The sequence below is a fragment of the Macaca fascicularis genome, chromosome 7 (assembly GCF_037993035.2).
Source record: "Macaca fascicularis isolate 582-1 chromosome 7, T2T-MFA8v1.1".
NCBI lineage: Eukaryota > Metazoa > Chordata > Mammalia > Primates > Cercopithecidae > Macaca > Macaca fascicularis.
Window position 1 is genome coordinate 142,707,073 of NC_088381.1, and position 117,987 is coordinate 142,825,059.

General features: G+C 40.7%; 2 protein-coding genes across 4 annotated transcripts; one reads left to right on the plus strand and one right to left on the minus strand.

Moving 5' to 3' along the window:
• The first annotated feature begins 6,033 nt into the window (after positions 1–6,033).
• On the plus strand, positions 6,034–80,343 carry YLPM1 (YLP motif containing 1). Of its 3 annotated transcripts, XM_005561777.4 has the most exons (21): positions 6,034–7,082; positions 21,377–21,613; positions 23,717–23,896; positions 24,647–25,638; positions 40,643–42,760; positions 45,640–45,760; positions 53,028–53,445; positions 53,558–53,650; positions 53,871–54,066; positions 55,293–55,411; positions 56,284–56,438; positions 60,162–60,224; positions 60,524–60,643; positions 60,884–61,060; positions 61,147–61,230; positions 62,187–62,270; positions 65,006–65,086; positions 68,208–68,259; positions 73,180–73,310; positions 79,419–79,601; positions 79,929–80,343. In XM_005561777.4, the coding sequence occupies exons 1-20, from the start codon at positions 6,210–6,212 to the stop codon at positions 79,563–79,565; spliced, it is 6,441 nt and encodes a 2,146-aa protein (XP_005561834.1). In that variant the 5' UTR covers positions 6,034–6,209; the 3' UTR covers positions 79,566–79,601; positions 79,929–80,343. The 3 variants fall into 3 exon arrangements, 2 of the variants coding, with proteins under 2 accessions (XP_005561834.1, XP_005561835.1); XR_012415975.1 differs by lacking the exon at positions 68,208–68,259; XM_005561778.5 differs by lacking the exons at positions 73,180–73,310; positions 79,419–79,601; positions 79,929–80,343 and adding an exon at positions 71,326–72,396.
• Positions 80,344–99,733: 19,390 nt separating this feature from the next.
• PROX2 (prospero homeobox 2) lies at positions 99,734–108,629 on the minus strand. The gene is made up of 5 exons (XM_005561780.5): positions 107,211–108,629; positions 105,873–105,884; positions 103,150–103,251; positions 101,537–101,731; positions 99,734–100,029 (listed from the first exon to the last, which is right to left on the minus strand). Exons 1-5 carry the CDS (start codon positions 108,507–108,509, stop codon positions 99,859–99,861), a joined length of 1,779 nt encoding a protein of 592 aa, XP_005561837.3. The 5' UTR covers positions 108,510–108,629; the 3' UTR covers positions 99,734–99,858.
• Between the last annotated feature and the right edge of the window lie 9,358 nt (positions 108,630–117,987).

Genomic DNA, 117,987 nt, shown 5'->3' on the forward strand with positions numbered 1-117,987 from the left:
TCATAAGTGGTACAGCTTGACGAATTTTTCACCAACTGAATGTATCTATGTAACTAGCATGCAGATCAAGAAATGGAGCATTGTCAGAAGTCCCCTTTGTTCCTCTTTCTAGTCACTATCCCTCTCTCCCAAGAGTAGCTACTATCCTGAGTTCTAACAGTATAAATCAGTTTTATTGTTTTACCTTATATACGTGAACATATACAGTATAAACTCTTTTCTTTCTAGCTTTTCTTGCTCATTATTATTTGTGAGGTTCATCTGCATTGTTGCACATAGTTGTAGATAACTCATTCTCATTGCTGTTTTGTATTCCATTGTATAAATGTACCACAGTTTGACAGACAATTCATTCTAGTGGGGGTGGATATTTGGGTTGTTTTTTTCCATTTTCAACTATTACAAATACTGCCAGTATGGGCAGACATAGTACCTTACACCTGTAATCCCAGCAAATTGGGAGGCCTAGGCAGGCAGATCATCTGAGTTCAGAAGTTTGAGACCAGCCTGAGCAACCTGGTGAAACTCTGCCTCTACAAAAAATACAAAAATTAGCTGTGCTTCTTGCCGTGCACGGTAAGTAGTAGTCCCAGCTACTTGGGAGGATGAGGCGAGAGGATCACTTGGGCCGGTGAGGTTGAGGCCACAGTGAGTTGTGATCATGCTACTATTTGCTTGTATATAAATAGTGTATTTGTGGCCGGATGCAGTGGCTCATGCCTGTAATCCCAGCACTTAGGAAGGCTGAGGTGGGCAGATCACGAGGTCAAGAGATGGAGACCATCCTGACCAACATGGTAAAACCATGTCTCTGCTAAAAATACAAAAATTAGCCGGCTGTGGTGGTGTGTGCCCATAATCCCAGTTACTCAGGAGGCTGAGACAGAATTGCTTGAACCTGGGAGGCAGAGGTTGTAGTGAGCCGAGATCATGCCACTGCACTCCAGCCTGGTGACAGAGGGAGACTCCATCTCAAATAATAATAATAAATAAATAAATAAATAAATAATAAATAAATAAATAAATAGTATATTTGTGCACTGTTAGAACTCAGGATAGTAGTGGGAGAGGATAGTGACTAGAAGGGGCGCAAAAGGGACTTCTGGCTATGCTTCCTTTCTTGATCTGGGTGATAGTTAAACAGATGCATTCCATTTGTGAAAAATTCATCAAGCTGTACCACTTATGATTGGTGCCTTTTTTTTTTTTTTTTTTTTTTTGAGATGGAGTTAACTCACTCTGTCGCCCAGGCTGGAGTGCAGTGGCGCTGTCTCAGCTTACAGGTCACTGCAACCTCTGCCACTTGGGTTCAAGTGATTCTTCTGCATCAGCCTCCCCAGTAGCTGGGATTACAAGTGTGTGCCACCACGCCTGGCTAATTTTTCTATTTTTGGTAGAGACAGGGTTTCACCATTTTGACCAGGCTGGTCTCAAACTGGTGATCTCAAGTGATCTGCCCGCCTTGGCTTCCCAAAGTGCTGGGATTACAGGAGTGAGCCACTGTGCCCAGCCTGTGCACTTTTTTATATGCTATGATTTAATAAATGTTTCTTCATGAAAACATTGAACAATGTGATCACTCCAGCCTGGGTGACACGGCGAGACTCCGTCTCAAAAACAAAAATGAACAAATACTGCCAGTATGAACATTCTTATTTATGTCTCCTGGTGAACATATCTATGCATTTCTATTGGTTATATGCCTTAGAGTAGGATTCCTGGGTCATGGGCTATGAGTCTGTTCGGCTTTGGTAGATACTACCAGACCGTATTTCCGAGTAATCATCCCAATTTACTTTCCCACCAGCAGTGTATGAGAATTTCATTTGTTTCCCAGTCTTGCCAACTTTCAATATTACATCTCATAATTTAGCCATGTTGATGTGTTGTATATATACTGGTATCTCATTTTGGCTTTAGTTCACATAACCCTGGTTTCTGAGGTTGAATTCCTTTCATGTGTATTGATAATTTAGCTTTTATTTTATGTGAAATACCTTCACGTCTCATTTTTCTCCTATAAGTTGTCTTTTTCAAATTGATTTGTGGGATTTCTCTACATTGTCTAAATGAGTCTTTTGCAGGTTAAATGCATCACAAATATTTGCTTGTACTCTGTAGTTTCTCAGTTTCTTTATGAAAGGTATCTTTGTATAGATTATATATGTACATGTTTATTTGTAATATTGGCTTTATGCCTAGCAATCTTTTAATTCCCATAATTTACCTGTAGATTATTTTGGATTTTGAATGTACACAATATAAATAAACAGTGATGATTTTGTTTCTTCCTCTCCAATACTTATTTCCTTCCTTCCTTCCTTCCTTCCTTCCTTCCTTCCTTCCTTCCTTCCATCCCTCCTTCCTTTCTCCCTTCTTCCCTCCCTCTTTCCCTTCTCCTTTCTTTCTTTTTATACCCATTGCATCAGTAAGGCCTGCATTACAATGCTGATAGATATTGTATTAGTTTCCTAAGGCTGCTGTAACAAAGCACCACAAACTGGGTGCCTTAAAACAACAGAAATGTATTCTTCACAGTCCTAGAGACTAGAAGTCTGAAATCATGATATTGGTAGGGTCATGCTCCCTCTGAAACCTGTAGGTGAATTATTTCCAGCTTCTTCTTAGCTTCTGGTGGTTTGTGGCCAATCTTGGGATTTCCTTGTCTTGTAGCAGCATAATTCCAGAATCCCAGTCTCTGCCTTCATCATCACATGGTGTTCTCCCTCTGTCTCCGTGTCTTCACATGACCAACTTATTTTAAGGATACCAGATAAATTGGATTTGGGGCCCACTCTACTCCAACGTGACCTGATCTTAACTAATTACATCTGTAACTACCTGATTTCCAAATGAGTTCACACTGTGTAGTACTGGGTGCTAGAACTTCAATATATTCGACTCATAACAGCTACAATGATAGTGGACGTCTGTACTTGATCTTAGTGGGAAAACTTACAACTTTTCACCATTAAATATGATGTCAGCCAGGCGCAGTGGCTCACATCTGTAATCCCAGCACTTTCAGAGGCTGAGACGGGTGGATCACTTGAGCCCAGGAGTTCAAGACAAGCCTGGCCAACATGGTGAAACCCCGTGTGTGTGTGTGTGTGTGTGTGTGTGTGTGTATATATTTTTTTTTTCCTTTTTTTTTTTTGTTTTTTTTTTTTTTTTTTTTTGAGACGGAGTCTCGCTCTGTCGCCCAGGCTGGAGTGCAGTGGCGCGATCTCGGCTCACTGCAAGCTCCGCCTCCCGGGTTCACGCCATTCTCCTGCCTCAGCCTCCTGAGTAGCTGGGACTACAGGCGCCCACAACCGCGCCCGGCTAATTTTTTTTTTGTATTTTTAGTAGAGACGGGGTTTCACCGTGGTCTCGATCTCCTGACCTTGTGATCCGCCCGCCTCGGCCTCCCAAAGTGCTGGGATTACAGGCGTGAGCCACCGCGCCCGGCCTTTCCTTTGTTTTTGAGACGGAGTCTTGCTCTGTTGACCAGGCTGGAGTGTAGTAGCATGACCTCAGCTCACTGCAACCTCCACCACCCAGGTTCAAGCAATTCTCCGGCCTCAGCCTCCTGAGTAGCTGGGATTACAAGCATGTGCCACCACACCCGGCTAATTTTTGTATTTTTAGTAGAGATGGGGTTTCATCATGTTGGTCAGGCTGGTCTTGAACTCCTGACCTCAAGTGATTTGCCTGCCTTGGCCTCCCAAAGTGCTGGGGTTACAGGCATGAGCCACCATGCCCGGCCTAAATTTATACATTTTTCAAAAGATAATGTTAGCCCAAAATGTTAAAAACACAACTAACTAGGATTTCTGGGTTGGCTTCCTGATCTGGGTGCTGATTTCACAAGTGTGATTGGCTTGTGAAAATTTACTGTGCTGTATACTTAAGACATGTATTAAATAAAATTTATAGGAAGTCTTGGGTTTAGACTAAACTGCATTGGGCCCAACAGAACAAACCAAAATGGAGTTTATTGATGCTGCAGTTCCACACCACCATGCCAAAATTAAAATCTTTATCTGCCCATTCAATAAACCAGGAGAGAGAGAAATAATAACCAAGTCTGCAAACAGTCCATTTTTAGCCAGCTTGATAAAGAAGTCCTCTTTGCTTTAACCTTATAAGAAAAGAAACTTTGAAACAAACAATCTACTTTTAGTTTTCTCTTTCTCTCTCTCTTTCTTTTTTTTTTTTTAATTGAGATGGAGTCTCGCTCTGTCACCCAGGCTGGAGTGCAGTGGCACGATCTCAGCTCACTGTAACCTCTGCCTCCTGGGTTCAAGTGATTTTCCTGCCTCACCCTCCTGAGTAGCTGGGATTACAGGTGAGTGCCACCATGCCTGGCTAATTTTTTTTTAGTAGGGATGGGGTTTCACCATGTTGGCTGGCCAGGCTGGTCTCGATCTCCTGACTTCCTGATCCACCCGCCTCAGCCTCCCAAAGTGTTGGCATTACAGGAGTGAGCCACCACTCTGCGCCTGGCCTCTGCGTTTCTTTTCTGTCTATGAAATCATCCCGATTGTTCTGCTTGTTGGAACACTGTTTCTGCTTTATAGAATGAGATGTTGCCTGATTCTAGAATAGCAGGTAAAAGTTAATTAAGATCTTTAAATTAAATTTGTTGTAATTTTGTCTTTTGACGTGTAATTTTCTTTATATTCGTTATACTTCAATACAAAGTTAAAAGAAACATAACTACATTTCTATTTGAGAACAGAAGCTCTTCCTTCTGAAGGATGCCTTGCTGCTCCACTTTCCATTCACATTCACCTCCTGAGAGAGGTGAAGATCTGGGTTGCTAAGATGGAAGAAAGGTCAACTCTTTGCATGTTACTCAAGTGATGCACTGACACAATCTTCTCACAGTTCTCCCACCACACACACACACCCAACAGAATTCAGTGTATTAGCTTTGTTTTCAGTGATTCACTCAAGCTAAATAAAGAGTTTATGTTTGGTATTATGTTGAGAGTTTTTGGAAGATTGTCTTCCAGGTTGTCTTTAGACCATCTTTTTTTTTTTTTTTTTTTTTTTTTTGAGACGGAGTTTCACTCTTGTTGCCCAGGCTGGAGTGCAATGGTGCGATCTCAGCTCACAGCAACCTCCGCTTCCTCAGCTCAAGCGATTCTCCTGCCTCAGCCTCCCAAGTAGCTGAGATTACAGGCATGCACCACCATGCCCTGCTAATTTTGTATTTTTTTAGTAGAGACAGGGTTTCTCCATGTTGGTCAGGCTGGTTTCGAATTCCCGACCTCAGGTGATCCGCCCGCCTCAGCCTCCCAAAGTGCTGGGATTACAGGCATGAGCCACCACGCCCGGCTAGACCATCTTTGTATCTGGTTTTTGCTCTCTTCGCTTTCGCTCTGAGATTCTGCAACACAGATTTATAGTTGTTGAGATAGTCTAAAAAATTCTATTTCTCGCCTTTTACAATTCCTGCAGATGTTATTACTATGTCTGCAGGAATTGGTGTAATCTTACACGCAGCCTTGAAAACACCTTTCCATTCTTCACAGCTTTGTTCCCAGTAGAATTTTTGGGTAGACCTGAGTTGGGTCTATTCATTTAATTTGGGAGAAACTGACATCTTTACAATTTTTCCTCTTTTCACCCAGGATCATGGTAAGCCTCTCCATTTTTTGAAGTCTAATTTCATCCTACGTGGATATGCTTCTTTATGACTCTGTAGTTTTCTACATAGAAATCCTACATCTTTCTTGTTAAGAGTTTTTCCTAGTTACGTTATTTTTGTTGTTGTTGTTGTTGCGATTGTTGCTATTGTGAATGGAACCTTTTTTTTTTTCCATTCAAAAATGAACCCGTGGAGCGATAGGATCTCTACCACCCCTTTCGGCTGAGAGACTCTATGGTTTTACAGTTATATGAGAACATTCTACTCGCGCTTACATTATCTGAACCCAAAGGAAGATGGCAACCACGAGTCTCCAAGTAAAGGGCCGCTCTATCTCGCCTTTGTTCTCCTCTCGGTGGTTACTGCGCAGACGTAGTCGCCCAAGTCGCGTCCCCGCCTTCCCGGTCGCGGGCCCAGCTAGCGAGCGCCGGCGCACTGGCGCGCTCCGTTTACACGCTCCGGGGCCTGTAGGCGCCGCGAGTTCCGGCTGTCGCCGTCGCCGCCGCGGCTCCTGGAGGTCGGTTGCGACTAGTAACGGTGCCAGGACGAGCCCTACGCCTTCTTTTTCGATATGTACCCGAACTGGGGCCGGTATGGCGGGAGCAGCCACTATCCGCCACCGCCGGTCCCACCGCCGCCGCCAGTGGCGCTTCCTGAGGCCTCGCCGGGGCCCGGGTACTCGAGCTCGACGACTCCCGCGGCCCCCTCCTCCTCGGGCTTCATGAGCTTCCGCGAACAGCACTTGGCGCAGCTCCAGCAGCTGCAGCAGATGCACCAGAAGCAAATGCAGTGCGTGCTTCAGCCCCACCACCTTCCTCCGCCCCCCCTGCCGCCCCCGCCGGTGATGCCAGGGGGCGGCTACGGAGACTGGCAGCCGCCACCGCCACCGATGCCCCCGCCACCTGGGCCGGCCCTCAGCTATCAGAAGCAGCAGCAGTACAAACACCAGATGCTCCACCACCAACGAGACGGGCCTCCTGGTTTGGTTCCAATGGAGCTGGAATCCCCCCCTGAATCTCCCCCTGTGCCGCCCGGGTCTTATATGCCACCATCTCAGTCTTACATGCCCCCACCTCAGCCGCCACCCTCTTACTACCCCCCGTCCTCATCTCAGCCCTATCTGCCTCCTGCTCAGCCGTCCCCTTCGCAGTCCCCACCTTCCCAGTCCTACCTGGCGCCCACCCCTTCTTACTCATCCTCCTCCTCTTCCTCGCAATCCTATTTGAGCCATTCCCAGTCCTACTTGCCCTCTTCTCAGGCATCTCCTTCCCGCCCCTCCCAGGGCCATTCTAAATCCCAACTACTAGCTCCACCACCACCGTCCGCCCCCTCTGGAAATAAGACAACTGTCCAGCAAGAGCCTTTGGAGAGTGGGGCCAAAAACAAGAGTGCTGAACAGCAGCAAGCCGCCCCTGAGCCAGATCCCTCTACGATGACTCCACAGGTAAGAAAGCATCTGCCTGAGCCTCATCTTTCACCTAGAGGGCCCTGAGTGAGCAGGCCTCAGGGCTTTAACCAGTGCTTAGTCTAATTCCAACACACAATGACTAGCTAACACTCCAAAGGATTCCACGAGAGTCAGAGGGCCGACAGCTCAGCTTTTTTAATTAGCTAGATGTGAATTACTAAAAAAACAGCGTTTGTAGATGTGTATGGATTACATACAGTGGTGGAGTGGCTTAAAAGTTACCTCTCAGATATATCCCTTGGTTTCTTTGACCATCCTCTTAGATGGGAATTGTTGCTGTTGCAAATAGATTTTGTTGCAGAGGGTCTTGTTTTAAAACTGTATTTTAAACTAAAAATTCCATTTGAGAGAAAGCATGAAAAAGAGGCCTCTCCAAGGGCTGATGCTTGAATGTTTGCAAACCTTATGACCAGTTAGCTTCTTTTAAAAATACTACTTAGGGGCCAGGGATCGCTGTCAGCTTCCTGAATTAAGAGGTTTCAGAAAAAGGATGGAAATCTTGTCTTACCAGGAGCATCCTAATTATGTTTATAGGTACATATATAATACATAGGTGACCCTAGACCCTTTTGGGGATCGGTTGGTCCATTTTAGGAGTTTACCCAGACATCCTTTTCTCATATTATTTAAAGATTGTTTTAAGATAATGAGCAATTTTCTGCATTTCATTGTCATTACCATTCACTCCAAACAAACAGCCTTGGAATATGGCCAACGTAAAAAAAAGTTTGGTGATACCTTTTCATGAGAGAGCCAGCCCTTCTTATCCCACAGAACAGACAAATTGACAGGGTAGCAGTAATAAACGAGTTCCCCTTTGAAAGAGGGAAGGTCAAACTAAAGCAGAATAAATCAGTTATGATTTCCTAAAGCAATTACTAATTTACCTTAGATTCATTAAGGAAAAAAGAGAATCTTGTAATATAAACGCTCAAATTTACCTATAAAAGATTTCCAAAAGATAGTGATGCAGTATTATAATTTTACGATAGTTTGGCATTAGAAATTAAGAACAGAAGCAAGTTTTTTTTTTTTTTTTTTTTTTTTTTTTTTGTTGAGACAGAGTCTCGCTCTGCCGCCCAGGTTGGAGTGCAGTGGCCGGATCTCAGCTCACTGCAAGCTCCGCCTCCCGGGTTCACGCCATTCTCCTGCCTCAGCCTCCTGAGTAGCTGGGACTATAGGCGCCCGCCACCTCGCCCGGCTAGTTTTTTGTATTTTTAAAGTAGAGACGGGGTTTCACCATGTCAGCCAGGATGGTCTCGATCTCCTGACCTCGTGATCCGCCCGTCTCGGCCTCCCAAAGTGCTGGGATTACAGGCTTGAGCCACCGCGCCCGGCCCCAGAAGCAAGTTGTTTTAAGAAATGATGCTTGGCATATCTTCTGGAGAAAACACTTAGGATGCTGAAATAAAGTAGTAGAATAATGATTCTCTTGGTTTACATCAAATTTGTACCATCTCCCCAGTTTATTTTCCCCAGATTGCTCTATTATAGAGACAGAATTTTGTCCTCTTTCCCACCCCACTCTGAAGTTTTTAGTGCTTTTGTTGTCAAACATTCTCAGAGTTAGTCTGAGCCAAAATAGGACATTTGTGTTCTCACTCTACTAGACTGTTTTTCTAACCTTACAGGGAGACAAATTAGTTGTATTTTGGCTTTTTTTGGGAGGAGTGTTTGTGTCAGATCAGGCCTTAATATGTATAGTTACCATGAACAGTGCTATTACTTTTCTGCCTTGTACTCTTGTCTGTAATGAACTCAGTGTCTTGAATATTCAGTGCCTGCAATTCTTTGGTGAGAGGCAGAAAGAGTGGTGGAAAATTAGACTTGTGGTGCACATAGACCAGATCAAGAAAAGCCTTGAAGCCTGTGGCTTTCTTACTTCTTTCTAGAATTCATCCTAACCTCCTCAACCCTCTGTTTCCCCTTAGAGTTGTATTGCTTTCAAGGCATATCTCGAATACCAAGGTTTCCATGAAGCCCTGCTTGCGCTCACCCATCTGGTTTGGTTCTGTTCTTCAGATTGTAAGTCCCTTGCAGGCAGGAAGTATCTTGCTTATCTTATCACTGTAGCACCTAGGACAGTGCCTTGCAAATTGTAGGCTCTCCACAGATTTGTTGAATAAAATACGAGAGTTGTCATGTTCTAGACTTAGGATATCTTGGTTTATTAGATGATAAATATTTCTTCATGCCAGTGACAGACTCTGACAGTCCTTCTACATATTTATTATTCTTTGATTCATATTTTGTTTTTGGAATGTGTCATTCAAAATTTCTTATTGTGAAATATTTTTAAAATACACAAAATAGAGAAAACAGTTTGATTCCCCATATATACCCATCATTCAGATTCAACAGCTATCAAGATTTTGCCATGTTTGCTTCACCTAGACCTTTTTTTATTATTGTTGCATATATATATTGAGACAGGGTCTTGCTCTGTCTGTCTCCCAGGGTGGATTGTAGTGGCATAGTCTCAGTTCACTGCAACCTGTGTCTCCCAGGCTCAAGCCATCCCAAGTAGCTGGGACTACAGGTGCATGCCACCATGCCTAATTTTTTTTTTTTGTTTGTTTGGTAGAGATGAGATTTTGCTATGTTGTCCAGGCTGATCTTGAACTCCTGAGCTCAAACAGTGCACTGCCTTGACCTCTCAAAGTGCTGAGATTACAGGCATGAACCACCACACCTGGCCGCTGCAGAAAGATTTTAAAACAAATCTTAGCTCTTAGGTCATTTCATCCCTACATTCTTAGTCAAGTACCTCTGTAAGTCTCACTCTGTTGCCCAGGCTGGAGTGCAGTGGTGTGATCTTGGCTCACTGCAACGTCCGCCTCCCAGGTTCAAGCTATTCTCCTGCCTCAGTCTCCTGCGTAACTGGGATTACAAGTGCATGCCACCATGCCTGGCTAATTTTTGTAGAGACGGGGTTTCACCATGTTGGTCAGGCTGGTCTTGAACACCTGACCTCGTGATCCACCTGATCCACCTGCCTCGGCCTCCCAAAGTGCTGGGATTACAGATGTGAGCCACCGCGCCTGGCCAAGACCTTTTCTTAGATAAACACATTGTTAACACCTAAAAAAAATTAACCATTTCTTGGTATCATCTAATACCTGATCCATTCAGATTTCCTTTATTGTTTCATCATACTAATGGAATTAAAAGTAATTCTTTGATACCATGTTAAAATACCCCAAATTGACTCAACAATGTTATTGTTGTTGTTGTTTTCTGTCCTCACAGTCTGTTCCCAAACAATGTTTTGTTGGCGTGTTCAAATCAGAATCCAAACAGAATACTGAAAAGACTCTTAGTATAGATCAGGGTTTCTCAACTTCGGCACTAATGGATATTTTGGGCAGAATGATTCTTTGCTGTGGAGGGGCTTGTCCTGTGAGTTGTAGGATGTTTAGCAGCATCCCTGACCTCTACCCATTAGATACCAGTGGCACCCCCAGTTTGACAACCAAAAATGTTTCCACACATTGCCAAATATCCCCTGCAGACAAAATTGCCCTCAGTTGAGAACCCCTGACCTAGGTCAGTCCCTCCTATTTTCTTTTTCTACCTCATGCCATTGAACTTGATGAAAAATCTGTGTCAGTTGTCCTGTAGAATGTCTGACATTCTGCATTGTCTGCTTTTTCATGGTATGATTTGACTTGTTCCTCTGTCTTCCATGTTTTTTTTTTTTTTTTTTTTTTTTTTTTAATTAGAGGTTAACTCTGGAACCTTCATTTAAGTTCAGCTTTCATTTGGGAAGTGCTGCATTCCATCATGGGACACCCGATGCCTGGTTGTCCCACTGTTAGTAATGCCATTGGTCCTTCCACTGTAAAGCTTTCTATCAATCTTGCATCTAATGTTTCAGTCTGCTGGTCCATCAGTTGAAGGTCTTTGCCTAAGTATATTATTTCATTAGACAGAGGTTGCAACCTGGTGATTTTTTTTTTCTGCCATTTTTTCCGCATTTACTATATAGTGTTCTATAAAGAAAAGCTTTTGCCACAGATATTTGACTGGAAATACAGTTGGTATAGGAAGGACAAGATAAATACTTGATATTTTTCCAAGTGTTTTCTAATTTTTCAGGTAAAGCGTTGATGATTTAATGGAATGTGTTTTTTGTTTGTTTGTTTCTGAGAGAGAGTCTTGTTCTGTTGCCCAAGCTGGAGTGCAGTCGTGAAATCTTGGCTCACTGCAACTGCTTCCTGGGTTCAAACAATTCTGCCTTAGCCTCCCAAGTATATGGGATTACAGGTGCATGCTATCATGCCTGGCTAATTTTTGTATTTTTAGTAGAGACGGGGTTTCACCATGTTGGTCAGGCTGGTCTCGAACTCCTGACCTCAAGTGTTCCACCTGCTTTGACCTCCCAGAGTGCTGGGATTATAGGAGTGAGCCACTGCACCCAGCCGGAATGTGTCTTTTTGAATAATTAATTTTTCTATGTGTTTGAAGGACTGATTTATTTATTTAGTTAAAGCTGTTGGCTTTGATTAGTTTTTAGAGGTATCATTTATTTAATGTTTAAGTACTTACTAGCAACTATGTGCCAGGTACTATGAGTACTGTGCTTAATACTGGAGATGAAATGGTGAACAAGTTAGACATGGGAACTGCCCTCATTGACTTCTTGTTTCAGTTGTGGGGGAAGGGAGAAGACATTTAGTAAGAGGAGACATACAGAGTGCTATGGGATTATAAAATAGCACTAGATTATTCCCCAAGGAACTGGCAAAGGCCAGTTGGTTTTTTTTTTTTTTTTTTAAAGTTACCACTGTATTCCCGGTACCTTGCATAGGGTCTAGCACATAGGAGGTGGAGAACAAATATGTTTTAAATAATTGAATATAGCTGGGAGCTCTAACCTAATTAAAGAGGGTTCCCTTTGTAAAGTGATATTTTTTGTTTTTTATATGTATTTTATTTTATTTATTTTTTGAGATGGAGTCTCGCTCTGTTGCTTAGGCTGGAGTGCAGTGGCGCAATCTCGGCTCACTGCAACCTTTGCCTTCCAGGTTCAAGCAATTCTCTGCCTCAGCCCCCCTAGTAACTGGGATTAGAGGTGCCTGCCACCATGCCCGGTTGTGTTTTTATCTTTTTTTTTTTTTTTTTTGAGATGAAGTCTCACTCCTGTTGCCCAGGCTGGGGTGCAATGGCGTGATTTCTGCTCACTGCAACCTCTGCCTCCAGGGTTCAAGCATTTCTTCTGCCTTAGACTGCCTCAGCTAATCGCAGGAGTAGCTGGGGTTACAGGCCCCTGCCACCATGCCCGAATAATTTTTGTATTTTTAGTAGAGACAGGGTTTCACCATGTTGGCTAGGCTGGTTTCGAACTCCTGACCTCAGGTGATCCGCCTGTCTCAGCCTCCCAAAGTGCTGGAGTTACAGGCATGAGCCAGTGTGCCTGGGCATTTTTTTTTTTTTTTTTTTTTTTTTTTTTTTTTTGTATTTTTAGTAGAGAAGGAGTTTCATCATCTTGGCCAGGCTGGTCTTGAACTCGTGACCTTGTGCCCCACCTGCTTCAGCCTCCCAAAGTGCTGGGATTACAGGCGTAAGCCCCCACGCCGGGCCTATAAAGTGATATTTAAATGAACTCTAAAGAATAAGTAGGAGGACTGGGTGCTCACACCTGAGGAGTTCAGGGCCAGCCTGGGCAATTAAGTGAGACCCCCTCTCTACAAAAAATTTAAAAAACTAGCCAGTCATGGTGTTGCGTGCCGGTAGTTCCGGCTACTTGGGGGTGGCTGAGGTGGGAGAATTGTTTAAGCCCAGGAATTCTCATGCCACTGCACTCTAGCCTGGGCAACAGAATGAGACCTAAAAAAAAAAAAATGAGTAGGCCAGGTGCAATGACTTATGCCTGTAATCCCAGCACTTTGGGAGACTGAGGCAGGCAGCTCACTTGAGGTCAGGAGTTCAAGACCAGCCTGGCCAACATGGTGAAATTCTGTCTCTACTACAAATACAAAAAATTAGCTGGGTGTGGTGGTGCTTGCTTTTAATCTCAGCTACTTGGGAGGCTGAGGCGGGAGGATCACTTGAACCCAGGAGGCGGAGGTTGCAGTGAGCCAAGATTGCCCCACTGTACTCTAGCCTGGGTGACAGAGTGGGACTCCATCTCAATTAAAAAAAAGAAAAAGAATAGAAATTAACCAGAAGTTAGAGTTCAAAGAATTAAGTTCTGTAAGGCTCACCGAAAGCTCAGGGTGAGGATGGTAGGTATGAACTAGATCAGGGAAGGCCTGTAAGGACTTTATTCTAAGGGCAGTAGGAAGCCATTGAAGGATTTTGCATAGGTGAATGTGACAGATTGGCATTTTTGAAAGCTCACTCTGCTTGCAATGTGGAGAGTAGAATTAAAAGGAGCAAGAGTGATTTAGAGAGAATAGTTATTGAAGTAATCCAGGCAAGAGATAATAGTGATTTGGACTTTGATGGTATTAGTTGAGATGGAGAGAAGTGGGAAGAGTGGAGAAATATTTAACTGTTAGAATCCACTTTGAGGTTGAGTAGTTAGGGAGAGGGAGGCATCAAGAATGATTCTTAGGTTTCTGGGATGGGCTGCAGGGTGGATGGTAGTCAAATTTACTAAAACAGAAAAACCTAAAGGAGAAAGAGGAAGAACATTTCTGGGGGTGAGGGGGAAATGATGAGTTAAGTTTCAGACATAACTGAGTTTGGGGTTCTTGAGACATAGATTCCAAATGGAAATGTCCAGTTGGAAGTTAGATATAGCTCTGGAGTCTAGATGTAAGATCTGGCAGACATAGATTTATAAGTCATCAGCATAAAAATGGTATTTGAAGACACAGAAATAAATGAAGCCTCTCAAGGAATGTGTGTAGAGTAAGAACTGAGGTTAAAGGACATTAAGCCTAGCTCCACAGAATAGCAGTATCTAAGGGAACCAACTTTTAGGTTGGTGCAAAAGTAATTGCAGTTTTTGCTATTACTTTTAATGGCAAAACCACAATTACTTTGGCATCAGTGTGACAGATGGAAAATCAAGATAGTGGATAGTGTGGTGCCATGAAAGTGAAGGAACAGACTGTAGGAGGAGGGAGTTGTCAGCTGTGTCAAGTACTGCTGAGAGGTCAAGCAAGATAAAGACTGCGAGTTATCTTTTGCACCTACTGACATGTAGATTATTGTTGACCTTGGCAGGAGCAGTTTCATAGTGACTGAAGCCATATTGCATTGATTTGAGGAGTGATGGAAGGTGAGGAAATGGGGATGGTGAGTATAGACAACTCTTTCAAGAAGTTTGACTGAAGGAGAGAGAGAATGAGGGAAGGAACTGGAGGAATAGATGAAGTAAATGAGCATTAAAATAATCGATGGGGACTAAGCTTATCTGGTGACCCAGATTATTACAGTAGAACGTGAATCTCAAAACTATTTAAGCCTGTTTTAAATAAATTTCTAAAATGGAAAGCCAATTCATTATTTTACCAAGTGTCCTCCTTGCCCCCTGCTTTAGAATGTAAGGCATAGAACATTGTCTTGTCGGCAGTTATGATAACCTGGATAGGGAAGGTAATCTTCCAAAATTAATCTTTAAAACATTACACACAAACACTCACCTCCTTTGTATTTCTCCACTTGGAAAATCATTTAGTATCTAGTTCATTACTAGAAGCAAGTGGTCAGTAAGTGCTTCTGAGTAAATTAAAATCAACATCTTTCTTTTTTTTTTCGTAGAGATGGGATCTTGCCATGTTGCCCAGGCTGGTCTGAATTCCTAGGCTCAAGCGATATTCTTGCCTCGGCAGCATCTTTCTTAGTAACAATATTTGTGACAAATAGTTCTACATTCTTTTTTTTTTTTTTTTTTTTTTTTGAGATAGAGTCTCGCTCTGTCACCCAGGCTGCAGTGTAGTGGCGCGAGAATCTCGGCTCACTGCAACCTCCGCCTCCTGGGTTCAAGCGATTCTCCTGCCTCAGCCTCCCGAGTAGCTGGGATTACAGGCATGTGCCAGCATGCCCAGCTAATTTTTGTATTTTTAGTAGAGACGGGGTTTCACCATGTTGGTCAGGCTGGTCTCGAACTCCTCACCTTGTGATCCTCCTGCCTTGGCCTCCCAAAGTGTTGGGATTACAGGCGTGAGCCACCGCACGTGGCCAGTAGTTCTGCATTCTTTATGTTTGAAATCCCTTCATTCAATCTCATTTTAAATCTGACCTATACTATGATTTCCCTCTACCTATAAAACAACATCCCATATGAAATGGAGTTATCTGATATGATGGGACATTCAGAAGAACTGGTGTCGTTAGCAAGTTCAGGCATTTTTTTTCTTTCTAAAATAGAGATAATCACACTTCTCTTAGGGTCACTAAGGACATTTGTGAGTGATACCATTATTATTTATTTCTAGAGCTTCAAAAATGTGCTGAAACCTGTCCTAGGATTGAATTAGATCTGGTTACTACTTATAGGGTTCATATTAAATAGAAATTGACCTACAGGGCATACTGTCAGTACTTACATTATCCTCAACTTACAATGGGTTTATTGAGATGTAACCCCACTGTAAGTCAAAGAGTATCTGTACTTTTACTATTCAATGTAAGAAAACAGCACACTTGGCCAGGCATAGTGGCTCATGCTTGTAATCCCAGTACTTTGGGAGGCCGAGGCGGGCAGGTCACCTGAGGTCAGGGGTTTGAGACCAGCCTGGCCAACACGGTGAACACAGTACACACAGTGAATCAACAAGTACTTCAGCCCTTAACAAGTTCTTAACCCTGGTCTGGATCTAAGACAAAGCATGAGAATAGGTGATAAAGAAGAAGCTGATAAAGAATCTCGACCTATACAGTTTTCATCCTGTACAGTCTTCATATCTGTAGCATTGGCTTAGTTTGTGAAAGATAGTTTGCATCTTTGTATCTTTTAATAATACTTTCAAAGCAACTTTTAAAAAGGAAACTTTTAACTTCTACTTGAAAGAGAATGAATTTATTGTTTTTTTTAAAACTGAAGGATAAGTCCGTTGATGTTTTCAGTATTAAAATAATGGAAGAAAGTGTTTTAATGCGACATTGTTATTGACCTTCATGGTCAGTGTGCTATTTTTTTTCTTTCTTTCTTTCTTTTTTTTTTTTTTGAGACAGAGTCTTTCTCTGTTGCCCAGGGTGAAGTGCAATGGCATGATCTCGGCTCACTGCAACCTCCGCCTCCCAGGTTCAAGGGATTCTCCTGCCTCACCCTCCGGAGTAGCTGAGATTATAGGTGCGTGCCACCACACCTGGCTAATTTTTGTATTTTTAGTAGAGGCAGGGTTTCACCGTTTTGGCCAGGCTGGTCTTGAACACCTGACCTCAGGTGACCTGCCCGCCTCGGCCTCCCAGAGTACTGGGATTACAGGCATGAGCCACTGTGCCCGGCCAAATGTGCTGTTTTCTTACATTGAATAGTAAAAGTACAGATACTCTTTGACTTACAGTGGGGTTACATCTCAATAAACCCATTGTAAGTTGAGGATAATGTACGTTGAACATTTAATACACTTAGCCTACTGAATACCATAGTTTAGTGTAGCTATTAAATGTGCTCAGAAAATTTACATTAGGCAAAGTCATCTGACCACACAGTACACAGTAGAGTATTGGTTTTTTCTTGTTTTGTTTTGTTTTCTTTGAGATGGAGTCAGTGCAGTGGTGAGATCTTGGCTTACTGCGACCTCCACCTCCTGGGTTTAAGCGATTTTCCCATCTCAGCCTCCCAAGTAGCTGGGATTACAGGCACCCGCCATCATGCCCAGCTAATTTTTTTGTTTTTTTGTTTTTTTTTTGAGATGGAGTCTCGCTCTGTCACCCAGGCTGGAGTGCAGTGGCGTGATCTCGGTTCACTGCACCTCCACCTCCCAGGTTCATGCCATTCTTCTGCCTCAGCCTCCCAAGTAGCTGGGACTACAGGCGCCCGCCACCACGCCTGGCTAATTTTTTAATATTTTTGGTAGAGACAGGGTTTCACTGTGTTAGCTAGGTTGGTCTCGATCTCCTGACCTCGTGATCTGCCTGCCTCGGCTCCCAAAGTGCTGGGATTATAGGCATGAGCCACTGCACTTGGCCTTTATTTTTTTGTATTTTTGTAGAGACAGGGTTTCACCACGTTGGCCAGGCTGGTCTCGACCTCCTGACCTTAGGTGATCCGCCCACCTCGGCCTCCCAAAGTGCTGGGATTACAGGTGTGAGCCACTGCACCTGGCCCAGGATTGGTTGTTTGCCCTCATGAGGCATGGCTGGCTGGGAGCCCAGGGCTCACTGCTGCTGTCCAGCATCACAAGAGAGTATCATACTGAATATTTTGAACCTGGGAAAAGATCAAAATTCATGGTATGGTTTCTGCTTTCACACCATCATAAAATTGAAAAATCATAAGTTGAACCATTGTTACGTCAGGGACCATCTATAATTATATCCTGGGAGCTGATGATTATATGTATAATAGTTAAAAACAGAAAACCCAGTCATGGATTAAACGTCATGATAGAGTTCATGAGATGGAATTTATTCTTCCCAATAGATTGGAGCAAGTTTCAGGTAATAGAAATGAGTGACTGAGAGGGAAGGGCTTCAGTTGATCAATAACCATTTATTGGCATCCTACTGTGTGCTCCAGCACTATGCTTGACTACCAGATAAGATATAAAAAGAGCGGAAGGCAGCTGTCCCCTAAGAAAAATTATATTCTTTGAATGAAAAGTAGGTAACAAATCAGTATGTTTGGTGAGAAAAAGGTATGTATCATGTATATTTAATGCATCTGTTTGCGTATGGAAAATTAGGGGGGGTTATACTAGAAAATATTAACAGTGTAGGAAATCCTAGTTATCCAAAGATAATTGGATTAGAAAATAGGCAAGTAAAGTGAATTCATTTAACACAGGAACCAAAAGTTTATTATAAAACATAAAACATTTGATAGGACCCAGTCTGGAAAAACAAAGCTCAAAGTGATAAGAATAAGCAGATTTTATATTTGATGGAATTGTTATAAATGAAATCATAGCCAAGTTTTAGAATGAACAAAGAATAAAGTGTAGATTGGGTTTCTTTGCTATAATTTTCATGGGAAAATTGTATGGCAACAGTATAAATCATCTTTTATTTCATTTTTTGACATGTTGAAAAAATACTTTAGGGATTTATTGATTTTTATAGGGACTGTTTTTCAACTTTTGGTATTCAGCCATTCTCTTATATAGTTTCTACTGTAAAGTACTGTTTGGTTGTTAACTGGTAGGACTTCTATCAGATCCTCAGTTGCCAGTAATAAGTTCCAGTGTTCTCCAACATCACTTTCTTAAAATACTACATCCATACAATTGTAGTAGAAACATATGCTTTTGTTAGTCATATAAGTATACAGGGCAGTTCATCAGTGAATATTTTAGTGTTATGATAACTTTTGGTTTTCCTTATGCAACCTTGTAACCATGGGAAATTATATAATACTAGGATAATGACACTCCTGTAGTTTTTTTCTGAGTGGTGAGATTTCTTTTATTGATTTTAATTAATTAGTTATTACTTACCTGTGTAGTCAGTTTTTTTTATTTGAGATTTTTAAAGTCACCATAGACACTGAATTAGTGAATACTGAACCATTGCTCCTTGGGGGAATACAGGGTTCGGTTCCTGTGAGTCTCTTGTCATATTTTTATCAACTGATGAACACATAGCCTTGCTTATGTGTGTTTCTGTTTAAAGACACCTTATTTAGTACATATTGTTGATTTATTAACATTGTACTCATGGCCAGCAGCACTGTAGCACTTGCCCAAACAAAGCTGACCTAACACAGATATTTTCTCTTTGAGACATAAGACTGCTTTCTTGCTCTCGGGACACTAGACAGCACCTCAGCTCTATGCCTGGGGGCCATTTTAAACAGTGAAATCAACAAAAAAAAGCACAAAAGTATGGAAAATGTGGCACTAAATAGACTGAAAAGGACACTTATTTATAGTATAGACCTGGAACAAGAAGGCAGAGCATCACCTTGCGATTCGTCTCAGCTGGGAATGCACACATCAGGGGACTCATGTTTTTCACTGCTCTCCACATGTTTGTGAATGACTGGGAAAGCTCAATGAGTATGGATTCTGGGTTTAGAAATAAATGTTAGGTTGGGCGTGGTGGCTCTTGCCTGTAATCCCAGCGCTTTGGGAGGCCAAGGCGGATCACTTGAGTCCAGGAGTTTGAAACCAGCCTGGGCAACATGGTGAAACCTGTCTCTACAAAAAATACAAAATTTATCCAGATAGTGGCACATACCTGTGGTCTCAGTTACTCGGGAGGTTGAAGCGGGAGGATCATTTGAGGACAGGAGGCAGCGGTAGCAGTGAGCCGAGACTGCACCAGTATACTCAGCCTGGGTGACAGAGGGAGATGACCCTGTCTCAAAAAAAGAAAAAGAAAAATTTTAGGAAGTAGGCAAATTTGCAAATACAGAATCCAAGAATAATGAGGATTGGCTGTATTTTCTAATATTTCCATATGAAGCTTATTGTTGTAATTTTTAAAACATGAAAGCACAAAATAAGCTTTCAGAAAATTACAGTATGAAAGATAAAACTAAGGCTTTTTTTTTTTTTTTTTTTTTGGAGACGGAGTCTCGCTCTGTCACCCAGGCTGGAGTGCAGTGGCCGAATCTCAGCTCACTACAAGCTCCGCCTCCCGGGTTTACACCATTCTCCTGCCTCAGCCTCCCAAGTAGCTGGGACTACAGGCACCCGCCACCTCACCCGGCTAGTTTTTTTGTATTTTTTTTTTTTTTTTTTTTTTTTGAGACGGAGTCTCGCTCTGTTGCCCAGGCTGGAGTGCAGTGGCTGGATCTCGGCTCACTGCAAGCTCCGCCTCCCGGGTTTACGCCATTCTCCTGCCTCAGCCTCCCGAGTAGCTGGGACTACAGGCGCCCGCCACCTCACCCGGCTAGTTTTTTGTATTTTTTAGTAGAGACGGGATTTCACTGGGTTAGTCAGGATGGTCTCCATCTCCTGACTTCGTGATCCGCCCGTCTCGGCCTCCCAAAGTGCTGGGATTACAGGCTTGAGCCACCGCGCCCAGCCTAAAACTAAGGCTTTTAAAATAAATAGAAAGCATTTTAAGACACAGTATATTGGCCAGGTGCGGTGGCTCACACCTGTAATCCCAGCACTTTGGGAGGCCAAGGCTGGTGGATCACCTGAGATAAGGAGTTTGAGACCAGCCTGGCCAACATAGTGAAACCCTATCTCTACTAAAAATACAAAAATTTAGCTAGGTGTGGTGGCGGGTGCCTGTAATCCCAGCTACTCAGGAAGCTGAGGCAAGAGAATCGCTTGAACCTGGGAGGTAGAGGTTGCAGTGAGACGAGATCACACCACTGCACTCCAGCCTGGATGACAGAGCAAGACTCCATCTCAAAAAAAATAAATAAATAAAACACAGCATATTCTCTTACATGTGCGTACATCTGAGTATGGGTAGACTAATGCTACAACAGGTGTTTAAAAGAGGGAAGAGACTGGATGCAGTGGTTCACACCTGTAATTCTAGCACTTTGGGAGGCTGAGGTGAGAGAATTGTTTGAGCCTAGGAGTTCGAGACCAGCCTGGGCAACACTGTAAGACCTCGTGTCTATAAAACATAAAAAGATTAGCTGGATGTGATGGTGCATGCTTATGAACACAGCTGCTCAGGAGGCTGAGGAGGGAGGATTGCTTGAGCCTGGGAGGTTGAGGCTTCAGTGAGCCATGTTCAGGCCATTGTACTCCATCCTGGGTGAGAGAGCGAGATGCAGTCTTAAAAAAAAAAAGAAGAAAGAAAAGAGGGAGGAGCGCTGGAGGAGAAAGAGAGAAGGCAGAGAAGATAGGTAGTACTGTTCGGTTCTATTCATTAATTACAAGACCCTTTTCGATAAATCTGAACAAACTGAAGCCAGGTTAGAAATAAGTAGCTGTGAATACTGAAGGGATTTACCCTGATCATTTATCAAGTTCCAAAAGCATGTGTTTATTAAGAGTACAAAAGCATGTTGAATTAGTACCTATGGTTTAATTTAAATGTATAAATTTGCGGGAGGAACTGAAAATTTTCTGTAGCCTGTGTTTAAGGTCTTGTTAACTTATTTGTCTTCCTCAGTCCAGCTTTGCCTTTGCTTACATATAGACACATGAACACAGACATAAAGATAGCTCCTTGTCAACACCAAGTTGCAGAGATACATGATTGTCAACCAGAATTCTCAAAAATTGTTTCTGTTGTAGGAACAGCAGCAGTATTGGTATCGACAGCACTTGCTCAGTTTGCAACAGAGGACAAAAGTTCATTTGCCAGGACACAAAAAGGGTCCTGTGGTAGCAAAGGATACACCAGAGCCGGTAAAAGAAGAAGTTACAGTACCTGCCACCAGTCAAGTTCCAGAATCTCCTTCTTCTGAGGAGCCCCCATTGCCACCTCCAAATGAGGAAGTGCCACCTCCTCTCCCACCTGAGGAACCCCAGGTAACCATATAATTAATTATTTAGTGTTTATTAAATTATTTAGCTTTTTTCTGATTCATTTATGTATACTTTTATCATAAATGGATATATATTTTTGTTGCTTTTTTTTTTTTGAGACGGAGTCTCACTCTGTTGCCCAGGCTGGAGTGCAGTGGCCGGATCTCAGCTCACTGCAAGCTCCGCCTCCCGGGTTCATGCCATTCTCCTGCCTCAGCCTCCCAAGTAGCTGGGACTACAGGCGCCCACCACCTCGCCCGGCTAGTTTTTTGTATTTTTTAGTAGAGATGGGGTTTCACCATGTTAGCCAGGATGGTCTCGATCTCCTGACCTCGTGATCCACCTGTCTCGGCCTCCCAAAGTGCTGGGATTACAGGCTTGAGTCACTGCGTCTGGCCCTTAGCCACCGCGCCCGGCCCTGTTTTTTAAAGTACCTAGAAAGTTGCATTTGAAATAATCAGATGTCTGTTGTATCAGATTTATTTATTTATTTATTTATTTATTTATTTATTTTGAGACAGAATCTCGCTCTGTTTACCAGGCTGGAGTGTAGTGGTGTGATCTTGGCTTACTGCAACTTCTGCCTCCCAGGTTCAGGCAATTCTCCTGCCTCAGCCTCTTGAGTAGCTGGGATGACAGGCGCGCACCACAACAACCAGCTAATTTTTGTATTTTTTAGTAGAGACGGGGTTTCACTATGTTGGCCAGGCTGGTTTTGAACTCCTGACCTCAAGTGATCTGCCTGCTTCGGCCTCCCAAAGTGCTGGGGTTACAGGCATGAGCCACTGCGCCTGGCCTGTTGTATCAGGTTTAGAAAAGGAAATTTTTCCTAGTTTGAGTGAAGAATTAGATACTCTTCTGAATTGAGTACCTCTAAGCACTAAAGGAAGATGCCAGCATATGTTCATAGTGACAGTACAGGGCAATAGTTGAGTGCTTGAGCTTTTAGAGTCCAGCTACCCAGGCTATAATTCAGGTACTACCACTTGCCGGTAGTGACTGGGCAAATCTGTTAACCATTCTGTGCTTCAATTTACTTCTCTGCGAAATGGGTGTATTCAATAGTAGCTATCACATAGAGGTATTGAGGCATTAAATGTGATAATGTCACTCCTTGTCACTCAGCATAGTGACTGGCACATGGGAGGTTCTTATATTGGTCCAAAGGTCATTGTTCTCTCAAGAGCCTTATATGAAGGGTTTATCAAACCATAATGGTTATATTGTAGTCCATCGGTGAAAAGTGACAAAAAAAGAAAGGGATTTCTCATAGAGTGAAAAGATCTATAACTTAAGGATCACTTGTTTTTGTTTTTTGAGACAGGGTCTCACTCTGTCGCCCAGGCTGGCGTGCAGTGCTGTGATCTCAGCTCACTGCAGCTTCAGCCTCCCAGGCTTAAGTGATCCTCCCGCCTCAGCCTTCCAAGTAGTTGGGACCCCTTTTCTTTTTTCTTCTCTTCTCTTTCTTTTCTCTTTCTCTTCTTTTCTTTTCTTTTCTTTCTTTTCTTTCTTTCTTTTCTTTCTTATGGAATCTCACTCTGTTGCCAAGGCTGGAGTGCAGTGGTGCGATTTTGGCTCACTGCAACCTCCGCCTCCCAGGTTCAAGTGATTCTCCTGCCTCAGCCTCCCAAGTAGGTGAGATTACAGGTGCCCGCCACCACACCTGGCTAATTTTTGTACTTTTAGTTGAGACGGAGTTTTACCATATTGGCCAGGCTGGTCTTGGACTACTGACTTCAAGTGATCTGCCCGCCTTGGCCTCCCAAAGTTCTGGGATTACAGGTGTGAGGTGTGGCGCCCGGCCTGGTACCACTTTCTACTAGGAAAATTGTTGTCATATTTAGGAATAATAAGGTTATTATTCTAGTGAAGACTATGGAATTTATAAACTCCTTTGTATTAGTATCCATAATAGTATACATAGAGCTATATGTTTTATGTAAAGATAGAATAACTGTTCTCAGTCCAAAAAGAACTAAAGATAACTGTGTTTGACAGTTAGATGTTTCTGAGTTGTAGGGATTCTGGACTTTGTAATACATTTATAAAATATTTTTGGTTGCTGTTTTATGACTTACATAAAGATGTGTCCTCTTTTATCTTTAGTCTGAGGACCCAGAAGAAGATGCCAGGTTAAAGCAGTTGCAGGCTGCAGCAGCACACTGGCAGCAGCACCAGCAACATCGAGTCGGTTTTCAGTATCAGGGAATAATGCAGAAGCACACTCAGTTACAGCAGATTCTACAACAGTACCAGCAGATTATACAGCCCCCACCGCATATACAGGCAAGTGCTTCCATAGTCCACAAATAGGAAGTTGCCCCAAGACATTGAAATGATTTGTTATTCTTGAAAGATTTAAGTGTGAAAAACAAAAGATATCAACTGTTGACAATTAATTGTTTCCCAAGGGGTGCCCAAGTAGTTATCTGCCACATTACCTGGGGGACTGTGGAGGGATGGGTTATAGTAGAGTTTCCTGATCATGTCAACCCAGGCCAGGTGTTAGCTTACTATTGCTAAGGGTCTTAAGAGCTGGGGATTTTAACCATATAGCTACAGGTTAACCTGTGTTTTGCCTATAAACTACTACAGTAACAGATAAGCAAAAAGGCCAAAAACAGCCATCACAAAAAACCTAAGGAAATATACCATAAAAGATACAGTGACTTAGGTACTTGTTTGTCTTGTATCTTTGAGGTGTAATGTTGTGTCTGTATATCTATAATAACAGATCATTTTTCAAGTTCTTAAAATTATCCATATTAAAAAGTTGAAAAATACTTATTGCTAAGATAGGTATTTGCTTTATTGTTTGGTTGGTTTTTCCAACTCTGTGGTAAGTCGTTTAAGCCAAAAGAAGAAAGAAGAAATGATCATCACTCAAAGAACTTGACAAACTTATTCTTAGCCTCCCAGTCTTTAGTGTTCTAATTTCCTAAAGTGTCAAATGCCCTTGATTCATTAAAATTTTAACCTGTGATTAATTCTCTTAATATGAATGTTTTGAAATAGTTTTTATCCTTTTATTTGTAGACCATGTCTGTAGATATGCAGCTGCGGCATTATGAGATGCAGCAGCAACAGTTTCAACATCTTTACCAAGAATGGGAGCGAGAGTTTCAGCTATGGGAGGAACAACTCCATTCCTATCCTCATAAAGATCAGCTTCAGGAGTATGAGAAGCAGTGGAAAACATGGCAGGGACATATGAAAGCCACTCAGAGTTATCTCCAGGAGAAAGTCAATTCATTACAGAACATGAAGAACCAGTATATTGGGAACATGTCAATGCCACCTCCTTTTGTTCCATATTCTCAAATGCCTCCACCTCTACCTACAATGCCCCCTCCAGTGTTGCCTCCTTCATTGCCACCACCAGTGATGCCCCCTGCCCTTCCTGCTACAGTGCCACCACCTGGCATGCCCCCACCTGTTATGCCACCTTCTTTGCCAACCTCTGTTCCCCCACCAGGGATGCCTCCTTCTCTCTCTTCTGCAGGGCCACCTCCAGTTCTCCCCCCACCTTCCCTCTCTTCTGCAGGGCCACCACCAGTTCTTCCCCCACCATCTCTCTCTTCAACAGCACCTCCACCTGTCATGCCCCTCCCACCATTGTCTTCAGCTACACCTCCTCCAGGAATACCTCCCCCTGGAGTTCCACAAGGGATACCTCCTCAGTTAACAGCAGCCCCAGTTCCACCAGCCTCCAGTTCACAGAGCTCACAAGTTCCAGAGAAACCTAGACCAGCACTGCTTCCTACTCCTGTGTCTTTTGGTTCTGCCCCACCCACAACTTACCATCCTCCATTGCAATCAGCTGGTCCATCAGAACAAGTGAATTCAAAAGCTCCTTTGAGCAAGTCTGCTCTGCCATACAGTTCATTCTCATCCGATCAAGGACTTGGGGAGTCTTCTGCTGCTCCATCTCAGCCTATCACTGCAGTGAAGGACATGCCAGTGAGATCAGGTGGCCTGCTTCCAGATCCTCCTAGAAGTAGTTACTTGGAAAGTCCAAGAGGCCCAAGGTAGGTCTGCTTTTTTCTCTCTTTTTTTTTTTGGTTTGGCTATGTTATTGATTTAGGCTATTTGGTTCTCGATGGTATAAAAAGCTTCATTTATACAATTTTTATACTCTCTTTCTACTTATACTGTCTGCTTGTTAGACATCATGTATGTAATCTAGAAAAGGTAACATGCCCCCATTTCTTTGATGTCTCTGCTTTTGTCCTGTCTGTAGAGATTACAGTCCAGAATGAATGTAGTATTGTGGAGTAATGCTTATCATTTTGTATTGACTTACTAGCTTTAAAAATAATATTAAACTTTATCTTTTTTTGCTTTTTCATTCATTTGACAAATAATTGAATTAGCAATTACTATTTGTTAGATAATTTGTTAGTTGTTAGAGATAAAGATGAATAAGCCAATATTCTACTGGCTTGAGGCAATTAAATTTAGCATAAGGTAAGTAGGACTTTTATCCATTCAGCAAATATTTAAGTTCCTGGTCTTGTACTTAGAGCAGTGAATATAACAGAACACATAAAATTCCTGCCCCCATGGAGCTTACATCCTTTGTTTTTTCCCCAGTTAAGGAGATACTTCTGTTTTGCCAGAACCACATATTTAGAAAGAAAACAAATTGCTGGTGTGTAAGTTTTTTCTCTTTACCTTTTAAAAACTCTTAAGTTCATTTTTTCCAAGTTTGTAAAAATAGATTTTTCTCCCCAAGTTGACCTAAATGATAACTTTTCTATGGAAATTATTATTTTTTGAGGCAGGATCTCACTTTTTCACCCAGGCTAGTGTGCAGTGATGCAATTATGGCTCAGTGCAGCCTCGACCTCCTGGGTTCAAGCAGTCCTCCCACCTCAGCCTCCTAGGTGGCTGAGACCAGAGGCACGCACCACCATATCTGGCCAATTTTTAAAAAATACTTCATAGAGATGGGGGTCTTCCTATGTTGACCAGGCTGGTCTCAAACTCCTGGGCTCAAGCGATCCTCCTGCCTTCGCCTCCCTGCCTGCCTTGGCCTCCCAAAGTGCTGGGATTACAGGCGTGAGCCACCACACTCAGCCAGAAAAATACTTTTAATCAGTTTTTTTCTCAGTTGGGAATTGTAGTAGAAATGCATACTCCTTATGCAAAATTCAAACATTACAGAAAAGTGTAGAAAAAAGTGAAAGTCACCTAATTCTACCATCTGGAAAGAATCATTTTAAAAATATATGTTACAAAAATGGGATCATACTGAGTAGATTATCTTGTAACTTATTTTTCCACCAATCTGCATATTGCTTAGATTTCCATCTCAATAGATCTACATCATCATTTTTTTTTCAACCTCATTTTAACATTTGAAAACAAAATATCTTTTATTCCCCAAGTTTATAATTCTGAAAGCAGTGTGGCACAAAAAACTCCACAATCAAAGTTAAGAGAAAGGGGCAATTAACATGAATTCCTCTGTGTACCAAGAAGCCTTGTTGGAGACTTTACACACATTATTATCTCATGGGAGTTTTCTCAACAACCTGTGAAGTAGGCAGATTATTCTGTACTTACCCTTAACAAAATGGCACTGAGAGGATTGGGTAACTTGCTCAGTCAGGATTATTTAGCTGAGTGAGTAGAACCCCATTACAGGTACAGTTGAGTCTAGGGGGTCCCCAAAGCAAAAGCACTATTTAAGCACTGTTTACTGCTGTGATCCAAGCCTATACTGTCAGTGCTTATTTGGCACGTCTGTCATCTTGATTTGAATTCGTACTTATCTCTGGGAATGAGCATTGCCTTTTAGATCTGGTGACTAATTTGCTGTCAGAGAAGTACATTCTTAATACCTCATGAAACATACATTTCTTTCTCCCTTGATTTCTGTCATGTTAATATTTTCTCTCTTTGCTTACTAAATCTTGGCTGTGTGAATTTAGGACCTATTTTAAGTTTTTTCTTACTTCAGAAGAAAATAACTTCTGAAGTTAATAATCTCAGTGCTGGGAGGATATTAGCAATTATCTAATATTATATCCGTCTACGGCAACGCACATTTGTATTCCATTTCAGTTTGTTACAAATGGGTCTTGCACATATCTTATTTATTCCTCTTAGTAATATCAGGAGGTAAATAAATACATAAGAAAAGCTGAGATTCAGAGAGGTTGTAAATACATTGCCTCATATAACACAGCTAGTAAATGGTCGAGATGGGATTAGAATCCAAGGACTTCTGATCCACTTTAAGTCCATTGTACTTTCTGTGATGAGCAGTTGTATGCTTGACATTGGCATTGTGATAAGGAACACTGCCATATAAGTCATTGATTCTAGAAAGTTTGTTTTTCACATTGAACCTAAATGTGATTCTTTTAACTTTTATCTGTTGATTCTGGATTTGCCTCTGGAGCAACACAGAATGAATTATCCTATCCCTCTTCTACAGTGTGTCACTACGGTTATTTAAAAACTATTACCCTCATGTCTCCCTCACCCTTCCTTACCCAGTTTGCTCGCCAATCACAACTCAGATTCTTTTCATCTTAACATTGGTTCTAACCTCCTCCTGCTGTACTGCTCACTGTCCTTTGAAGGGCCTTTGGTTTGTTAGCCTCCTTCAGAATGAACACTTACTTCAGATGCAGAGGACCATGGGCCTAGTACCAACTTCATTATAAATAATGTGCTTATATTATATAGCTTAACAAATTGCTTTTTTGTTTGTTTTTTTCAGCACTCTCACAGTGTTGACTCTTGTTGAGCTGAACATCAATCTAGCTTCCCAGGTCTTTTTCGCATTAGCTTTCATTAAGCCAAGTCTCTCTTATCCCGAACTTGTGTGGTCGGTTTTTTGTTTTTGTTTTTCTTGTTTCTTTTTCTAAGACTTTACCTTTCTTTTTAGATTTTTTTCTAGTTAGGTTTGTACCATCATTTCAGTCTGCTGAAATCTTGGTGAATGATTATATTGTTTTAGGGATGTGATATTGCTCTTCAACATTTTCATCTGCAGCTTTGATAAGGATGACTTTTTAATCCTTGAATTGGATCCTGCTCACATTATCCCCCTTTTTTGAAAACCTTTCCCCACACTAGTTTATGTCATTGCGATTTCAGTCACCCCTCTGCTTCTTTTGCTCACGAAGCCCTTATAGAGTATAGTTTGGGGCTGTTACCCAGGCATAGTTATTTTTCTCCAGTGTAACTAGGTAAAAAATCAGTGGGAAGCTGGTTAGTCAGTGAACATGACTGAGGTAAGAATAATCTATACTATTAAGGAAACCTGTGAACTTTCTTTATTCCTAATTCAGATTTTGCTATCAACATATAACTGATATGGTAAGCCACTTTTTTTTTTTTTAAATAATCAAAGCTAAGTAGAAAAACGAGTTTAGAACACAGCTAAACAAATTTACTGATAACATGCTGTTACAAATAAAGTACTGTAAATGGCTTTGAGCTTTTGCAAAATCCAGATTTAGGCTGCTTTCTAAAAATGAGATTTCTAAAAAGTCACGTGACAAAACTGCATGACATGTAAATAGCATGTCACGTTGTTGAGCATGTAGGGGAGCTGTTTTGACACTGTGTGTATCATTAGATTCACTCAGTCTTCCAGAAGACTACTGTTGCTCCAGCAAACTGTCATATCAGTGGATGTTGGTTTTCCAGGACCTTTTATTTTTCACATATAATAAAACTTATTGAAAGGTAACAGAGAAGCATGCAATTTTAAGTGTTCAGCTTAGTGAATTTTCACACAATAAAGACACACATTGGCCAGGTGTGATCGCTCACACCTGTAATCCTAGCACTTTGGGAGGCCGAGGTGGGCGGATCATGAGGTTAGGAGTTCGAGACCAGCCTGGCCAATATGGTGAAACCCCATCTCTACTAAAAATTACAAAAATTAGCCAGTGTGGTGACACGTGCCTGTATTCCCAGCTACTTGGGAGGCTGAGGCAGGAGAATTGCTCGAACCTGGGAGGCGCAGGTTGCCTGAGATCATGCTACTGCACTCCAGCCTGGGAGACAGAGTGAGATTCCATCTCAAAAAAAAAAAAAAAAAAAGACACACGTGGTATCACTACTAGATCAAGAAGTAGGAATCACTAATGCCCAAGAAATCTCCCTCATCCCCCCCAGTTATTTTGTAATACCCCAAAGATAACTGTTATACTGAGCTATAGATTAGTTTTGCCTATTTTGAACTTTATATGCGTGAAATAATACCGTACGTACTCGTGAGTCTGGCATCTTTCACTTGACATTGTATTATTGTGAGAGTCATCCACGTTGTGTGTAGTAGTAGTTTGTTTATTCCCGTTCCTGTACAATAGTTCATTGTGTGAATATATCACAATATGTTTCTCCATTTTAATATTAATGGTCATTGAAATTTTTTGGTTATTATGAAAAGTGCTGCTGTGTGTCTTTTGATGCTGTATGTGTCTCTTTAGATGTATGTGTTTGTTTGTGTATGTTTAATTTTGTTTGGATATCTATTAAGGATTGGAATTGCCTGATTTACAGAGTATATACATGTTCTGCGTTAATGGGTATTGTTAAATATTTTTCCAAAGTGGTTGTTTCAGTTTATACTCTCACTAGCAGTGTTTCAGTGTTTCAGTTTTTTTGCATCCTTATCAACACTTGGTATTGTTAAACTTTTAGGATTTAGCAATCCTAGTGGATGTTTAGTGGTATCATGATAATGGATTTAATTTACATTTCCCTGATGACTAATGAGGTTTCACTTTTTTCATTTGATTATTGTTCATTTGGATTTCCTCTTTTATGAAATGCTGATTCAAGTCTTTTTCCCATTTTTTGACTGGGTTTTATGTCTTACTGATTTTGTAGGAGTTGTTAGTATATTCTACACGACAGTTCTTTGTCCATTATATGTATTAGAAATTTCTCACTGCAGGACTTTTTATTTTCTTAATGAGCACTTGAATGTAAATGCTGCAGACCGGGCACAGTGGCTCACGCCTGTAATCCCAGCACTTTGGGAGGCGGACATGGTCAGATCACTTGAGGTCAGGAGTCTGAGACCAGCATGGCCAACATGGTGAAATTCCACCTCTACTAAAAATACAAAAATTAGCCAGGCATGGTGGTGTGCGCTTGTAATCCCAGCCACTTGGGAGGCTGAGGCACAAGAATCACTTGAATACAGAGGTGGAAGTTGCAGTGAACTGAGATCAAGTCACTACACTGCAGCCTGGGCGACAGAGTGACGGAGCGAGAGTGAGACTTCGTCTCAAAAAAAAAGTAAACTCTGCAGTATAACAGTTTGATTTCAGTATACTAGAAAAGTAATCTTTACCATTTACCTTTTAGGTCCAATGGACCCTTTTTATTTTAAAGTTTAAAGTAATTTTACAAATAATTTACAGAATTTAAGAATAAAGGGGCCAGGCATGGTGGCTCACATCTGTAATCTCAGCACTTTGGGAGGCCTAGGCGAGGGGATCACTTGAGGTCAGGAGTTTGAGACCAGCCAGGCCAACATGGCAAAACCCCGTCTCTAGTAAAAATACAAAAATTAGCTGAGCATGGTTGCGCACACCTGTAATCCCAGCTACTCAGGAGGTTGAGGCATGAGAATTGCTTAAGCTGGGAGGCAGAGGTTGCAGAACTGTGCCACTATACTCCAGTGTGGATGACGGAGTGAGAGTCTGTCTCAAAAGTAAAAACAAAATAAAATAAAGGGATAGCGAAAAATGTTAAAGACAAACTCTTCTCATCCATTAAATTTGGGCACACAAACATCTTAAAAGATGAAATAATTCTGTCACATATACTCTTAGCAAATTGAGATGGTCCAGGTTCTTGCCACAAAATATGTGATAAGATAAGGTTTATCCTGTTTAATAACTAAGTGGATTACTGCACCACATTTTCTTTCTGTTCTTAGAAACATATTGTCAGCTGGTCATGGTGGCCCACACCTATAATTCCAGCCCTTTGGGGGACTGAGGCAGGAGGATTGCTTGAGTTTAGGAATTTGAGACCAGCTTGGGCAACATAGTGAGACCCTGTCTCTACAAAAAGTAAAAAATTAGCCTGGCTTGGTGGCATGTGCCTGTGGTCCCAGTTATGTGGGAGGCTGAGGTGGGAGGATTGCTTGAGCCTGGGAGGTCAAGGCAGCAGTGAACTGTGCACTGCACTCCAGCCTAGGCAATAGAGTGAGATCCTGACTCAAAAAAAAGAAAAGTAATCCCAAGGCTATAAATATTATTATTTACTTTTTCTTCTGTCTTTTATTTCTTTAACCTTTTATTTTTAAATCAGTACTCTATATAGAACTGATTTTATATAGTGTGAGGTAGGGATCAATGTTTATTATTTTCCAAATAACTATCCAGTTCACCCGAACACCATTTACTGAAGAAGTCATCCCTACTACTTTGCAGTGACTTCATCATAAATCCAGTGTTTAAATGTGTTTGTTTCTGGACTCTTCATTCCCATGGTCTATTTGTCTGTCTTTGCATTAGTGTCATATTGTTTTAATTACTGTAGCTTTACAATAAATTTATCTGTTAGTGTAGGTCCTCCAGTTCTGTGCTTCTAGATGAGGGATTGGCAAGCTTTCTTTCTCTTTTCTTTTTTTTTTTTTTCTTTTTCTTGAGATGGAGTCTGGTTTTGTTACGCAGGCTGGAGTACAGTGGCCCTCACTGCAACCACTGCTTCCTAGGTTCAAGCGATTCTCCTGTCTCAGCCTCCCAAGTAGCTGGGATTACAGGCATGTGCCACCATGCCTGGCTAATTTTTGTATTTTTAGTAGAGATGGAGTTTCACCATTTTGGCCGGGTTGGTCTTGAACTCCTGACCTCAGGTGATCCGCCTGCTTTGGCCTCCCAAGGTGCTGGGATTACAGGCGTGAGCCATTGTGCCCGGCCTGGCAAGCTTTCTATAAAGGGCCAGATGGTAAATATTTGTAGGCCTTGTGGGTCACATTTGGTCTCTGTTAAATATTTTTCTTTGTTTTCTTTTTCCTTTTTTTTTTCACATTTAAAAAAATTTTTATTGAGACAGGGTCTTTACTCTGTTGCCTGGGCTGGAATGCAGCAGCAGGATCATAACTCATTACAACTTTGACCTCCTGGGCTCAAGCATTCCTCCCACATCAGCCTCCTGTGTAGCTGGAACTGCAGGCGTGTCCCACCATGCTTGGCTACTTTATTTTTTGTAGAGGTGGATCTGCCTATGTTGTCCAGGCTGGTCTCGAACTCCTGAGCTCAGGCCATCTGCCCGCCTTGGCCTTCCAAAGTGTTGGGATTACAGGCGTGAGCCACCATGTACAGCCTTTTTTTTTTTTTTTTTTTTTTTTTTTTTAAACCTTCAAGAATGTAAAAAAGATCACTTTTAACTGTGTTTGGAACATAGACCATAGTTTGCTGCCCCCTGTTCTAGATTGTCTTGATTATTCTTATTAGAATCAGCTTGTCAGTTTTCAAAAACCTGCTGGAATTTTGATGAGCATTGCATAGAATCCATTGACCATTTGGAGGAAGAATTGAAATCTTTATAATATCAAGGCTTCTGATCAGTCACAACTACGTTTCGACTGGCTTTAGGATTGGAATTGTGGACTTCTTCCATTCTATAGCTATCTTACTAGGATTAGTAAGGGACTGTGAGTGCTATAGGTTTTCTTTATATTTCTATTTGTTATGATTGTTCCTGTTTATAGTGATTACTTATCTTTGGGAATTTTAATTTTAGGACCTTGGTTATACATATTTAGAAAACAGGTGCTATTTCACATGAAAACAAAACAGGAAGGAATTTTAATTCCAGAATTTCGTATCTTGTAATTCCCATGGTTTGTTAATTTTAGTATGTTTCTGCAAATAGTAGAATACAGAAAATACCTTCTTTAAAAGTATTTGTATAACTGCATCATACCTCTTACGTTTTTACGTTTTGGAGTTTTATATCAAATTTTGAAATTTTTATAATTCTAAGGTATTTATACCTAGTTTTAGGGGTTTTTAAAGGGAGTGTATAACACACTTTACAAATAAACACTTTCTAAATACTTAAAACAAATATTTGCTTATTTTTCTTTTCATCTGACCAATGTACAATGCATGCGTTTTTATGTGATTGTATTCAGTGAATTTATGTAATGTTTCTACTATATTTTAAATACATGTTTTTACATGTCAAAAGAATCATAGTATTTCATTATATTGATTTAAAGGTGGCTTATTTTCATACAGATTTTTAATATGAGTATCTCTTGATATATTTGTTAAAAATGCTTAAAAGGTCTCTAGTTTTGTAAATGAAAATAGTTTTGAGTCTGTTATTTTGTTACATCTTTGAACTTTGAAAATTTGAAAGTCCAGTAATAGCCAGGTGCAGTGGCTCATGCCTGTAATCCTAGCACTTTGGGATGCTGAGGCAGGTGGATTGCTTGAGCTCAGGAATTTGAGACCAGCCTGAGCAATTTGGTGAATCTCCATCTCTACCAAAAATACAAAAATTAGCCGACCCTAGTGACATAAAAAATTAACCAGGCATGGTAGCAGGCACCTGTGGTCCCAGATACTTGGAGGACTGAGGTGGGAGGATCGCTGGAACCCAGAAAGTCTAGGTTGCAGTGAGCTGTGATCACACCACTGCATTCCAGCCTCGGTGACAGAGTGAGACCCTGTCTCAGAAAAGGGCAAAAAAAAAAAAAAAAAAAAAAAAAAAAATCAAATAGTGATACATATTTGCCGTTTATATGTAGTGTTGAAATTGTATTTCAGATGGTTTCAATATTTTCTGGCCCCCAGAATGAAAATAAAATGATAGGCCTTGGCTGTTGGTCAGCAATTTGGTCTGAAAACAAAGCACCCTACCCTTTCAACTCTTTTGCCATGTCCTCTTATCTGCACACCTTTTAATGCCTCCTAATTCCTTTGTCCTTTCCTCTGGCTTTTACACATGCTCTTTTCTTTGTCTGGAATTCCCTTCTTGCCATTCTTTGCTTTATTTATTCCTATTTTTCCTGCCCTGGAGCAAGCACTTCAGTAATTACAGATCGGGATTCTTTAATGCAGTCAGACATTGAGAATACTTTGGATAGCAAGACAAACATGTTCCATATTTATCAAATTCTGTTCTAATTGTCGAGTTAATTGTCTCACTCTTCCTGTGGACGGTGAACTCCTTGAGGTTAGGCATGACTGTCTTTTTAGCACCAGCACATTACCTGACAATCAGTAGGTGTTCAATAAAAGTTGCTTCTTCCAAAATGTCAGTCATGGATAAAATTCTCAAGGCATTCACAATTTTGTTAGGAGAGACTTTGCTCCTACTTAGAATTTGATTAGAATACTAGATAACGTTGATAAGGTCTCTCATGGACTCTTGTACATTGTGGAAGATAGTCTTATCACTTACATGAACAAATAATTGCTGCATTTAATACATAGCAAATGACTTTATACAACTTTGATCCAATATATTATTGAAGCACTTTGAATTAATAAGTGTAATTCCAAGAAAGGAACCAAACCTTCATAAACCCTAAAGTGGCATACTTTTTTTCCTTCTGTAAATATATACTCTCCATCTTTACTTAGCATTGTGTTGTATATACTTTGACAAGTTCCTGGTCACCTTCTTTCCCCTTTGTCCATTATAGCTCTGCCAAAGCTTCACTACTTCACATAGACCATCTACTCTAGTGCTGCTTTCTCGATGTTAGCAAACGTTTTTATTTTGCATTATATTTATAATTTAGCTTCCTGCCTCACAGGAAATCAAGTCTACCTATCAAGCTCAGTAAAACATCTCACTTCTAACCCTTAGCTGTACTTACCATGCTCATCACCTTGTAGTCTCAGGAGAACCAGCCCTTCTGATGAGGGCTAATCCTCTCTCTGTGCCCTTTAAAGAGATAACAGTTTACATTTTTATCAAAGTGATTCATATGCATGGTTTAAAAAAAACTGGGCCAAATGGCCACCCACTGCCTCATCCCCATGCCCCCCAAATGTTTTTTCCAGTGGCATCCTCTTTTAGTTATTTAGCTGTTTCTTTTGGTCGCCATCTTCATAGCACTAAATAATTATGCTGCTCTTTTCACGACTTACACACTTACACATTTTAGATATTATATATTTATTTAACTGTCCTGAAAAATAAAGTTTTCGTTCTTCCTCGACACTCTGCCATATGGGTGTTAACTACAGCATTCCCCTTGACGATCCTCCAGGATGTGATTTGCTATTTATCGAATCTCATGGCTTCCTGTTACCATTCAGTCCCTCTATTTCCTGGAGGGCATGCTCAGGTAACTTGCTAAGGAAGTGTGGGTGAGGGGTAAATTTTCTTAGTCATCCTGTATCTGACAATGTCTTTATTCTAATCTCACACTTGCTTGCTAATTTGAATATAGAATTTGATGTTGGAGATAATTATTCCTCAAGGTTTTACGATCATTGTTCTATTTTGTTCTGTCACCTTGTGTAGGTGTTATGCCGTTCTGATTCTTTTCCTGTTTTGGTGACCTGCTCTCTCCCAAACTTAAAAAATCTCTGGTATTCTGAAATTTCAGTGTTTTTTGTTTTCTTATTTAGTTTTATTAATTGTACTGAGTACTCAGTATGCTGGACTCTTTCTATCTAGAGATTGGAATCTCTTAACTCTGGGATATTTGTGCTATTTATTCATTAATTCTTTTTCTCTCATTTTCTGTTTCTGGAACTCTTCATTAGCAGGATTTTGGATCTGTTGGATTATCTTTGTGTCTTTTATCTTACATTTTGTTATATTTCCTGAGATACTTTAACTTCTAATCCTTTTATTGTATCTTTTATTTTGAGAATTGGAAAATTTTTTTCTGTGGTTCTTTTGGTGTTGATCTTTTTTATAAATAGCACATTGTTCTTGATTTATAGATACAGTCTCTTTAAGAATCTCTCTGAGGATAACAATTTGAGTTGAAAGTTCTTTTCTGCTTTTTGCGTTCTATTTTCTCCAAATTCAGATCCTATTTATCTTTAGTTTTTCTTTCATTTTGGACGTGTTCCTCAAATATCTAGCAATCCTTGGCTGTCTATTTATGTTTAAGCATGGAAGACACTGACAAACTGATTGGGAGCTCTGTGTATGGGAGGGGTTTGTTACCTGTCACGTTTCTGCTTTATGTGAATAGGGTAAGGAACTGTCACTACTCCTAGGGGACTCTCAAATTCAAGGATTTAAGAGACATTCAGCCTAAGGAAAGGCTGGTTGATGGTTCTGAATATAGATTTACATATTTTTAGCCCCAAGTTTTACTCCTTTCCTTCCCTAGCACCCCCTAGTGTCTGAGAATCCTGACCCTCTTTGATGTTCTCTGGGCAAGCCCGCCTCCTTTTGATTTTATCCCCTTCTGCCATCAGTACTCTAAACTGACTTCTTCCTCCTCTGTAAGTTACCGCTCATATTTGTTCTTTGTCTTTCAGAATTTACAGACAAGATTCTCATCTTCTTATTACCCCCTCTCTCTGTTTATTATGGATTTGTGTATTTTTAAGTTCCTTGCAATGGGTTTGTAAAAGGTCAACTTGGCTAGGCTGAACTACATTTCCCAAAATTCCCTTTCTCTCTGTCCCCCTCTCTCTCTGTCTCTCTTTTTTTTTTTTTTTTTTTTTTGAGACGAAGTCTCACGCTGTCACCCAGTCTGGAGTGCAATGGCCTCGGCTCACTGAATTCTCCACCTCTTGGGTTCAAGTGATTCTCCTGCCTCTGCCTCCTGAGTAGCTGGGATTAGAGGCGCACACCACCATGCCCAGCTTAAGTTTTCTATTAGTAGAGACAGGGTTTCACCATATTGGCCAGGCTGGTCTCAAACTCCTGACCTCAAGTGATCCACTCGCCTCCGCTTCCCAAAGTGCTAGAGTTACAGGCTCAGTGAGCCAGTGTGCGTGGCCGCCTTTCCCATATGTTTCTGATTAAATTGGGTCACAGGGAGATTTTCACACCCAACATGAGGCATTTATTCCTGGACAACCAAAAACATTTTAACTCTTTCCCCAGAAGAGCACAAAAAGTCTTTTTCTTTGTCTTTAGGATAATATTAGTTCATCCTTCTCCTACCTGACTCACATTCCCTCTTTCATGTTCTGTAACTTAAATACTGAAATAATAAAGTTAACTATTAACACATATTATGTTAGATAATAAGAAAGAAAAACAAATGAACCAAAAAATATTTGGTTAATACACACACACACAAACACACATACATATTTAAACACATATATATCAAGCAAGAAATACTTGTAACTATTGTAGTCTGTATTTCTGCAATGGTCATGTGGTCATAGCTGGTATATATGTTCTTCCACTACTCATTCCATATTCCCTTTGCTCTAAGTAAGTACCTCAGCCGGTCCTGATTCCTTATCTGATGGGGTGACCCAGGCTTTCATTCTTGAAAGATGTGGGCTATTAGCAGATTCTTTCTGAATTAGTTCTGCTATTTGCAGTTCTACAATACCCTTTGCAATTTTCCATAGACTTGAATCTCAGTACATGGGAAATACTAAGAGATGTCCTAGAGGATCTCTTGCATTTCAGACGTACTCCACTTCACCTGTATTGTGTGGTAGTAACCCAAATTCCCCTTGAAAGTTAGGATCAATCATCCCCAGTGAATACAGTAACCCTCTCTCCATTGCCTCTTGATTTGAAACTTCCGAATAAAGTTGGGGTCTCAACTTCAGGTTAGTGGAATCATTTGTTGTGTCCCCTAGTGGAAGTATTCATCTCTCTGAAACTAGACTTTTAGAACAACAAAGCCTAAAGTCACAGGAATAGGAAATAAATATTTTGCCAACACTGAATTTATTAGTCTTCATTGATTTCCCAAAGAAATGAAAGAAAAAGCCTCCTAGCACTCATTAAAGGCATGAAAGGCATCGCTGTCTACTACTCAGTCATCTAAGCCAGAAACCTTGGAATCATCTTAAATTCTTCTCTTACCACTATCATTTTATTTCTACTGGTGACAAAATCTTACCAATTCTACCTTATTTTACATCTCTCACTTTTATCCCCTCCTCTGCATTCTCATATCAGTCATTGCCTTAGGCTAGGCATCACCTTCACTTATCCAAATTGTAGAGATAATCTTTAAACTTTTTGTTTCTGTCTACTGTTTTTCTGCTAAAGCAATCTTTTTAAAATCAGACTATATTTAGTGGCTCTAAGTGCTTATAAGGTGACACCAAACCTCCTTAACCAGCCGAATTAATTTGTCTGTTATAATCGAGATCCAAGTCAGATGGCTTTAACAAGTTAGAAGTTTATTCTCTCTTAGGACTTAGATGATGGCTCAGGAATCCAGTTCCTTCTGATTTACCTGGTCCTGGACATTTCACCACCATGTCATAACCAGCATGAAAAAGGAAATCGTGAAGAGGAGGATGTGCTCTTTCCTTTAAGGGGACAACCCAGAGGTTGTGCAAATCATTTTCACTCTCAGCTCCTTGGCCAAAACTTGGCTCTCAGTTCTAGCTGCAAGAGATATTGAGAAAGAGAGTCTCTTGTGTGGGGAGCCTTGTGTCTAGCTGAAAACAGGAGGCCTGTTATTGTAGATAAGTGCGGAATGGGCATTGGAAGACCACCAGTAGTCTCTGCCACATGAGGCATACACAGTCTTCTGGAGAGTGATCCTTGCTTACTCCTTTATTTTATTTTTTAGTGTGCTGCTTTTCCACACTTCCCTCTTTATCAGCTCTCTTGACTCTGTTTCCCCTTTGCATTAGCCATGCTAAACTATTTGCACTTCCAAACATGCTCTGCTGATATGTGTTTCTCTGCCTTTCCTCATCGTGTTTCCTTAGCTTGAGGTGCCCTTGCCACATACTTTCGTCATCTCCAGCTCATTCTGTCAGCTTTATTTCAGAAAATTTGTCTTTCAAGACTCAACATAAGCCTCTCCAATTCTGTTGTCCTTATTGTATACACATAGACTTGAGACATTACACCTCTTGATATTTATTTACACTTAGATTATCTTTATATTTGGTTGTAAACTCTTTGAGGGCACAGATGACATTTTATTCTTGTATCTCTTGGATGTAATGTAATGCCTGACAGATAGGGGATGTGTTATCTCTTTACTGGATAAGAAAGTGGGTTCATAGCAAAAATAACTGTGCAGACTTTTTAAAATGTCAGAGCCTACTCTTAAGATAGGGTTGCTGTTTCTTTTCTTTTATTTATTTATTTTTTTAACTTTTTTTTGATTGAAATGTTAGTGCCAGCTCTAACAATATAATCATCCTGTATTTTCTTGTTTGTCTTTTCATATTTAGTTTTTAGTTACAATTTAATTCCAGAAGTGCTCAGTTATGGTATTTGTTAATTTTTTTCTCTTTAAAATGAGTAGCCTTTCCTATCTCCTAATACTTATAATTGCTTTTTTTTTTTTTTTTTTTTTTTAAGATGGAGTCTCGCTCTTGTCACCCAGGCTAGAGTGCAATAGTGTGATCTCAGCTCACTGCAACCTCTGCCTACTAGGTTCAAGTGATTCTCCTGCCTCAGCCTCCGAAGTATCTGGGATTACAGGCACCTGCCACCACACCTGGCTAAATTTTTGTTTTTTTTGTTTTTTTTGTTTTTTTAAGTAGAGACAGGGTTTCACCATGTTGGCCAGGCTAGTCTCGAACTCCTGATCTCAGGTGATCCGGCCGTCTCTGCCTCCCAAAGTGCTGGGATTACAAGTGTGAACCACTGTGCCTGGCCTGTAATTGTTTTTTAACTGTTCAGTGTATCAGTGACTTGCTGCAGGAGATGTGTTGAAGTAAATTAGATAATACTGACATGATTTCCAACACCTGTCCTAAGACCTTCTGAGCACTGCCACCTTAACATACTGGTTCAAAGATATTGGTGACTCAGGATTTATTTAATGACTGAAAAGAGTCATTGTTGTAAACAAATTCTAAGGCAAGAGTGCCTTAAATATTCTTACATGGAGAATTTTTTTTTCTGCTTTACTGTCTTGAGTAATATCTTTTGTTTTACTTGTAGATTTGATGGTCCTCGAAGATTTGAGGATTTAGGGTCAAGGTGTGAAGGACCGAGACCCAAAGGGCCTCGTTTTGAAGGAAATCGCCCCGATGGGCCAAGACCCAGATATGAAGGTCACCCAGCAGAGGGCACTAAAAGCAAATGGGGAATGATTCCCCGGGGGCCAGCATCTCAATTTTATATTACCCCCAGTACATCCCTAAGTCCTCGACAGAGTGGACCACAATGGAAAGGCCCCAAACCAACTTTTGGACAGCAACATCAGCAGCAACCTAAGTCACAAGCAGAACCTCTTTCAGGAAACAAAGAACCATTAGCAGACACCAGTAGTAACCAGCAGAAGAATTTTAAAATGCAATCAGCTGCATTTTCCATTGCTGCAGATGTAAAGGATGTCAAGGCGGCTCAGTCAAATGAGAATCTAAGCGACTCTCAACAGGAGCCACCTAAAAGCGAAGTCTCGGAAGGGCCCGTAGAGCCTTCTAATTGGGACCAGAATGCTCAAAATATGGAGACTCAAATCGACAAAGCCCAAGCTGTTACTCAGCCTGTACCCCTTGCAAATAAGCCTGTACCTGCTCAATCTGCTTTTCCTTCAAAAACAGGGGGGATGGAGGGAGCAGCAGCAGTAGCAACATCATCATTAACAGCAGATAATGATTTTAAACCTATGGGTATTGGTCTACCCCATTCAGAAAACAACCAAGATAAAGGCCTGCCTCGGCCAGATAATAGAGATAATAGATTAGAAGGCAATAGAGGCAGTAGCTCATCTTACAGAGGTCCTGGGCAAAGCAGAATAGAAGACACACGGGATAAAGGTCTAGTAAACAGAGGTCGCGGCCAGGCAATCAGTCGAGGCCCAGGATTGGTCAAGCAAGAAGACTTTCGGGATAAGATGATGGGTAGAAGAGAAGACAGTAGAGAGAAGATGAATAGAGGAGAAGGTAGCCGGGACAGAGGGTTGGTGAGACCTGGAAGCAGTCGGGAGAAAGTGCCAGGTGGTCTGCAAGGGAGCCAGGACAGGGGTGGAGCTGGCAGTCGAGAAAGGGGACCACCTCGGAGGGCTGGCAGTCAGGAGAGAGGACCTCTTCGAAGGGCTGGGAGTAGAGAGAGAGTACCACCCCGAAGAGCTGGGAGCAGGGAGAGAGGACCACCTCGAGGGCCTGGCAGTCGAGAAAGGGGACTGGGAAGATCAGAGTTTGGTCGTGATAGAGGTCCATTCAGACCAGAACCAGGAGATGGTGGGGAAAAAATGTATCCATATCACCGAGATGAGCCTCCTAGGGCTCCATGGAACCATGGAGAAGAGCGAGGGCATGAAGAGTTTCCATTAGATGGTAGAAATGCTCCAATGGAACGAGAAAGACTCGATGACTGGGATAGAGAGAGATACTGGAGAGAATGTGAACGTGACTATCAAGATGATACACTAGAGCTCTATAACAGAGAGGACAGGTTCTCGGCACCACCATCTCGGTCTCATGATGGAGATAGGCGAGGCCCTTGGTGGGATGATTGGGAGAGAGACCAGGATATGGATGAGGACTACAATAGGGAAATGGACAGGGACATGGACAGGGATGTGGATCGGATTGGAAGACCCATGGATATGTATGATAGAAATTTGGATAATGAGTGGGACAGAGATTATGGGAGACCACTGGATGAACAAGAATCACAGTTTCGTGAACGGGATATTCCATCTCTTCCACCTTTACCGCCCCTCCCACCTCTTCCACCTTTGGATAGATATCGGGATGATAGATGGAGAGAAGAAAGAAATCGAGACCATGGGTATGATCGAGATTTCCGTGATAGGGGTGAGTTGAGGATTCGAGAGTATCCAGAAAGAGGAGATACATGGCGGGAAAAGCGAGATTATGTTCCTGACAGAATGGACTGGGAAAGAGAACGGTTGTCAGACAGATGGTACCCATCTGATGTGGATAGACATTCCCCCATGGCGGAACATATGTCCTCCTCACATCATTCCTCAGAAATGATGGGGTCCGATGCAAGCTTAGACTCTGACCAAGGCCTTGGAGGGGTAATGGTTCTCAGTCAGAGGCAGCATGAAATCATTTTGAAAGCTGCACAAGAACTGAAAATGCTTCGGTAAGTTGACTCCTTCAGATCATTTCTTTTAATAAAAACCACATTCAGACTGCTCTTTTTAAAGTGATATATATTTGAATGGAATCATTTTACTTCAAGTTCTTGTCACATACTTTTAATTTATATTTCTGGTCATTCAGTGCTGTTTTAGGGTTAGGATGGGTATTTAGGAACTGTGTTAATGATAAACTTATGCCCTAAGATGTGAAAATTGACTGCTCTCTTGGCCTTTGTAGATGTGTTGCTGGCATGCCATGCCTGTGCATGTTTCAAGTGTCAAACTTCAACTTTTCAGTGCTCTGGATTTCACAGGGTTCATGTGTAACCTTCATTTTTTCCAGTAAGCAGTTTGTTCTTTGGTATTAGATCTAATAGACTTTCTATTCACTAATCATTGGTATAACTTTGGAAAGTGCTGTATTTTTCTTTGTTGAAGCTAAGAATGGTTTGCTTAGGAGCATCCTCAGATTTGTTTAACTATTGATGCTTTCTTTTGGGGATGTTTTATCTTTCATTATAACTAAAAGCAGATATTTCTCCTTGAGGATGTTACTTGTTTCTACATAACCAAATGTTTTCTTTGTGAAATGGAAAATAGGATTTCTTGACTTACAATCAACTATGTATAGGTATCTACATAATTTTCCTCTTTTCCTGTAGTAACATTAATAACAAAAGCTAACATTTACTGCATGCTTACTCTGGGCCAGGAACTGTACTAAGTGTGTTGTATATAATAACTCGTTTAATCCTTAAACCAACTGTATCTTGGGATAGGAATTTAGAAGTCAGTGACAGATTGCAAGCTTTTTTAAAGCAATTTTTTTGAGAAAGTCAATTAATGATTAGGTTTTGATAGATTCCAATGTATCATATTTCTTCCATTTTTCAATTCTGGTTTACAGTTGTGGATCTTACCAATAAATTATAACTTAAACTTTAGAACTAGGAAAGAAAAATATGGTGAAGAAAAGGTAATGATGAAAGACCAGGTACGGCAGGTTTGTGTGGTCTATAGCTGAGAGGTTTATTTTTTCCAGATTACTCATGAAGAAAATGTGGAAAGCATGCTATAGAATATTTAGCTACTACACTATTCACTTTTAAGTTATAGATACCTTTAATTTTAATTTAACACCTACCATGTAACTGGGCACTTGCTAATAATTGAGTGTATATATTATGTCAGTCTGTCTATCTCAAAGGCCTGCAAAGATAAGGTAGTATTATTCCCACTTCACAAATGACCCTAAAGTTCAAAGAGGTTAAGTTCACTTGGCTAGTAAGTGGCAAACCCGGCCTTTGAACTCAATCTGTCTAAAACTCTAAAATCTGTGTTGTTTATGGAGCATACCAAGCTGATTGGTGATGTTAAGCTGCCAAAGTTTCTTTCTTTTTCCTTTTGAAATTTCTTTTTAATTCATTATTGCTTTGCCTGGCAATGCTGGACAAAAGGTGCTGCTGCTGCGTCATCCTTTTTTTAAAGCTTTCTAGGCAACATGAACATAATTAAACAATATATAGGGAGTGATGGATAATGTGGTCATAGCCAAATACAAGTAGTTTATGTTGTGTCAGTGTAAAGTCATAAGGAGTATCGTAAGGGATGTGATGATGGGATTTATGTGAGCAGTAAATAATCTTACATACTTGACCCTTACTTTGTGGTCCCTTGTTTGTGAACCCTCATTTGGGTCACTTACTTTAATGTAGGGAGAAAATTATAAAAGGTCTTAAAAAGTTGTAGTGAATTTTACCCATGTTTAAGGTAGGCATTGTGAAGAAAAGTAAAAGTATTTTCATCAGAAATTTAAAGAAAAAACTGAAGGGTTACGTAATTATCTTCAGGAATATGAAATGTTGTTTTTAAAGGTATAGACTGACAATTGTTCTCACCATCTACAGCAGGGGCCATAAATTAAAATGTCCTCAAGAATCAGATAACAAAAATGAGTGAAAGTGGGCCAAGTATAACTCTGTAGAGTATGGTGAAGATTGTGACAGGTTATTTCATCTAACATGGGCAGCTTCTGCTGCACTCGGCTGATTGTTGGCATGTGGGAACGTAGGCCTAGTGTTACCATATCTCTTTAAGATTTGAATTCGTATATGAAATATTTTGCTTTGTAAATATGACAGCTAATTCAAATTTTAAAAACTGATGTGAAAGCCACCTTTTAAAAACATTTTTAGGCCATATTTGGCCCATGGGCCACCATTTTGCAACCTCTGGTCTAAAGAGTTGAAAAAAAATAAGCCGGGCGTGGTGGCTCACACCTGTAATCCCAGCACTTTGGGAGGCTGAGGCAGGCGGGTCACGAGGCCAGGAGTTTGAGACCAGCCTGGCCAATATGGTAAAACCCCGTCTCTACTAAAAATATGTAAAAAATTAGCCAGGCGCGGTGATGTGTGCCTGTAGTCCCAGCTACTCGGGAGGCTGAGGCAGGAGAATCACTTGAACCTGGGAGGTGGAGCTTGCAGTGAGCCGCGATCGTGCCATTGCACTCCAGCCCAGGCGACAGAGCTAGACTCGTCTCAAAAAAAATAAATAAATAAAAAGCAGGAGAGCTTTTGGTTGGATTAAAGAAAAACAAAACAAGTAGATGAGATAGTAGAAAACTACTGAGGCAAGTTGTGGAATCTGTTCTCGAGTATCTTCAATAATTTATAATTAATTATTTATATGTCTTGAATGACTGATGAGTTAGCTACATAAAAGCAAAAGAGGGTAATCCCAGAGCTGCCCAGTGTATGGCCACTGCAGAGAATTTTAGGACAAGGTTTTTTAGGTCTCTTCTTTTTAATTAAATATTAATTGTAGTCACTTAGGAATGGAATAAGCATGCTTTATGGACTATGTCAATTTTATTTGTTTGCAGGGAACAGAAAGAACAGCTTCAAAAGATGAAAGACTTTGGGTCTGAGCCACAGATGGCTGACCATCTACCACCTCAGGAATCAAGATTGCAGAATACATCTTCAAGACCTGGAATGTATCCGGTATGGGAGAATGTGTGCTCAGAAAATGAAATGGTTTCTACTTTGTATGTTTCTATGTTTGATTTTTTAAAAAATTGAATAAATACAAGTTTCCTCTATAAAATGTAAATTTTGGAAACTTAAAAGTTTATGGTAATTGAACTTTGAACACCTTAAAAGCATGTTCAAAAGTGTGGCAGAGATGCTCCTTTTCCCCAGATTTTGATAAGTATACCAAGTACACCTGAACTACATAGCTTCTGTTCACAAAATGGTAGAATTTTGCTAATAATTTTTTATGTTAAAATAGTCCTGTTGGCTGGACATAGTGGCTTACACCTGTAATTCTAGCACTTTGGGAGGCTAAGGCAAGAGGATTGCTTGAGCCCAGGAGTTTGACACCAGCCTGCGCAAGATGGTGAGACCCCCATCTCTACCCAAAAAAAAAAAAAAAAGTCCTGTTTTCCATCTAGGCAGAGCTGGATGTGGGCCTCCTGATGCTTCCTACCTCTTCAGGCTACTAGTCCTTCAGATGGGGAAATACCATCGCCCAGTACATTCAGAACTGTTCAGGCAGTATGAAAAGGGGTGTTTATGTTAAAGACTTGAGTAATTAAGTTCTCCTTTTTTTTCCCAAGAGCATGCCAGAACTCCTTTTGTTTTTGTTATTTTACCTTTAAACCAGTAATGGGCTTTTCAAATGTTTTAAATGTTATCTTGCAAGTAGTTTTATGACAGCATAATGGAGAAAAGAGCTCTACTGAACCTCTACTGAACCATTTCATCAAATTAACACTTTTCATTTCTCAGTGTTCCCTTCCATCCTGGTCTAATACTTAACAGTAAGACATAGTTGTTGACATCAGCAACCACCATAGTGTTGTTGACTCCCCAGACTGGATCTCTTGATCTTTGTATGCATCTACCTGTCTGCAGGGTTTCTGTCTGTGAATGTGACTCCTGTCAAATGCAGCATGTTCAAAATGGGGCTCATTATACCCCATTAAATTGTCTTTTTTCTCATTATCACCTAGTCACGCTAACTTGAAACCTGAAAATCAGCCCTCCATCTTGCCCATGTCCTACCATACCCATGTCCTTGCCCATGTCCTGCCATAACCATTCTGCTGATTGATTTTACCTCATTTGAATCAAATTCTCAAGTATAATTATACCCATTTTAAGCCTATAGTTCGAGTTTTTGACAGATGTATACCCAAAGATAAAAAAATTCTCGGCCAAGTGCGGTGGCTCACACCTGTAATCCCAGCACTTTGGGAGGCCAAGGCAGGTGGATCACCTGAGGTCGGGAGTTTGAAACCAGCCTGACCAACATGGAGAAACCCTGGCTCTACTAAAAATACAAAATTAGCCGGGTACGGTGGTGCATGCCTGTAATCCCATCTACTCGGGAGGCCAAGACAGGAGAATCACTTGAACTCGGGAGGTGGAGGTTGCAGTGAGCCGACATCGCGCCATTGCACTCCAGCCTGGGCAACGAGCAAAACTCCATCTCAAAAAAAAAAAAAAAGTTGTCATCACCCTAAAAAGTTCATGCCCTTTTGTAGTTGGGACTACCCCTACACTCCACTTCAGGCAGCATTGATGTGATTTATGGCCAGATGGACATTCTAAAACAAATCTCACCATGTGGCTACCTGGCTTTAAAACTCTTCAGTGTTCTCCCATGCCTTCAGGATGAAATTTAGAATCTCTTGCATGACTTTCTTGTTCTTCCTAAGCTGGCCTGACCTCTGCTGACCATTGCTTGCTACTCCACTCTCTGATGCTTCATTTTCCCTCCACATAGAGCTAGTTAACAATTTTGTGGCTATGCTAGATTCTTTTACTTCTTCATTCCTTTGCGTATGCATGTTGTTCTCTAAGCCTAGAGTCTTTTCTTTGCCTTCCCATCCCCTCCTGCAACTGACTAATGCTTGTTTATCTTTTAGAACTCAGCTCTAGTATCTTTTCTTCCACCTATGTAAGGCAGTTACCCTCATACATACCCTGTAACATCTTGTACTAGTCTCTATTGTCATCTTTATCATGTTGCATTTTGATTGTCTGTTTTCTTGTCTGTCTTTCCTTCTAAATTGAGTCATAAGATAAGAACTATATCTTTCATCTTTGCATGTCTTAGTAAATAGTAGAAACGCCAGATTGTACATACACATTTCTGCTTTATTTGCTTAACAAATCATAATCATCTTTCCATATTGTTATATGCTGTATTATTTTTTGATTTATAATAATTTATTGAATTAATTCAATTTCTGTTTGAATTTGTTTCTAATCTTCCACTGTTCTCTTAATATTACCCTATTGGGTTCTTATTCTAGATAACTCCTTTTCTTTTTTTTTTTTTTTTTGAGATGGAGTCTCACTCTGTTGCCCAGGCTGGAGTGCAGTGGCATGATTTCAGCTCACTGAAACCTCCGCCTCCTGGGTTCAAGCGATTCTCCTGCCCTGGCTTCCAAGTAGCTGGGATTACTGGCGCCTGCCACCACGCCCGGCTAAATTTTTTGTAATTTTAGTAGAGACAGGGATTTACCAATTGGCCAGGCTGGTCTTGAACTCCTGACCTCAGGTAATCCACCTGCCTCGGCCTCCGAAAGTACTGGGATTATAGGCATGAGCCACTGCACCCAGCAGATAACTTCTTAGGAGTAAGTTTTATGTTTTTGTTTTGTCTCTTTTTTTTTTTTTTTTTTTTTTTTTTTTTTGCTCTGTTGCCTGGGATGCTAGAATACAGTGGTACAGTCATAGCTCACTGGAGCCTCAAACTCCTGGGCTCAAGTGACTCTCCCACCTCAGCTTCCTGAGTAACTGGGACTACAGGCACACACCACTACGCCTGGCTAATTAACAAAAAAAAATTTGTTAGTAGGGACAGTGTCTCGCATTGTTGCCCAGGCTGGTCTCAAACTCCTGGACTTAAGTGATCCTCACACCTTGGCCTCCCAAAGTGCTGGGATTACAGGTATGAGCCCCTGCACCCAGCCAACAGTGGTTTTAAAGTCCCAAAGTGGTATACTTCGGTCAAAGAATAAGCATACTTTTTTTTTTTAAAACCGAGTGTAGTCTGTCACCCAGGCTGGAGTACAGTGGCGCAATCTCAGCTCACTGCAATATCTACCTCCTAGGTTCAAGTGATTCTCCTGCCTCAGCCTCTTGAGTAGCTGGGATTACAGGTGCCCGCCACCACACCTGGCTAAATTTTTTGTATTTTTAATAGAGGCAGGGTTTCACCATGTTGGCTAGGCGTGTTTCAAACTCCTGACCTCAGGTGATCCACCTGCCTCAGCCTCCCAAAGTGCTAGGATTACAGGCATGAGCCACCACACCTGGCCCAGAATAAGCATACTTTTTAAATGATTCCTGTCACATAGCCAAACAGCTGTCTATAATAGTTGTATAATGGCCATGCGCAGTGGGTCATACCTGCAATGCCAGCACTTTGGGAAGCTGAGGCAGGTGGATCACATGAGGTCTGGAGTTCGAGACCAGCCTGGCCAACATGGTGAAACCCTGTCTCTACTAAAAATACAAAAATTAGCCAGGCTTGGTGGCATGTGCCTATAATCCTAGTTACTCATGAGACTGAGGCAGGAGAATCACTTGAACCTGGGAGACTCTGTCTTAGGTGCATCACCTGAGGTCAGGAGTTCAAGATCAGCTTGACCAACATGGTGAAACCTTGTCTCTACTAAGAATACAAAAATTAGCCAGGCATGGTGGTGTGCGCCTGTAATCCCAGCTACTAAGGAGACTGAGGCAGGAGAATTGCTTGAACCTGAGAGGCGGAGGTTGCAGATAGCGCCACTATACTCCAGCCTGGGCAACAAGAGTGAGACTCTGTCTCAAAAACCATATAAATAAATGAAAAAAAATAGTTGCATAACATCTATACTATAGCGTCGTAAGCATTAGCTACTTCATATTTTTGGTATATTTAATAATTTTAATACAGCATTTTTGATTACTAGTGAACATGAATATTTTCCCATATTTGTTAATTATACTTTCCTCTTACAGAAATTCTGTTAGTGTCCTTCACCCATTTATCTGTTTGAGTCAGGTTTTTTTTTTAAATTAACTCATTATCCTTAATATAATATAAATATTAACCCTTTCTCATATCAACAATACTTTTAAAAAATGTATCTTTTACTCACTATATAGAATGGAGAAAGCACTTTAAAAAAATTTATAAGTATACTTCTATGAGATCTTAAGATATTTAAAACTTGTCTTGATAGATATGCCCAGACAGAATAGCTTCATCCTGTATTGGCATTTTCTTAAAGTTTACCATGCCATACTTTAATTAAAAGTTTACCTTTAGGTAATAGCCATTTGTATTTAACTGTAGCCAGTAGTTACCTCCAGTCAGTAATGTTCCTTCCATATTAGTCAACTCCATTTTATTATTCAGAAGGTTTATTTTTAAAGTACTGCCTATATATGGGCAAATATATAAATAATGTATATTGTGAGTTCTCCAGGGTCTAAAATAGCTGTCAATAAAGAGAAAACATCCTAGAATAACAGAGAAGTAAAAAACCAAACCAAAACAAAAAAACAAAAACCAAAACAAAACAAAAAACCAAACCAGCCAGACACAGTGAACTAAGAAATGGGAAATAAGTGTTTGAATCACGCTTACGAAGATTAAAATAGAGACTAGGCATGGTGGCTCACACCTGTAATCCCAGCGCTTTGGGAGGCTGAGGCAAGATTACTTGAGGTCTGGAGTTCAAGACCAGCCTGGGCAACATAGCAAGACCCAATCTTTACCAAAGAAAGAATAAAAATAAAATGTATGTGGCAACTGGGTTTCAGTATTGAGTGGTTAGGACCTATCTGCTAAGAAGTCCCGCCATCTCTGTCATAGACATTTCTGATGGCACCTGGTGATGCTTTGGGAAAACAAATGTAAGCAGGGCACACAACAGTGGCACTCCTTAGATTACTAGATGTTCATTTAGTTTATTTTGTTGTTTCATAGAACTCATGTTCTCTGTTCATCTCAGCTTTACCACAGACTACTATTATCAACCAGATAACTGAAAGGAACAGAAGTATGGAGGCTATCTAGGATTTCTCTCACTGAAAATTTACTGTTTTTGTGGAGGAGATAGGTCTCTACAGTAGGAAGATAGTTCTTATTTATTTATTCATTTCTCTCCTTCCTGCACACTGAGAGTAGGAAGATAGTTCTTAACCAAGGGGTATAAATCAGAATAATTCATGGAGGGTTTTTTTTTTTTTTTTTTTTTGAGACGGAATCACGCTCTGTCACCCAGGCTGGAGTGCAGTGGCCGGATCTCAGCTCAATGCAAGCTCCGCCTCCCGGGTTTACGCCATTCTTCTGCCTCAGCCTCCCGAGTAGCTAGGACTACCGGCGCCCACCACCTCGCCTGGCTAGTTTTTTGTATTTTTTAGTGGAGACGGGGTTTCACTGTGTTAGCCAGGATGGTCTTGATCTCCTGACCTCGTGATCTGCCCGTCTCGGCCTCCCAAAGTGCTGGGATTACAGGCTTGAGCCATCGCGCCCAGCCTATTTTTTTAAATTTTAAATTACTGGTGGGACACCACCTACAGAAGTTCTGTAGTTTTGGTATTGACCTGGGACATTTGAATCTTATGTGGCTACCACCCTAATTTGAAGTATGGAAAGTTTAAAACATTTTCATTACCCCTGTAAGATCACTGCACCAGTTTATAGTTAGTTAATCCTCATTCCTACCCTAGTCCCAGCACTTTCTGTCTATATAGATTTGCCTTTCTGGGCATTTCATATAAATGAATTATATAATATGTAGTCTTTCGTGTCTATCTTCTTTTCAAAGTTTATCCATGTTGTAACATGACTCAGTACTTCATTTCTTTTTACTGCTTTTTAAATTTCTTTTTATTTGTAACCTGTTGCATGAATATACCACATTTTGTTTAACCATTCACCAGTTGATGGACATCAGGGTTGTTGAATAGTATGGCTATGAATATTTGTGTGCAAGTCTTTGGATGGACATATGTTTTTATTTTTCTTGGATAGATACCTAGAAATGAAATTGCTGAGCCATGTGATAAATTTATGTTTGGCCGGGCGCGGTGGCTCATGCCTGTAATCCCAGCATTTTGGGAGGCTGAAGTGGGTGGATTGCCTGAGGTCAGGAGTTCGAGACCAGCCTGGCCAACATAGTGAAACCCTGTCTCTACTAAAAATACAAAAAATTAGCTGGGCTGGTAGCAGGTGCCTACAGGCCCTCTCAGTTACTCAGGAGGCTGAGGCAGGAGAATCGCTTGAACCTGGGAGGCAGAGGTTGCAGTGAGCCAAGATTGCGCCATTGCACTCCAGCCTGGGCAACAAGAGCGAAATTCCATCTCAAAAAAAAAAAAAAAAAAGTTTGGCTTCTTGAGAGAAATTGGCAAACCATTTTCTATAGTGGCGCCATTTATTCCCACTAGCAATCTAAAAGGGTTTTTCTTTCCTATATCCTTGCCATCATTTGTTTTTGTCTCTCTTATTAATTATAGCCATTCCAGTGCGTATGAAAATGGTATCTCATTGGGATTTTAATTTGCGTTTCCCTAGTGACTAATGATGTTGAGCATCTTTTCATGTGCTCATTGGGCATTTGTATATTTTCTTTGGAGAAATATCTATTCACATCTTTGGGCCATAGTTTTTTTTTTTTTTTTTTTTTTATGATTTGTCTTACTGAGTTTAAGTGTTTTGTGTATTCTGAATTCAAGTTCTTTATCAAATATAAGATTTGCCTATGTTTTCTCCCTTTCTGTGGCTTGTCCTAATTTTTTTTTTTTTTTTTTTTTTTTGAGACGGAGTCTCGCTGTGTCTCCCAGGCTGGAGTGCAGTGGCGTGATCTCGGCTCACTGCAAGCTCCGCCTCCCGGGTTCACGCCATTCTCCCGCCTCAGCCTCCCAAGTAGCTGAGACTACAGGCGCCCGCCACCACGCCCGGCTAGTTTTTTTGTATTTTTAGTAGAGACGGGGTTTCACCATGTTAGCCAGGATAGTCTCGATCTCCTGACCTCGTGATCCACCCGCCTCGGCCTCCCAAAGTGCTGGGATTACAGGCTTGAGCCACCGCGCCCGGCCTTTTTTTTTTTTTTTTTGATGGTATGTTCTGAAGCACAAAACTTTGAATGAGTCCAAGGTGTTAACTTTTTTCTTATAAATTGAGAACCAGATTTTAATTTCCACTAATCTGTAAAAACATAGTGGTATGCTTGTTCGCTAAGCTGTTTATTCTATTCTCTAGCCTCCAGGGTCCTATAGACCTCCCCCTCCTATGGGCAAACCACCAGGTTCAATTGTAAGACCCTCTGCTCCACCAGCAAGATCATCTGTTCCTGTGACCAGGCCGCCTGTCCCAATACCACCACCTCCACCTCCTCCCCCTCTACCTCCTCCTCCTCCAGTGATAAAGCCACAAACATCAGCTGTAGAACAGGAACGATGGGATGAAGATTCTTTCTATGGGCTCTGGGATACAAATGATGAACAAGGACTGAATTCAGAATTTAAGTCAGAAACTGCAGCAATTCCATCTGCTCCAGTATTACCACCCCCACCTGTTCACTCTTCCATTCCCCCTCCTGGCCCAGTGCCTATGGGTATGCCACCAATGTCCAAGCCACCACCAGTGCAACAGACTGTTGATTATGGCCATGGCCGAGGTGAGTAGTGATAGTGAACTTGTATTTGGGATTCTACAGGAATTGTTAGCTTCAGCTTTAGCTTTCTCAAGCTTCACTCTTACAGTGCTTTATCTCTGATTTTGTTTACCAGATATATCCACTAATAAAGTTGAACAGATACCTTATGGAGAAAGAATAACTCTGCGCCCAGATCCACTACCTGAAAGATCAACTTTTGAGACAGGTAGGATTCCTGGAGAGGTCAGTATTTTTAAACATTAAGGCCTAATTACCACATTATTTTCCTTTTGATGAGATTATCTGAGCCTTCATTTAATATAGCTAAAAGATTCTTAAGTTGAATTTAGGGCAAAAATTTATACCAGCTCTGAAGTTAGATTTATACTTTTCTGCTTTTATTTCATAAGAGGGATATAGTTATGTTGTATTAATTGTTTTTATAGAGCATGCAGGCCAACGTGATCGTTATGATAGAGAAAGAGATCGTGAGCCTTATTTTGATCGTCAAAGTAATGTCATAACAGATCATCGAGATTTTAAAAGGGATCGTGAGACACATAGAGATCGAGACCGGGATCGTGGTGTTATTGACTATGACCGGGATCGATTTGACAGAGAACGCCGACCCCGAGATGATAGGTATGCTATAAAACAATCTTTGCTAGATGTGCAAATTACTATATACTTAACAGTAAAAGTTTAAGAAAAATTTAATAAGTAACATATTTTTCTCATGCATGTGTATATGTAATTTGGAGGGGGAAGAACAATTCTGGACCAGTTTTCAGGAAAGTAGGTCCTTGACTTGGTAGCTTGAATTCCAGAGAATTAAATGGGAGATGGAGATAGCCAGAAAGGAATGGAAATGGTATTGTCAATAAAGGTGCAGTCATATTCAGTGGGCAAGCAATTTATTTTTGCAGTTCATGAGCTTTTTATTTATTATTGTTATTATTATTATTATACCTAAGGGCATTCTGGCAGCCAGCCAAGGAGAAGGGAAAGGGGGACAAGCCCATGAACTATTTATTCATTTATTTATTTATTTATTTATTACTATTTTGTATGGAGACGGGGTCTCTCTCAGTCTGTCACCCAGGCTGGAATGCAGTGGCGCAGTCTCAGCTCACTGTAGCCTCCACCTCCTGGGCTCAAGTGATCTTCCCACCTCAGTCTCCTGAGTACCTGGGGCTGCAGGCATGTGCCACCATGCCTGGCTGATTTTTTTTTTTTTTTTTTTTTTTTTGTATTTTTGGTGAAGATGTGGTTTCACCATGTTGCCCAGGCTGGTCGCAAACTCCTGAGCTCAAATGATCCACCTGCCTTGGCCTTCCAAAGTGCTGGGATTATAGGCGTGAGCCATCATGTCCAGCTTTCCCATGAACTTTTTAGATATATGTATATACAGTAAATCTAAATGAAAAAGCAAAGTCAAAATGTAAATATTGGCCGGGTGCAGTGGCTCACGCATGTAATCCTAGCACTTTGGGAGGCCAAGGCAAGTGGATCTTTTGAGCTCAGGAGTTCGAGACCAGCCTGGCCAACATGGCAAAACCCCATCTCTACAAAAAATAACAAAAGTTGGCCGGGTGTGGTTGTGTGTGCCCATAGTCCCAGCTACTCAGGAGGCTGAGATTGGAGGATTGCTTGAACACTGGAAATCAAGGCTGCAGTGAGCCGAGATCATGCCACTACATTTCAGCCTGGTTGACAAAGTAACACCCCCATCTCAAAAAAAAAGTAAACGTTGACTGTGTGAAGTACCTGCCTATAGAGAAAACTGGGCAGATAATGCTGTTGCATTATAAAGCAGAGACCTCCAAATATGTTTTATTTGCTGAAGCACTTCCTATTACACCTTCTAGAGCTCAGTCGTATCGAGACAAAAAAGACCATTCCTCTTCCAGAAGAGGGGGTTTTGATAGACCATCCTATGACCGGAAGTCTGACCGACCAGTCTATGAAGGACCATCCATGTTTGGAGGTAGAGTGATGCCTTATTAACTACAAGGATGTTGAGAATGTAAAGTATGGGAGATGCTATGGATTTAAGCTTTTAGAGTAAAATGTATTCACAGATTTCTTAGAGCTAGTGGCATTGTCATAAAAAATAGCAATGTAATTAATGAAATAAAACATGTTTATTTTTAAAACAAAGTAGAAACAAAATTACTAATAATCTCACTACCTACAATACTATAGCTCTTATAATTTTGTAGATCTCCTCTCATTCTTTACAGACATATTTTTGAAGTTGTAATCGAAGTATAATAATACAATTTATCATGATTGTTCTGATTGATATTGCACCATACACATTTTTGATATGTAAACCTATTTTATTAATGGCCCTGTGACATTCCATTGAGTGGATAAAATATAAGACCAAGACCCTTATTGTTAGGTATTTAGGTTGCTTTTAGTTTTTCACTGCTATGATTTATACTTAAACTAGAAACTCATACCTATTTATAGGAACACGCTCTCCTAAGATGGTATAACTCTTATTCTTAAAACTATAAAGCAGAAGTTACAGAACTTAGGACTGTCCAGCAAAGCATTTATTATTCTTCCATGTCCTGTTGCTTAACTTTCCTACATTTAACACCAAAACAAGGATGAATTCAGTGTTTTGCAGAACATTCTATTTGCCTGAAATCATACTTAAATCTTCTCATTTTCTTGACTTCAGTAGATTTTACATTACCTTAAATTTTCTCTAATTAAAGTTAAAAGTGGCCCCAAAATCACTGGACTTGGTTTGAATTATATTACCTTAGGAGATGTGTGGGGAGAGTTGAATTTCAAAATAATTACTATACAAATAGTAATTTTGTTCAACTGCTGGAATCCTAGGAGAACGTAGGACTTATCCTGAGGAGCGAATGGCTCTGCCAGCTCCTTCACTGAGCCACCAGCCACCTCCAGCTCCACGGGTCGAGAAGAAGCCTGAATCAAAGAATGTGGATGATATTTTGAAACCACCGGGCCGGGAGAGCAGACCTGAGAGAGTGAGTCCTATGAAGTTGATTCATCTTCATGCAAACCAGAAGATAAGAGATCTTGTTAATATCCTGAAAAGAATTTCTTTACTTTTCTGCAACGTAGTAATAATATCAGGTTCAAGGCATTTTACTATCTCTAAATCACCATATAATCTCATAAATGGCCTACACTATAGAATCTTCAAGAATTTATCACTAAAGTATTTGACAAAAAACATGTTGAATTTTAAAACATATTCATGAGACCTCAATTAATTGCACGTTGAAGAGAGGAAAAGTGGATTTGGTTTTATGGTATGTGGAATAGAAAGGGAGAATTAGGAGACTTGATTAGCTTAGGCTTAATTTCCTAGTGACCTCCAAATGTGTGCATTCTTTTAAATTTGTCCTGTATTACAGAGTAGTTAGACTGACTCCCATTTGAATTAACTGGTACTGGAGATTTCAGCCAGATATTCCCATTCTATATATACAGAATTAATAGATTCCTGTTTTAAAGTCTTTTTGCCTGCTATTAATATATAGCTACTTGACCTTTCCTGTGGTTGCTCTTTGCGTGATAAATCTTTTACCATTTCCTTACTTTCATTCTGTTTGTGTCTTTTAATGTAAAGTGTGTCTCCTGTAGTATGCCTATGGTTGGATCTTTTTTTTTTTTTTTCCATTCAGGTTCCCTTTATTTCTGACATTTCTTCACCATCCCTGCAAGGGTAACTCCCTAATCACTCTCAAAATTCAGATTCCTATTTCTGACTCTAGGACACAATGGATCATGTTTTTTAATACAGTCTGACAATCTCTGCCTTTTGATTGGATTGTTTAATACATTCACATTTATTTATTTATTTTTAAATTATGGATTCAGGATACATGTGCAGGTTCATTACATGGGTATTTTGTGTAATGCTGGAGTTTGGGGTTCTTTTTTTTTTTCTTTTTTTTTTTTTTTTTTTGAGACGGAGTCTTGCTCTGTTGCCCAGGCTGGAGTGCAGTGGCCAGATCTCAGCTCACTGCAAGCTCTGCCTCCCGGGTTCACGCCATTCTCCTGCCTCACCCTCCCAAGTAGCTGGGACTACAGGCGCCCGGCACCTCGCCTGGCTAGTTTTTTGTATTTTTTAGTAGAGACGGGGTTTCACCATGTTAGCCAGGATGGTCTTGATTTCCTGACCTCATGATCTGCCCATCTCGGCCTCCCAAAGTGCTGGGATTACAGGCTTGAGCCACCGTGCCTGGCGTGGAGTTTGGGTTTCTAAAGAGCCTGTCACCCAAATAGTGAACATAGTACCTTGTCGTAAAGTTATTATTGATGGCTTAATTTCATTTTGGGATTGTTTATTGCAAATATATGGAAATATGGTTTATTCTTGTTTATTCATCTTGTATCCTGCAATACCACTGAATTCATTTATTACTTTTAATAGATTTTTAGTGGATTCTTAAGGTTTCTACATATAAGATCATGGCATCTGCAAATATACTTTTACTTCTTTCTTTCTCAATTGAATGCCTTTTATTTATTGCCTAATTGCCCTGGCTAGAACCTCCAGTGCAGTGTTGAATAGACATGGCAAGAGTAGACATTCTTGTCCTGTTTCTGATCTTAGAGAGAAAACATACAATCTTTCACCATTACTGTGGAATTTTTTTGTAGATGCACTTTATTAGGTTGAGAAAGTTCCCTTCTATTCCTAGTTTGTGGAATGTTTTTATCATAAGAGGATGTTGGATTTGTTGAATGCTTTTTTTGTGTCAGTTGAGATGATCATGTGATTTTGGTTTTTAGTCTGTTGATATGATGTGTTACATTAATTGATTTCATATGTTAACTTGCATTCCTGGGATAAATCCCACTTGGTCATGGTGTGTAATAATTTTTATATGTTGCTGGATTCAGCTTGCTAATACGTTGTTGAGGATTTTTGTATCCATATTCATAGGAGATATTGTAGTTTTCTTGTCTGTATGTGGTTTGGTGTAATGCTGGCCTCATAAAGTAAGTTAGAAATTATTCCTTCATATTCTGTGTTTTTGAAGACTTTGTGAAGAGTTGGTATTTAAATGTTTGGTGAATTCAGTGATGAAGTCATCCAGGCTTGTGCTTTTGTTTGTGTGTAGTTTTTTAAAATTACTGTCTTAGATTCTTCACTTGTTATAGGTCTATTCAGATTGTTTATTTGTTCTTGAGTAAATTTTAGTAGTCTGCGTCTTTCCAGGAATTTGTCTGTTTCACCTAAATTACTTAATTTGTTGGCATACAATTGTTCATAGTATTCCGTTGTAATCTTTTTTTATTTCTATAAGGTTGGTAGTAATGTCCCCTCTTTCATTTCTTTTTTACTTGAGGCGGAGTCTCACTGTTGCCCAGGCTGGGGTTGCACTCCTGGGCTCAAGTGACCCTCCTACCTCAGCCTCATGAGGAACTGGGATTATAGGCACACGCCGCTGAGCCCAGCTTTCATTTCTGATTCTGGTAATTTGAATCTTCTTTTTTTTCTATTCAGTTTAGGTAAGAGTTCAAAAATTTTGTTGGTCTTAGCCAGGCGTGGTGGCTCACGCCTGTCATTCCAGTACTTTGGAAGGCTGAGGTGGGTGGATCACTTGAGACCAGGAGTTCAAGACCAGCCTGCACAACATGGTGAAACCCCATAAAGACACAAAAATTAGCTGGGTGTGGTGGCAGGCACCTGTAATCCCAGCTGCTTGGGAGGCTGAGGCATTAGAATCGCTCAAACCTAGGAGGCAGAGGTTGCAAAGAGCCAAGATTGTGCCACTGCACTCCAGCCTTAGTGACAGAGCAAGACTCCATCTCAAAAAAAAAAAAAAAAAAGACCGACTTTTATTTGGAGTGCAGTGGCGCAATCTCGACTCACTGCAAGCTCCACCTCCTGGGTTCATGCCATTCTCCTGCCTCAGCTTCCTGAGTAGCTGGGACTACAGGCGTCCGCCACCACACCTGGCTAATTTTTTGTATTTTTAGTAGAGACAGGGTTTCACCACATTAGCCAGGATAGTCTCCATCTCCTGAGCTCGTGATCCGCCCGCCTCGTCCTTCCAAAGTGTTGGGATTACAGGCGTGAGCCACCGCGTCTTCCCAAAGTTGGTCTTTTTAAAGAACCACTGCCACTGTTTGGTTGTATTGATTTTTTCTTTTGTTTTTCTGTTTTCTATTTTATTAACTTCTGCTTTAATCTTTATTATTTCTTTCCTCTGTTTCTTTAGTTTGCTCTTCTTTTTCAAGTGTCTTAAAGTGGATGGTTAAGTTATTGATTTGAGACCTATCTTTCTTACTATAGGCATTTATAGCTATCAATTTCCTTTTAAGCACTGCTTTAGCTGTATCCTGTAAGCTTTGGTATGTTGTGTTGTTTTCATTCATCTCAGAGTATTTTCTGGTTCCTTCTGGTTTTTGGCTCCTCCTGGTTTCTGGCTTCTCTTAATTTCTGGTTCTTCTTCGTTTCTTCTTTGATTCATTGATTATTTAGGAGTATGTTGTTTAATTTTCACATATTTGTGAGTTTCTCTAACATTTTCTTACTATTAATTTCCAATTTCATTCCACTGTGGTCCAAAAACATACTTTGTATTATTTCTATCCTTTCAAATTTATTAAGATTTGTTTCATGGCCTATTGTATAGTCTATCCTGGAAAATAGTAGGTCATTGTTAACTATTGTCTCATTGCAGAAACTTTTCTCTGAGTGATTTTGTTTTTCGTCTATTCTGTTTCAGATTGTTGTTATAATGAGAGGATTACCTGGCAGTGGAAAGACACATGTTGCAAAACTTATTCGAGTGAGTATGGGGAAGCTGAAAAATCAGCTGCTTGTGTTAGTAGTCACTTGCCTTCTTATTAATAACAGGCAACATAATACCAGTAGAATTGTCTTCCATTTGGTCCATTAGAGTTGGCCCATGTGGTAGATGTTGTCCCATATATATTTTTATCTACTCAGAGAAACATTTTGCCTCAGCTTGATTTGAAACCACCAGAAGATTGTATATTATTTGGCCACAAGAGGGAACTTTGGTGTGATAATTAACTAATTTATTCCATAAATTCGTTTTAACCTTCATGACTATATGATTCTTAGGATAAAGAGGTAGAATTTGGAGGACCTGCACCCAGAGTTCTAAGCCTGGATGATTACTTTATCACTGAAGTGGAAAAAGAAGAAAAAGATCCAGATTCTGGAAAGAAAGTGAAAAAGAAGGTATGGTATTCATGTCAGATCTCATTCTGATTCATTAATAGTGTTTAAAGGAAAATGTGTTTGGGGAGAAATGTGGCTTTTTTAAGGGCAAGGACCTCTCTCTTTTCTGAACACAGTACTTTAGTACTTGGATGTGAAGGAAAGACTACAAAGTAATCTCTATCCAAATGCTAACTGAGGAAAAGGTTTAGGATGATTCTTTGCTTTTGCTAATTCCATATCTCTTTCGGGGGACCTTAGGTAATGGAATATGAATATGAAGCTGAGATGGAGGAGACTTACCGCACCAGCATGTTCAAAACTTTCAAAAAGACTCTGGATGATGGCTTTTTTCCCTTTATCATCCTGGATGCCATCAATGACAGAGTTAGGCACTTTGACCAGTTTTGGAGTGCAGCAAAAACCAAGGGATTTGAGGTAGAAACTTAAAGAACTTTAAAGTACTTTGTGCTGTCATGTAAATGTTATATATCTTTGTCTAATTATTACTCATTCTTGCTTAGGTATATTTGGCTGAAATGAGTGCAGATAACCAGACTTGTGGCAAGAGAAATATTCATGGAAGAAAGCTTAAAGAAATAAATAAGGTGATTTTAAGAAACAGAACAATAGAGTACCATCATGCACAACATAATGATGTTTTGGTTAAGGAAGGACTGCATATATGGTGGTCCCATAAGATTATAATAATGTATTTTTATTGTACCTTTCCTGTGTTTAGATATGTTTAAATACACAAATACTTCATTGTGTTGCAGTTGCCTACAGTATTCAGTACATTAACATGCTGTACAAGTTTGTAACCTAGATGTGCAGTAGGCTTTATTATCTAGGTTTGTGTAAGTATACTCTGTGATGTTCACACAATGACAAAATTGCCTAATGACCCATTCCTCATAATGTATGCCCATTGCTAAGTGATGTGTGACTGTACTCTAAACCTCATATTATCTGTACCAGCACTCTTGTCTGGAAGCTCTTGTTTATCTCCTTTTTTTTCATAATAACTTTCCGATCTGCTTTAGTAAATGTTTCTCTTCCTTTGTTTATTTTCCTAGCTCTTCTTGAAATTAGCCTGTTATGGCCTGGCGCAGTGGCTCAGGCCTGTAATCCCAGCACTTTGGGAGGCTGAGGTGGGCGGATCGCTTGAGCCTGGGAGTTTGAGACCAACCTGGGCAACATGGCGAAACCCTGTCTCTACAGAAAAATACAAAAATTAGCTGGGCATGGTGTCATGTGCCTGTGGTCCCAACTACTGGGGAGGCTGAAGTGGGAAGATCACTTGAGCCCACCATGTCAAGGCTGCAGTGAGCCATGTTGGCGCCACTGCACTCCAGCCTGGGTGACAGACCGAGATTCTGTCTCAAAAAAAAAAGAAATTAGCCCGTTAGACTTTACAATATTAAATTAATATTTAACAATTAAATATTTAATTAATATTTAACAGTATTTTTAAATATTGTTAAATGTTGTTTATCTTGGATGCTTGATTGGTGTTTGAGTAGTTTCCAGAGATAACTTGACCATCTGAATTTTTCAATAGATGGCTGATCACTGGGAAACTGCACCTCGTCACATGATGCGTCTAGATATTCGTTCTTTGCTGCAAGATGCTGCTATTGAAGAGGTGAGTATCCTTTGGTTCAAACGCAATGCAAAATGACATTACATTTTCACTTTTTTACTTTGAAAAACTTAAAATCTACAGAAAAGTTACATAAATAGTATTAATACAAGAACACCTACTGGTATGCCTTTCGTTGAGATCACAGTTAATATTTTGCCACATTTTTCTCTGTATGCATATATTCTTATTAACATTCTTGTTAATGATGTCACTATTTTTGTGGAACCATTTGAGAGTTAAGTTGCAGATCTCGTAAACCTTCACCTTTAAATACATCAGTAGATATCTTGTAAGAACAAGGACATTCTCTTTTGATTTGATAACAGTTATCAAATGCAGGAAATTTAGTATCGATAAAATACTATATTAGGTAATATAAATTTCCTGAATTAAATTTCTTGAATTATCTCACATATAGTTTATATTCACATTTCACCAGTTGTCCCTATAACATGGTTTATAGAAATTTAAAAAAATCCAAGATTCAATCCTTTAATATAAAATATAGTTTCTCAGCCTTGTCATCGTCATGAAAGATAAAGAATTTATGAAGAGTATAGGCTTGTTTTGTAGAATGCCCCTTAATTTGAGTTTGTCTGTTTGTTTCCACATGCTTAGGTTCAGGTTAAACATTAGCAGGAATGCTACATAAGTGATACTGTGCCCTCTCAGTGTTTTACATCAGGAGTCATATGGTGTTAATTTATCTCATTGTTAGTGATTTAAGCACTGATTACTTGGTTAAGGTGTATCCATCAAATTTTTCTACCTTTTTCTCTTTGTGATAAGTAAACTGTAGGGAGATACTCTTAACATCTTTTCCCCAACAAATTTTCATTCATTGGTAATTCTTGCCTGAATCAATTATTAATTTGATGGAAGGAGAAATTTTCTATTTTTACCAGTTATAGGTTTCTGTCTTGTTTGACCTCTTAATACTCAATATTGTCATTATGCTTTTTTTTTTTGAGGTGGAGTCTCACTCTGTCGCCCAGACGGTAGTGCAGTGGCATAATCTTGGCTCACTGCAACCTCCGCCTCTGGGTTCAGGCGATTCTCCTGCCTCAGCATCCTGAGTAGCTGAAACTACAGGCATGCGCCACCATGCCTGGCTAATTTTTGTATTTTTAGTAGAGACAGGGTTTCACCATGTTGGCCAGGCTGGTCTTGAACTCCTGGCCTCAAGTAATCTCCCCACCTCAGCCTCCCAAAGTGCTGGGATTACAGACATGAGCCACCATGCCCAGCCATCATTGTTCTTTTATGTGTTTTTAATTCCTGTGCCATTCCTCAACCTATTTCTGCCACTAACATTGTCTGGCAACCCTCTCACTAATGATTTCCGTGACAGTGAACAGTTCTTATTTCCCCTATTGATTAATTTTGCAGCCAAATGTAATATAGCTGACCATGCCCACCTTCTTAAAAAACATATTTTTCTCTTGGCTTTTGTGAATTCACATTCTTCTGGTTTTCCTTTTATTTTTTTGGCTATCTCTTTTCAGTCTCTTTCACTGGCTTCTCTTGCTACTCAGTCTTTAAAAGGGCCCCCTTAGGGCTCCATCCTAGGCTCTGTTTTTATTTTGTACCCTCTGTATAGATCATCTGAATCTTTCTAGTAGCTTAGATTGTCACTTATGTGCCATTAATGTTATAAAGTCTAGACTGAATTATATGACTATCTTAACAGTAATGTTTCTGAATGGAGGGAGTATAGGTGATTTTTATAATATTCTTTTTACTGTTATTTTCCAAATTCTCTACAAAAAATATATGTTATCTTAGTATACCTCAAACTCAACCTATCCAAAATGTAGTTTGTACAAGCCTGTTTTTCATTTAGTAGTCTCTGTTTTAGTGATTAGAACCCTAACCACTTGATTGCTGAAACCAGTACTCTGGGAGTTATCCCTGACTCTTTTATCATTGTTGAGACAGAGTCTGACTCTTACCCTGGCTGGAGTGCAGTGGCATGATCATAGCTCATTGCTACCTCAACTCCTGGGTTCAAATGATACTCTCACCTCAACCTCCTGAGTAGCTGAGAGTACAGGCGCATGCCACCATGCCCAGCTAATTTTTTATTTTATTTTTTTAGAGATGGGTTCTCACTATGTTGCCCAGGCTGGTCTTGAACTCCTAGACTCAAGTGATCCTCCTGCCCCAGCTTCCCAAAGTGCTGGGATTATAGGCGTGAGCCACCGTGCCCAGGCCTGACTCTTTACTCTGCCCTTATACCAGTGTTCAAACCTGTCATGTAGTCAAGAAAGTTTAGTCAGTTTTACCTTTTAATGACCTCTCTAACTCATCTGCTTATTTGCATTGCTACCACTCTGGGCCAAGCCAATATCATCCCACTTTTCAGTATACTTTTTCTTATATTTTGAAATTTGAATCATGGACATGTTTTTATCTGATTGGAAAAATGCTTGTTAAAGATTTTTAAAAGAAAATTCTAGTAATCCATAAGCATTCAAAATAGGTAGCCATCTACTTAGCACTTATACTTTACAGGGAATTATACAGATGGATATTCAAGGAAAATTAAAGGCAATAATATCCTGTCTTTTATCAGTTCTGTTTCAAAATTTAGGGTGTTAAAAATTACTTGGTATGTAACAGTGAGCCTGTCTTGCTCTAGGCTACTGTGTTCATTCCAGATCTCAATGAAGGAGTCAACATTTTGCTAAATGTTAACTCAGTCTTTTTTTTTTTTTTTTTAATGGTTGGTACAGGTAGAGATGGAAGATTTTGATGCAAATATCGAAGAACAGAAAGAGGAAAAGAAAGATGCAGAGGAAGAGGAAAGCGAACTGGTAGGAGACAGACCAACCACTTTGAACAGTGTCTCTTTATTAAAATTCTTAAAGAAGGTTTAAATTCAGATCTGTGGTCAGACAACTACTGTTGATACACACTTTAGCGGTATAAGTTTCCATAATCATCTTCAAGGAGACTTTTGGATACTCTTTCTTTTTCCCCAGACCAAAAGAACCCTCTACTGTGGTGTTAAAAGAAAGTTTTAACAGAGTGCTAAGAAACTTACTCTTGTACTCATCTATTTGTGGGTGGTTTTAGGGGAGTATACCTTTTAAGAAAATAATTACATATGAAAGGGCATTCTTACATTCCAGCAGATATGTGGCACAGCCTACCCAACATAGGCATAATTGTCTCTTCTTTGCTACAAGATCTCCAAATTTAGTTTCTGTCAACTGAGGCAGAAGAACTTACTGAATGGGGAGGCAGAGGGTTGCCACTGGCTGCTAGATTTGTTCTTCCGCATTTTATCCTAAGTGACAGGGAAAAATTAAATGACTGTGTAGGCAATGGATTTTGCTTAGGCTGATTAGAGGCTTACATAGTGTGAGTTTAAAGTTTCTGTGTACCTAATGTAAAATGCTTTTGATCACACCTCTGTAGAGACGTTTGCCTTTCCCTGTCATTCAAGAATATGCGACCTATAGAATTACGTTGACTTTTCAGTGTTTGCTGAAGTACAGAGATTAGCAATGCCTTGGAATAGTGTTGCATTTTAAATCCAGAATATTACTCGGTTTATTTAATACTTGAGCCCTTGCTAAAGTTGCTCCTCATATTCCTTTGAAAATGTACAAAATGAGAACTCTGATTCCTACCCCCTAGAGTATACAGAATCTCCAGGGAGTGGTCCCATCGAACCCGTGTGTGATATAGAGGACTCTTGATAAAAACTGTGTTTATATAAAGATGGTGTCAACCTCTACATTCCAAGATTTCAAATGTGGATTAAAAAATAAGTTTTAAAGTTAATGGCATTTGAGTCTCAGTATGTGTTTTTTTAAAATCTATTTTTCTTAAGTTGTATTTTGGCATACATAATTTAAAATTTAGGCAGGATATTCACTACAAGGTCCACGCTCTTCTGGAATATGGCTAATGACTTCTTTAGCCATTTGCAGCGTGTGTACTAGAAACTGACTACGTGAGAAGTCTATAATGTTTTAGCTTTCTGAAGCTCCGTCTTTCTATTGTGGAGATTTCAGTTCAAGATATGGTTCGTAACATCTGACTTGCTTAGGTGTAGGTCAAAACTTGGGAACTTTTAACTGAATGTACTATTACTTTTTTAAAGTGAAACACACTGTAATACTATATTTTTATGTCAGAGTCATGGCAAGAAAGCCTTAGAATTCTACCCTGCTGGATTATCTGCTTTATTTCCAAGTGGCCTACAATTTCAAGCAATGGGAGGATAATATAGTTTAAAGGAAGACCAGGATGATTCCAGCAGTGGGGAATGAATACACTTGTTTGCCTAACTTGATTATAAAACTTCTCTTAACCCGTTCAAAGATGCAGAATTGAAATCTTTTACTATTGGAGTCTATTCCGAGAGTGAAAGATTCTTGGAGAATATATTAACCAAGGGTTAAGAGCAAGTTTCACACCAACCACTCAGTCTATTTTAATGGAATTATCAGTAAACCTTGCATTTTCCACTCTGCACTTATTAATATAACTGGGTGAAATCCAAAGTTTTGTTGGTAAAGATAATCCTTTGTAGGGGATCATTGGTATGATAGTTTGCCGCCTTTAGTGCTTCAGTGAACCTAAATAGATAAAATTTATAAATATATTATTCCAGTGATGCTTAGTTTTCAGATGATTTTTAAGATGTAACTTATCTTCAGTACTTTTAGCACTATCACTTCAGCATAGCTTTGTCTTGGTTTGTTCTAAAAAATGTATTTGGAAAATATATAATTTATAATCCAAAATACTACCTAGTAAGTTGAAGTTGAATTATTAGTTCTGGCTGATAGACTAGAAATGTATGAAACCATAGGATTATGTTCTAGTAAACTCTTACACAGAAGCTATTATCATGAAATCTTCAAAATGCTTTGTGACTTACTTTACTTGTGTGTCAGTTTGTTTCACGAACTTGAACATTACCAACAGTAGAGAGATAAATTGATTCATAAAAGAAGATGCTGACACCATTGATGAATCTGTCCTATTTACTAGATTCCAATATTAACATTTCTGTATGTTAGGTCCAATGGAAAACAGTCTAAATGAAGGTAAAGGGGAATCATGATCAATCACATGGTAAAAGCATATACTTGCTAGGTGAATAAACAGAAATGATTACTGCATAGCTCAATAGGCACATTAGGAAATTTGAAAATCTTTTGGGAGTGAGTTCGAAATAAGCCACCCAGTTATTTTATGAAATATAAGATGTAAGTTGCCAGTGGAGATTTCTGGTTTTGCATATAATAGGATAACATAATTTTTTAAAACATCAGAAATAATAATCTAGTTTTCAACTAATAAAAATGTTCTGAATTTGATTCAGTAAAATTAGCCTTTGTATGCTCTAACTGGTAAATGAATTGAGTCATTTTAAAATGAAGTTGAACTTCCTAATTGGGTAATTGGGTTAAGTGCTACCAATTCTTTTCCTTTCTTTTGAGTACTTGAAATTACTGAAATATAAAGTAACTATCTTGAACACTTTTTGGACCTTATGGCTACTATCAGTTGATAATAGCAGTTATATTTAGAAGATAACCTAGCTAGTATTACAAATTATCTGATACTCTGAATAATATTAATATCAGCACAGTAACTACCTGTACATTCTTATCGTATTTGCTATACAGCTGTTGTTCAGACTACAATTGTGAGTCCTGAACTGTAGCTGCCTCAGAGCGCCTTCATGATACTATTCTGAAGTGACTACTCCGAAATGTGGACAGTGCAGTTTGGTGAATTTGGTCATTTAGTTTCTTCAAAGATAGTGAGATTGTGTTTCCCCTAAGGATGTATTTACAGCTAGTCAGTGGAAACTGAATCCATTCCCAGTTTTAATGCTTTTCCAGTTCAAACGTGATATGCATGTATGTGTCTCTTTCTAACCCTTCGAGCTTCTCTCTGTGTACGATTTAGGGTTACATTCCGAAAAGCAAATGGGAGATGGACACATCTGAGGCAAAGCTAGGTGGGTATTTCCTTTTTCCTGTTTTTATATGTGATACCTGATGGTAATGGTCATAGATCTTTTCTGCTATAAGAGGAACAAATTTCCTAAAACTTCTACTTGAACAGAGATTTCTGGCCTACCTTATATCCTCCAATCTATTTTGTTAGCTTTTATATCTTGTGACAAAGTCATAAGTATTTTAAAAGAACTGCTTTCAATACTCTTTAAAGTTTTTAGAGTCAACAGAAATATTTGATAATTTAGCAACAAAATATTGTCACTTATAAAATCTATTCTTTTATATTAATCAGAAATGTTGGTGCTGATGAGATTTCTTTTTTAAAGAATATTTAAGTGCAGTCCAAAGTTAAACTTGATTATGAATACTTTAGATAATAAAAATAATATAAAGTTTAAAATTAATTAAAAGGCATTTATTCTCCTTGTATAATAAATGAGAGTTTCTGAGTAGAGAGAAGCAGATATGTAATTCAGGTTTTTGAGGAGCCTGCTTTATAAAATTCAGTTTAAATTTTTCTTCAAATTGTTAATGCCAAATTCCAAGGTTAAACCAGTTTAAATGATTGTCTAAATCAGAATTTGAAGTTGCTTAATGTGAAGTTATCTGTCAAACAAAAAAGTCATACATACCCAATGGATTCCCTCTAGTATTTGTTGGTGAAAACTGCAAAATAGTTTTTCAGTTTTACTTCGTTTAAAGAGAACCATTTAACATGTTGATTAAGATGTATGAATAAAAATCTAAAACAATGTACTAAGGACTTTTTGAGATCAGCCTTACTGATATATGAGGTATGACTGTCAGTTTATGTTTCTTTTCCTGGTATTATACTCCAAAACTAAAGGAACCATCTAAGTATCTTAAATTGATACAGGAAGTTTGAGTCATTTAGCTGCTTCATTGCTTGGGACATGTGTTTCTGACATCAAAGGAGTGCATTTTACATGCAATTACATAAGCTATGCCTTTAATTTGCCCCAACTATTTGTGTTAGTAGTTGGTATTGACCAGGTCCTGTGTTAAAAGACAGTTCCGCGAACTGTATTATTACATTACTGGTATAGGTGCTTTGTTGTCAAGTCTAAAAGATTTTTTTTAGTTTCTGTTGTGTGAAAATTTTATGTGGTTTTTGACATATTCTTCTAGTCGTCTTCCCTCTGTGGGAAATCTTAATAATAACTAATTGTCATCTTCCAGAGACCCTTAAAGCACTTATGTGTTTAAATGCAATTAAATATGTAGGAAAATAAAAATTACAAAATACTTTAAAAATAATAATAATAATGCTTTAGTTCTGCTTATTTCGACGTTAGATTAACTCTCTGTGAAGTTCTGTACATTACAATGACCCATAATATGCTAAGGTCTTTTCTCTCTTCTGGTTCTCTAAATATTGATTATCTTTTGGGGCAAAGAGAGATCATAAATAAAGGTAGTTAAGGGGGATGTAAAAGTGATAAATATTAGCTTAACGTGTAATCTTTAGAGGCCTCATGTAATACATGATCTGGGGTAATGCTGTTTTAAACTCAAACCAGTCCATCTTTTACTTTTCTGTTTTTAAAAGGAAAAGGGAATTTAGTTGTGATGATTATTCAAGAATATATATTAATATTGGTATTTCTTGGAATTTCTGGAAAAAATTCTGGCCCGTCTACCATTTGCTTCTCAGAAAATACATTTTATACAAATTTTCAGTTTTAAAGACAGAATAGTAGATAATGAATTCCAGAAATGGATTTTTTTAAATAAACCATTTCAATGAAAGGCACTGAAGATCTGGTAGTAAATCTAGGAAATAAATTTTAACATATTTGCAGTCGGGTTTTTATTTATTTTTTAACAAGAGTGACAGTAATGTTATATATAAGGACTTGTATCTTGCACCACTGTATTGAGAGCTAATCCTACCACAGAGGAAGGCAAAGAGTGTGCATTCTTGAAAGTGCTTACTACTTTGAGGTTGGTCCATTGACCCAACTGAGAAGATTCTTCTCTAAAACATGAGGATCTTGTGTCGGATCTTGTAGCCTATTTATGTTGCCTTCCTTATCATAACAAATTTAATATAATTTGATTACCAAGTACAATTTATTTTTCTGAGTACTTTACCAACATTCCCCAATTACTCTTGGAAAATGATTATACTGGGTGGAAATATATTATGTTTTAGCGGTGTCACGTGTTGAGTGAAAACAGTTGAATCTGAAACGGAGGAATTTTGATTCACAAATGAGTCTGCCAGTGAGAACATACTTACCTATAGTCTTTCAAGCAGCTGGTTAGATCTTATTGCAGATTCTTGATCTATGCTCATTAAGTATAGTACACAGTTCAGCCTCTGCCTGAATGTTAAATTGAAAGTGATGTGATTTTAGAACAGTTCACAACAGGCCTGAGCTACCTCTGGCATGGAGTTGTTGAAGGCTGCCTGTGGCCCACCTTCAGTCCCACCAGACTGGTTCTTCCCTGCTGGGACACAGGCATCCTAATGCAAGGGCAGGTTGTTACTTGCCACATCAGGTGCTGGGATTCAGCATTGAAGCTACTTAAACTCCAGTGACATGATTTTAGTTTCTCATACTGTGAAGCTAGAATATTTGAGACTGTTATCATCCTAATTTAGGTTTCTTCATATAAAGTACTTTTGCTTTTCTCATCTCAGTGTCATTTGTCTCTACTCATGAGTTGTATATTGGTTTTCTACGTGTCAGACAGATTCATCTCTTCAGAGTTGGAATATAATTATTATTTGTATAGGTGCGTAATCTTGTGTTTACTTTGAACAGATTTTCAGAAATACCATTTACATTTAGAAAATACATAGCTGTATCTAAGGAATTTTTCTGTTGTGCTATAATACATACTGTTTCAAATATGTGGTAAAATTCTGTGACCTGCCAAGTTGGATTTAAAACTTCATCTTCATCTTAAAACTTCATCTTTTGAAATCTCTGAAAATCATTAGTGTGCATGGATTGAACACCAGTCTTTCTGTAATTAACAACCCCAGATTTCTCTCCCCTCACCTTATGCCATCCATCTGTGTGTTTGGTTTCCAGTATGCCATGTGGAAGAGGTGTGAGCCTTTCTTCAGCCCAAGAAGGAAACTTTAAACATATTTGCACAATAAAATTTCAAATTAAACATTTCAACAAGGGTGCTCAGACTAGAAATACATGCTCTTCTGAAATTCCATGTTGCAACTGTAACTCCTGTCATATATACCCAGTGTATGAGGAAAAGTTCTTGCAGTTTTCACACTGCCCTTCTGTATTGCTGCCTGGCTGTGCTCTGTTGTTGGAAATGAAATATGAAATTTTTACTTTGAAGTATGTTAATGTCAAAGTTGATCGTATTAAGTTTGGAAATCCTTTGAGGTTTATTTAATAAGTGTGTTGGAGCTTCTTTCTCTTCTGGTAATACTGTACACTGTTGAACTGAGAACAGTTTTATTGTTTGTGGGACTTTGTTGGTTTTCTAATACCATAACCTGTGTCCCTGTGCAGTCAGGGGGTCACTTCTTTAAGATCATGTGTAATATGGCCCGTCATATACATGTAGATAGAGCCATTTGGTATAGCACGTGATTCCAGAGATTAGACGACTGGATCTCTTGAATCCATACATGTTAAAATTTTGCCAAAATGAGATGATTAAAATTTTTGTGAGTTTTATAAACTGTTGCAGTTTGCCTTACTGATTTTTCAATGATAATCACTTTTATGGGAAAGGGGCTTAGGAACAAAAAACTTTGCCATGAATGCAAAATCTTACTGGTTTTTAAAGCTTGTAACAGTTGTGTGTAAAACTTTTATATTTGAAACATAAACTTACCCTTGCTGCCACTGCTTTCACTGCACTTTTCATACCAAGTTCTCTCCAACATGGTGTCTAAAAGATTTTTATTATATACACTCTTTATGGAATTCAATGAAGTGTGGTTATGCTGTGTTTCTGAAGTTTTTAGGCTTTTCTTCATTGGCCTGCCTAGTACTAGTGTGTTTATATAACTTCAGATGATTCAGAAGTTTAGTGCTTCATTGTAGCAAAAAATGTATATAACTCATAATATCCTACATGTAGCGTTCAAAATCAATTATTAATAACCAATAAAAGACTCAACACATTTTCATTGCGTGTTCTTCTTTAAGACACCTAAACTCATATCTCATAATTTCTGAATCTGCAATCCCTATTCATTAATTGATTATAGTTTTTGAGTTGTTGGAAAGCCTAGCCCTCTCAGATTCAGGGTTCAGAAAGAATTATCAGGTCTGGTAAAATTATCTGACTAGCCCTTAGCCTCAGAATGGTCAGCTTCATAGTATGAGCAAAGAAAGTGGTGATCTCATATAGTCAGCTTATTCATGAACATTAATTCATGGTGAATGCACTCACAGCAATTAAAAAAAAAAAAAAAACTGTTCATCTAAAACCTTAAACGTTAGCTTGGCTCATTAAGTTCTTGGTACTACCTGCTTTTCATATGACACAGTATCAGACATGATTGCAGATGAAATGGGTGGTGTTAATATTGTGTTAAAGAAAAAAAGAATGGAAGACACTGTCTGGAAAAGCCCAACTTTGCATTTGCCATCAGAACATGAGAGCTATGGTGGGTGGGAGGACAAGGAGACCAGGACTCAAGTGCCTTTTCTTGCCTTGCCCATATTTGCTCTTAAACCAACATCATAAACATAATGGCTACCAGAGTGAATACCAAACAATGGAAATTCTGGCACAGAACTTGATATTATCTCAGCCAAGAAGATAGTTTGGATCTGCAAGTGATGCTGCACTCAAAATTGTGGATATGCCCTCTGAAAGTGTTCCAGCCTTCTTTTCCCCTGTGTGTGTGTCGTGTGCAAACTCACACTCTTCCTTAATGCTACGGCTCTGTGTTTGTCCCTCAGACAAGTTGGATGGCTTGAGGACTGGTACTAAAAGGAAACGTGACTGGGAGGCCATTGCCAGCAGAATGGAGGATTATCTTCAGCTCCCCGATGATTATGATACTCGTGCTTCTGAGCCTGGGAAGAAGAGGGTAAGAGACTTTGTCAATAACTGCCAACAAATGAAGGGCCCATTTAGGCATCTGGTTTTAGGAAGTTACAGGCAGATAATCACATGAATGCTATTTTTAAAATGATTTAGTTTACGCTATGTCATGTTACACTTCCCAAAAAGGAGTCATACCTTATAAATTATCTCATCGGCCGGGCGCGGTGGCTCAAGCCTGTAATCCCAGCACTTTGGGAGGCCGAGACGGGCGGATCACGAGGTCAGGAGATCGAGACCATCCTGGGTAACACAGTGAAACCCCGTCTCTACTAAAAATACAAAAACTTAGCCGGGCGAGGTGGCAGGCGCCTGTAGTCCCAGCTACTCGGGAGGCTGAGGCAGGAGAATGGCGTGAACCCGGGAGGCGGAGCTTGCAGTGAGCTGAGATCCGGCCACTGCACTCCAGCCTGGGTGACAGAACGAGACTCCGTCTCAAAAAAATAAAAAATAAATAAATAAATAAATAAATTATCTCATCAAAATGTACAAGTAACTTGAAAAATTGGAGAACAGAACCTCACATGGCTAGTGCGTTAACCTTAAAGGCATTGGGAGTGGCCAGTCACTTGTGCCATTTTGTCATGGGGCAAAAGAAGCCAAGTACAGAGTAGGGTATTGAAGAGAACCTGTGGAACTTCTTAATGGATGGAGTGTGGAGGGTCCAAAGGTAGATAGAATCAAGGGTGACCCCTTGGTACTCTGGCCATGAGCACTGCATATATGTGGTGCCATTTAGTGAGAGAGAGAAAACTGAGGGAGTCATAAGTCATGATTTTTGGAACTGAGAGAAATAATTTAAGTTCTGTGAGAGAAATTCTAATTTTTCTTCTAATTAAGTTAGAAGTGTAAGTGAAAATGTCAAAATGACTGTTGGATTTATTAGTACAAAATTCACCAGAGAGATCAGACTGAACTAACAAATTTCAGGAAATGGTATTTAGAAGCATGGGACTGAATGATCTTGCCCAAGGAAAAAGTATAAATGGAAAAGGCAATAGGACGCCAGACTCCAAAATTTAGTTCAGATAGAGCTAAGTGTTTCAAGAAGAAAAGAGTGTAGTCAGTTTTTAAATGATGCGGAAAAGACAAGTAAGTTTGGAACAGATAAATGACTGCTAGATGTGGCAACATGGAGGTCACTGATGATTGTAGTTTGTCATCAGTCTACAGTGATGAGGGGGCAGAAACCAGTTTGGAGCAGATTAAAGAATGAATAAGAAATGATGAAGTACAGTGCAGCATATGTAGGCAACTTTTTGAAGTTTTGCTATGAAAGGGAATAGAGAAATGAAGCTAGGGCATTAGATAGGTCTTTACATAAATGTTGAACTCAGTAAAAGTGATAGATGTGTATATCCTTTAAAACAAAATAACAAAGCAAAGGGATCATATATACTGTTCTGTACAAGTCTTTTTCAGCTATTCCATCTTGATCTTTCTATATAAGCATATACAGACCTACCATTCTTTTTAAAGGGCTCCTTAGTGTGCCATTGTTCGGTTGTACAATCAGTTATTTAACTAGTCCCTTTGTATTAGTCCATTTGCGTAGCTATAAAGGAATATGGGAGATTGGGTAATTCATAAAGAAAAAAGGTTTATTTTGGCTCATTGTTCTGCAGGCTGTACAGGAAGCTTGGTGCTAGCATCAGCTCCTGGTGAGGCCTCAGGAAGTCCTCAATTATGATGGAAGACAAAGGAGGAGCCAGCGTGGCAAGAGAGGAACCAAGGGGAGGGGGTCCCAACTCTTTTTAACAACCAGATCTCATATGAACTCAGAGTGAGGACTTGCTCATTACCGTTAGGAGGGCACCAAGACGTTCATGAGGGATCCTCCTCCATGACCCAAACACCTTCAATATTGGGGATTACAATTCAACATGAGATTTGAAGGGGACAAACATCCGAACCGTAATACGAGATTTGAAGGGGACAGATGTCCAAACCGTAATATCTTTATTGATGGATGCTTACAGTGTTTCCATTTATTGCCAGTACAGACGTGAAGGTTGTGGTGTGTATGTCTCTCTTTAAATACCTACATGCAAGTAATTGCCTGTTTTTCTACACTTCGACCAGCAGTGCTGTTATCAAACTCTTTAACTTTTGATAATCTGATAGGTGAAAAAAAATAGTATCTCATTTTTCATTTATTTACTTAAGAATGAGGTTGTGCATCATTTACCTCTATGCATCATTTCTTTGTATTTGTTTCTTAATGAATTTTCTCAGTGCCTTAGTGTACTTAGTGTACTTTGTAAGGGGCACTATTACAAAGAATCCAGGTTTCAAAACTTTTTAAAATACTGCAGATACTCCAAAGCCTGCCCTTGTTTGTGTAACTTCAAGGGATGGGGAAGGGAGAGCCCACTGCCATTTGCACCCAGCCTCACCAAAGAACTACTTGTAATGATACCTCTTACTCAAGTTTTAAGACTGGAGCCAACAGAGGCAGAAGTGGCCCTTTCTTGCAAATAATAAAGTGTAGTTCTGGTAACAATTAGTAATCTAAAATGAGAAATATTTTATCTGTTTTTACTCAGGTAACTATCGCTGTCTTCACTAAGGAGTATGTAATGCCATGCAGTTTATTTTGTTAGGTTAGGTGACCAAAGAGAACTGAATGGTGCACATTCTAGTTCTTTAAAGTTACTCCTCTTTAACTCTCCTCCCCTGCCTTATACCTTGACTTCAGATAGTTTTTAACTCTTGAACTACTCACCAAAATCAACATTAGAGCACAAGGAGATCCTACAGGTAGTAAAGAATACAGAATGCTGTACATTACTCATTCCTTTTCTGGGCTTTCTTTGTGTCTGTGATCCAGCTTTTTACAGATACCAGGTGGGTTCTTGGGATTAACTTCCTCTATAACGAAAAGGTGGTTCTGTAGAGTTGGTTATATTCGAATTTTGCCTAAATGGCTAGACTTTAAAATATAATTTACTTTTAAAATATTTGCTTGCTTGGGTATAAAATGGTAGCTTACTTGGACTTTAATTTGTATTTCTTTGATGACTATGAAAGGCGAACATTTCCCTTGTGTGTTTGCTGAGTTTGTGTATTTTAGAAATATTTATAGTGACAGTGGATGAAATATAAGGACCTCAAACCTTTGAGTGCTAGTCGAGATTTTTCTGTATTATAACAGTTTTATTTTTACAGGAAAAAACAACAGCAAAAATGTTGTAAGTCGCAAAAGTACCTCTAGGAAAATTAAAAGGGACACTGACATTTAAGAAGCCATTTCAAGCTGAAAGTCATTATTCTGCTTCTTATATTTTTAGTGGTTCGGTAATCATTTATTCATTCCATATGTTGAATGTCTTTGTATGAAGTCTATGAATGAGTCCTCTTAAGGAGCTGACATCCAGTGGAGGAATTCAACATGTAAATTAATAATTTTACTACAGCATCAGTATAAATTAGAGATATTAACAAAATACCGTAGTTTCCAAAATATTTTAATTCCAACTTCATTTGTTGTTGGGTTTTTTTGTTTTTTTGTTTTTTTTTTGAGACGGGGTCTCACTCTGTTGCCAGGCTGGAGTGCAGTGGCGTGATTTTGGCTCACTGCAACCTCTGCCTCCCAGTTCAAGCCATTCTCATGCCTCAGCCTCCTGAGTAGCTGGGATTACAGGTGCCCACCACCACACCTGGCTAATTTTGTTTGTATTTTTAGTAGAGATGGGGTTTCGCCATGTTGGCCGGGCTGGTCTCAAACTCCTGACCTCAGGTGATCTGTCTGCCTCAGCCTCCCAAAGTGCTGGGATTACAGGCGTGAGCCACTGTGCCTGGCCGAATTCCAATGTTAAAATCTTGGGCATTTATTCGCAAACATACTACTGATTTCAAAAACAACTACACACTTTTTCTTCTAATCCTACCATGTAAGGGGCAAACTGTGGCCACTGAACAAAGAAAAAGTAACCAGCCCACAGCAAATTTAAATCCATTCCCATGGCATCCTCAGCACAGTAGTGTGTTTTCACATAAATGCCCAAAACTTAGTTCGTAATGATCTTTCGCTAAAATGTATATCCTTGATCCTAGGTGGCGCTAAGAGAGTATATATGGATTTTATTTATTTATTTATTTATTTTTGAGGTAGGGTCTCTCTGTCACCCAAGCTGGAGTGCAGTGGTGTGATCTCGGCTCACTGTCACTTCCGCCTCCCAGGCTCAAGCAATTCTCCCACCTCATCCTCGTTAGTAGCTAGGACTTCAGACACCCACCACACCACCATGCCCAGCTAATTTTTGTATTTTTAGTAGAGACACGGTTTTGCCATGTTACCCATGCTGGTCTCGAACACCTGGGCTGAAGGGATCTGCCGGCCTCGGCCTCCCAAAGTGCTGGAATCACAGGTGTAAGCCACTGTGCCTGGCTGTATGTATGAATTAATCAAAATAGGTACTTCAGCATTGATGGGCAGAATGCCCAAAGATTTTTCTATATGGAAGCCCACATTATTTATTAGGCTTCTTACTAAGGCCCATGAAAGACATTGAGCCATAGGTTTTCTATATACTAAAAACCTACTTTCTGGAAAGTCAGGTGTTATCAGTTTCTTCCCACTGCTATTACTGTGACTCCTCCCTTTGACCAGGTGATACTGTTAGAAGCCTAGTTATTTCATTGCCAGTCATGCAAATAGTAATTAGTGTACATTAGAGCAATAATGCATTTCCAGGTCCAGTGTGAAGAGCATGATGTTTCCATGCTCTGGTTCCCTCTCCTTGTCACAGATAATAAATCACAAGCCATGTTTAAAATACATTATCTGTGGACTTTGGTACCATGTAGTGCAAGCAACAGATTCATAGTTTCTTTTTAAGAATCTGAACTTTTACAGAGTATGTATATCTCCATATACTTTTAAAAACATATTAACATAATATGTGGCTGGGCATGGTGGCTCATGCTTATAATCATAGCACTTTGGGAGGCCAAGGCAGGAGGATTGCTTGAGCCCAGCAGTTTGAGACCAGCCTGGGCAACATAGTGAGACTCTGACTCTTAAAAAAAAAAAAATTACAAAAATTTAAAAAAATCATATGTAAGAATATATATATTTTAAAACTCAGAATACCAATAGGAAATATCCCTGATCCATGTATTTGTAGTTGTAATCTTGCCATGGATATCAGCTGAGTCTGTTTCTTGGTCTCTCTATCTCATGAATGAAAGTAGTAATACCAGCTTACTGTTTTCCCTAAGATTAAATTTCAAGAAATATTTCTGTGTAGAGATAAATAAAATTCAGTTACTGATCTAGGGTGTTGATAGTCTGTTAGGGAGGACAGATCTGTAAGTGGATAATTACAGTACAGTGTGGAAGTTCAAAAGCAGACATATCAAAATCCAGAAGTTAACTGTGGGAAGCAGTGATTATTTGATTGGCAAAGGAAAAAGGGGTAAGTCAGGGAGGGATGACTGGACTCATGCCAAGTGGAGATAAGGTTAGGGAAAAGACATTTCAGGAAGAATGACTAGTACTTATATGCAGAGTTACAGAGACAAGAAATGGTGCAATGCACTCTGAGTGCTAGAAGGAAGTTTATATTGTTTGTATAAAATGCCATAGGCACTGGCCAGAGATGTTGCAGGAAAGTAGTTGGGGCCAGATCAAGAGGGACCTGAGTTCTTGGACTTTACCTGGTAGGTAGGGAAAGGAGTTAAAGCAAATGAGTCACAACTGTGTGTTTTAGGAAGCTCACTCTGGCAGCATGAATCTGGAGGGGGTGAGTACAGACAGGAAGACTAGGTAGAGATTCGTGCTTTGCTTTCAGGTGAAAAAAAATGAGGTCAGTGAATTATTAAATAAAAAGGAATGGCAGAGGAGAAAGAGAGGACAGGATTGAGCTGAACTGTTCAGGAGCTGGAATGGTTAGGACTTGGATTGGCCAGAGAGTTTTCTCTCTGTGACTTAAAATATATGACTTTTCCCAATTTTCCTGGGTTAGTTTTTAATTTTTTAAGCTTGCGGTTTCAGATGAGTCATTCTACCCCTTAGACTGTCCAGAGAGGGAGGGGGCTCTTTGCATATTTATTTTTCCTAAAGCTCAGCCTAATGCTGTGTTCTTTTTAGGTCAGATGGGCAGACCTGGAAGAGAAGAAGGATGCAGATAGGAAAAGGGCCATAGGTTTTGTGGTCGGACAGACTGATTGGGAGAAGATCACAGATGAAAGTGGTCACCTGGCTGAAAAAGCCCTCAATCGAACCAAATATATATGAGACTTAGTTTTTGAACGGAGTCATTATTCCTCTAAGGTAAGAGTACACAGTCATATAAATAGCCTACTGTGTGGTTGCTTCAAAGGGTTTGAGATAAAGAAGACAGCATGCTTTGCTAAAAATGCTCTCTTCTTGTGTTATTTTATAGTTCTGAAAGAGTAAGTATGTGCTAGTTGTTAACATTTACAATATTATTAGAAAAGGAAGCCATTTTCTACAACCTGGCTCACTTATAAAAATAAAAACCTTGAGAAAAACTTGAATTCGATAGATTTGGGAAGGAGTGAAGTGATGTTATATTAAGGGTTACTGAACCTTCTACCTGTTCTTTCCAGGTGTGACAGCCTTTTCTTTTCTTTCCAGGTGGTTCGCTTTGAGGTGATCTGAAGCCAAGGCCTCACGGAGCTTCTTTGTGTGTCACCTTGCTTCCACGTTTCAGTTATTGTTTTGTTTCTACTGCTTTAGTTTTTTTAAAGTTCTCCAGTGTCCCCAAGAGGTATTAGAATCTTGCTGTGCCCAAGCAAGACGTTAATTTTTCTTTTAACTGTTTTGGGGAGGGAGGGAGTGATAGCTTAACTGCTGAAGCCAGGTGGGGGTCCGCTGGAGGATTCCAACAGAGAATATTTCCTCCACTGTACATTGTCACAGACTATCTCTATCATCATTGCTTTGTGGCTGTTTCTGTTTTTTACTGTATGTAACTGGTAGCTGATTGTACTAGGATTAAAAACAATAAACTTTCATGATAAAGCCGATGAGATTCATGGGCTATACAGCATGGGCCCTTTTCTCTTGTTTTCTTAATTTTATTTTTATTGCTTTTTAAATATGGTATGTCCTAATTAAATGCTAGCTGAACATCCCAAAACCTCTTTTTAATTGAATATTATGTGGCTCAATGATTCCGTAGCACATGTTGTAAAACACAGGGTTCAAATGATGTTCAAAACACTCATCTTTGTTTTATAGCTGATTTATTTCTCTATCTTTGTGTCTTGAAGACTGATGAACCTTAAGTTCAAATATTCATCAGTTCCCTGGAGCATATCCATTCTGTAACATGATGCTTTATTTAAAAAAATTTTTTTATCCTCTCTATTCTTCCCTCTTTTCTTTCCTTTCTTCCTTTTTTCACTTTCTCCCTTTATACTCTGTTAGGTTTTTATTTTTTCCTGATCTGGCTTTGACTCCTGGTAGACAGAACTGATGTATTCCATGGAACTCAAGCTTGTTGCCTTACTTTGAACTTGAATTGTAGATTTTTAAATGAAGATTGCAGGGAAAGAGTAATAAAGACGCAGAGCACTCTGGCATGTAACCTTTAAGCCTGTCAGGTTTTCAAGTTCTTGCCAGATTGTTCACTACTGGAAAGCATGGCCTTCTGCACAGAATTTCCTCTCTTGTGGTTAATACCAGGTGGAACCCAGAAACATACAGAGATAAAACCCAAATATTATTCTCTTTAAACATCCTGCAAAGAAAAAAGTCATCTTTTAGCGTGAAAGAAGATGAGCCTTCTTCCTCAAGCATCATTTCCATTTTGTAATCCAACTCAGCAATTTGTAAACGTGTTCACTGAATACTTCAATATTTTGAAATATTCTCTTTCAGGCCACAGATGAAAATCCTTTAGTTTTATGACCTACATTAAAGACTGTATGAATAGAGCTAATACTTAGTAGCATTTGAACAGTATCTCTTTGGGTTCAACAAATTGATATTATAGTACTGAATACCCCAGTTTAATGGAAATTCTAACAACTTTCTGTACTCTTATCTTCCCTGAAAATCTGAATTTTTAAGCAAAAGAGACTTTAAGTTCATTAAAAGTCAATATTGAATGTATAAATTGCTACATTAAATAACTTCCGCTGTTTGCAGTATTTAATAAGCTATTTTGATTGCTTATTGGCCTACAATATATTTCTGTGTACTGACCTTTCTCAACCGCCTTTTTTATGTTGAGTGACGATATGTCGCAAAATAGCCAAATAGAATTATTATTTGTACAGAGACTCATTTACTACTTTCTAAAGCCACCCAATGCCTATTCTCATCAAAAACAAAACTTCTAGAATGTGTTCTCTAGTTCAGACGAAATGGAGGCCAATATGTTCTTCTGTAGGATGCTTTATTTCAGTTGTCCTTAACCTTGTGACGTTCTAACTGACAGTAGTCAGAATGCCAGTGAAATGAGTGGTGATTACCCGTGAATCACTTAGAATCATGGGTAATTTTGCGTGTATGTGTTTTCACCTTACAGCCATGGCTTTATGTCTGTTCTCTTATACCAGGGCAGGGTGGGGAGCTGCGGAAGAGTTAACAGAGTCAGAAAGGACCTCTGCCAGTTTTCAGAAGATATCGATTACATGACTTTAGAGAATGAACATAGAGTGCTCCTACTTTAGAAAATGGGTATAACAACCTTCATGCAAGGGGATTAATGAAAAAAGATTTGGCACCAAAAAGAGTAATGGAGACAGCTAGTTGATAATTGATTTTGCTAGTCCAATGTGGGGCTTAACAAAATTCTTGCACTTACATTACTACTAGAAGCAGAGTAGAATAGGAAGTCCAAGGTACCTTGAAGAAGAAATTTGCTGTGGGTAGAAACTGCCTTGATAATACAAATATTTTAAGTTTGTTAAGAGGTGCCCTGGAAATGCAGAGGACCAATCTTGGATTCCATTATTTGCTAGCATTTAATTTTAATTTTATTAACATTGTTTTTCTTCTCTTAGTTGCTGATTTTAGTCATATGAGTTTTATTTTAAATCTTTTGTGGTGTCATGTTACTTAAAATAATCTTATGTTCGGGAAGGTTTCTGATACCTTGGTGGGTATTTCAGCTTTTTTCTTTTTTTTTTTTTGGTCAGCTCTGTAAAGATGATTTCAGACATTTTAAACTAAAAGTGAAATCTCTTGCTTAAGTGATCCACCTTTACTTGTAAACTTCCTGTGTGAGGAATTCAGTAGATGAGACCCAGAAATTTTTCTGTTTGAGAATATTGAGTGTTAAGTGCTGTATTTGAAATATTCAGGGACTGATTACAGAAATCAGAAGCCATTAATAATAATACACAAGTAGTCTATTGACACCTGATTCATATAATTTTCTAGAAGTTTGAGTTTGATTCAGATATCAGTGTTCAATCCAGAAGTTTATTGACAAAGATAAAATCTTAAATTTTCTGGTTGGATGTATTTTCCTTGTGAAAGAGTTTTGATCGTTGAGCAAACCAAAGTAGGTGCCATCTCATCTAGAGATCAACTATTAAATTTTTTATTGGATTGACTAAGATTCTCAACTTCGGCTTTCTTATTTTGGAGCCCCCTCAGTTTTTGTGTTAAGTATTGTATCCTGCTAACTGCAAGTTGCAGATATTTTGATAATAGGTGTCTAGAGCCTGGCTTAATTACTAGGATTGTAAAAGCAACAGATTCTCAGCTGAGGTAAGTTTTACTAAGCTATAGAAGGAAAATGATTTCTCATTTTTAGTATTGACAGACCCTAGTACAAGTTCAGGTTCTTCCCTTAGAAGCTGTATGACCTTAAGCAACTTTTTTTTTTTTTTTTTTGGAGACAAGGTCTCACTCTGTTACTCAGGCTCTAGTGCAGTGAAGCTAGATACAGCTCACTGCAGCTTCAACTTCCCGGGCTCAGGTGATTCTCCCATCTCAGCCTCCCAGGTAGCTGGGACTAGAAGTGTGCACCACCACACCCAGCCTTTTTTTTTTTTTTTTTTTTTTTTGAGACGGAGTCTCGCTCTGTAGCCCAGGCTGGAGTGCAGTGGCCGGATCTCAGCTCACTGCAAGCTCCGCCTCCCGGGTTCACGCCATTCTCCAGCCTCAGCCTCCTGAGTAGCTGGGACTACAGGCGCTGCCACCTCGCCCGGCTATTTTTTGTATTTCTTAGTAGAGACGGGGTTTCACCATGTTAGCCAGGATGGTCTCGATCTCCTGACCTCGTGATCCGCCCATCTCGGCCTCCCAAAGTGCTGGGATTACAGGCTTGAGCCACCGCGCCCGGCCTTTTTTTTTTTTAAAGACACAGGTTTTTACCATGTTTCCCAGGCTGGTCTGGAACTCCTGGGCGCAAGTGATTGCCCACCTCAGCTTCCCAAAGTGCTGAGATTTTAAGTGTGAGCCACCATGCCCGGATGAAATACTTAACCTATCTGAGCTTCAGTTTCCTGCCTATAAAATGAAAATAACACAACACACCTATTAAACATTGAGATAATGTATGTAAGCTATTGGCACAGTACTGAGCACATAGTAAAAGCTCAAAAATCAGTAGTCATCATCATCGTTACGTTTTGATTTGTTCTCACATGTTCTTTTTGAAATTCAAAATATCCAGCTGGCTTGAAGATAGTTGTCATGTTTTATAGTCAGCTATCATAAACTGAGCTATGTCATATGTAATAGTACAGTGTGTTGAAAGAGTAATTACTCAGAAGCATTTTCAGGTAACCAGTGACATTGATTTTCGGAACTAGTATGGAGGCTTGAGAGGCTTGGGTGCAAAAGGTAATTTAGTACTTACAGGGGGTTGAGTAGTAACAGAAAGTAGTTGCCAGACCACAGGTATGAACAAAGGTGAGGGCACAGAATCATTGATTTGCCTTGATTTTCACATATTCAAGAAGAAAGTAATTTTGTGAATAAAGGTATAAAATTCAGGAGGTTCAGGCGTCCCATCCATGTCAACCCTCAGCCTCCCATGACTCCATCTGTAGAGGCAACCAGTGTTAATCGAGAAAAATTGTGTGGATAAGTATTAAGTATTAATGTTTTTACCTGGTTTTTGTACACACAACACCTTATTTTTCCTTTACCAGTATGTTTTAGAGTTCATTCAGATCATACATAAAATATTCCCATTTTCTCTCCCCTCCCCATCTCCCTCTTTAGTTTTCCAAAGGTACCTTCATAATATAAAGAGGTTTACTGAAAATTTTCAGAAATTGTTTCAACTGCATCTCTGTTCTTTTCATAGCATGGAATATATGGTATGGGTATATTTGTATACAATTCTTTCATATATGTAGGTTGGTGTAACCACCCTCTACAGACTTTCTCCTATTCCCCCAACCCCACCATCTCTAACCCTTGGCAGCCACTAATCTGTTCTCCATTTTTATAATCTTGTCATTTAAAGAATGTTATAAATATGAAGTTATATAGTATGTAACCTTTTGGGATTGGCATTTTGGTTTTTTTCACTCAGCGTAATGTTCTTGAGATTCATTTAAGTTGTTATGTGTGTCAATAGCGTATTCCTTTTTATTACTGAGTAACTTTCCAGCTCATTCTCTTTTGCAGCTGCAGAATATTTTATGTCTTTACTATCATTTAACTTACAAGGTTTCTATTAATGGGTATTCATGCTTTCGTTTGCTGTTATAAATTATGAATTTCATATATACTCAATCGTTCTGCGGCTTCCTGTACTTGCCTGATTTCTAGCAATGAAGGAAAATACCAATGGCATCATTTCATAGACATACTCAAAGAATGACAAGCGCTTAAGGACCAGCACAGCACAATGGTGAACTACTATCAAGACAGTATGACAGTAATGAGATGAAGACGACACATCTTGTTTCCTGGAAAATCCTGCATGATAGGAGTCTGACAAAGCAAAGAACCATGATGTGTCTTAGAGAACCAGAATGGCCAGAGACTCTGCTGATCCCCTGGTCCACACATGACTGAGAGTTAATACCTTAGGTCACTGTTCTCAGAACCTGGATATTTATATGCACGTGCATCTCAGTGACTGATCAGATCTCAGTTTTCAGGTCCGTTGCTTTCACGTTTGAAATAATAAAGGAGCATCCTTACAGGGCTGAGCTGCTGCATTCATCAACAGCCCTTTGCCTGCGGGCAGTGCCTTGCATTTGTGATCTACAAAGAGCCTGTGGACTTAATTGTTTATAGGGAAAGGCTTGACTTTGTGTCTTCTACTTAAGAAGCTTGAACTTTTTACCAAATATTCATACTCCTTTTCCTGAAAATACTGATCTAGGCTGCAGATCCATCTCTTAACCATATTTGAAAAATTGAAATAATATCTTCTGCCATAACTTGAAATTCCACTCTCAAATCTGTTATTTCTGACAGTGAGTTTGTATTTCTCAAGTAGATATGTCTGATGCTTATTTCTTTTACAGCATCTGGCTCAGTGCATGGCTCATACAGCTGTAGAGTGAGTAAATACAGGGAATGTTTCCTATGTGTATGGCAAGGGTCACAGACTCAGGCAGGTAACATGAGCAAGGCAGAGGGTGGAGACTGATAAACTAGACAACTAGATAGGTCAGGTCAGTTGGGGGCAGCACCTGCTCAGCCATAGCAGATTGTGGCCATGTGGGGGTGTAGGTCTCATATTGCCACATTCCCTGGGTTTTCAAGAAAACGTGAAAAATCTGTATTTTTATGTGAGATCTTCCAGTGTTTCAGCATGAGGTTCTTTTTGTGAGTGCTTTAGCCCGCACAGCCTGCCTGCCACATCTGACTTGTGGGCTGCCAGCTTGAAACTTTTGATATTTAGAGAAGTGGTTAGACCTTAGAGTTTGTTCTGGTGAGATCCTTCTTGTTTTACAGATGAGGTTTCTGAGACTGAAAGAAGGGAAGTGACTTACTCAAAGTCTCACCGTTACTCAGTGGCAAAACAAGACTAGAATTTGGGTTTCCTGGTCCATAACCTGGTACTTTCTTTTTTCTTAACCACAATACCTCCTTTATGAAGACCTTCATAAATTCTAGGATAGTGAGTTCTCCTTTATTGTGTGTGTTGTGTGCAAGTGCCCATGTATGTATTTACTAAACTCTGTGGACCTGGAAATACATTCTGATATGACTATCAGGAACGATGTGATTACTTCTGAACCAACTTCCTTAAACTCTTGTAAGTATAAGGTAGCTATATACCTAGGATCCCTCTGAAACGCTTACTGCTTAGTTGGGTAATTCTCATGAATAATAGAAGCTTGAAAATTAACAAAGAATATTGGATTCAATGATTGTATAAGAGCAGTGGAGTTTTCTCCACAAAGTAGAGAAAATTGTATTGTTATGCAAATAGCTTACAGAAGTATTAATTATTTTGTTTAATTTGTAATTTCTTATGTAACTAGTCCATTTGCTTTCACTCCAGTGATGAGCATCTTACTTGCTTCACTTGGTAGTGCCCCATTCCTCATCTTTTTAAGAACAAATTCATCAACTTGGCATTAAAGTCTATCAGTAACATGATCCCAGTTACTTCTCCAGCTTCCTTTTGCCCTGTCCTTACTTCATGTGCACTACACTGCAGCTACACTGTGTGACTTATTCCCCAGGGTTTCTGTTATTTCTGCCTTGCTTTTCTCATCCTTTAGATATTATCATTATCAGCTGGGCATGGTGGCTCACATTTGTAATCCTAGCGCTTTGAGAGGCTGAGGCAGGCAGATTGCTTGAGCCCAGGAATTTGAGACCAGCCTGGGCAACAAAAATCTCAGCTGCAGTGAGCTGATACTGCTCTCCAGCCTGGGTGACAGGGTGAGACCTCATCTCAAAAAAAAAAAAAAAAGCCAAACATGGTGACTCATGCTTATAATCACAGCACTTTGGGAGGCCGAGGTAGGTGGATCACTTGAGGTCAGGAGTTTGAGACCAGCCTGAACAACATGGTGAAACCCCATCTCTACTAAAGCTATAAAAATTTTCAGCTACTTGGGAGGCCGAGCCAGGAGAATCACTTGAACCCAGGAGGCAGTGACCCAAGATTGTGCCACTGCACTCCAACCTGGGTGACAGAGCAAGACTCCATACCAAAAAAAAGATTGGTGTTGGGGAAAACTATCCCAAGGCCCAGCTCTCATGGTACTGCCTCCCTGAATCTGTTCCTCATCTTGTTCCCTCCCAGCTCTCAGGCATTGTTTGTGCGTGTCCTACCGTCTTCTCTTAATTTGCCTTTCTAGTAGAGTAACATATATATCTTTCTCCCCAATCCCTACCCACTTACATGCAAGCTCCTAGAAGGTGAGAACTATGTTTTACTCATCTTCCATCCTTGTAACACATAATATGCAGTATCTGTTACATATAGTTGCTACTCAAGAAGTGTATTTAGAGTTGATGACCTGGTGAATTTTAAGTATAAAATTAATGTAGGTTCATATATGTATAATTTATAAAACCAATTCTTGTGTTTGCTTTTTCCCTACCTCTGTATCTTCCAGCTGGTGGCATATCCATATTTAAGGCATAGCAAATTCAAATGCCTTCAAAAGACAGGAAGATACTGTAAATGAGAGAATTGGCCAGTAATTTCATAATATATTTAGTTGTATTCTTTCAACAGAAACATAGTTTGTTTGCAGATTAGACATGTAGAAATAGTCTTCAGTCTTATGGAAAAATACTCTTTCTCATTCTCAGAACTTCTGGCACTCTCAGTTTTCCCGCCTTTGGTAGAGACGTAAGTACAGTATTATTTTTTCTTTACTGTGAGAAAAACAACAGCAGAAGCAGAATAAAACAGGGTACTTGACTCTCTCAGTCTCAGGGTTCAGGAAGCAGTAGGGTATGGTGGAGGCTGGGATGGTGCAGAGTGCTTGTCCTGTCTCAGTGGACAGTTCTCCAGCCAGTGGTTGGAATGAAGAAAGGTAGACCCATTGTTACTAGATGAAGATGAAGTGGAAGTCTGGATTTTTATGTGAAATAGTCACAGTAGAAACATCACATCTGGAAGCCACATGTTACCAATAGGCTGTCATTTTGGGACTTTTCTGACATTAAAGGATGATAACAAGTCTGAAAGACAGTTATGGCAAAGAAGATATTTATAGGAAAGGAAACATCAGGTTGTATTACATATAAATATTTTGAGCAGCACCTTTTTACTGGTATTTTGGAAAAGCGTTTCTGTCTTCATTGAGCCAAGTGGCAATACATATGTAATATACTGATGCTGAATTTGCAGTGGGTTGATTTTTGTGCATTGCCGGCTTTCACATGGAAGCATGAATATTGTCTCCCTGCTACCCCTTTTGAGTGACATCCTTCCAGTGCTTCCGTTTCTCAAGTTGCAGGTAAGCACCTTGGGTGTATACAGTTAAATAGTGGGCACATACCTATCCCAGGAAAAGAAGACAGTGAGAATTCCCTTTGGTTAAGTGGAACAGCTGAATGGCCATACCTGGATGCAAATTTGATCAGAATTTTCTGCTCTAAACCCTCCACTGCTTTCTACTATTTCCACTGAGGAAAGAGGATGTGTGTCACTAAAGCTTTGTTGGCACCTGTCACAGCTAAGGTGGGTATAATTATGTTTAATTTCTTAAAAGTGTTTCTGGGCATCATCTTTTTCGGATTCATTTATTCTAGCCAGAAGATGTGAATTGATTTCCATTATTAAGAAATGAAATATTACAGATAAAGCTCAACACTCCCCTCTTCCCTGTAAGCACAAATACCTTGAATCTTAGAGGTAATTACTGTTATCATTTTGGAGTGTGGCTTTTTCAGACCTTTTTGTGTGTATTGTATACATACGTACTTGCCTATAAAAATATAGTTTTACTGTTTTTTATATGACTGATATTCTTTACATACTGTTCTTCAGACCCACTGTGTCTTGGATACACATACATATGCAGGTGTGTGTGCATATATATATATGTAAATATATATATAGGTAAATATATATACATGCGTACATGTTTGTATATATCCATGATATGTGTATAATGGATTACTTTTTCCTTTGTGAGTTTTTCACTGTCATACCAGTGTTGCATTGAACATCCTTATAAATGCCTTTTTCAGGCTTATTTTCAAAATTTCCCTAGGGAAAATACAGAAGAATGGAATTACTGGGCTACAGAGAAACCGTTTCTCCTTTTATGTTCTCCTAATAATTATCTACATGTGTGTTTTAGAAACAGTCTTAATTTAACATTGGGGGTTTCAAAAAAATTTGTTTTCTCGTTATTTTAAAATTCCAGCTTTATATGCTGCCCTCATTTGAATTCTGCCTTTTGAATCTAGATTTGGAATTGATATGGATAAACAAAATAGGTTCTAAGCAGTAGCGATAGTTCATAACCAATACGCTTTTGGAATAGATGCTCTTTCAGTCTTGGGGAAGGTAAAATGTCAATTGAGAAAATGATCTTTAATCATGAAGTTCTTTTTTCCAAGTCATTCTCTGCTCCCTTTGGAATTATGACAACTTGGATCCAGAGGTGCTATGAAAATATTTTGTTACATCATACCTCTTCTTTTCATACAAGTTTGAATGATCCTGGAAAATACAGTTTTTGGCTCTGTGCCCCTTTCAAAAAAAAAAAAATGAAATCTGGAACACCCACTTTTCTTAATAGGATGTAGTTTGTTTGGGTATTAAAGCTTTGATTAAAAAGGACATACTTTGAGGATTTTCTGTTTCTCACCTGAGCCTTCTGTTTTCACTAGATATGAAACTGAGTGCATTGACAGGGCCTCTACTAGACCTGAAAGGCAGCATTCCCAGTGTTGATTTTCAGGGCCAGAGGGAAGGCTGGCATTAACTCCTGGATTGATAAGGTTCTGGTGGAATAATTGTGTAGATTCCAAAAGACTCGAATAGATGATAACTCCTTTCTCTATGTATGCATTTTTGGAAGAATGATGAAATATGAAAAGTGTGAAGAGTTGTGCACTCATGTGGTGGTTTTGACCTGGGGAGATTTTAAAACTCCCAAAGCTCAGGCTACACATCATAGCAATTAAATCAGAATCTAGGAGTGGGACCCAGGCCTTGGTAATTTTTTAAAAGGCCACCACGTCATTCTAATATGCAGCCAACTTTGAGAACCGGTGGGGTAAAGGGGATTTTAAATTTTATTTCATCTCTAGCTGATGATGGGTTCATTAAGCAAAATTTTTGAAGGCCCTGGTCTATTGGTTAACTTTGCAGGTGTGAAAGATATAGTTGTTGGAAGGATACTTGTTAATAAAACTCTTTAAATGTGCAAAAGAAAATCCACCTAGCCTGAAAGAGTTAATGTGGCTTCCAAAGGTGCTTGATAGCCAAGGGAACAGCTTAGGCATAGGGACAGTTTGGCTTCTTGGGAGCTCATAAAGCCAAGATTTAAAATGCCTTTTAATCTAAAACATATGTTTGCCCGTGGGCCTGAAAACAAGCCTAGGCGTTTTCTGTTGTGAAGTTTCCTCACGATAGACAGACATGAGTTGTAGTCCAGTTTTATTTAAACTTGAAAGCTTAGAGGAGAAATCTGGTGTGTGGAGGAGGTTGTAGATGGGAGAAGAGAAGTGCAGTGGGCGGGCAGAACAAATTATTTTTCTGTGGCTTGTCCTTTCTGATTTTAAGGAGAGCAGAACTAGTTTGTAGTTCCAGTTATCAGAGACAAAATGGAACAAACCTCAACAAAATGAGAATTGCTATTTTCAGTAAGCTAGATTGTATCTCTCTAAATTAATCTGCTTTGATACCTAAGATAATTAATCTCTATTTGTGGCGTAAGCGTCCTTATAAATACACTCTATGGTGGTGTGGACTTTTTTGGGTCTTCTTTAGAGTACGTCACTCCTTCAGTAGAACTTTTCCCCAAAGATTCTGATTTCTCATTTAAAAAAATTTTTTTTGTTTTGAAATAGTTACAGATTCATAGGAAGTTGCAGAAAAAATGTGCAGAGAAGTCCTAGTGTATTCTTCAACCAGCCATCCCCGATGATAACATTTTATACAATGAGAAGTGTGTGTCAAAACTTTTAAAAGCCAAGAAGTTGATGTTGATACACTCCACAGAGCTTATTCGGATTTTACCAGTTTTACAAGCACTCGTGTGTGTGTGTTTTGTTCTGTGCAGTTTTATCTCATGTAGCTTCATGTATTTGTGTTTGGTTCTGTGCAGTTTTATCTCATGTAGCTTCATGTAATCACCGCCACCATAATCAAGATTCAGGACTCCATGTAGGAATGTGAAGAACTGTTAAGAGAATGAGTATAGAATGAGTCACTTTGCTTGTAGTCCCATCATGCCTTAAATTCAGGACTTTATATTGTTGGGGACTACCTCTTTGAGGGAGTAAGTAGCATAGCTTTTGCAACATGAAGTGGCTTTTTAGTCTTTTTTTTTTTCATGAGGTCATCAATATTGGTGCTTTTCTCAGTAACTATGCTTTTGAGTAGTTAAAGCATGGTCACTTGCTTTATTTGAAGGGAGTAAAATGAGAAATATACACCCCAGAGCGTCAGAATCTGTTACTGATCTTAATGTTGGTACAAATTGAATGCTAGGAAGTTCTTTTTCTGCCACACTTCAGAACATTTGAGACCTACTCAGTAAATAGTCATATCGTTTTAGTCCTAAAGAAGTCCTTTAGTAAGAAGACTATTGGCCTCCCAGAGAAATGCCCTGATGTGTTTGAATTGAATAGGCATGGCTTTATAATGAAGAAATAGAAACAGTCACTTTAAATAGCATTTTCTAAGCATTGAGTCAACCTGTCAAACCTTGCCTCACATTTTTTAGGTGATTACTGTCTCCACAGCATAAGGATACATAATCATGTCTACCATTCACATGGCATGAGGATTTAAATTGTCTTTGCAACTAGTATGTCAAAATTAAAGTATTTTAGGAAAGTCCAGTGTTATTACACTTTCTGTTCCCAGGACTTGCTGATAAATTACAATCAACAAAGCAGTTTGCATTTGTGTTCTGTTCTTGTACCCACATCCCACTGCCTACCTTAGAAATTCTTTTTTGGGGCACCATTTTTGGCAAGAATTCTATAGGAAATAAGAGTTTCTGGGGTTTGTTCTGATTGGTTCAGAGTCAGCAAGCTCAGCTCTAATGAAGTAATAGTATGTGTGAAAAGAAGTATCTAAATGCCAAGATAGGAATCTTGAGCAAAAGCAACTTTGGGGTATTTATCAAAAATGCATTTTGCTTGATGTAATTGTGTTTTTTTGTTAGAAATTTAATACAGTAGAAGTCAGCAAAACTTCATTCACAATCCCATTGTCTCATAAAGCTTGATTTGAAAAAGACAATGTAGAAACAGACTAGCCAGAAGACATTTAGAGCCTTAAATATTCTGATAATCACCATCCCACACTCATGAAAGAGCAGAGGAGAAGATAATCGACATTAATGACTATAAATGAAAAGAACCAGAAAGGAGGCTGCATTACTTCCGTTCAAAAAAAGCAGGTTGGGTGTGATGCCGCACACCTGTAATCCCAGCGCTGGGAGGCTGAGGTGGGCGGATCTCTTGAGCCCAGGAGTTCCACGCCAAACTGGGCAACGTGGTGAGACCCCATGTCTACAAAAAATAGCCAGGCGTGATGGTGCATGCCTGTAGTCTCCGCTACTCAGGAGGTTGAGGTGGAGAGGATCCCTTGAGCTCAGGAGGTGGTGGAGGAGCTCAGTGACCCAAGATTTTGCCACTTCACTCCAGCCTGGGTGACAGAGCAAGATCCTGTATCCCCCAAAACAACAACAACAACAACAAAAAAAACATCTTTTTGAAAAAATAATCCTGAATATGGATTTAACTGTTAAGGGTCGGGGGGAACCAGGATTCCAGTTATGTTTCCCTCCCCACGCCTCACCAACTCAAGAAAGCAATGAACCAGCCCCTTTTAACAAGTGGAACAACTACAGAGATGTTTTGAATAACTGTACAGAAGTTAAGAAAATATGCAAGCCAAGACTAGTCTACTCAGTGGACATAGATACAGCCCCAAGAAGCAGTGGTTAGAGATGGCAAGTTGCATAATTTTAGAAATACCACATTAGCCACTGAGTTTTTAATTAAGAGGGTGTCTGCAGTGTAGGCCAGGTGCAGTGGCTCACTTGTAATCCCAGCACTTTGGGAGGCAGAGGTGGGTGGATCACAAGGTCAGGAGTTCAAGACCAGCCTGACCAATATGGTGAAACCCCGTCTCTACTAAAAATACAAAAATTAGCCAGGCGTGGTGGTGTGCGCCTATAGTCCCAGCTACTCAGGAGGCTGAGGCAGGAGAATCACTTGAACCTGGGAGGCAGAGCTTGCAGTGAGCCAAGATTGCACCACTGCACTCCAGCCTGGGCCACAGAGCAAGACTCCGTAAAAAAACAAAACAAAACAAAACAAAACAAACAAACAAAAAAAAAAAACGCAGTGTATCCCCCTGTGTAAGGAAAAAGCAGGTCAGTGTCTGAGCAACCAACCAAGAAACAGCAATAGTCGTCATGCCATTTGTCAAGTAAACATGTCAACATGAGGTTGTAGTTAAAAAGTAAATGAGGAAATGCATATAAACTTCATAGCACAAAGCTTTTTAGCTGGGTTTTCTTCTCAAACTATATTAACATAGTTTAAAGCTAAGTTTTATGGTTGCGTCAGTGTTACACGTCAGTGATGTTCTTAAGCTAAGAATTCTTTTTCACTGTGAAGCAGTACAAATTCATGACTTTACTAACAATTTATGATTGCTGAGCAGTAATACAGCTCACATTTACTGAGCACATACTATGCTCTAGAAGTGTGTTGAGCATTTCACATGTATTGTTTTACCTGAACCTTAGAACAGTATTATGAGGTAGGTGCTATACTGTTATCTCTGTTTTACAGATGACCAAGCTGAGGCCAAGAAGAATAAATAGTTTAGAGATCTGTAGCTGATAGGTGGTTGAGCCAGGATGAAAAGACACTCCAAGGCCCGTGCACCTAACAAACTACTCGACTTGGGAAAGGTATTAGGTGAGGTGGAAAGCAAATGGGATGGGGGAAGCAGCGTCAGGTCAGATACCTGATGATAAAGTGGGGAAAAGGTAAAGGGAGGAACAACATTCTTGCTGACAGCTGAAGCTCCAGTCCAGAAGCAGTTACTGAGGGCATGGAAGTCAGAGCCACAGAAATCAGTAAGTAGGGGAAAGAGAAGGGTTTTCCTAAGAGAAGAAAAGGAACTGACATTTGTTTGAGGTGTGACTGGAGAATTGGAAATGGCAAAACAAGAGTTTCTGAGCATGAAGGGGTGAGATGGTGAGAAATGAAATCACCCTGAAAAACTCTTAGTGAAAGAAAAGCAGACCCCTAGTGAGCAGATGGACATGTCAAACTGGCGACGTTTTGGGTTGTTCCTTTACTGTGTTCATTGTCCACCTGCCTTCAGCAGTTCATCAAACACTCCCTCTTCCTCTGGAGGCTAGCATCTGTTTTGCGTTTTTTGTTTTTTTTTAATAGGACTGAGCATTCAACTCTTAGGCAGTTGGTTGTACTACTTAGGTTATTGCAAAGAGGGCCAGGTGCGGTGGTTTACGCCTGTAATCTCGGAACTTTAGGAGGCAAAGGCGGGCGGATCACCAGAGGTCAGGAGTTCAAGACCAGCCTGCCAACATGGCAAGACCCCGTCTCTACTAAAAATACAAATATTAGGCCGGGCGCAGTGGCTCACGCCTGTAATCCCAGCACTTTGGGAGGCCGAGGCGGGCGGATCACGAGGTCAGGAGATCGAGACCATCCTGGCTAACACGGTGAAACCCCGTCTCTACTAAAAATGCAAAAAATTAGCCGGGCGAGGCGGCGGGCGCCTGTAGTCCCAGCTACTCGGGAGGCTGAGGCAGGGGAATGGCGTGAACCCGGGAGGCGGAGCTTGCAGTGAGCCGAGATCGCGCCACTGCACTCCAGCCTGGGCGACTAAGCGAGACTCTGTCTCAAAAAAAAAAAAAAAAAAAATACAAATATTAGCCAGGCGTGGTGGCATGCACCTGTAATCCCAGCTACTCAGGAGACTGAGGCACAAGAATCGCTTGAACCCGGAAGGTAAAGGCTGCAGTGAGCCGAGATGGTGTCACCACACTCCAGCCTAGGTGACAGAGCAAGACTCCATCTCAAAAAAAAAAAAAAAGCTTTTTCTTTGTGTAGGAATTGTCGAATCCTGAAAAATACTTTTTCATGAATCATCTTCTTCCACAGGTGAGTGCTTAGTAACTCTTTGTAAATGTAAATACCATGATCTACCTCAAAGGTACAGCATGTATTATTAATACTCTCAAGTAGATCATCTGAACTTATACCTTACAGGTGTATATGTGTATATTTGTGGTAAATCTGACCACGAATATTGTATACAATACTTTCATGAAATGCATTATATTTGCCATATTGTCACAAGTTCATTTCTCGCCACCCCAAAGCTTCAATCCCTGAAGCAGTTAAGACTTATACAGAACTCAAATTCAAATGTATAAAATCCTCAGCCTGATAGAGCTATATTGTTCTAGCTAAAGTATTCAGTATCTCTTTCTTGCCTGTCACTGTTTCATTATCTTGTCTGATGATCTTGCTTTATGTGAAATCTGTGTAATACTTAACAGTTTGTGTAAAAACATCAAAGGATTTTTTAAATTTCTGTTTTGTTTTGATTGTATTTATTATCAAACTATGATCTGCTTTACAGAGCAAAGGATCAAAACTGTAAATAAAAGGACTAGAATCAGTTATTATGAAAATCTAGACTATATAGGACTTCAGAAAACTGGTTACCAAAATTTTGGCTAATTTTGTAAGGACTTTTTTCTTTTTTTGAGATAGAGTTTCACTCTTGTTGCCCAGGCTGGAGTGCAATGGCACGATCTCGGCTTACTGCAACCTCTGCCTCCTGGGCTCAAGCGATTCTCCTGTCTCAGCCTCCGAAGTAGCTGGGATTACAGGCACGCACCACCACTCCTGGCTAATTTTGTATTTTTACAAAAAATGCAAAATTGGAGAGACGGTGTTTCTCCGTGTTGGTCAGGCTAATCTCGAACTCCCAACCTCAGGTGATCTACCCGCCTTGGCCTCCCAAAGTGCTGGGATTACAGGCGTGAGCCACCACGTCCGGCCTTTAGGACTTTTAAAAGAAATAATTTTTATCTTTTCTTTTTCTTTCTTTCTTTTCTTTTCTTTTTTTCTTTTTTTTTTTAAGGCAAGGTCTCACTCTATTGCCCAGGGCTGTGCAGTAGCATGATTGCCGGCTCACTGCAACCTCAACCTCCCAGGCTAAAATGATCCTCACCTTAGCCTCCCAAGTAGCTGGGAGTACAGGCACACGCCATGATGCTGGCTAATTTTTGTATTTTCTTTTTTGGTAGAGACGGGGCCTCACCACATTGCCCAGGCTGGTCTCAAACCCCTGGGCTCAAGCGATCCTCCCACCTCAGCCTTCCAAAGTGCTGGGATTACGGGCATGAGCTACCGTGTGCAGCCAAAGATATATTTTCAAGACACTTGTAAAATTAGGTTAGGGAAGTGCAATTTTAAATTATTTTCTTCTGAGGATTCTATATTTTGTCATTGAGAGCAAAGACAATCTTTTAAAAGTGGACCTACGTAAGAGGGCTGGGTGTTAGAGCTTTATTAAAGAGTGCTGTGCTATCTGTTTGCTGTTTATGCTTTGCTCATTCTCTGATGGAAAATAAATTGTTTAGGTACGCCTTACATGTCCAGGAGATGCCTTCAGCCTCTCACCGTTTGAGTCTGGTTTGGGATTTGTATACTATATGAAACCGTGTTTGAAATAAAGGTTCCTAATGAACATTTTCCTCCATGGGATACCAATCAACTGCCTGCTTTTAATTGATAATTGGGCATTGACCCCTCAGTAGTGCCATCATCATAAACCACAGTACAGACCCTGTAGTCCACCATTGAAAAATTAGACAATTATGCAGTATTTGAACATGTCTAATCTAGGAGAGAGTAGCACCCAAAGCTGGGCACGGTGGCTCATGCCTATAATTCTGGCACTTTGGGAGGCTGAGGTGGGAGAATTGCTTGAGTCCAGCAGTTCAAGACCAGCCTGGGTAACATAGTGAGACCCCCATCTCTACAGAAAAATTTTAAAAAATTAGCTGGACATGGTGACATGTGCCTATAGTCCTATCTACTCGAGAGGCAGAGGTGGGAGGATCACTTGAACCTGGGAGATCGAGGCTACTGTGATCGTGGCACTGTGCTCCAGCCTGAGTGGCAGAGTGAGACCCTGTCTCAAAAAAATAAAATAGCGCCCTCATATACCTTAATGGAAAGAATGACCAGACCTTTGGCAAAGTGTGATTGCTAAAAGAACATAATAACCCACTCAGCTTACACTCCATGTGTTTCCAACACAGAGGGATACACACTTGGTAGAAACAGAAAATTATAATAGAATTCTTCTGTTGGCAGAGCATATGTATTTATACATTCTTCTGTGTTTAGCTCAGTGGTTAGAGAACACTTCCTGGAAAGAGTGCAATACACAAATGTTTTCAATTTGAGCTTGTACATTTCATCTAATTGGTCCCTGAGACAAGGTTCACTGCCCTGGAGGTGACTTGGCTCAGCCTTTAAACACACACTAATGAATTTCAGGTTTGGGACAGAAGAAGGGCTGCTCTCAATTGGACAATCATGTGAACTTGTTTCCCCTGTGTGCCTAACTTAGGTATGTAATGTCACTCTGGATAGAGGGTTCTTCTACTGTCTCCAGACACAGAAAACTGATTGCCCGTGCTCAGAGCACTCCATGCTTGCCTGTGTTTAAAACTTAGTTTTGGCAGATTCCTTCATTTTTGTGAAAATAGAGCAAAGATCTTCTGAGTGCAGTTGGATGTATTGGAGGGCGCTTAATAACCTTTAGCCTGTAAAGATGGGTTTGGGCTAAGTCTGTTTTGTTTTTCCTTTCATCTGTTTGAAGAGAAAATTCGAAGGAAAATTCATCTTTCATACCTTTTTATGCTGATAGTTCTAGTAATAGTTTAGGGATTTTATCTCATCTGCTCCAGCAGCGCCCCAACAGAAAAATCATGGAATTTGAGTAGCCAAATATGAAACTTGTTTTATATAGACAGGAAAGAAGCTAATGAACTCACAGACACCCCTTATCAGGACTACAAAGCCCAAGCTATGTATTACCCCCACCCAACCCCGCGTACCTTTGGCAGTGCTTACAAAGACTTGATCCTGACTAGCTTAGAAGACAGATGCAGTTACTCAGCTTTGTACGTGTCTCGCCTGTATGCTCAAGAGTGGGTCACAATTTGTGTTGGGCCAGCAGTGGGGTAAATGTTGATTTCATGAATTCCTTCATCAGTGGAAGGTCAGCCATGGACTGTAATTTTGTTACGGAGTGGGAGAATTTCCATTTCTGTGTGATGCTGCATTTGTCCCAGTTATGCCATTTATCATCTGCAAGGCTGTGCACAGCCTGTGCAAGCCTCCTGTCTGGACCACAGTTCTTCCTTCCTAATTTAAGCAGCGTGGGCCAGATGATCTCCTAAGGCCCTTTCTACCTTTCACAGTCTGAAGTTCAGCTTCTGCATATATGAGGTTGGGGCACCAATTGCATTGGTCAACTGGAGACTATTTGCATTATACAGCTGATAAACTCTTCCAGCAGACAAATGTGAATAAATAGCAACACTCAAGTCCTGCAGAAAGTTTGTCTTGAGTTTGCTGAAATGATCAGCAGAAATCTTGGGCGGTGAAGTGCTCCTAAGTGCTGGGCAGGAGTTGTCAGGTGATGGTGCCCTGTCAGCGCTGGATGCTTACTAGGGGTGGGGTCCTACCTGAGATCCTGAGTTAGCTGCAGGAGATGGGTCCAGCATGCAGTCGGGCATCAGAAAGTCTTGGTTCCTCCAGGCTCCTGACTGTCCCTATTAACCCAGATGCCCTGGCCTCATAGGCTTTGGCGAGTTACCTTGCAGTTCTAAAGCTTCTGTTTGATCATTTTTTAAAATGATGATAATAACTACTTTTCAGGGTGAAAAGCTTAAAGATAAAGTATGTGAAAGTATCTAGCAAATAGATGGCGTTTTATAAGTAGGAAACTAAAAACAGCAATTTGTAAAAACCCCTAATAAGATAACCTTATCTGAAAGAGGGGTTCAAAAAACTAACATTTGTGTGTGAAGAACATTGCATAGGACATACTGTCCTTTAATCCTTAACAACCTCATTTTACAGATGCAGAGATACCAGGAAGTTCCCAGGGTCACAACATCTGGAAACAATGGAGTTGAGCTTCAAGTCTTCTGATTGAAAACTTGTGTTCCTTTTACAATATACTACCAATACAGTTAGTCCATTTTATAGTTAAAGTTCAATTTCTGATGATTCTGGAAAGGGAAATAAATGATCAAAATGGTAATAGTACCTATTTTGGTAGAGGAGATTTCCTTGTGCCCTTTTTATATGACTACAGCTATATTACCATTTAAGACAAACCCAGGAAACCCTAGCCAGTCACTCCTCACATTGTGAGATCTTAACCCCGAAACAGCTACTGGGGATAGCTGGAAGATTTGAATATCTCTGGGATGTCACTGTCCAGTTTCGAAATAATTTTATAAATGGGTTTCTTCCAGGAAGGATCTGAGTCTCTCCCTGCGGAGACAGCCCTGAAGAACTCCTGTAACGTCAAGCTGGCAATTTCCAAGAAGCAATCTGGAACCTGCATTTCCAAAGAGACCCACAAGAAAGAAAAGACGTGATGTTGGGGAGCATTGGTGCCAGAACCCTCACTAGCGGATGCTGCCTGTTTCTTGGGAAGTGGGCTAGGAGCATCCCTGCTCCACCGGCCCCTGATTCTGCAACCCTAGGAATCCTCTGCTCCCTCATCAGACACAAACCTTGATATGACAGCTCCAATGAGAAAGTCCTGGGAGAAGGTGAATTAAGGACACTTCCTTTGTAGGAGAAGCTGATCCCGCTAATGGGTGACTTTTTACTAAGTAGGTCAGAAAATCTTACTGAAAGTAAATCTGTGGCTCAAAGAGACTTTGGTATTCTTTTCCCTAGTACTAACTGTGGAAGGAGTGCCCCCAAGCTTCTGACTGTCATACCTCATTCCACTGCCTTTTAGGGCTGGGTCTGAAGAGCTTACACTCCTGCTTTCAGAGCCGGTTGACAGGGGTGCTGTTCCAGAATCCTAACGCAGACTGGCACCATGAATGATCGGTTGCCGCACCGCCAAGCTCCAGACCCAGCTTGGCTTGGGGCTTGCCGCCACTGCAGGCCAAGTAACCACCCTGTGTGGAAAGATGCGGCAGTGCTGCCTGTCCCATACTGGCCCTGACCCCTTGAGCCTCAGAAAGGGAGACATGGACAATTTTCCCCACAGGTAGCCTTAGCTTTCCAAACGTATTCTGACTGACCAGTCAACCAGTGGATGACCACAGTTCTTGTATTTCTTGGAGGTATCAATAAACCACTCTTGGTGATCACAGTCAAGGGAGAAAGCAAGAAGAGGGAAGTGTAATCTGTGACCAGATATACCCAGCACCTGCAGAATCGGATGCCAGCCTGACAGAGCTGTCGGCTGTGCATGAGGCACCACGCATCTCTTGATTAGGAATGAGCACCACTGACACCTAGGCTCACCCTTCACTGATGCTTTACCTCTGAGGTGCCACCAGTGTGCCTTCACAGGGATCCCCGAGGGACTGAGCTTGAGTGTTGTTTATTGTTATTTCCAGAAAGGATTTGAGGTGATTTGAGGGGCCTTCCATAGAAGGCCCACAGATACACTTTCAAGGGAAAATACAGATAAGAACCAAATCATGAAAAGCATAGAAATTGTTGAAAAAACCTAGGCCAAGACTAGGTGTCACAACTGAGCTCAGCATTCTGTCCTGAGCCTCCTGGCACTAAGGCAAAAAGGTCAGTAAATAATGTAACTTGATAACGACAGGGTATTCAGTCTAAGATGGTATAACACCTGGCAGACCTCTCCCTAAGCTTCAGAATGAAGACTGGCTGTAGACTCAGTTTGCTGCTTCCACCTGTTGCCCGAGTGAAGCTATTGAGGCTGTGATCTTTGTGGATGATACAGAGATTGGCCCAGGCTGCCCTGGCTGTCAGTAACTTAAGGAGACACAGAAGGGGGATCTTTCCTAAAACTCGAATCATGTAGGGAAGACACTCATCAGACCTCATGGGACCCCAGTACATGGTCTTACCTCAAAGTCATTTCCCTTGTTATAGTGTATATTGAGAGCTCGAAAAAGTTCTGAATTGCGGAGAACCACCAGCATTTTGGGATTTGTGACACCATCTGAAATTGCTTGCCGGGCAGATTTTTCCATTTGGATGTAATAAAACTCACGAAAGTTGCTGAACCACTTGATCATCTGGGAGGTAATGCAGCGGTTGAACTGTACAAACAAGAGGTCCATCCAGTCAGACATTTGCCACGAGGTGCTCTGAATTAGAACCGTCTGCTTCCAGCTCAGTATAGGGGTTCATATACATGGCTTTAACCAGCATTAACAGGGGCTTCCTTTAAAAAAACAAGCAAAGCCACCGCTGTTTTCCAAGCCTATTCAGTAATACTCGGAAAAATCTAAATTGGCTTCAGTACCTGTTATAACAAATTTTTTTTTTTTTATATGCTAGATTCATGAGGGTTGTTTTACCCATGAAAAGCTTTATGTGGTGTTTGAGTGGGACTTAGGGGTCAAGACCAGTGTGGTGCCAGATTTTACTGCACCCAGGTGGATTGCATGGCAGGCCTGGGGCCTTCTGCCTGGATAAAGGGCCAAGGGAAGGGCAAGGTATAGGTCAGGGAGCAGTTTATTAGCAACTTTGAATTGTGGAATGAATTGAAATCAACATCAGAGGTTGCTTCAGGGATCAACCAACCAACTGAATATGAGGAAAGAAAAGTTTGAATGATGTAGGCCAAAAGTATTAACAGCCCCTAACCCAACACCCAAGGTAAAGGAGGCCCTCAGAAACCTTTTATGGGAAAAGGAGAGGTCTGGTCCCAACAATTAGTTTGATTTTCCTTATTGTCACACTTCATCTGTATGTACTTTCACTCAGTTTTGAACTATAGCAACTTGAACATAAATTTGCCAGTGTCTGATACACACACATACACTCTCTCTCTCTCTACATATATATATATATGGTTTTTTGTTTTTGTGTGTTTTTTTGAGATGGAGGCTCGCTCTGTCGCCCAGGCTGGAGTGCAGTGGCGTGATCTCTGTTCACTGCAACCTCTGCCTCCGAGGTTCAAATGTTTCTCCTTCTCCTGCCTCAGCCTCCGAGTAGCTGGGATTACAGGCGCCCACCACCACGCCAGCTAGTTTTTGTGTTTTCAGTAGAGACGGGGTTTCACCATGTTGGTCAGGCTGGTCTCGAACTCCTGACCTCAGGCCATCTGCCCACCTCGGCCTCCCAAAGTGTTGGGATTACAGGCGTGAGCCACTGCGCCCAGCCTATTTTTTCTTTTTCATAGTGTCCCCAGCCAAGGCAGAAAACTAGCCAAAAAGGCCACTAACTAGTGTTTCTCTTTCCCTCTACTTTTCCTGCCCATGTGTTTCTGTTTGGGGGGATTATCTACAGCTCAGTAGCTTAAGAATTTAGACAGCCAACCTTTCTAGCCTAAAGTTATTCATGATTATTTGGGTAGAGTCTCAGCCCAGAAGTGGACATTGCACCGATTCCATCAACAACACTAAGGGGAGCTTGAAGAGCACATACGATGACCTAGGACTTGCCTCACACCAGGCGAAACACTGTCACGTGGGAGTTCTGCAGAAGCTGCAATTTAGTTGAGTGACTTTACCTGAACATCAGGAAAATAAGCCTTCAGGAGGTTGGAGCTGGGATATCGTGCGAAGAAAAACATTAGTTTGGCCTTCTTCAAGTGACCAGGGTTTAGACCTTCCTGGATTTATCTCAGTGTCAAGGAAAATGAACACTTTAAAATGCCAGTTTATCAATTAACTAGTGAATTCCTTGTTCCTGTGGTTTCTATTTGATTTCGTTTTGTTTTTCTGATTGGAATTGTGTATTTCCTCCATTTTTCTGTCTCTGGAAACTCTGGTCAAATAAGCTGAATGCCATATGTGCACAGTTAAGTCACAGGATGTGAAAACCATCTCGATGTGGAAAAGTTATGTACCATAGATGATGTCAAATACAGTTTGGTGTATTTTGTGTGTGTGTGTGTGTGTGTGTGTGTGTGGTGTCCCAGTGGGATGGGAAGAGATGGCAGTTCTGTCCCAGATAAATGATTTCAAATCCCCAAGCGGAGATTTACTTCCCCCCTCTGCCTCAGTTTCCTCAGCTGTAAAACGAGAAGAATAAGCTAGGTGGTCCCCATTCTGGCTGTCACTCTTATCATTGCCTTTGTAGTGTTGCCTTTATAACCAGGAAACATCTAAGCAAGCTGAGTACCAGCTCACATTTTGCTCTTGCTCAAGAAGCTTAAATGGTTGGGTGGCACCCACTCTCCATTTGCCTGGCAGAACTGTCCTTCATCTTTCAGGTCTCAGCTCAGAAGCTCCCGCCTCTGTTAAACCCTTCCTTGCCAAATTAGGCCTTCCTTAACCTGGGCTGTGAAGACCCTTTGTACAAACTGTGTCAGCAATGACCTTATTGGAATTTTTACTGCATGTTTGTCTCCTCGTTTAGACTGTGAGCTCCTTGAGAGTGAGGACCTTATCTTTTCATCTTGGTGCCTAGCCCAGTTCTAGGAACATAGTAGGTGCTCAATAAATATTTGTTGTGTGAAGGAGTAAGTGAGTGAACGGTCAACCTTAATCCATACACATATATGGAAATTATATTCCAAACTATACCTTACTCTGGGAACAGACATATTCCTTCCCCTTTAACAAGAGTTGGAGAATTGTGATGTGACTGCCTAGCACTGGAGCAGGACAGAAATGAAAAAAAGATTCTTACACAAATACGCCTTGCATTTTCAGGGACACTCCTTAGGCTGGCTGAGAAGCATTACACAGAGTAACTTGGGATCTCAGATCTGAGAGCTGTAGCTTAAGACAATTAAGACTTCCACATAGGACGAATCTGTTTAACCAGAAGAAACCAGACCAACTGACTAGTTATAGGTGGCCCAGGCACCTGGTTGCTGCACAGAAGGCCCCTCCCTGCTACCCCATCAGCCCTACTTATCCTTCCTACAGATCCACAAGTGCTGTGGAAAGAATCCTGGATTGGGATTCCAAAGACCCACTTTCAGACACTGATTTTGCCACCTATTAGCTGTGTGACCTTGGGCCAGCCACTTAACTACTCTGAGCCTCATTGCTAAGATGTGCAGTATAGTGATTAAAGCTTGTACTTGGCCATCAGATCCCGGGTTTGAATCCTGGTTGCTCATTAGTGTGTCTTGGGGCTTTGGGCGAGTTAGCTCCTTTCTCTGTCTCTGCTTCTTGGATACCCAATCTTAGAATGGATGCTTGAGAACAGTGAGATAATACAGGTCTAAACCCCTTATCTGAAATGCTGGGCCAAATGGAGTTCAGGTTTCAGAATTTGTTAGCTTATAAAGATAATATGATGTGTGTACCACGCATTCATTAACATCCACAGCTGAGACAGTCTATAATCCAATGGCATTCACATTTCTGCAGCAAAATGTATGACTTACTAAGTGGGATAAAATCTATAAATAGCCTCCAGTCAGTGCAGGCCAGGTTTTGCTACCGAAAAAAATATTGCATCAGTCTTAAGTGGGGGGAAAATCATAGGGCTTTATGGGTTTCAGAATTGTAGCTAAGTGGTGGTGGGCACATATGTGTGAAATGCTGGTAGCAATGCCTGCCACGGAGAAAGTGTTCTGTCAGTGCTGCCCTCATGATCTTCACATCTGCCCTCCCTGTGTCACAGGATGTCATGTGAACGTAAACGTTCTTTTTATGCTGTAAAGCAGCTTGCTCTCAGGTGGTTTTCATGGTCCACAGGAATAAATCTCTGGTCTTGGAATATAGGCAGCAGGAATGGGGGAAGAGTTGAGGGGCCAGGGGGCCCCAAGTCATTCAAAGATAGTCAAATACTTCACCCATGCAGCCAGTCCTGGCTTAGGTATTTCTTAGGATAGGCCCCAAACCTCCAGAAGCTCTCTGAGCCCAATCCCCAGTTTGGGGGGGGGCCAGCAACAGGCACATGTAGGTGCTCAACAAATAGCAAATTCTGGGGGACCATCTGCCTGAGGTGTTTTTGCAGCTGTCTGTATTTAATGGAGAGTCAACTAGTGGTTATCAAAGGCCCAGACAGTTGGCCTTTCTTATAAAGAAAATCTGTCTGTGGTGGAATCTCTGCCTCCAAGAGTGGTGGCAAGTGAAGTATTCTCAGCGTTGCTTTTACAGTTGCTCGCTGACTTCCAGGTTAACTTTGGGGTGTTTCCAACACCTTTGACCGGCAGGGGGCGCTCGTGGCATTTAGGACACAAAGGCAGGGTCTGGCATGGTAATGAGCTGGTCCCACCCCATCCCACTGCCCGCACAGCAGCTGCCAGGCAAAGGACACGACTGTTCTCACCTGGATATGCAACTCCACAGACTCATCAGCCTCTGGAGATTCGCCTCAAAGCTGCCCACAAGAAGCAGCAACGTGAGCACAGCTAGCTTAAAAAGCAACATCCAAAATACATTCTCAAGAACTCAAGTTCTGCAAGACGCTTGTTGGAAGTGGATTATTCTATGGGTCATATGGGTTTGGGGCTGTATACATTCTCCTCTTAGAGCTTCCACTTACTCATGTTAAAGGCTCTGAGAATTCCTGCAGAAAATAAACCATCTCAGTATTTCCCCAAGGTACTTTTTCTCCTAACTCAACAATTATTTATATCCCGAGGGTTACTCTGGGAAATACATTAAGAGAGTAGCGTTTGCTTAAGGGTTGCAAAGATGATGCAATAAGATCCAGACCCCTGCAGATCAACCTGGGCCACTCAGGCCTCCTCATGGGGAGCCTCCTCTCCCTTCATATGCCCAGCCCCTAGTCTCCAGGCACTCCCTTGCAGCTTGGAAGTTGTTCCTTAAACTGAAGACTTCTGGCCATTTCCAGCTGCCTCTCTGGGTTTAATCCCCGAGGAAAACTTTTTCCATCTGGCCCAGAAGTTTCTGGTCCCTCATATGCTCCCCATGAATTATCTACACAGTACAGAATTTTTGCTTGTAGAGTTATGGGGTTGGGGAGGCCATACCTCAGATGAGGTCATTCCTTTGACCTTCTCCTCCTGAGTGTATGGACAGCTGACAACCAAATTATGGGGTTCTTTCTTCCGTAGGGTATTTGTTGTATTTCGGAAGCCTATTTGAGTCTCAAAACAAAACCCTTTACACCCAAAGGAATAAGTCAAGTGGCAGAACCCGATGGGTCATAGAAGAAGGTAAGTAAACCTTCCCAGGTCCTTAAATTTCAGAATGTGGTCACCACTTTAAGCTGAAGGCCCAGAGCAACATTAAGAAGACCCTGAGTGATCTGTCGCCACCTCCTCTTCAACTTTCAGTTTTCTTGTTTCTCTGCACAGTGCCAATGATATTTTAATTTATTTTTTGAGACATTTTTTCTCTCTGTTGCCCAGCTAGAGTGCAGTGGTGCAATCATAGCTCACTGTAACCTCGAACTCCCGGGCTCAAGCTATCCTCCTGCCTCAGCCTCCTGAGTAGCTAGGACTACAGGCGTGCACCATCATGTGCAGATAATTTTTTACTTTTAGAGATGGGGTCTAGCTATGTTGTCCAGGCTAGTCTTGAACACCTGTCCTCAAGTAATCCTTCCACCTTGGCCTCCCAAAGCACTGGGATTATAAGCATGAGCCACTGTACCTAGCCAACAATGAGAACTTCAATTGCTATTAAAGGATATGTGGACCGAAGAGAAAGGCAGTGCCTCAGTGACGGCATGCAGGCCTCCCTGTTCCATCTTCACCGAGGGAAGAAGGGGCAGACTTTCCAGATGGGCAGAGGTGAAAGGCAGGGGACACTGCTGCTGGCTCAGGACCAATGATTGTGGTTTAGTAGTTCTCCAAGGTCGTCGGGCGGGCTCTGAGGAGGGGTGCCTCTGGGAAGATGAGTCCTGGGGAGGACTGCTACTCCAATGGCCATTGTTGCATCCATAACCCAGTAGCTCGCTAAGAATCTGATTTTCCTGGATGTGGGAAGGTGCAGTCAAGGGACAGTTTGCTGGGAGATCCTGACAGCGTTTGGGGATCATTCTTGGAGGGATAGGGTACCTAGGAGAATCTAGAGGCTTGGCCAGTGACAAGTTTCCTACTGGGACCCCAGCTTGTAGCTGGACCCTCCTGGGCAAGGCAGCCAAAGCAAGTGGATCTTCACAGGCCTCTCCCACAGGAGGTGAGGGCTCGCTTCTACCCTCTGGCACCTGCCCCTGGAAACTTCTGCCCAGATGAGTCAGGCGGCCTGGTGGATCCAACAGTACCTTTTGTAATACTGAATCCACAGCCCGGGATACTGCCCTGGTCAGCTCTTTCCTCAGAATCTCCAGCGAATCTGGTGCTCCAGAAGGAAGGAACCTGGGCTCCTCAGATTCTTGGTGTTTTTCTGCCCCAGAGAGGTCCTTGCTGGAACCCTGCTGGTGGTCACCATCCACAGCCCAGGGGCGAGGCCCACAGCCATTCCCCTGCTTTGCACTCAGAGGGCCTTTCTGGGTGCCACAGCCTCCTGGCCCCTGAGCTGTGTCCCTGGGCTTGGCAGCCTGTAGGATGTGCTCTTGCAGATGTCTTAGCTGTTGCTTCAGCAGGTGAAGTTGTTCTCTCACACGAGGGCCCCCCTTCCTGTTGCCCTGGTCCCAGGCAGGGAGTGGCATCAGGAGGCCTTGCTGTGTGGGAAGGCTCTGCTTCCTCTTCCTCTCTCGGGCCTTCTCTGGGCAGCGTGGGCTGTCCCCAGCTTGTGCACTGCCTGGTACCAGAGGATTCGGGGAGAGACACATGCCTCGGACGATGGTTTCCACTCTGGCCCTCTTCGCCTGGATGTGCTCATCACCAAACCATTCGGGGTCTGCAGGGCTGGAGCTGGGGACCTGGCTCCAGGGAAACTGGGAGTCTCTACCCAGCTCTGGAGGAGATGAGCTTCTCTCACCTTCCATGCAGGCTTCTGCCAGGTGGGAGCAGATCTGGGGCTGAGGAGAAAGCAAGATGGAGTTTGGATCCATCCCAGGCACTTGTTTGGGGCTTCAGGAATTCCTCCTCCTTATTTCCTCAGCTGGAAGTGCACCCAGAATGAGCTGGGCTTCCTTCTCTGCACTTAGAACGGTGAAGAGCCACTGTCACTAAGGAAAGATTCAGATTCTGGGATGCCAGGGCTCATGAACCTTCTGGGCAGACTCCTGAAATTAGAAACAGGAAGAAAACAGCACATGTGACTTTGAACAGTCCTTTTAAAATTTGAATGTGCAAACATTCAATGCGATCTTGTTAAAGTGCAGATTTCAGTTCAGTAGATCTAGGGTAGCGCAGAGATTCTCCATTTTGAACCAGCTCTCAGGTAATGCTGATGCTGCTGGTCTCAGAACCCCACTTTAAGGAGATTCTCAGAGTGATCTTACAGGGAGAAAAATCTTCTCCTGCTTGGGCATAACAATAAAATAATAATAATAATATCATAGTGGCAGCCACCTGAACAAGTGGCATTATGCCAAGAACTCTACGTCCATTGCTTAATTTAATTAATTTGTCATAACAGCTCCATGAGAATGTGATCATGCCTATTGTCTACAGATAAGGAAACAAGATCAGAGAAGAAGCTACTTCCCTATGGTCATGCAGTTAGTAAGTGACAGACTGGGGTCAAACCAAGCTTTGTTTGATTCAGAGTGACTTTTCTAGTGACTAAGGGCAACAGAATCACCCAAGGCACTTTTTAGAAATAGCAAATTCGGCAGGGCACGGTGGCTCACGCCCATAATCCCAGCACTTTGAGAGGCCGAGGCGGGCAGATCACCTGAGGTCGGGAGTTTGAGACCAGCCTGACCAACATGGAGAAACCCTGTCTCTACCAAAAGTACAAAATTAGCTGGGCGTGTCGGTGGGTACCTGTAATCCCAGCTACTTGGGAGGCTGAGGCAGGAGAATCACTTGATCCCGGGAGGTGGAGATTGCCATGAGCCGAGATCGGCTCTGCACTCCAGCCTGGGCGTCAGAGTGAGACTCCTTCTCAAAAAAAAAAAAAAAAAAAAAAAGCAAATTCTGACCGGGCACGGTATCTCACGCCTGTGATCCCAGCACTTTGGGAGGCCAGGGTGGATGGATCACCTGAGATCAAGAGTTTCGCATTGAATGTTTGCACATTCAAATTTTAAAAGGACTGTTCAAAGTCACATGTGCTGTTTTCTTCCTGTCTCTAATTTCAGGAGTCTGCCCAGAAGGTTCATGAGCCCTGGCATCCAACATGGCCAACATGGTGAAACCCCATCTCTATTAAAAATACAAAAAATTATCTGGGCGTGGTGGCATGCACCTGTAGTCCCAGCAACTTGGGAGGCTGAGGCAGGAGAATTACTTGAACCTGGGAGGCAGAGGTTGCAGTGAGCCGAGATTGTACCATTGCGTTCTAGCCTGGGCAACAGAGTGAAACTCTGTCTTAAAAATAAAAAAAAAAGAAAAAGAAAAAAAAAACCATTGCTGTCCTAACTCTCGGAAAAATCAGATTACGCATTCAATGTTCAACTATTTATTGAACAACTGTTTAAAGAGCACCTGCTGTGTGTCGGGCCTTCTTCTGGGCACATGGAGTGAGCAAGATCAGTATGGTCTGCCCTCCTGGAACAGGCCGTCTGGTAGGGAAAGCAGAGAATAAGCAAACAAATATATTTTCAGTGTGTGATACCTGCTGTGAAGAGAAAGCACAATAAAGGGTTGGAAACTGGAGAGAGTGGTTGGGGAGAAGGAGGGAGCTATTTCAGGAAAGGCTGCCTAAAGCTGTTTTATTCCCACAAAGCATCAAAGTACACTATACTCCAACTATGTCACTTGCTTTCTAACTAATAATAATCATTAAACTGAGCTGGGCGCGGTGGTTCACACCTGTAATCTCAGCACTTTGGGAGGCCGAGTTGGGCGGATCACGAGGTCAGAAGATCAAGACCATCCTGGCTAACACGGTGAAACCCCGTCTCTACTAAAAATACAAAAAATTAGCCGGGCGTGGTGGCGGGCGCCTGTAGTCCCAGCTACTCGGGAGGCTGAGGCAGGAGAATGGCGTAAACCCAGGGGGCAGAGCTTGCAGTGAGCCGAGATCGTGCCCCTGCACTCCAGCCTGGGCAACAGATGGAGACTCCGACTAAAAATAGTCATAATCATAATCATTAAACTGGTCGAATTGATATTTTAACCAACAGGGACCCTACAACGATACCCTGGACATGTTAAATTTGATATAAGTACTAGACAGACATCAAGATGTCAAGAAAGCAATTGGAGGCCGGGTGCAGAGGCTCACGCCTGTAATCCCAGCACTTTGGGAGGCAGAGGTGGGTGGATCACAAGGTCAGGAGTTCAAGACCAGCCTGGCCAAAATAGTGAAACCTTGTCTCTACTAAAAAAAAAAATACAAAAATTAGCCAGGCGTGGTGGCACTCACCTGTAGTCCCAGCTGCTTGGGAGGCTGAGGCAGGAGAATTGCTTGAATCCAGGAGGTGGAGGTTGCAGTGAGCCAAGATCACACCACTGCACTCCATCCTGGGTGACACAGCAAGACTCCATCTCAAAAAAAAAAAAAGAAAAGAAAAGAAAACCAGAAAACAATTGGAGAAATAAGACTGGGGTTCAGTCGGGGAGATCTGGGCTAGAAATATAAAATTGAGGGTCGGCCAGGCGCGGTGGCTCACGCCTATAATCTTAGCACTTTGGGAGGCCAAGGTGGGCGGATCACAAGGTCAGAAGATCAAGACCATCATGGCTAACATGGTGAAACTCCGTCTCTACCAAAAATACCAAAAATTAGCCGGGCGTGGTGGCAGGCGCCTGTAGTCCCAGCTACTCGGGAGGCTGAGGCAAGAGAATGGTGTGAACCCAGGAGGCGGAGCTTGCAGTGAGCCGAGATGGCACCACTGCACTCCAGCCTGGGCGACAGAGCAAGACTCCGTCTCAAAAAAAAAGAAAAAAAAAATTGAGAGTGGTCAGCATGTGGCTGGATGAAGTCACAAAGGGAGTGAACGTTGACAGACAAGGGAGGAGGGCTAAGGTCCAAATCCTGGGACACAGGGACATGAAGAGGCTCGGGGCACGAGCTGGAATCGACAAAGGCAACTGAGAAGTAACAGTCAGAGAGGCAGAAACCGAGGGGTGTGCGAGGTCCTGGGAACCAAGTGAAGTGTTTCTAGGAGGAGGGAGAGGCCAAGTCACAAAGGGATCGTAAATTGACCATTTGAATTAGTAATGTGGAGTCACTGGGAATCTTGATCAACAGTTTTGGTGGAGTACAGGGAGAAAAAGCCTGACTGAAGTGGATTTAAGGGAGAGGACAAGAAGAGGAGTAGGTGACACTGAATTTGACAACTCTTTCAAGGAGTTTTGTAAAGAGGACAGAAATGGGACAGTGCTGGAAGAGAAAATAGGGTCAAGAGAGAGTTTTTCAAGACAGGCAGAATAACAGCATATTAGTAGGCTAATGACAATGATGCTGCAGAAAGATGAAATATGTTAATGTAGGCAAGAGGGGGAGAATTTCTGGAGCCATGTGCTTGAGTAGGAAGGAGGGGAAGAGATCTAGTGCACACACGGACAGATTGACTTTAGACAGAGGAACGCTCGGTTCATCCATGCAGCAAGAGGAAGAACAGTGGATGTACACCAGTGCAGGTAGGTGGATAAATGCGATGGGAACTGGTGGAAGTTTTCTTTTGATTGTTTCCCTTTTTTCAATGACATTGTCACTGGTATTAATCCTCTAAAATGTAGCTCTGCTTATGCCCCTCTATGGAATCAGTCTTTGCTAGTTTCCTATGGACTAGAAGGTTCAGGTGTCTCAGCTCTTCGCAAACATGGTCTTGATCTAACTCCTCTTGAGCCACTACCCTCAACACTTGCCTGTGTCCAGCTGTCCCGGACTTTGTGTTTACGGAACAGGCCAAGCTCCTTCCAGCCTCCGTGTCTTTGTGTTTACATTCTCTCGGCCCGACCAGCCCTTCTCCCACTTTTCCACTGACAAACTCTTACTCCTCCTTCAAAATCCAACTGAAATGTCACTTCCTCTCTGAAGTGATCAATGCATCTTCCCCTTTAGACTGTGAGCTCCTTCTTTGCGTCCCCAAGTAGTGCCTGACTGCCAGATGTCACCAAACAGATGTTTGCTAACTTCATTGAATCAATTGTCCATAAATACTTCATTTATACTGATTTTTGTCTCCTCAATAGACCATACTTTATTTCAGATCTCTCCAGCACCTAGCATGGAGACTTGTGCATGGAACAAAATCAATGCAGACAGAAAGACAGACGGTAGATAGAGTCATTGATTAGAAGAGCATAGAACCACTACCATTGCTGAATCTCCCTTCTGGGTTATTCAAGGTATTGTTTCTGAGGTTCCGTGTAGTCTGTGTGCTCCAGAAGACAGATCTACTAGGGTAACAGATGGGACCAGTGTGTTTAATGAAGCAACAATGAACAGAAATATCTTGAGGCCAGAAACTGGAAATCCAGCCAGACTCCACCGTGGTTGGGTGCCCAGAGATGTTTACGCCCATGCAATCATGGAAACTCTGCCTCTGGGCTGCTGAGAAACAGGAAACCTCTGTGCTGAGGCCGGCGTGCTGCCCACAGCCCTTTGTCTGGGTAAGTCTGCATGAAGCCGTGATGCTTTCTGTTTGAAAATTAGCTAGTAGCACTCTCATGTTCACTGATGGAGGTAGCAATTGTCACAATCCTTTAAAAATAGCTTTATTGCACCTCTTAGATAATGAAAGTAGTGTAGGATCATTTTACTTCCCAAATATAGAAATGTATTAAGAGGAAAAGAAAGACACTCTAATGCTGCTCCCAGAGAAAATCAGTTAAAATTTTGGTGTTTATCATTTTTGCCAAACTCTTTTCTCCACGTACAGAGAAGTTTATAATTTCTTGTAATTACATACATATATACAAAAAAACAAAAATGGTATTATAGATATATAGTTTTATGCCCCCATTTTTAATCTTTCATGTGGATGAATATCAATCTACAGCAACATTGTGAAAGCTGATAATATTCCATTGTATGGATGTACCCTAATTTAGTTAACAAGTTCCCTTTTGATAGATTCCTTCTTATATTTTCACTATTATAGAAGCATAGACAAGATAGTACGAAGATGGAGAACATAGACCCACAAGTCAGACTGCCTAGACTTGAATCCCTAGAGCCACTTAGCTAGCTTTGTGACCTCTCTGTACCTCAGTTTTCTCATCAGTAAAATGGGCATAACCATAATATCTATGGCTATTGTGGGATTCATGTCTGGATCCAATAAGTTAACTAAAGTTATATTTTTAGAACAGTTCCTGGCACGTAGTTATTGCTGATAAGTTGTAGCTATTGTTATGAATAATATTGGGATTAACACTCCTACATATATCTTTGGGGACTACACTTCTAGAAGTGAAAATATCGCATCAAAGGCTAAGACTATGTTAAACTGTTCTACTTCTTTTCTAACTGTCCTCCAGAAATGTACCAGCTGAATGGGGGTAGAGAGGAGGGACTGAAGGAGAACCTTCAACTTTTTTTTTTTTTTTTTTTTGAGATGGAGTTTTGCTTTTGTTGCCCAGGCTGGAGTGCAATGGCACGATCTTGGCTCACTGCAACCCCTGCCTCCCGGGTTCAAGCGATTCTCCTGCCTTAGCCTCCCAAGTAGCTGGGATTACAGGCATGCACCACCACACCCAGCTAATTTTGGATTTTTAGTAGAGACGGGGTTTCTGCATGGTGGTCAGGCTGGTCTCGAACTCTCCACCTTAGGTGATCTGCCCACCTTGGCCTCGCAAAGTGCTGGGATTACAAGTGTGAGCCACCATGCCCAGCCTCAACTTTTACTCTGTATATTTCTATATTAATTGAATTTTTATAAGAATATATTCATGTGTTACTTGTATATATATACTTTTAAATAGCCAATTTGTGCTCCTACCAATGTATCTATAAAAGGACATAAATCTCCTTATCTTTATCAACACTGGGCATTGTCTTTTAAATCTTTGCCATTGTAATAGGTGACGATGTTACCTCATTATGTGTATTTCTTTGATTCTCAGTAATCTTGCATAGTTTTCATATATTTTTTCGAAACATTCATGGATTATATATTAGGAAACTTAAAAATGTTTATACCATTTGAATCAGTGAGTCTATGTCTATGAAGTTAAGCCAAGAAAATGATGGCTAGACTCATAAACTTATGTCAAAGATGGCCATCCAAGTGTTATTAATAAGAGCAGGCACTGGTAAAAGTATGGTATAATCTAAATGATGCCATATTATGCAACCATTTTGAAAAATAGTGTTTAAGTAAAGTTTATGTAACATTATTTTATAAAACTGGAGTGGGGGGTGTAAGAGAAAATTAGATATTAAAAATACAAAGAAAAATATGAGGCCAGGTGTGTTAGCTCATGCCTATAATCCTAGCACTTTGGGAGGCTAAGATGAGAGCTTGAGCTCAGGAGTTTGAGAGTAGCCCAGGCAACATGGTGAAACCCTGTCTCTCCGAAAAAAAATCTAGCTGCGTGTGGTGGTTTGTGCCTGTAGTCTCAGCTACTAGGGAGGCTGAGGCAGGAGGATCACTGAGACCAAGAAGCTGAGGCTGCAGTGAGCTCTGATTGTGCCACTGCACTCTAGCGTGGGCAACAGAGTGAAAGTCTGTCTCAAAAAAAAAAAAAATATATATATATATATACACACACACACACACACACACACACTTAAATTATAGAGAAAGAAATACATCAAAATGTTGTTTATGGGTGATAGAATCACAGGTAATTTTTTTCTCTATTTTTTATTTTTATTTTTCTGAGTTTTCTATATTTTTAATGGATATGTTTTCAGTTTTGTAATGAAAAAAGGCAATCTTGCCTTTGTTAATTAAAAATTTGCATGTATGGAGAAGGCTATGCATGTTGAAGGCAGGGGATATATGGAAAATCTCTGTCTGTACTTTCCATTCAATTTTGCTGTGAACCTAAAACCACTCTAAAAAATAAAGTCTAGGCCAGGCGCTGGAGCTCACGCCTGTAATCCCAGCACTTTGGGAGGCCAAGGGGAGCGAATTGTCTGAGGTCAGGAGTTTGAGACCAGTCTGGCCAACATGGTGAAACCCTGTCTCTACTAAAAATACAAAAAAATTAGCCTGGCATGGTGGTGGGTGCCTGTAATCGCAGCTACTTGGGAGGCTGAGGCAGAGGAATTGCTTGAACCATGGGGGTGGAGGTTGCCATGAGCCAAGATCAAGCCACTGCACTCCAGCCTGGGGGACAGAGCAAGACTCCATCTCAAATAAATAAATAAATAAATAAATAAATAAATAAAGTCTAGACAGATGTGGTGGTGCTTGCCTGTAGTCTCAGCTACTCAGGAAGCTGAGGTGGGAGGACTGCTTGAACCCAGGAGTTCAAAGCTGTAGTGTGCTATGATCACGCCTGTGAATAGCCACTGCACTCCAGCCTGGGCAACAAAGTGAGACCTTGTCTCTAAAAACATAAAATAAGTAAAGTCTATTTTTCTAAAAACACTGCACTTTTTTCTCATTGACTCTTTTCAAGATACATATTCCTGGGTACCAGAAATAAAAAACCCCACTGGAGAAGCAAATTTAGCTACAAACACAAACATAGAACACAGGGCTCATAAGATAACTGTGAAGGTACATAGGATTTTATAGCTGGAAAATGTAAAATGAGGGTGAGTTTGAATTTCAAGTATATAATGGATGACATAAAGCTAGATGTGGTAGCTCATGCCTGTAACCCCAGCGCTTTGGGAGGCCAAGGCTCAAAGATCGCCTGAGCCCAGGAGTTCGAGACCAGCCTGGGCAACATATCAGATCCCATCTCTGCAAAAAATAAAAAAATTAACAGGCATGGTGACACCTGTCTGTGGTTCCAGCTACTTGGGAGGCAGAGGTGGGAGGACCTCTTGAGCCTAGGAGGTTGAGGCTGTAGTGAGCCATGATAGCACCACTGCACTCAGCCTGGGCGACAGAGCAAGACCCTGTCACAAACAAACAAGCAGGAACCTACGAGAGAGGCTGTGTATTGTCTCTTTCAGCTTTGTGTTAGAGCACCTGGACATGAGCTGAAAAGGAATAGCCAGTATCTGTGGCATCATCACCTGCACAGATCACCTCCTACATGGCAGCCTTTCTCCCTGTGGATCTGTGCCCTTCCATGGAATATCCCTGGAGAGCTCTCGAAGCTCTGCCCCAGTGGGACAAAGGGGAAGGGCTGCCTATGGGGCCAGCTGAGGTGAGACTGGCAGCTCACAGGTCATGTCTCCCCTTCTGTAATGTGTACACATTTAGGGAACAGCAAACACCTTAGATGCACTTCAGCTGGGTCATGGGAGAACCAATCAATAAAGCAAGGTGGGCTATGGAGAGTCCTTAGGTAAAAGGTACCTCATGAAGCCCAAGAGATGCTAACTCATTCTCATCACTGTCATTGAAGCTCAAATCAGATTTATACAAGAAGTTTTATTGTTATTTCCTTGATAAAATTCCTGCCTGGTTTTTAATGGGAAAATACGTTTTTCTTTGCAGGATTTTGTTCATTCATTTCCCAGATTCAGTTGGATTCCAATTGGACCAGCCTTGTGCTTAGTAGATGACCACCCAACATGATTGGAAAGGTAGGGAGGAAAATGCCTTATCCTGAAACAACTGCTTTTACCTTCATCAACACTTATCATGGGATCTAAGGGCCCACCACTGGCATTTCATAATAATGATGACTTAATCACACCTACAAATATATACATTTTTGCCTTATCCACTGTACTCCTGAACAGCCTCCCATCCAAATACTTGCCAGACAGAGCTAACTTTAGCTACTGATGAAGACTTGTTTAGGGTAGCACATCTCAAAGTCACATAGTGTTTGTATGCTTTACAAAGGCATTTTCACATACAGCCTTGTCCTGTTTCATTCTCTATGACAGTTCAGCCCCCTGCACTGTCCCCGCTCTGCTGCAGATCGGAGGCCACCCATCCATCTCTGGTCCAGCCCTGAGCAGCTCTGTTCACTGCACTGGCTGATGACAGAAATGAGGAGGGGGGTCAGACTGACAGGCCCAGGCCACACAGCCCTGTCCATCACAGACACAGACACAATGGAGTCAATGGAGTCAGAAGCCCTGGTGGTCTGTATCAATGATGGCTGTGCACTATGGAATGATCTACCAGGTATTAGACCTGGGGGGGAATTGTTACCTATTTTTTTTTCTTTTGAGACGGAGTCTCGCTGTGTCACCCAGGCTGGAGTGCAGTGGCGATCTCGGCTCACTGCAACCTCCACCTCCTGGGTTCAAGTGATTCTCCTGCCTCAGCCTCCCGAGTAGCTGGGATTACAGGCACGTGCCACCACACTCAGCTACTTTTTTGTATTTTTAGTAGAGGCAGGGTTTCACGATGTTAGCTAGGATGGTCTCGATCTGCTGACCTC

What these genes read in the sequence shown, in the direction of transcription:
- YLPM1 (XM_005561777.4), top strand. Translation starts at nt 6,210, where the DNA reads ATGTACCCGAACTGGGGCCGGTATGGCGGGAGCAGCCACTATCCGCCA. An exon ending in CCTCTACGATGACTCCACAG is followed by an intron (nt 7,083 to 21,376) that starts GTAAGAAAGCAT and finishes TTTCTGTTGTAG; the next exon opens with GAACAGCAGCAGTATTGGTA. An exon ending in CAAGAACTGAAAATGCTTCG is followed by an intron (nt 42,761 to 45,639) that starts GTAAGTTGACTC and finishes ATTTGTTTGCAG; the next exon opens with GGAACAGAAAGAACAGCTTC.
- PROX2 (XM_005561780.5), bottom strand. Translation starts at nt 108,509, where the DNA reads ATGGATCCAAACTCCATCTTGCTTTCTCCTCAGCCCCAGATCTGCTCC. An exon ending in CTTATTTTCCTGATGTTCAG is followed by an intron (nt 101,732 to 103,149) that starts GTAAAGTCACTC and finishes TTGTTTGTACAG; the next exon opens with TTCAACCGCTGCATTACCTC. An exon ending in ACAAGGGAAATGACTTTGAG is followed by an intron (nt 100,030 to 101,536) that starts GTAAGACCATGT and finishes TTGGAAATGCAG; the next exon opens with GTTCCAGATTGCTTCTTGGA.